Raw genomic sequence first — 143,137 nt, forward strand, 5'->3', positions numbered from 1 at the left:
TTTTTTGTGTCATACTTAGTAGATGTTGCTGGTTTCCGCATCCGGGTTTTTTTGCAAAATCTATTTTTTTTTATTTACACTTATTGCTGAGGTTATCAGCTGTTTTGATGTTTAGTTTTGTCCCTGTTGGAAATTGTGCAAAGTATCCAAATTGCTTATATCTAGTAGACAATTAGTTTAGCTTATGATGTAAGATTATCTGAACTACTGCAAAATAGGTTTCCAATCTCTTTCTTCCTGTTAATGATACAGTATGGGAATAGACAAGTTGTCTTCTGTTAGAGTGATTATTGTAGCTTAGAAAATACACGATTTTCCAGACCAGTTCTCAGTTCTGAAATAGGAGCATGGTAAATCTGATTTGAGGAAAAAAAATGCTTAGAGTTTCATTTGTTTATATATAATCGTTTTCTGAAACAGCAAAATAGTAGCCGTTTTCTGTTAGGTAGAGAGTTTTAGGAAAAGGAGAGAAAAGAACAGCAAAATGGTGTAGAGAGGAGAGGCAGGTAACCAACCTCTAAAACCCACTATAAAAGCACTGGGAGAGATGAAAAGTGTAGTTTTCAGAGTCTGGTGGATTTTACTTATTCAGCGGCGTTCTGTGTTCTAGTTTGGTCTCTGCTTTGAAAAATGTTTTGTCTGTTTTCTACTGAGAATATGAACCAAGAGATCAGAGCGGTTGCTTGGTGAGAAGTGGTTCCCGGGTGGTAGCTGAGTGCTTTTCCTCTTTCGCCTGTTGTCAGCTCGTTCTGGTTCATAGGGGTTGCTGTGCTTCACCTACGGAGCTAACCGCGAGAGCACCTGAGCTGCTTTCCAGAATTTCATGTATTTATCAAAGTACGAATAGAGGATCCAGAGAATTTTGATAGTTCTTGTGGGGAGTAAGTGGCTCTTGGGGTTGTAGTGGGAATGTCAGGGGACATGAGCCTGCAAAGTCATTCGAGTGTGAGGAGGAAAACCTAAAACTGCTCTCTGACTTCTACTAGAAATACTGGAAGTGATGTAAAAGGTGGTCACTAATCACAGTCAAGTGACAGATATAGTACATGTAATTATTGGTTAAAGTTGGGGAAAGTCTGAGGTGATGTTAACAGGAATAATAACTATATCAACAAATTAAAATGAAACAAACCACATGACAAACCCTTACAATCCTGAAAGTCTTTTAATGGGATGGGAATCTTCAGTGGGTTTCTGCAGTGTTTGTTTGTGATTCTTAAGCAGGATAGCTGTGGTGAAGTTAATTGATACTTTCAAAGAACAGACTGATTTTTATCTTGGAAGAAAGGGGCTAGGAAAAAGAGGGAGATCATAAATATATGGATATGTCTCACTGTGTGTCTAATATGGCAAAATATAGACAATATTGAATTATGCATTATTTCTTTAGAATTAGCAGGTTTTACGGTGGATGATGTAGATGACATACAGATTTAATATGTTGGGAACCAAGGCTATAGTAATAATACCTTCCATCTGTTAATCAGGTCAAATTTGAGTTTCAGGCTACAAGGATGTCTTTTTCTGTGTTGTTGAAGTGGTAGAGCAAATAGCTGGTGCGCTCTCTCTTGTTCAGCCCTTTCCTGAGTGCCTGAAAAGTTGGTCTTGATAGACTGCTCAGGTCATTTAAATCTGAAGTAGAAGATTGTTGGCTATGAATGTAATCTGTTGTATTTATGTTGGATAGTGAAAGTTTCAGCTGTATCTTCATGGTTATATCTAGCTTTGTCCAAGTATTTTAGTTTTCCAAACAGTCTAAAGAAAAAGCTGGGACTCAGAAACCTTATTAGAAAACCTTGCAAAAATATTTCTGAATACGTAACTGTTCATAGTTCTCTCCTAGAACATTATGCAACTTTTAAAAATGCCATAAAATTTATGAATATAAGATTTTTTGAAGGTGAAGTAAGAAATAAAAAACCCAAACACAACAGACATTGTAAATCTTTCTCAGTTACTGTATTCTCTGCCAGAGTCATAAATTAAGACTGTTGTGTCACTGAAGACAGGGTCATTTGATTTATTGGTTTTTATCTCAGGAGTCACTTTAAAAAGTCTCATCAAACTAGGAAGAAATTCTGAGTCTCTGAGATTGATGTGCAATGCTTGCTCATGGCATGTAAATACTTAGGGACAATCATAATGCAGTGATTGTGTTTTGTACTTAATACTGCCTGAGAATATCAATGTGCAGATTAATGCAATTCCCGAGTGCCTGGAACTTGTTGTTTAGAAAGTATGCATAATATTGCTAATCAAGAAAATATTTTTGAAGTTCCACCAAAATTTTTCTTTCCTTTAATTGGATGCAGACCTGTCACTTGTTTAGTCTTCTGAAGTGTGTAATTAAGTTTAGTTGTTATTGTTTTGTTCTTGTATGAAACCTCTGTGTTTTGCAACCCAATGTTTTGTAATAGAATTTATGTGAAAGATGCTAAACAGAACTAAAGCAAATGATCTGATCGTGCAAAGCATGAACCTATGCTGTTCTCTTAAGGTTGTGGTTGGGTATCTGATACTAGGGCAGAGTGCTTCATCGTTTTCTAGATAACATGAGGCAATGCTATACAAAGCTGCAGCTTTAATTTAAAAAAAATCTGTACTGCTTAGGATTGTGTTAATGTGTTCAGCAGTGTGTGAACCATGGAACAGTCCATCTTTGCAGAGAGCCTGGAACAAAAGACCAAGAGGTGAACTTCTTAATGTTTTGAAATGGTTGTCAGTTTGGATGCCATCAGTGATACTCAATGTTCTGATTCTTATGACTTGCTATAGTCAGTGTGGAGAAATACCATAAGGAGAAGATGAATGAGAACTTATCTGGAGGTTTATGAAAAACAGAATTATAACAAGTACAGATGGACATCAGCTAGCAAATACTTAGCTACTCAGTGAAGACAGTTTCATTTCCTTTGAGATGTCTCAGCTTCCAAAAGTATCTGAAATGCTGACATACAGTAAAACAAATTCTGATTCAGTTACTGTAACTCTTGCAGTCTATTGTCTTCTGAAAAGACTTAAACTGGAAGGGAGGGGAAAGATGGAAGTCTGTGACTGTAATGTAGAGCAAAAGGCACTTTCAGGTTCCACCTGTTACATAAAATTAGTTGTCTGGAGGCAAAATCGGTCTTCCAGTTTGCAGAAGCTGTAGTTTTCCCCTCCTTGTTATGTTAGATCTCAGACAAATATTAATCACACAGATTTTCAGCCAAAGCCCAGTGTTTGAGTCATTGTAAATGCTACTATTTTGAAACAAAAGAGCTGAGTAGTGTTAAGATTAAAATTACTTGATAAGATTTTAATTTTCAAATGGGAAGGGGACACCAAGTAATCGATTCAATCCCAGGATTGAATGTGTTTCTTAAATGAGATGGAAAATCTTGGAGCTGCTCTTGATGACTGGCTTGGTGTCTTCAACAAGAACAAATAACTTCCTCACAATCAGCAGTGGGAACTCTTGGACCTGTCTGATTTGTTTTCATAGTGAAGTTACTAGTTCAGGTGTTCAGCATCTAGCATCTAATCTAGCACAGAGCACCCAAGCAGTTTCAGGGTAACTTGATGGTTTGGTTCTTGTTGGATTAATTTTTGCTGCCCTATATTTATTTTTTTTTTTACTGTAGTAAACATAAGTTTCTAACATAAATTGTACTTGTATCATTTTCTATTTATACATGAAAATGCAATTTATGTGGTATTTGTACACATTTGAAGTCTTGCATTAAAATTAAAGGTGCTTATTCACAATCTGTTGTTGTAACATGTATTTAAAATGGATCCGATTAAAAGAAATATTTCATCTGAGTATTTTTCTGGTGACCCTTTCTGTCATGACTGATTGCTTTAAGTGATTTTTTTGTGTAAACCAATTTTATCTCTAGTTTGGAATAGGAAGACATTTTCCTTCCTTCAGATTCTTGATTTAAGTTGAGCTTAGTTGTTATTGAGCTGAAAGAAGTATTCAGATAGCATATATAGATGCTATGCTTGTCAAAATCTGATTTAACACAGTATAAATTTAGAGCCTCAGTGTGTGTCTAGTGACTTTGATCAGTTTTGGTGATTTGACTTAAAGATTTTGACAGTGCATTGTAACGTCAGAGTACTAAATTAGTAAATCTGTGGCATAATAGGTAGGCTTATTCTATAAAAACTTCCCCCCCCCCCCCCCCCCTCAATTATAACATAGATTTAAGCAAATGAGTTTATCTTATGTTCCTATGCAAGAATATAAACTGGAGTCCTTTCCTTTATGTGTTGGTGGGTGGGAAGGAAAGGAAGTAGAAGAGCTAGTTAAGTTTTGTAGCAATCTCAACATTAGGTACAATAGGAAGAGTTCAAAAAACGACACAGAAAAGGTCCCAAGGAGATGTGAAGTCCAGATGCCCTATAATTTCAAGAAACTAATCACAATGTCAGTACCATTTTCCTTCCATTGGATCAGTAGGAAGGACACAGCAGGGATGTTGAGTGCTCCTAACAACGTTAGGGGAGAAGAGCAATGGTCCACAGGGAAGTGTCGCAGACTTTTATAGAATATGAAATGCCTCTGTTAAATCTTTAGTGACTGACACTTGTGGGGCAAGACACTTCTCTGTTGTGGTTGCTCTTTCTAGTAGTTTGGATACAAAGTGTCTAAATGAAAAACAATCTAAAGCATGGAGAATGAGGGGGCCAGGAAGTAAAACCACTGTTCTGGGTGCTACAGACACCACCTTAATCTCCAAGATATGCAACAGAAAAGGGGAAATTCCTCTTTTGTCTTAGAAGCAGCCCAAAAGAGGGAGTGGGATTCTTCTTTTTTTTTTACAGCAGGATAAAAATGCAATACAAGTCCAAAGTAAAGGTGCTATAAATGAGTATGTAACAATATCTATGCTTGGTTGCTTTTCCCCAGACTTTAGGAAAAGCAGCTGGTGGGGAAGGTCAGGTAACTGGAGACTGGAAGTCATTGAGGCATTTTTATTTTTTTCCTCTCATCTATTATAGTTTGTTACAAGTGCAGATAGATGGGCATCAAAAGCCAAACACGCGCTTTGAAAAGCGATGAAATGGAGAAGAGAAAATTAACTTTTCCTAGTGGTGTTGCTTCAGAAGCTTGAGCAATTTTCTGCTCTCAATCTCTACAGAAACCTTGTGGCCCTGGATTGTAGGCTGTAGTGGTAACTCTGACAAGATGACAGCTGAAAGGCCAACATCCTGAGCAAACAGTTAAATTGCTCGAGAGTTGTGTTGGTAGGACTAATGTTTGCCTTTTCGTTGAGTCAGATACCGTTTCGCTTCGCGCTTAGCTTCGAGCAGCAGGGGTTTGAGAATATTTAGCCATTTTTACTAATCTTTCAGTCATGGTTGCTGAGGAGAACTCCAAAATGCTAGTGTGCGTATCCCAAAAATTAAAGCCAAAAGACCTACAAGAGGAGTGTCTGCTCTTTGTGAGGGTTAGAAGCAGAGGTGATGTACTTGCCTCGGCTGCTGTTGGCGCAGCTCACTTTGCCTGAGATCCGTAGGAAGTATTTACAAGAACAGAAGTTTCAGTGGATTGGAACGATAACCTCCAGCAAAGCAGGTTGTGGAGCCATGGGCTGTCTTGTGGCCACGGTGCCTGGCTAATATGTTCCTGTCTGTATCCGTAGGCTTTGTCTCCACAGAGGAATTCTGCTATTTATAACCTAGTGAGTTTAAAAGTTTTTTTTTTTTAAAAAAAGGACACTTTGGGGAAGACTGCTTCTAGTGGGAATATTGTACTTCTTTCCTTCAGCATTTTGTTCCTCTTCCATCCTCTTCTGTTGGAAACTTAATCTAGGGCCATTTTCCTTCCAATAGCCAGGTAGGTAATTTCTGACTTTTGGCCACTATACTCTATATTTTTATGTGACCTGAATATATTTTTTAATATTTTTTTTTTTGGCTGTGAACTCTGCAAATACATTTGGATTTAAATGCATTGTAAAGGCTTGAAAAATAATGAATTACAAGTTTAATTTACAACTTCCTTTTAACATAATGCCAGCTATATCTAGATAGGTTTTTTTATAAGAAAGGTTTTTATCTTGCCTGGAAGCTTTTTGCTAGATGTGATCTGTATGTTAAAAATACTCCTACTATAAAGACAGCCTTTGAGAACCCTGCAAGTGTGAGGGTAGTTAGAAGCAAAATGATACATATTGCTTTAACGTATCATCTTCCTTAAGTATTTGGTGTGGTTTCTTTTTTAATAAGTGACCATTTGAAAAGAGGCAATACTGCATGAGAAACATCAAAAGAGTATAAATTAGATATACCAATCTCCTCACAAGTGGTACCTGAAGTAGTTACACAGCCTGTGTACTCTTAATCCCATACTCACATTAGTAGGGGTGAAAAACAGTACTTAGGGTTTTCACTTTCTAGTATGGGATTTCTAATCGTTCAGTGGCTCTCTGTAAAGTGAGGTTTTTGATAGATTTTTAAAGACCTATGATGATACACATGAAAAAAAAAATTGAAAAAACTACCAAAGTAGCCTGAAATCTAGTCTGGAAGAGAACTTAGTTTTTGTGGCTTAGAATCATAAATAATTGACCAGAAACATATTGTGAACCAAAAGCAAAATTAAAATTAGACCTGAGGGTGATAGTTTTATCTGATCTTTGGATAATCAGTATAAAAATGCAAATGTTTATATTCCCTTGTTTTCTTATGAAAGAGTACAGCTGTATGCTAAATGTTACAGCTGCGTAATTATGTGAACTGCATAATGCTTCGCTGTAGCTTTGGTACCAAGGGAGTGTGTGTGGTGCTGAATGGTGAGGAGGAGGGAAGGGTGCTGAAGACTATGTATAGATCAAATGCATTTATTTTTTTTCCCCAAGCTGGTGATACGTTTGAAAGGATGCAATGTGTATGTGTAACTGGTACTGCTGGGCTTTCTGCTCCTGAAGTGTGTAAGAATGCTCCACTTTCAAAAAGCGTTAGCCAGAAATTACTTTAGTCAAGTGAACAGTCATCTTAGTTGAATAGAGGCACTTTTTCTGTAGACCTTATTAGTTTCTCTTAACGTGTATCTTCTCCCCTGGCTTTGAACCTAAAATTTTCTGTGTGCTTAGTGCCTTTTATGCAAACTGTGCAGTCTGCATGCTCTCAGAAAACAGAAGATTGGTCAAGTAATCCTTTGTGCATGTACGTGCCAGACCAGATTTTATATGCATAACACAGCTTGGCCCTACAAGATGCAAGGGTCCTGTGCCACTTCAGAAAATACCGATATACTAGCCTGCCAAAAAAATCCCAAACCAAACTTGTTTATAGATGCATTTAAATGTAAGTCTTTCAAAATGGCTTTGAATTGTCATTCTCCAATACTTTCGTAGCAAAACTGGTTAGAATAGCGTCTGGGTGTAGCTGGGTATTTGAAGAGGCAAATATTGTAGTATGTCAGCTCACTCTGTGAGTCTGTCTGGCCCTCCACCTGTCTGTCCCCAAGTTTATATCTTTTTGCATCATCAGGATCTTTCTTGCCTCTTCTTACACATTTTGAATTGCAAAACCAGTAATAATTTGTTCAGTGATGGAGTGTCCTGTGGTCAGTGAGCCAGATTTTCACTGGAGAATCATTATTATAGTCACTAAAGATAACATAATTTGAATTTCGCATGAAGTTCTGTTTTCAGGGAGTGTGATAAAAATAAATCTGTGCTTACGTACCAAAACAGTTTGACCTGGAAACTAACATAATGAATATGAGATGCAAGAATGTTACTTTTGGAAAAATCACTCTTTTGGACTGTGAAATATTCATGACTTTTTAAAATTCCTTCCTTCCTTCCTGTGCTTTTTTCAGCCTTGTGCTTAACACTGAATATCTTGGTGTTTTTTTTCCTAGAATCTAGTGTGTGTGGGCAAAGAAGAGTAGGGGCTCTTGGTCCATGTTTTATGAATGTACTTGGCTTAGACTTTAATTTGGGTTTTAGAAATAAACTCCTATCTCTGAGCTTAAGACACTAGTCTAGTGAACTGTCAACTTACTGTATAAAGAAGGGTGAAAGTCTGAAGTCACTGATCATTTTTTAGTAATAAACTTAACAAGAATTATTTCACCCTGATTTCTAAACTGTCATTTCCTTTGTCTATTTTGTGACTGCTGCGAACGAGGTCAGTATGTGTTGGTCTGTTTGTCTTCCCTGGAAACCATAATCAAACCAGCAGTCACACGAAGAGCTGTGTCGTGGTCCGTGAAGGCTGATCCCCGTGCAGGTTCACGCTCTCGTCTGCACGCCGTGCATGCGCGGTGTCGGCAGCGCTGGGGAGATGGCATTGCCTTCTAAACCCAGCAGCGCTACTGCACGACGCGTTCCAGCTGCTACTTCCTCTGCTCTCCTCTGGCAGTGAAAAACACGGAGGTTGACACTTACAGTGCTGAAATCTGAAGGCGAACACAGATATTTATATTTGTCTGACTCAAATTACTTTTGTTAATACCTCCAAGCAGTTATTTTGGTGAATACAGACATTTTTATGTGGCAGGTAGTATTTTGATGTTGTACTAAAATCAAGCTAAGTAACTGTGTATGAAGTGGCACGTATTTCTGTTCTTCCTGACATGTAGGGGTACGAGGTGTTTTGGCGGAGGAAGGAAGGAGCAATATTGTTGGCTTGAAGCGGCTTCTGCCACACAGTTGGTGGGCGAGGTTGTATTCGTGGTGTAACTGCATGGGGCATGTTGGCACACGAAGAAACAAGACTACTTTCATGTCCCACGGATTTGTTTGCTCGTGGGTCTCTTTCGTGGCCTGTCCTTTCCAGCTGCACGTGCAATTTTAAGTACGTGTGTTCACTGATTCCTTAAAATCGGGGATGGTATCTGTTAGAGAAATGGGTGTTCAAATAAGTTCTGCTAATACCCTTCCTCTCGAGAGGCGTTGGTTGATTATTTCCTGTTTTTGTACCAGAGCTAGAATGGAGACGTATCGCTTTAAAACACTTCCAAAATGTGCAGAAGTGCAACAATAGCGCTGAGGTCAGCGAGTGAGGTCACGCCCAGGCTGCTTCCTGTTTTCTTCTGGGGGAGCCTGGAGGCCCTGAATGTGGGAGAACTCTCCTGTACGGTGCCTGGGGGCTCAGAAGTCAGTGACAATTAATGCCATCTTACAAAATGAAAATTCAGAAATCTTAAGGAAAAGATTCAGTCAGGATTTCCAAGCTTGTTTTCTAAATGGTAACCATTTTTAAAAAAAAACAAACCCAAATATTCTCTTTCTTTACTGAAATGTCTGAGATGTTCTACAACTAATGCACCCCTCAAAAATGTGTGTTAAAGATACAGAAGGGAGGGCGATGGGCTGAAGAGGTTTGAGAGGAGAGAGAACGAGAAAGAGCAAGGTACAATTACAGCCTTTATATACCGTTATTTCAGCTTACGCCTCTCTCTACTCAGATTTAAGTATTAGTTGATCAATATAAAAGCTTCTTGCTTTGTCTTTGTCTATTGATGCAGTACAGCTACAAATCAGAACAAAGAATTCTTGGGAAATTCAGTGGCTGGTAATGTCTCTGAGAAACGGAGGAGAGACAACATATAGGGCTAAGACACAGTAAAAAAAAAAAAAAGGCGTTAAATATTTAATTTTCCTCAGTGGAGAGCTGAGTATGTGTGTGGTCCTCAAACAGCACTACCAAAGTAAATATGGTACATAAAATTCCAACAAAAATAGTTTTATATGTGAAGGTATGTGACTATAGTATAGCATTAATGCATTTATTTTAAATGGCTGTTGTACAGGCAGGGATTTTGCTTTATACAAGTCTTTGTCCACTATGTCAAAGTGTATAGAAATTGAACTGTTATTGAATATGAGAAATCCATTCCTTTCAGGCTGTAAGACATAAAACCTCTTGTATGTTTTTTTTCTCTATTCCTGGCTTTGGGGAGTCATAAACGGGTGGGCAAAGCTGCCGAAGTCTTGATTAGTGTCACTAAATGAGGAAATGTTTTATCAAAATCTTCTTTGGCACGTCCTGAATGTATAGGTGTGAGTCTGTGTATGCTGCCAGAGCTTAGAGCCAGAACCTCAGTCTGCTGCTGGTGGGACAGCAAAGCCTGCATACGCAGTCAGCAGTTACAGAAGACAAGCAGGTGACTTGACACAAGCGACTTCAGCATCTAAAGGTTTTGTGGACTGAAGCCCAAATGCGTGTGAGTTACCAATATAGCTCCCTTGAGAGAGATCTGGAGTATTTCTTGGTGTCTTTTTCCTATAATTAGTAAAGCGCTATAGTTAGCATTCCTTATGTTTAGCCACCTGTGTGATCGCTAGCAGGGATGATCACACGAAAGCTGTGTGAAACCTCGTCTCCTAATTTCTGCTGCTGTATGTTGATCGCTTGTGAGATCTTAATGCATATGCATTGAAAAACTGAGGTTCATATGTATAGATAAACACTTATTTCAATTCTAAAGGACTGATTTATTTTGATACAAAATAAAACTCTTGCCTACATATTATTCAGTCGATAGCTCTTAAGAATCCAGTCAGACAGACTGTTCTTTCTGCAGTCCCTTTAATCTCTATATATTTGGCACAAAAATAGCAGCGCTTTGTTGTGGGGAGGGGTGTGTTTACACTTCTGTAGTGTGTTGGGGTTTCTTTGTGTTTTTTTTTCCCCCTCCTGTCTATATGGTGATTTTACATGGGAGTAAGCTAAGCTTGCCAAGGCAAGTGAAAATGCATATTTTATTTTTTTTAAAGAAACCAAGTTACTTACCATCTTAGTTTGTAAACTGTATAATCTTTTCTGAGACAGAAATAGCTCTGCTTTGCAGAACTAAAGGTTCCTATCACTACGTGCCTGACTATTCTGCTTTGAGTAATCTGCCAAATATCAGCCCATTTCCTGGCTTTCCAGAGCTGTGTCGGCTCTCAGCTCCTGCGCCAGCCTCCCGCTCCATGCTATGGGGTCGACAGGTCCCTGTCTGATGAGCTCCCTGCATCCTGGCTTGTGCAGGCGCTGTGTCCTGCACTGCCGCTGGCCGATGTGTCACAGAGGTCCCGGGGGGCCTACAGGAAAGCTGGAGAGGGACTTTTTACAAGGGCACGTAGTGACAGGACAAGGGGCAATGGCTTTAAACTGAAAGGGGGCAGATTTAGATTACATACAAGGAAGAAACTTTTTACAATGAGGGAGGGTCGTGAGCTACTGGAACAGGTTGCCCAGAGAAGTTGTGGCTGCCCCATCCCTGGAAGTGCTCAAGGCCAGGTTGGATGGGGCTTTGAGCAACCTGGTCTAGTGGAAGATGTCCTTGCCCATGGCAGAGGGGTTGGAACTAGATCATCTTTAAGATCACTTCCAACCCAGACTGTTCTATGATTCAGTGATTCTTACAGTGTGTCCTCAAGTGCATTTGGAGTGAGTTTTTGCAGAGAAAAGGGTGGTTTTTTTCAGCCACAATGCTTGAGTCCACAGGTTGCAGAGAAAGTACTTTTGAGACAAGAACCTTTGGTAATTTGTCACTGCCTGCACGTATAATGAAGAATTAAACTCTTGGCAAATGATGCTGCCACTGAATCAAGACTAGTTAAGGGGTAATTGATCTGTGGAGCACTCAAGCCTGCCAGTGGCTTTCTTGACACTAGATATGCTGTGGAATCTGACTTAGTTAATTATTTTGCCTCGGGAGGCACTTTATTTTGGTATCAGTAAATTCACTTGTACAAGTCCGCTGAGGAAAAATTGCGCTGAGGTACAGTTTAGCCTACAAATGACATTGCTTTTATGAGGGCAAAACTGTGCCGCCTTGGTTACACAATAGTTACTGCTCACAACGAGCTCCCTGCATTGTTGCTTCTGATGGGAAGCATCTCGTGTCCTTGACCTCATTTCCTAATCGCTTGGGTGTCCTGTGGTGGAACACCCCTCAGCTACCAGCGGTATTAAAAGTTCTTCCCCTTCCTGTTGCTCATCCCCTCAAGGCCTCTTTGCTGTGGCAGATGATATTATTTGTCGTACATCATGAATTGCATTTGAAGAGAAGCATCTGGCTTCTTCATCAGGGTTTCCACCTGTGAGTGTTGAAAAGCAGACACCACTAGTATTCTGCATCTAAGGTAACTCAGAGTATTTTTTTTCTCTGACTAAACGTTTATTAAAAATGTTATTAAGTCAGAGAGGCAGACATTACGTTACCTCCAGTCTCTTGAGATGGCAAGAGGAATCCCGACTCTTTTTGCCCATAGAGGTGCAAGAGCTAATGGCTTCACTGCAGGCACAGCCGAGTATGATACAGCTGGGCTCCTGAGGAAGTTCACGGTCGGAATAAAGAATTTTCCAGGCTGTGGAGCAGTGCTTCTTCCTGGCTGTAATATTTTGATCTTCCTGGAGGAGAGAATGAACAGGCATGTGTCCTTTGTAACCTGGTACAGGTTGGAGTTGAATCCACTGAGATTTTCAGTAATTTGTTGTATGAGGAAAAATTTACAGTACAGAGATCATTTCTGTTCTTTGCAATCCCTGTAAGTCCTGCAAAAGCAGTCCCAGCATTTAATCTGATAAAAAGCAAGTTGTTTTTTATCTGATGGATTGGAAATAGCACACTTCAAGGTTGTGGTGATGACCTGCTTCTCTGCATTGAGGACAGGTTTATAGGATGCAGCCTCTGCTCTGTCCTTGCTGCCAGCCATCTCAGTTCTGTGTTCTTGCTGCGCTTCACTGATTTCCTCAGATACACTTAGAAACAATTTACAGCAAGTAAATCTAGTCTGGATAATGGTCTATGCACATAACTACATCTTCGCTATGGCTTTGTCTCTCTTCCTCTCTCTTACCCATATCACTATAGCATCAGAAGCATTAAAACAGGCACAGATGTATCTGTGTGCACAAGTTCCAGGCACGTGCTCATCTTCCTGCGTTGCTGTCGTGAGTATGGCATCAGCAAAATGTTCACACAGTAGTTTGACAAGAGTTCAGAGATGCTGCTTGCAGAGTGAATCTGGAAAAGCATCCATGAGAGCTGCTTCTCTACCCACTCAATTTCTGTGGTTTCCTGTGGGCACCTCAAAATAGTGCTTAAAAAACCTTAAAAATCCCATGTGGAAGCATCTCGCTCACAGTTCTGCTAAGTACTTCATGGTGGATGATGATCTGAACACACAGCGGTAGTAGTGCAAGCTACAGCCACCAGTACAACAGAGCATTGGATGCACTTCAGTTCAATGGTTAAACTGTGCACTTAGTTTGTTTACTGTAGTATCCCGGTGTTTATATATAGCTTAAAAATATCTCCTAGTTTGCTCTTCAGCTGCTGCGTACTGGAAAGGAACGTTAATACTTAAAGCTAGAGTAATCCAGTTCTAAATGAACATAGATTTTGTAGAAATGCCTGCTGGCTTGAGGGCTGTTACATTTGTTGAGGTGTAGCTTGACCTTGAACCACTGATACATTTCTGCTGAGCAGTAATACTAATGACCTTGCGAGTTTAGAACATACTGATGTTGCTAAGACTTTTTAGCAAAAAAAAAAAAAAATCTTTAAAAAAAGTATGAAACGTCATTGTCTTTTAATTTGCTTAGGAACTGATTTTTAAGGTAAAGATGGGTGGATGTGAAGGCTTCTGAAGCTGGATTATGTCCGTGTAGGGACTTGTATAGATGTAACATGGTTTAAAGCTGTTTAGCTGCTGGTGCAGCTTGATACAGATGACATTAATGATGAACAGTACTGACATGAATGACATTAAAGTCATTAACACTGACTTTATGGTTGAAATGTGGCATGGTCAGTGATGGTCTTTGAGTGCTGGTGCAATGCTACAGCTGATTTTCTGATATGCTCATAATTTTACTTATCAATAATAAAAAAAAAAAATATGCCCTGACTCTAGCTACTCGTGAGCAGCTGTGCATGCTTCCAGTTGAATAGTAATGTCACTTTTCTTTATTATCAATTATTCTCTGTGTTGAAGTTACTGTTTACAGAACACTGAAGTGTGTGCCACATCACAGAGCAGGAGCTGACTTCCCTTCTCAGAAAATTAGAGATATATCAACTTCTCTGTTAGGAATCTTTATCTTCTGTTAAAAATAGCATGCAAGACTGCTGAAACATTGACAGATATCATGGCTGGATTGCTTTAGACGTTTGAGTCTCTTTTGTCTTTGTTACCTTTGTGTAGGTTCTAGAACAAAAAAAGGGAAAATATTTTAAAAAGGATAATTTGACACTGTCGGAACTGAAAGCAAGGCTATATTTCATAGAGGTATAGTATTCCAATCAAATAAAATTATAATTAAACTTCAAAGACTATAAAGGCATGTGAGTAGCTAAAGTGATTACAGTTTTTAATGCATAATTTTTGAAATTGGACATTAGTGTTGATGACTTGTATTTTATGCCTGCTGTGCTTTAAGCAATGTTAGTCTGGGCTTCTGAAATAGGAAGATGATGGTAAATGAAACAGTCTTTTAGAATATTCACATATAGACTATAATATCTTTGTAGTTGAACAGAGCATAAGTTTAAGGAAGGGAAAGGTGTGAACTTCGTAGTTTGCTTATGTATAGCTGAAAATATTAGTTAAACCTTCTAAGTCGCTACTATGCTCTTACTGATTAGGATGTATTTTGATTTGGCAATGATCCAATTTGTGTATGTTTGTTTTTTTTCTGAAATGGACTTTGCAGTGATATCTGTGGAAAGCATGGAGGTTCAGATTGGGGAAAAAAAAAGTAAATGGATAATTATCGAAGAGACACTTTTCTTCTTGAGTAGTGAGAAGTTTCGTATAAGCTGTTAGTCCAAGGTCGATTATCTTATTAGTAAGTTACTTTGAACCAGAACCTTTCACTCTTTACATGTAGGAAGTGTCGTTTTTTATAGATGGTAAAAAAGGCCTCCCAGAGTGTCTTTTAGAGCACGTCACTACTGAACTACCAAGAACCCATAGGTAGAACAAATACAGGAGTTTCCCTAGAGGTCTACAACGTACCAGACACGCTTTCTGCTGCTGCTTTTTCACTGTTTTTCAGTGGACTAAATTCGGGGGACACTACTGTGTTGTCTCATGCTTAAATAAAAGCTTAGAATAATGTTTTGAATAGATTCTTCTCCCCACTTCTCCGCCTTCTTCCCTCAATTTTCATTTTGCGAGTAGTAGTCTGACTTTCATCTTTCTTCCATAAGCGAGAAGTGTTTTGGGCTTTTTAGGTAATGTAGTTGGACTAGCACTGCCATCTTTCTGGTGTGCTTTTTCTATCGTGAAAAAAATATAAACAAGTGCCCGGCTTGTTCATCAGCAAGCTACTGTCTTGTTTTACTTTCAGTGCAAGGGCATACATGTACGTGAATAAACTTAAGAGGTCTCTGTCGTGGTGTTTGACTGCACTGCTGTACTGGGGATGCTTTTAGGGATGGTTCGGACTTTACTATCACTTCTCCCTGTATGGATGCTCTTGAAATGAAAATATCCTTACCCAAGGAAAATATGGAAAAAAACCTGTAGAAAATCTTCTATTTCGGCTGTAGTCTAGGATTCAAAATTTTAATCTTCAGTTAAAACAAAAGAACACCTTGGATGTCCTGTGCAAAGGTGTTTGTATATAGCACTGCTCAGAGCTCAAAGGTGAATGTTTAAGGTGACACTTGCAGTCTTTGCTCTCTGTTGCCATCTTGGGGTGAAGACTGAGGGATTTCGGGGTGGTTGAAAAGAATGGTGCTACAAATGCATTCAGTAACAGCTTTTTAAAGTGCAGTGGGTGGTTCTGTTGACAGTTGCTACTACATTCAAAATATACTTCATTTCATTCTGCTTTTCATGGTAATTCAGGAATTGAAATAACTTTGATCTTGACAAATTTATTAGCCGATGTACTAAAAGGAATGTCTATATTTGGAAGCCTTTCTACAGGTAGAATAAATATATACAGGTTCATGGGGGTTTTTGTTTTGTTTTTTTTGAAGAGGAGAAAGTGATACTGAAACTTATTTTTGTCCCTCTTTTTTGGCAGATTTTCTTCACTGGTGGAGTGTGAGAAATAGAGACTGAAGAAGATGAGTGAGCTGGAACAGTTACGACAGGAGGCAGAGCAGCTGCGAAATCAGATCAGAGTAAGAATTGCTAATTGCTTATTTTTCATAATAAAATTCCTTCTTTAAAGGAATAAAGTGTAAAGTTTGCATCTATTACTTGTTCCTGTTTCAGTTGTGCAGAGCTTAAAATATTTTCAGAATATTTGTTTAAAAATCAGAAAAGTAAGCCATTGGTATAATGTAATGCACTCGTAATATTTCTGGAACAAAATGTTTTATTTCCAATTGAAGTTTGCTATCTTTTTTTAGTACGGGGGTGTGTGTCTGCAAATTTTTTATTTTGAATTTTTTTAAAAAGAAGTGAGCAGCAAACATCTAGAACCTAGGCATGAGAAGTTAAGGATATTAGAAAAGCTTGTTTCTGGGCTAAAAGTGACCACTGCACTGCAACTCTTAATATTAACATGCAGATCAAAGCACGGAGTGTGAACGAAAACCTTCCAAGGGTGGATGGCGTTTCTACAGGTCCTATTTCTTTGCTTCCTGTTGAATTTATTTTTTTTGAAAATGCAGACCCCCCTGTTGAAATTACTCATTGAAGATAAACCAAGTATGAGCTGTCATGCCCAAAGCCAGCTTACCAGGAATCTGTTGCAACGTGCCTGTATACTTGAGTGCTGCAGTTTTCAGTAGAGAAGAAAGTACGAAGCATAATAAGGATCTTCAAAGTCTGTTTAATCTTCATCAAAAATTCCTTTTTCTAAGCTTGAAGCATCCACAAATCTGATTTGTATGGGAATGCCTTACTTGCTGTCGTTACTATCAACTAAGACTACAGGTTTGTTAGGATACATTGCACACACACTGACTTGTTTAGCACAGTATCTGCTGGCAGCAGTTGTTTTGTGGTGGTCTGCCGCTTAGTGCAGTGGGCATTTGGCTGCTTATTATAATCACACTTCATGTGTTAGTGCTTGTGGTGGGAGCAAATGGTCCTTTCCTCATTCAGTGTCATTCCAGGAGGGTTCTGAGTCCTGTTGTTTTCACTTAATACACTGATGAAGGACAAGCCAGGGGTCAGTCGGTGTTGCGGTACTGGCTGCCCCTTCTAGCAGCTCTGTAGAGGAATGCAAATAAATTTAAGTTTAAAACACGTTTTTTGTAAACTTAAGCTCTATTATAGCATTGCACAAATAAAAGGTGTACAGAATTTTTCAGTTCTTCCTCAGCCTGAGGTGTAGAGATTTTCTTGTTATGTTATGTTGGGGTGAGCCAGTTAGTTTTTGATTCAGTCTTAGTAATCAATCAGTCTGGTTTTATGCAAGACGGTGTTCTGTGGAAACAGGTATTAGGCAAGTAAGAGAGCTAGACTGTTGCAGGAATGTTTGCTCTTTAAATTTTGGAGTATAAAAATCTGATTGGCTCTTCATATAAGGATGCCATTTTGTGGCTTTAGGTCAGTTTAACATTTCTCTCGTAACTGTCACCTAAACTTGAAACTAGATCTGCAGAGATGTAGCAGAGTAACTGTGGGTGTTGCCGTTGGAGTCCTTTAGCTCAGCATTGGCAATTAGTGTTTACCTCTTTGGATCCGAGTGCAGGGTTGGATACCTTATGCTTAAATTTAGTTTCAGATTAATATGCAATTAAAAATACTCCTGATGACTTAATCATTTTTCAAAAAACTTTCTGACAAAATAATTCAGCTTCATATTTGTATAGAAGAATATTTATCTTATTAAATCATGACACAGGGTTTTTTTTCTGAATAGGTGGGTTTTTTTTGGATGGGTAAGAGGATAGATATAGGATCTAAAAAAAAATTCATGTTTTTTAAGTGTCTAGAATATCTAGCGGGCTGGTAATGTTCAGAAATTATTTTTGATGCACTTCTAAAGAGAGATGAGGTTGCTAACAACATTTGATGTTTTATATATAGCTAGCAGTTTGCCATCTCAGTTATTTACAGCTCTTGTTTTTTGCCTGGTATTTTCTCGAACAACATAATAATTTAAAGTCATCTTTGTGTTTATAAGTGAATTAAAAGTGAGTTTGTACCTGGCAACTTCCTAAAGCAGAATAAACTATGATGCGTAGCTGTCAATTTCCAAAGAGACTTTTTAGCCTGCAATGTTTTAGAAATGTCTAGTGATACTATTTTTTCTTGTCATATCTAGGTGATGTGAGTGCCTTTGTCTCCCCATGCAGTTACTACAGTTGTAGCTCAGTTCTGTACACAGATACACTATGGTGAAGGGAAAAAATAAGACTGCATGAATTTTAGTGCAAGAAGTTTGAAACAACAGTGAATGATGAACTATTAGATGGCAGGATGGCTTTGTGGTTTAAGTTAATTCCTATTTCTGTCTATAAAAGTTCCCGTATGGTGCATGTCCTCACTTCGGGAATTGAAATTCAGGATATGATTTTTGGAAGTGTTGCATACTTGGTACAGTGGTCTTTTGAAATTGAATGACATTATATTTTAAAAAATTATATATGATTTTGGGAAAAAAAATTACATCTTAAGTGCGTTTGCTAGCATATTGTAGGGACTACACATAGATTGATTTTCCTCACAGATTCTGCATTGTCTACTGCATGAACTGAGAAAAAACTACAATTATATAAAGGAACTTTTTTATGTTATGATACTAATGATTGTGTTATGATGATACCTGTGTAGAAATGACAGTTAAAATGTGAGAATTCAAATAGCCTGTTGAAACTTTGCTTTTCCTGGAACTTTGCCAATCATATGGCAAGTATGACAGCCTCAAGCACAGGTGTTGCTAATAGCACCTTCTTTAAGAAAAATTGCTTTTTTTTCATTCAGATTGCATTTAGAATTCATTTTATGTTGAACATCTTCAAGTGTTTCAGCTAAACTAAACAATTAAAGTTGTTTAAAATTCAGTCTGGGTCTTCCTGTGGATGAAATAAGTCCTGAGTGCTGGGGGATTTGCTGCTTTGGTATTTTAAACCCCTCTTGATTCCAGACGTCAACATTTTATAAATATTTCTACAGTTTAGACATTTTAAAAATAAGTTGAGATGACTTAATCCACTCTCAGGCTTGCTTTCTGGGAGGAAAGCTATAAAGGATGGTCAAAATAAACATGCACTATAAAATTGTTGAAGTTGCAATGTCAAGTAACTCTCAAGCAAGAGCTTGAAAAATTTTGAGATCCTGGTCTGAATGCGTTGGTGCAGTTCCAAAACGTGTGAGTAAATGTTTCCTTTCCTCCTCTCAGAGAGGACGTGTCCATTAGCATGCAGATGGAATGCCTTCTTGTGGTGGGGGCACACACAGATGGGTGGTGAAGGTGGCCCTCCATCTTTGTGAGCTGCCTGCTTCAGTGGTTACAGAAATGGGAAGGTATCTGGAGAAATTGCAGGGAATACAGAGAGTCTTGTGGCTGGTCCTTCAGTACTGCTGTTGATAGTTTTATCTTCAACTTGTACTGTAGAGTTCCTGTCTAATTTTAAGCCAATTATTTTAAACCATGCTTCTCAGAAGTGGTTGCTGACTGCATGCCTGCTTTTTTTTTCCGAAGGCGGGCGCCTGGGTTGCAGCAGCACAGTGCATTCGCGACTGTGACTGAAACCAGGTTTTGCAAAACCGGAGTGTTGCAAACTAGGCTCAGTGGTGCTCGTCTGTGGCAGGTGTCCAATCTGTCACTCTGGTTATACAAATGAAACTGAAGTCTGTTTTCGAGGTGGGGTTCAGTAATACACAGAAAGTAAGTCCTGTGCTCACAGAGTTTGAAATAATGGAAAACAACAAAGTATCTGCGTGGAGACCCAAGCACCAACCATTCCATGAAACAAATGAGAATGTTGGCTGTGTTTTTCCTTCATTTTGTATGAAGTGCATCAGCAGCTGAAGCTTCTGTAAGCCTGCTGTCTGTCCTGCTCTCCAGATCTCCTGCCTGTTAATTTTCATCCTGCCTCTCACAATCAGCGTTGTCCCACCTGTGGAGGCAAGGGTGTTAATGCAAGAGTCTCCTCTGCCACAAAGCTGGCTAATCAAGTGTAATATGTGGTTGCTTTTTCAGGTGGATCAGTTCTTCCCTTGGTGCTCAGCACACCCTGAGCAAGCACACCCACACCAGGGAAGGAATACAGGGAAGAGGGTAGGCACTGGGACTTCAGGATGTCTCCAAATGCCTTTGAATCACATACTTTGTAGAAAGAGGGACTCAAAGGTTGCTGGGACATGGGCCTTCTGAAGTCCCTCTTCTTCTGCTGCTTCTGTGCCAGTGCTTTAGATTCCTTGGACAATAAAACCTATTAGGGTGACAGAAGGCATATTGGTGTGTAAGTTATTGTTGGCTTGTGGCTTTTTGATTGTGGGGAAGTCTGGCTTAAGAGTTATTTTTCCTTTAGATGCTTCCTCTTCAGTCGTTGCTCAGTGTTGTCTCTGAGATTCAAATTGTTCCATTCTTTGTTTCAGGATGCAAGGAAAGCGTGTAGTGACACAACTCTTGCTCAGGTATGTTCTTGATTCTGTGTACAGGCTATTACTTGATATATAAAAAAATAAAAATCCCTACAATTTGTGACTGTAACATGTTCCTGTTTAGTAACTGAAAGAATAAAGTGAAAGAAGCCTATGGAAATATATGGTGTATTAATAGAGTTACTTAAAACAGAGCAAAAGAACCCCACCAGAAACCAAAAAATAAACAAAAGAGCCCAACCAGTTAAAAACTCCACCATCTTAATGGATCCTGCTTCCAGTTTACCTTTTCAATAGAGTGTATTTATTGTGTTTAGTATATTTAGAAAGATTTAATTAAATGTCTTGTAGCTGTATTTTGGAAACAAAAATACTTCGCTTTTAAAGTTCTGCCATGCTCTAAAAAGTGCAGTAAATTTTGGAGGATTTTCTTCCATTGGTTTTAATTGAAAACTTCCAGATTTGATACTCTAAAATAGTCTTGGTATCACATAGTATTATTTAAAAAACCGAAACTTTCTGAAGTTTCAGGTATAGCCATTGTGAAGTGTGTTAGTGTTTCTTCTGTAAAATCTGTTTTCCCCAGTGTTGCATGGACCTAATCCTGAGTTGTACACTTGTATCTTTTGTTGTTGTTGTTGTTGTTGCATGCCAAGATAGATTATTTTCTATCAAAGTTCAAATATATTTAGTTATCTTGTGTATTAAAAATAGTTCTCAGTATTTCAGGGGTTTGTTTTATTTATTTTTAGATCACAACAAGTCTGGACTCAGTGGGTCGGATTCAAATGCGAACAAGGCGTACGCTTCGAGGTCACTTAGCCAAAATCTATGCTATGCACTGGGGATCCGACTCGAGGTTTGTACAAGTGATCCTTAAACCTGAAGTTGAAGGGTTAGAAACCAGATTAAAGACTTGAGAATTAATACCAGGTGTTGGGAACCACATGATATGGTGTTGATGCCCTCAACAGGGAGAATCACGGACCATGACTGTGGTGTGTGGGTTTTTTTGTTTTTAGTTATGGTTTCCCTTTTTAAAACCAGTGAGGGTTGCATAGCAGTAATAGAGAAGCCTGGGTTGAAAGGAGAGGTACTTCACCTGTTCATACCACACGTTTTGCCTTTTCCTTATTTTAATTATAACTAAGTTCTTCCAATCTATTTAAGCGGAGGAGGGTGTGTGGTGAGATATGTTTTTTGAATGGTGGATATTGTATTTTCCAAGATGTTGAATAATTATGTAACTTCTGTGGTAACAGAGATTTTAAAGCTTTACAGACAAGTTTTATTTAATTTAAAAAAAGATCCATTTGTACATAGTGGGAAGAGTTACTTAGCTTCTAGGAAGGAGGTTTGTTATGCTGCCTTCGGAGCAGCTGATGGTCAGACATTAGTAGTGCCTCGTGCTCTACTCTGTCATGTAGTCCAGAAGAAAACACATCTAGAATCTGCTCTTAATAGAAGATTTATTTTCCCCTAAGTTTCTTGTTTATTTTTGTGTGGCTGTATAGGTACAATACTGGTATGTTAAAAATAAAAGCAGCTGTGGAGAGAGGTCATAAAATGTGTTTTCAGTAACTTGTTTGGTTTTGTCCATTGTTAATCATGAGTCCTTGTGGACACAGGATTCTTTGGTCAGGTAATATATAGGCCTTTGGAGATTTTTTCCAACAAATGTTCTTCCTTCAGAAGAAAACCCACAAAATGGCAGAGGGTAGTACAGAAATTATGAAATTTCTGAATCACTTGGTAATCATGCATGATGTATGTCTGTTTTGACATTTTGTTTGGTTTGTATTAACATGTTTTATTTTGTGTTTATATTTAGGCTACTAGTCAGTGCTTCTCAAGATGGAAAATTAATTATTTGGGATAGTTATACAACAAATAAGGTAGAGTTATTTATAATCCATACCAACAATTCCTGCATAATTTGTGTGTTTGAGGGGGTTTGTGTCTCTTTTTCAATGGTTGCAAGGCAGAAATGAAAAGAAGCAGGCTTTCTAATTCAGACATAATCCTTTTTTTTTTTTTTTCCCCTGCTTTCAAGACTAGCTGATTGCTAGAGATATGTTGTAGGTTGTGTCTCAGAAGCAGTATTCTTGGTAATATGTGGTGTTTTCACTCTAGTTTGCTAGTGCAATGTCTTGTAGCTGTTGCTCTCTGCCTGTGTGGTGTTGCTTCTGAAACTAACTTGGTTTAAAATTGTAGAAATACTCAACCTTGAAATTTACAAGAATGCTTTGCTTTTGATGGCAAGAAAGGAGGAGAGAAAGGTGAGGGGGGCGGGAAAAAGCTGTAAAATGAGAAAAGCTTAAGTAGAGTGTGGAGTGGTAATCGGCTGTTGTAAACTGTCCCGTCTCCATGGGTACAACCGTTCTATAACCTACAGCTCAGAGATGTAGAAGAACTGGACAAAGAAATTGAAGTAGAATAAACAAATGTTGTAAATGTTTAAGTTTAGAATAGCTTTGCTATTAAATAATGTTATTGTGAAGTTCTGTATATCTACCCTGGAGACTACTGGTGTTTTTCATCCAAGTATGGATGTATAAATATGAACATGGGTTGTGGTGTGTTCTAAAATCAACATAGTGAAACACGACACACAGTCTCCTTGGTGTGTTTAATCTGCTGTGATTCATGAGCTGATGTGAATGACTTCAGGGAAGAAGGAAAGCTACCCGTGGTGTGGCATTCACGCGCTCTGTTTTTCCGCAGATGCACGCCATTCCTCTGAGATCCTCCTGGGTGATGACTTGTGCGTACGCACCGTCTGGAAACTATGTTGCCTGTGGTGGACTGGACAACATCTGTTCCATTTACAACTTAAAAACCAGAGAGGGCAATGTGCGAGTGAGCCGAGAGCTGCCGGGGCATACAGGTGAGCCGTGTTCTTCCTTCCGCTGCGTTGTGTTTGTGCGCCCAACGAAGCGATCTTGCTTTGAGGTGTACTGCAAAATGGTTTTGGTGGTTACAGACTAGCTGGGGGAGAGCTTTAATCAGTGCTCTTGGGTTTTAAGCTTCCATTTTTACTCCTGGGCCTGAAACTAACACAACTGTTTTGGTTTTAGGATACTTGTCCTGTTGCCGTTTTCTAGATGACAACCAAATTGTCACTAGCTCAGGAGACACCACTTGGTGAGTTTTTTAGCTCTGTTGGTTTCTTGCGTGCCCCCCCCCCCCCCGGCCCTTGCCCCCTCCCAATGCCTTAATTTGTATTTAAAACTTAAACTCTCAAATAACCCTATACATTGTGTTAATGTTGTTGCTTTATCTGCAGCGCTTTGTGGGATATTGAAACTGGTCAACAGACCACCACATTCACTGGGCACACTGGCGATGTGATGAGTCTCTCTCTAAGTCCAGATATGAGAACTTTTGTTTCGGGTGCCTGTGATGCTTCCTCAAAGCTTTGGGATATTCGAGATGGAATGTGCAGGCAGTCGTTCACAGGGCATGTGTCAGATATTAATGCAGTTTGTGTAAGTGATCATTTTTATTTCTGCATGGGAAGAAAGGGGGAGGATAAAAGCTAAAGGTGCATGAATTCAGCTTATAGTTTACTGGGTTACCTCGATTTAAAATCACTTTCTTAGGGCAGAGACTGTTAAATTGTATGTAATAAGAAGGTTGTCTAATAACTTAAGATTTAGTTTATAGCTGTGTTATTATTACCGTTATCTATGATGCATTGAAGTGTTCTTGGAATAGTTCCAGCTATTCTCTTGTTCAGTAAAGGAGACCTTACTCTTTTTAAGAAGCAAAGAATGGAGGTGAGGAATTTTTTTGCAGTGTGGAAATAAAAACTGAAAATTGTAAATAAATGCGATATGCTGAGAGGAAGCAAAATAGCCAGGCATCCTCAGCTTAAAGATTTTTGTTGAACAAAAGTGTACTTTACATTTTCTGTTGAAAAGAGTTTTCAGTAAAATATTCTGGAAGACAAAGTCAAAATCAGTACTTATGTTGAATATTCATCCCTGGAATCATTTGGTAATATTTATAAACTGGATTATATTTCCTCTCTGTCATAGTAACACTATGTTCTGATCTGCAAGATACAAGCTCTAATAAATAAGGAATGAAATCTAAGTCTAAGCTGCATCTGTTTTTGATAAACATGAAAAATTAAGGCTGAGAAAATACCAAAAGCATGACTAGCAGAAAAATGCAGTTCCTATACTTAAACCTGAATCTTGAGATGTGTTGAGCTCTTTTCATTCCCATTTCAATCAATATGGCTGTTGTAAGAATGACTCTGATTTGGAGTAGACTTTTTTTTGAAATTGAATCGCTTGCTTGGAATCTTCTGTCTTGGCTGAGCCAACCTGGCTGACCAGCTCAAGATGGAACATTGTGTTCTGCTTCACCCAGGTCTTCCTGGCCCACAGCCAGGATGCACATAACTGCGTTTTGCTTCATTTGTAGGAGTTAGTTGCCTCCCCTTTGACTCCTGTTACATACCTTGTGCAGGAGCTGTCTGGGTAAAATTCCAGTCATTCAGGTGTTACCAATACTGTTCTAGAAGTGTTTCGTTGCATAGCTGTGTATATGCATTTTTTTAACATGCAGATTTTTATTTTTTTTTTTTAATAAATTGTTCTGCCTTTATCTGGTCACCCTGGCAAAATAATCCTGTGATGTTTTTGAAATAATGTGTGACCAACGTATTTTTCTGGTGTCAAACTCCTATCTCTTAATTAAAACTTTCAGTTTTTCCCTAATGGACATGCATTTGCCACTGGATCTGATGATGCCACTTGCCGACTCTTTGACCTACGTGCAGATCAGGAATTAATGATGTATTCACACGACAATATCATCTGCGGGATCACTTCTGTAGCCTTCTCAAAAAGCGGTCGCCTCTTGCTAGCAGGTTATGATGACTTCAACTGCAACGTGTGGGATACTCTGAAAGGGGAGAGAGCAGGTGAGTACACAGAACTGCAGCGTGCTGAAGTTTTCCACTCCCTTAGCACAAGATGGGTTTTCAAAATGGAAAATGCAGAGCCAGTACATTGCCAGTGCTATTGCTGGTGTTACAGAATCTGTTTACTTTCTTTTAAGGCTGTTTTCTTTTGGAGTGGCATCCTTTTATTTCGTTGTGTTTGGTTATATCTTCAAGTTGTTACATCGCATTACAGTTTCATCGATATGATGCGTGGAGTAAATGCTGCAGCCGGTGCAATACTCCTGTTTTGGGTATTGGCCGTTACATACCTGTGTGCTGGCATATACCAGCTCTTGAGGCTGAGGAACAGCATCCAAAATTACACCTACAGAAAATCTATTTCACTGAAGTGTATGAAATTAAGTAATACAAAATTATACATTCGCATGGACTCTTGCACCCATCAGAGGAAGTAATTCAGATAGTAGTAAGTTACTGTAGTCTTTTTGCTTTGAGGACCATAATTTCCAGCTGTTGGGAGGGAGGGGAAGTGGACACTTCTTAGTCCTTGAATTAGTCACTTCTGTCAGGATAGGCAGCATGTTTATAGCACAGCTACAGCTTTCCCACTTCGTACAGTTGCTCAAATGATGGGCCTTGGTTCAGTTCTGAACCTTGATTCTGCTGTTCAGACTGAAAATACATCCCTCGCCTTAAGGGACGTGGAGAGGCTGAGTTTTAAATAGGCTGGGAGGTGGTACCTCGGGAGAGCAAACGAGTGCAAGAAGGGGCAGAAGGAAAGCAAAAACACAGCACGAAGAGTCAGAGTACAGTGCTGCTTTTCTAATAGTCTGACACAACATATGAGGCATTTTTAATCCTTAGGGTTTGCAAAACATGAGAAACTCAAAGTAGTTCCTGTATCAACGGTGTTGTCAGAAGACATCACGTTTGATTTTGGAAGTACTCGATGGCTGAAATTGTGGACAGCATTGCTGAAAATAGGGGGAAAAACCAGTAGAGAGCCTGATTAGGGATGAGGAGGTCTTTGGGGCAGAATGAAGTTGTAAGGGCAGAGAGAAAAACGGAGGCAGTATCGCGTGTATGTATTTTTTAAAACCTCGTTACTGAGTTACTCGATATGGCATTTGTGAAATGTGTAGTTCTTCAGGGTAAAGACAAAGAGGATGATTAGATCTTGCATTACATCTTTTTTAGCAAATTTGAAGACTTACCTGGGACAGCAGAGTAACAGCTGAACATCCTGGGAATATTAACTTTCATTGCTTCTTCTTTTCCAGGTGTCCTTGCTGGCCATGACAACCGTGTCAGCTGTTTAGGTGTTACTGATGATGGCATGGCTGTAGCTACAGGGTCTTGGGACAGTTTTCTCAGAATCTGGAATTAACTGGGAGCCAAACATGTACATTCTCCATTTGAGATCTGGAGAGATCAATGCTGCAGCCTATAGCTGTGAAATAACATTTCTACCTTGTATTTGCAGGTGAAGTTTTTCTATTCACTGATTATTACACAAAAAGGCTTTCTGTAAACTAGAAAAAAAATCAAGTGAAGAAATAGGGGAGGGGGGAAGAAATCACTGACTTTTTAAAAAGGGGCCAGCACACATAATCATGGTGACCGACAAACTAAGAGCCAGTCTTTTTGTTTTTGGTGGTTTGGTTAGATTGTCCTTGAAGGGTTTTTGCTTGTGCTCAGTCTGCTAATCCTGTACTTTTTTTGTACATAACAGAATATAAACATTATAGCAGCCAATCATGTAACATTTGTCTGTATGTAAAGAAATATGTTTGCATTTTTTAAGGAATTACATTTATAGCTTTGCTTTTAACCTGAGATGTCACTTCTGAGTTTTGTAGTGGATGAACTAGGTTGCTGTTTTAAATGTTTTTGTGAATTTACTGTAGATAAAGTGAAGCCAATGGTATGTATGTGTTTTTATAATGGAAGGCATTTAAATTTTTTTTAAAGGCCCTGGAGACTCCCAGTTAATACCTCCCGCCTTATTCACTTACTTCTTGACCTGCTTGCCTATTTTTAATCGTGGGGGTTCTTCCTTCAAGCCAGTGGTTCCTGGTTCATCCATTGGTGGTCATGACCTCCAAACACCAAGGAGTTAATGCCAGGCAGACTTGCAACAGCAGTAAAAATAAGTAAAAAGTAAAATTAAATTTAAAAAATTCTAGTTCCAGAAGTATTAGCTTCCTTAGTGCAGCTTTTCGCATCAGTTATTCCACGCGGTCCGGGGGTACGGAAGCCGAGTGACCTGCCTTGCGGTCATTAAGGGGCTGCCCTCTCTTCCTTCTGACAATTCAGCTCTAACTAAATGATGTAGCAGTTCTGGCCCGTCGCAAACTCTGGCTGATTTGCACTAACAAAATGATCTGGCGTGATGCCGAGCGCGCAGAAAGCAGTGTATTTACACAGCTTGCTCAATCACCACAATCAGCTGAGAAATTCAGGAGGCCTTGCTTCCATTCTTAAAGGAGTTTTAAATGTGCAGTTCATCGCCTGTACTCCCCCTTCCAGCCAGGGGGTTGCCAAAGCATACGCAGCCAAAAGCGCTTGTTGTCACTTACATGCAGTGTGAATTATAAAAGGAATTGTGCAACTTACAAGGCACCAAATAACCTTACTCACCTGTGTGACCCTTCAAAACTTCACACTATAAACTTGGCAACTTGCTTGTTCTCCTGTGGTCACGGAGGGCTGTACCAGATGCTGATTGTTCTGCAGCTGCCACGCTGTAAATAGCTATTTCCTCTCCTGGTCATGATTTTATTCTGATTTTGATGTCAGTTGCTTATAAATGATAGGTTCTGATCAAGTACGGTTGAGTTGAGATATAGGAAAACCAATGCTGCCCATTTGTGAAACTACCCGGGAAGGTTGCTTAACTTTTTGGTGCCTGGCAGCCTGCCTGTGCTTGGAATGGATGTTCTCTTGGGAACCTGAACGTCTGTGGCGTTTTTTGGAAAGAGGAATTAAGTCTATTGGCTTCTCTTAAGTGACCTGTTTTAAAATACGTGGATTTTAAATCATCAGGTTGGAAGATAATGTTAATCTGCCCTCATCTGAAGTCGTGGGGAGTCTGGGTATCTCTGGGTCAGGTAGTAAATATAAGTGCCCGATGTCTTGTAATATACCAAACCAGATTTGTGGCTGAGATGACTATTTGTCAAGTTTCTGACATTTGTAATTCTAAATTTCAGTACTTCCAGACTGTGCCTGTAAACTTGCCATGTCTACAATGGTGAAGGTGCCAGTAAATGTACCAGTCAATTACAGTAAATTCACTTTAAAAAAAAAAAAGCGCATCTTGTGCTGGAGAAGTATACATTTACTAACAGCAGATGTGGTGCAGGACCAAAATCACACTCTATTGTACGTCACAGGAATTCCTCAGTGTTCTGCTTTATGATCTGTCTGCATTTTAACAGAACTATTATGGAATCCTTGTTACTCTCTGAAGTGAGCAGCTCTTTGGGATCTTGCAGACTCTGTTTATTTTTTAGTGATGCACTTGATTTTTATTTTTTTTTTAACTCACAGCTGCCTTGAGTGAATCATTCTGGAAATTTGTTACTAAGGAATTTTAAGAAAATATACTTTTTCTAAAAAAGTTTTTTCTGTAGAAGTGTGTTTTGAACCAATTTCCTGGTCAACCCTGTTGCAAAGGCAGGTGCCATTTTTACATTCTGGTATCGAAACTAGTTTCTACTTGTGAAACTCCAAAAACAATTTTACAAATGTATATAACTTTTCTTAAAAGTTCAGGTCGACTGTAAACGTGGTGATGGCTCTCATACGGTTATTACTGCAAATAATTTCACTATCGTTGTTTGATGGGCAATTGTCTGTTGGATTCAGCTGCTTTTAAACTAAATAAGGGACGCCATCTGCTTGCTAACGAGGTTTCCAAAAGCATCATCCCAACATCTGCCAGCTTTGCTGTTCGGTTAACCAGTGTTTGTAGTGCTGCAGGTCCCGAGGTGGCTCCTTTTCTGTCGCTGCAGGAGATGTGGAAGAAGCCTGAGCACAACTGGGGAAACGGTATCTGATGCTTCTTGGGAACTTGTAGAAAGCTTGTGATAGATCCTGCCAAGGTGACGTTTGCTGTTCGATTGCTGTCCTGGATAGAGTTGGGTTTTTATTTCAAAAGCCTACGGATTTAATGTAACACATTGTTACTATGTGAGGCCACATCTGGAACTGCCACAGGCTGTGGTAATTCCCTTTTTAAAGGGCTGCCAGTGACCTTTCAAGATCCATGCCCTTACTAAAAAGGAGGTGGTTTTAATGGTAAAAAGCTCAAACGCCTCCTAACACAAGGAACGTAACAAAATTTTATTTAAGGCTTTAATTCCCAGCTTTGCATCTCAAAGAAATGGTGTGTGCCTGTAGTTTAACGTAAGCTCCAGTACGCAGCGCGCGTCACTCCCAGCTGCGCGGTTTTGACGGCAAACTCACTCCGCACACAGCAGATTGTGCAGCACTACTGGGTGCATTGTAACTTGTCTTGAAAAGTGCGTTGCCAAACTGCATTCTTATTGAATTTCAAACAACTCGTTTGTGTAATTACACACAGTAACTAGGAGCATTGTGCCAGAACAGTGGCAAGGCTACTCTTTCCCAGCCTCTCCTAAAAAGTCACCTGGTTGTGGCTCGGGAAGTGGAATTGCGTACTGTGTGTAACAAGATTCATTTTATTCAGGTACAGTTTTTTTGTCAGCATTTTCTAATGTTGATTTAACTTGACAATAGAGAATACTAATCAGGCAAGCACCCAGCTTGGGCTTGTTCCCGCGTAGACTTGGACATCCATTTACTGATTGAGAGCTTGGTTGAGATTCTGGAAACCACAAAAAGCTTCTACGTGGCATCTTGCTGATGTATACTTGCCTACTCCAGTAACGTGGCCTGTTTCCGTCTGTCTCCAGACCTTTTTTCTTCCAAACATCGCTATCCTCCGCCTTGCTAAATGCAGACACGTCGCTGTATCTGGCAGACCTGCTAGGTCAATGTATTGACAACGCTACATACCGTTTGAAATGGAATATGGATTCAATAGGCTTTTCCCCCGCCCGAGGAGAGGGCCTGACCTTGGCTTGGCAAAGCTGACTTGATGTCACAGCTGGTCCTGGTGTGCTTACTGTAATGCATGGGTTGGAAATAGTTAACTCTTCGATTCAGTTCATGTAACCGCTTGTCCCACAAGAAGTTCACATTACTTTAAGGTGGAATGAAACCATTGTGAAAACATTCCAAGAGTGCTTAGTCGTTCCTCCTCGAGGACACCGTCACCTCCACTAGGTTTAGTGCTGTGCTTTAAGATGTTGGTGAGAGTATTGGCTAAATTCGACTAGTTGGTATAAATGGTTGTGTAGCAGAATGACTGATTTTTGAGATAGCATTTCCTGTAAAAGTACTTAAGCATGGGTTGGTGGTGCACTTTGTATACAGTAATCTGGCGTGCATGCTGGGAAACGACTTCCGACACTTCGGAGGCACCACGCGCCTTTTTATCCAATTGCTGGTTATGTAAAATACACGCAGAATGTTAATGCAGTGTTGTTATGGTAAATGTGTGAACAGTGTTACTAATTGATATAACTGATAACAGATACATGTGCCTGACATTCTTATACCACACAGTATGTTTAGGTTTTAACTAATATGGACTCGGTGGAATAGTCTTAGATATTTCAAGCCTTTGTTTTACTTACACAATGGTGCTCTATTTGTGTTTTTCTCCTTTTTTTAAAATAAAAGCATCTGAACACTTGTAGTACATATTACATCCAAAGGAGTCCAAAACAAAACGCTTCTAAACGTGCTTGATTTTAATTTGCTTTTAGTTTCCAGCATTTCTCATCAGCTAGGGTTTTGGAGGTTTTTTTTAACTTGTTGCTGACTACTTTGGAAAACTTCGGTAATGTTACCAATTATGAAGTGATTCTGCACTGCCTTTGGATTGTGTATGTATTCAGAAACAGTCTTAAGCTTTTATTTAAGCTATTAAAAAAAAAACCAGGGACTTGTGCCATTTGTTCTTTAACAGTGCTGTTGTAAAAAGACTTCCCTGTGAAAAAAAAATCACTTGCTATGAACTCTGTTTATAGCTTTTTTTTTTTTCCACGATGGATCTTTTTCTTTGTATTTGTACAGTGGCTCAGTGAAAGATGTTGCCATGAGTTGATATTGTAACCAATAAACAAGTGCTTTTAACCAGACTGTGTCACCTGTGAGTGTTTCACCGGAGCGGTAAGAATGGGCGGACCCTGGCCTGAGGATGAAGATTCCCTCCTGGGGCACTGAGCCCAGACGGATCAGCCATCCCCACAGCCATCAGTTCCCGCTGCTGCTCACCTTACCGCACGGAACGGAACGGTTATGTGTGGATGTTACGCAGCAAAACGTTACAGAAGTAAACTGCCCTTATGAACAAATAACTAAGGTGATTTTTTTTTTTTTTTTTCCCAAAGCAGTATGTTTTCTGCCTGAGAAAGGCATGAGGTGTGTTACTACTGCCGTGAAGTGGTGGAAGTCAGCCACCAATCCTGGACTGGGGGAAACAAAAAAGTTGTGCAACACTCACCTGTTCATTCGTGGTACCAGAATTCCTGTTAGACAATCCCACACTCCCTTAAGGGGCAAACACCTTCCTGTCCTTCCTTTCTGAAGTCTGTGGCATCAATTATTTTATCCACAACCTTTAATTGATCACTAACTGCTGTGTGGGTGCACAGCTTGTCTGCTGCAGGAAGCAGCTTTTTTAATTCAGCCTCAGGGGTTGTGTGCTGTACTGGACACGCACGACACGTAGGAGAGCTCCGGTGTAGGTTTTCACACCTTTGATACAGCTGCCAATAACTTACTAAAGCAAAGGGGTAGCACTTTTTTTAATAAATAACTGTAGAACACATGCATGTAAAGTTTTATCTTGATACAATGTCCATAAAAATGCTCCAGAAAAAGAGCATTAATACACATCTGTGACGACATAGACAAGAAGGCTGGGCTGTTACTCATTTTTGTTATTTCATGGTTCCCCTCAAAAACCTTGAGACTCCTCGTGCATACTCGTACTGGCACAGTCAGAAACAAACACCAAAATACGTTACTGTGAAAACTGTTCTTCATCTTCAAATAATTAACTGCCTCTAGCATGAGATTTTACATCTGTCTCCTTTTAAGATAGCCCTTAGTTACTCGGAAATAGCAAATCCCTACATCTCAGTTTTAAAGTTGAATAGTTCATTTAGTTGTGCTAACACTTCCATAAAAATATATAAATAGTCTGAAAAGGCTTTCTCTTTTAAAATAAGTTATTTTTAAAAAGGTTAGTTAGAAAAGAATCGGTGTTAAATGATTGCAGATGGCAACAGCAAAAACTTTTTCAAAAGAGACTTCGCATTGTTGGAGGTGAGCAAAGGCAAACTACTCCGACAGCCCTGCCTTCAGTCTCACCTAGAAAGTCTGGTCTACAGCAGAACCGAGGGACTTTGAGGTGTCGCACCAGTACAGACTGTCACACCCAGCCCCTCCCCACTCTGTGAATCCAGCAGTAGAAGCTCAAGCTCAAACCCGACGCCCTGAGCTTCCCCACCACACGTGCAAAAAATTGAGTCAGGCCCATCTACGCAGCAAATTCCCCCTTGCCTGGATGCGAGCTTGGTGGCAGCGACACACCTGCAGCCCACCTGAACGTGGGTTCTCACAGTGCTCTCATGGGCAAACGGCCATTTCCTCTTTCCCACCTGTCCGAAGCCTGACAAGCTTGTTGAAATATGTTTAGTTTTACTTAATGCCACCTTGTCTGGCTGTGGTAGCCAGAGGGCAAACTAGAGCCTACTGCTCTTCACTGGCGAATGCTCCGCAGTCACTAACCTTTCGCTTCCATCTGAGGGCACGGAACTGCTGCCAACCCCAGTTATTTCACCTGCTTTCAAAACAGTCAAGAGTCCCTTCCCCACGCTGGAGTTTAGACTTCCCTTCATGAAACAAAAACACCCACGGATGCAAAAGCCACGTCCTCCATCCCTGGCTAATTCCTCAGCGACTGAAACCACGACACAGGGATAACCGTGATAAGCTCTCTCTCCCTGCATAAACTCCTGGATGCCAGGAAGTGAGACTTGCCACTGCTACATACTAATGAAAACCAATAAGGATTTGGGTTTTTATTGTTGAGTGCCCCAAAAAATTTAGTGTTTAAAGATAATTTTTAACTCAAAATCTGCAAAACAAACGTAACACTCAGAGTATCACGGCTCTTTCTTCAGTTTGGTTCACTGTATGAGTCCAAGTTTTACAATAATTAACAAGTGTAATCAAAGCAACATTTAAAATATAAATCATTTCATATGACTCCACAGAGAAGTGTCATCTGTAAAATTCCTACTTTGTCCTACAAAGGATCAGCGGGGAAGTTAGCATCCACGTTTTATTTACTCTTCTGAAGGAAATGTTTTGTAAAGCGATCTAGTTCATTCTCAAGGTGAACAGCTTTATTTCTGTAAAACAAACAGAGGCAATGGGTTTACTTCAATGCAGTAATGTCACCAAGGTGGCAGAACTGACATCAGCCTTCAATTCCTGAAACCCACAGCACTACAAAAACTTAAACACGTGTTTTGGTCAGAGCCTGCGGGACTTAACCCGGCAGCAGAAGGCTGCCAGCTGCCTGCCTCATGTTTCCTTTTCCCCAACAGCTGTGCCAGGTCCATCCCGGACTTCCCTGGTTCCTGCTTTTCCTTTCAATGTGTCACTTGGGAGAGGTTCTGCAGGGCTCCTCACACAGGCCGCTCCTGCAGCACACCACACCACACCACGGCATGTGCGCCGGGGGGCTACACCTTCATCCCAGCGTGGTCTATGAACGGCCGAGGCCAAGAGGCAGCCCACAGCCCAGGCAGGCTTACAGAGGGGGAAAAAGAACACGGAACTAAGGCTGAGGCTGCTTCTAAGTCCCTAAACCACCAAGTGCTGGAAGTTTCTCTTCTGCAAACACCTACTACTGGAACTAAAAGAAAAACTGTATTGCAGTGAACAACTCAATGCAGTACGGCTGCTCTCGTGTTCTCCTACAGGTTCTTTGGGAAGGTGCCACCCTTATTTACCTACAGAAGATGAATATTCTTGAGAAAGCCATCTCTCCGATACCACAAAGAGAGAAAAAGGTAAAGATAATCTAAGAATTAATATTTTTTTGGAGCTTTGCGGATTCACCCAGGTAGCAGCACACATTTCTAAGTTCACCAGAGCTGTTCAGTTACAAGTAAAGAAAACAGGTGTGCTGCACACCCCTCTGCCCTATACCTGCCTCATCTCAACTTGCAAGTGACAGCAAGCACCAATCTCACTGAATTTGCTTGTGGCCAGTCACGCCCAGACTTACCTTAACAGCTTGGAGTTGCTCTGTATGTTCTCCAGCTGATCTATTTCTTTGGAAAGCCTAGCTATTTCTTTTTCCAGGTTTTTCTCAGTAATATCCACCTGTTGACAGAGCCGAGCAAAGGTAGTGGCCATTTCCCTAAAGGGAAAACACATTTGTGATCATAATTTACAGAAGTCTGTGCTACACAAAACAAGAGAAGGGAAATGAATAAATAAATACAAATTACATGGTATTGCAGTGTGCAGTAGAACACAGCAATACAAGTCTCCAGCTGTTAGGGGTTATAGAATAGCAGAAAGCAGGAGAATTACGTGGGTTTTTTTAAAAAAAAGAAACCTTAAACAAACAAAATGCACCTCAGTCTGTGCCAACATCACATCTGGCAATTTTTCACTGAGCATGAACAGGTGCAAGCCTCAGATGGGGACTCTGGCAGTAATGTGTGCTGGAGCAGTCACGTGCTGCCCCACGCAGCACCCTGTGCCCAGCTACACGCGCACTCTGAGGCACCCCATCCTCGCTGCCTCCTCAGCCACGTGCTCCCAGCCTGAGTTCCACGACTCCTCCTTACGCAAAGATAAAAAACCCAGTTACCACCCCAGGCCAGCAACCAGGCTCTCCCACAGGAGGGGAGATGTCTCCTCTCCTCTCTACTTCACCTCACTGGAGCATTGGTTTGAGTCCAGCTCTTCCATGTCCTCACAGAGACACACAGCTGCTGGACACGGGGATGATTCTCTTTCTTCTGCTGAAGCTGAACTTTGTATTAGTAAAGTACTCCCTGGGCTACACAAGAGAGGTGTTCTGCACCCTGGTGGTTAGAGGTCTCATTTAGCAGGCCTCATTTTCTGAAATAATAATTTAATCAAAACAAACTGTTTCAACAGGAGAAGTTGAGGGAGACAATCACCCAGACATTACTTCGCAGAGACATGTGGAAACGTATTTGGGAAAGTGACACCCAACAAAATGCCACAGTTCATAAAGGCTCTTTAGCTCCCGTTCTGCAGTGTGGAAGAGTCAGGACTGGCTGCTCAGAATTCGTCCATCCCAACCCTTGAGACAGAGCAAAGCTCACCACTGCCGTGGCTCGGGGCTCATTCAATGCTTATCTAAAAGCAGAACAATTCAGCCTCCACTGGAGCTGAGCCAACTCCCCCGTCTCCATAGTGAAGTGCTGGACAGCAAGAGTCTGTATCTTAGGAAGAACTCTCGCACACACACACACAGATGCGTGTACTGACCTTTTTAGGTGGCGACTTCAAACTCTCTGAAAACTCCCTCATAATAAACGCCCAGGCACACTGAAGCTGCCTTCCCACACCACATACAGCCAGGCCCCACTCCCAGGACACCACAGTCCCACCCTGACATGGATTTCCTACCCTAGGGAGGGGAAACACCAGTGTGGTACTTACTGTTGCACCTGATGGCTGCAATTAGCACTGGTGAGATTGACGATCATCTGCAGTTTTTCAGTAGCATAGTTTACAAACTGCTGTTTAAAGGCTCTCTCTTTTGCCTTAGTGGTCCAAGTCAGTCTCTCGTAGAGGTACAGCAACCCATACATACTTAAGGAAACAGAGATGAGTTTCCAGCCTACTGTTCTCCAAATCTGAAAAAGAGGATTCTTCATTAGATTAAGTTATCCTACAGAATAAAATCTAATTCCACACATCTTTTTAATCATCTTCATAGCCCTTTCACCCAATTAGTTTAAGAAAATGTATTATTTCCACATCATTATTGCCGAGCAATACAGCTATATTCAAATGAGCTGGTACCCCAGTGGCATGGAGAATATGCAGGTCACAGAAGCCTTGCTGCTTTTTAATGAAGGAAAGTGGAAAAGCAAAGCTCCCACTAAATCCAAACTGAATGAGGCACCATCAAATCATCCTTTCATTCAGAAACTGAACACAGACATATGGCATAGAGAGTATGTCCAGCTACGATCAGAGTAATTAGACTCATTTTCTCACTAAAAACTGATTGCAGGTACCCAGTGTACTACACACACTCATCTGGCCCAGTGTTATTGGGTCCATTACATGCTTCATGGCGCACACCACACAGGAAAGACCAGCTTAATCTTTGCCATCACTTGTAGTACAGTGAATGCTGCTAATACTACTTGCCACTCCGCCAACAACGATGATGCTCATAGAGGTCCGTGATGTCAGCGAAGCTAAACTCATTACCAAAGGAACCATAAAATCATCGTGCGATACGTTCTCTGGAGTTACGGCAGGAAGGCTGGCAGCAGACGGGGTGGTAGCTAAAGGACGAGGGATCTAGAAGAGCGGAATATGGAAGCATTAAGGAACGATACAGTAGGCTGGTTTCATTTTATTTTCATATATTCAGGGTTTGGAAACTCTTCAGCACAGAAATCTGAACAACAGTCCTGATGAGCAGCGGAAGTTTTGACAGCTCCTTGCCCAACGGGCGACTGAGTGAGAATAAGGGTTCTACGTACGACTGACCCCGCGTAAGGATCCAAAAGTTACACATGAAAACGTTACCCAAAAGGCTCAATCTAAAGGAAAACAAAGCTCAGGTAACAGCTGTAGAAAGGTAAGGAAAGGTTTTTTTGTTCCATTCTAACCCTGAATATAATCCAATAAAAACAACTCTCACCAAAAATATTTCACACAAAGGGACTAGGGGAAAGTAGCAGCCAGCACGTAAATAGCAGGTGTGAATATAGTAAAAATCAATATATTCTCATCAAGGTACAACAAGGCACTTAACGTCAGCCTCATCTCCGAAGAACTCACTTGTAAGTTTGGATCTGCTAGTCCCAATAGTACTCTCTGAGCTTGTTTAGGACCCAAGAAACGGTTTACGAGTGAAGTCCATCCCAAGGAAAAGTGGAACACAATATCCTCTTGAAAATCCGCACACAGACTATGACAGTTTAGATCATAACTAAGGTCAAACCTCCTGCATGGAATTAGCAAGTGGAGCTGATTCTGAGCGTCAGAAGGCAACAATGGTTTCAGATTTTCTAGAAATAAAACAGGATAGTAAAGATGAGTTAACATTAAAAGCTTTACAGCATACTGACAAGTAGCATCCTTGTACTGCTGAGTGGCTTTGGGAACTACAAAAATCTAAACTGATTTATTTATTTATTTACTTATTTATTTGTAAAGTTGGTGGGCACTGTAGCAGTATTGATCCTAACAGAGCAGGCAGTTTATTGCTCTGATAAAAGAAAACAGTCATGAAAAATCAACTCACAGAGAAAGCACTGCTGGAAAACGAAAAGACTGGCCTCCATCAGTGGTCAAAAGATAAGGAAAAGTTGGTTTATCCAGCAGTTCTGTGGTGCCATAGAGAAAAGGCAACCTTTTTGCGTAAGATGACAGACAGCTTCATGTCATGCCATGATCTTGCTCCGAATAATAATAAATACCAGAGAGACGGATATGCAATGAAGTTGCTACTTATTAAAAAAAAAAAAGGAGTGCACAAATACTTTGTGAAACTATCCTGTTTTGCAGTCAGAATCTGGAAGGACCCAGGGAGAGGATTATACTGCAGAAACATTAACAATTAGTGTATTTCATATATCCGTTGTGGAAGCCAAAAGTTTAAATGGATTTATAAAAGGATTAGACAAGTTCCCAGAAGACAGGTCCATTACTACTTGCTTAAGCCATTAATCCAGATGCAGAATCTTGGCTCAGAAGTCCCTAAATTGGGGATGCATGGCTGTATTGACTCTGGTTCATTATTTTTCTCCCCAGGCATCTGTTACTGGTTAATATCCGAGACAGGCTCCTGAGCTGAATAGACACTCGGTCTTGATCTAGGATGGCTTTTCTTGTATCACTTTATAGTGTTAATGCTAAATCACAGTCAGAAAGAAAATTCTTTGAAAATCAAGTTTTCTTAAATTGTCTTTCTCTAAAGAAAAAGACTTAACATTCCTCCTTCCTCATCTTACCAATCATCTCCTGCTGCGACTGGTGCATTGACTGATTGACTTCACTGGAGCAACGATCAGCCAGGTTCTTTCCCAAACCATCTTCTATATGTTTGTTCAGTTCCTGAAGTTTTACAAAGAATATATGCTCATCAATTTATATTTAGCTAATCAATTATATTATACAGTGCAGAGATATGTTAAACACTGTGTTAAAGAGAGATATGTCAAGCATGATTATTTACAGAGGGAAGAAAAGCCTCATGGAAATACGATGCTTTTAAATTGCACAGTGACTGAACACCTAACCAGTGACACAAAAAAGATTTCTCTAGGACTGCAATCATCAAAAGACACATGGAAAATCTGTATTTTCAATAAACCGTGACGCTGAAAAGCGTACCACTGCCGTACCACCCTGCAAAGCCTCTACTGTGGCCATCTGATGGGAGACAATTCCACTGCTCTGCACAAAGAGAAACTGGTCCCACCAGCTCCCGTGGAGGCCTGCTCTGGACTTTGCAGAGCCAGGACAGCATAGACTGTCCTCAAAACGCAGTGCTCCCAGCTGATCAACAAGGCTGAAACAGGTGGGAGTTATGGCAGTCATTCACGAGCAGCAAAGTCTGAGCGTAAGAGACAAACACTTGTACATGCGTATATGCTCCTTTAAAATACTAAATGAGGAGGAACTTATAGAAGTTTAATTAAAACTGCCTTGTGTACTTGAAGAAAAAAAAATTTAAAAAAACATAAAGTGTTGGGTTTTTGCAAGCTCATTTTATTTTTGGATCTATTTCATTTCAGGAGAAGTTAAAATTGTTTACGCAAGGTCTTTATTTACTAGAAGTGGAGACTACAAATCAGGATGTCAGTGAATTAAAGTTTCAGCAACCACTCTAGTAAAAAGATGATTGAAACAAAAATTAATTTATTGCCAATAACAAAGCAAAAAATATTTTCAACCTTTTCCAGTTTTAAGTAGACAGAGATATGCACATGTTAGAAAGTAAAAATCCTGCAATGCCTAAACAAAGCATCACATAAAATGCTATGCAAATTATGGAAATACAGAAGTAGAAATTAAAGGAAAGGTAAAGAACCTGGTTTCAAACCAAGCAAGAAAACTTACTGTCTTATAGAGCTTCAATACTTGAGGAGAAGGGTGAAAATCTGAATAAAATTCATCAACTAAAACTGAAAGTCGGCAAATCTCATCGGTCATGGCAGAGGAGACCTGGAAGAATTCGGTAAATACATAAAATGTTTCTCCTACCTTTTCCAGCCAGAGCGAAAACAGACCACTGCATTAACTGGTACAGTAAGTGATTCAATCACCTGCTGGGCAGGAAGGATTGTTGAGTGTTTTTTTTTTAATACTGGAAAAGGAACATACTAGACATTTCAAACACTCTTCCCAAGGTGGGTGGGCACCTAAAGGAGCTGCGTTACAGAAGAGGCAACACTTGAATGTGGGAGATTTTTCACACTGCCATTACTTACTTTATTTTCCACTTCCTCAGTAACACGTTTGATTTTTTCCTTAGTATCTTCTGTCAAAATGTTCAGCTGATTTCGAACAAAGTCCAATCTATCCTTCTGATCTTCTCGCTCTTCCATTGAATGGACTCTAACATACCAGAAAGGAAACCACCATCACCACCAGGTATTCTCCCAGTAACGAAACACGCTCCATAATCAGGCATGGACCACCTAGCTGATGGTTTACTGAGCAGCCAAAAAGAATCCCAAGTGACACTGGCTGAACAAAGCAGAGGCACTGCTTCGGAGTAACTACAACACAGATATTAAACTGTCAAGTGCATTCAAAGGCTGCACTGAATTACTGGGTTTTGATATATTAAACAGCATTTGGAATTGGAATTGTTACCACTGTACATAATTACAACTAAAAAGGGGGGGGAATCAGGGGCCTTTAATACTTAGTCTACGCCGATTTAAAAATAAAAAAAAAGGATATATCTGATCAAACTGTCCTACTGCTGCTCACCAGCACCACTCAACTATTCCTTAACTGTGACGTGGGTCTGATGACCCTGCAAAGCAAAAGGGAGGCAGCAGAAACCAACCTTGCCACAAACAACTCCCTTCAGAAGTCCTCAACCTACCATTTCAGTAAAAATTTCTTAAAATCTAAAGGAGTTATATCTTGAAGGGCCAGCAGAAACATCAAAAGCAATTCAGACTAAGAGGGGTCACTACACAAGTTTTGGCAGGTCGACTGACAGAAAGAAAACATCACAATATTTTAAAACATTTTACAGCATGTTTTCATAGGATCTGACAACGTGAGACACGTTAGTATGTAAACATCCAGTCTTTAAAAACTGATATATTCAAGATGATAAGTGTTTGACAGGGACAGTGGAGTCTGTTGAAACATAAAGACACACTATTAACAGACACAGAAAGGAGATGGATGGAAAGGATTAAACACGACAGCAAGTTCGCCGTGTACAAAAGATATGAGAAGTAGCAACAAAAGTGAGGGAAAACACCTGCACATAGGCAAACCTCAAAGAATACATGAAACCATCAGACAGTAGATGATAGCACTAAAAGGACTACACGAGCAAAGAGAGAATAAAGATATTTAAAGGATACAATCTGGAAAGGGCCAGAGGCCAAGCTTTCATTGGCTCGGGCTCTTCTCATCCCTTAGAGTATTCTAACGACTTGCAAATTAAAGTTCTTCCTCCCATTTATTTTCTCAGTGTTACTGCTAACAAAAAAATCCTACTTACATAAAGCAGGCCCAAGCATCACTTCTGAAACGCCAGATACAGCTAGAGAAACTTAAAATTTCAAACTGTTTCAAAATAAAAAAAATATTGAAAACCCAGAGACTACTTTTGTAGCTGTAAATAAGTAATGAAGAGTAACCAAAAAAAGCAAGACCCCTATACAGAAGTCACAGACCAAGGACAAGGCTGAGCAGTGCAAGTAAGTGAACAGTAGTAAGACTGACACACCAGAGAAATTCTATTTCTTACCGAATGAGAAAAGGGAATTTTTAAGTCCATAACGGCCCAAGAAAATCACCAGCATAGAGATGGCTGCTCAGAGGATCTGGACAAAACAAAGCCAACCTACCTTTTCTCTGCTGCCGCTACGTTTATGGCGTCCATAATGTTTTTCACAGTATCTATTATCTGTTTAGCTCTGATAGTGTGCTGTTCAAACTTGGTTTTCACGGCTGACTGCGAGATACACTCCTGCGAGGGGCCCAAGCCATAACACATTACTGCAATTCCATCCCAACACATTCAGGAATTTCACTGTCAGAAAGCACATGCTGCTAATTTTACCATGAACTTAAACCAACAGGAAATAAAAAGGGAGAAAGTAATAGAAATTAAAAGACAACAGAACTGAAATCTCAAATGATTCTATAGCAGCAAATCCGTACCTTCGTGTTCATTCACAGTAATGTGCATAGGTTTTTACTCTTTTAAAATGAATTAATAAAGAAAAAAGAAAACCCAGATGAATACATAAGATAAATCTAGCTCTTCAGAAAATTTTCCAAATATAATTCCTCTTTGGAATTATAAATGTCTAACATGAACACTGGCAATATTGCCTGGCTGGCGTTTTCTTCGGTGCAATAAATATCTTTAGTTTCAAGCAGCAATTCTGTCCATAAAATTTGACATGCTTATGTCAATACTGACCATCCAGGAACAAAATATACGATCAGGAATAAGAAAGAAGGATTCTTTCACAGGATATAAAAGTTGCTAAGTAGTCCTTAAAATATTAGCTCATTTGCAAATTATTGAAGCATTAAATGAATGAGTAGAGACTGCTCTAAAGATACTTCTAATCAATCTTCAACCTCAAATCTTGTACAGCGATTCAGAAACTGCAGGACACCGACTGAAGAGGTGTAACGAATATTCAGTTTAGGCAAAAGCAAATCAATTGTGATAAGCCATAAACTAAGACTTTGACTTTTTTCAAGCAACTGCAAATCCTGCCAATTAAATGCTGCTGGAGTTCAACCTGCACTAAGTCACTACAAAGTAGCAACACTTTCTACCAGATCTAAGGGTTTTTGAAATTGTTCTCAATCTGTGGATGCACAAAGAGGTTTAGGTTGTTTTTTTAAAAGACTTGCCTGTGACCTTAGCATATGTTGTGTTAACAAATTTCAGCTATCTAAAAATAATAGAGCAAAACAAAACAAAATGGGTAAAACAGACTCCCTGTTCCTCGATGAAGCAGATCTAGAAATCAGCAATGAAAGGCCAGAGTTTCATAAATACCAGCACATTGTAAGAGCTAGACTAAACACAGAGGAAAGAGTCTTTCCAGCATTTGTATGCGGTAGATAAAAGGATGACAGTCACTCACAACACAATCAGAAAATCCAAGTTAGAGCACTAGGAAAAACACAAACGTTAGTTAAACGACTGGGAAAGATAAGAGGGGGACAGCAGCAGTTTTGCTGTTAGTCTGTAAATAAGTATTCACCAAAACAAAGAGCAAAGGTACATTTCAACAGCATAACCAAAACCAGTTACTTTCCAGCCCACTTCCACTACAGCAGGACAGTCTTTAATCGCACAGCTTACTACATGCCTGTGCAGCGCTAGAGAAGGACTCTGCAGCAGTGTACTGGTTCAGGCTCTTATTCACTCCAATTTACACCCAGAATTACTATTCTGCTCTGCCTCCCTCTTCCACTCCTCCCCACACCATTTCTGTTACCTGTTTTTTGAAGGAACTTGGCAAACACTACAACTCGAGGCGTAGTGGGGTTTGGTTTTACATAGAATATCCACCAAGAACTACTGCACACAGCGCACCGTGCATGCACTTTTTTGCTCTTTTGACATGGCATTTCTATGAATCTCATTGAAAATTTCAGAAGAAAGATACACAGGCTACTTACTGTTATTCCACAATATAAAAATTCAGAATTGATACACTAATTCCTTTAAGACTACCTATCCTTTTTAATTTGTTGTAATGCAGCTGGCACACACAGTAACATCACTTTTTAAAGCTACTACATGAATCTCTAAAACCTTAATGTGACCACTGCTTACAAGTGTTTCTAGTAATGTCTGGACCAGTATTTCTTTTAGCAACTTTAACCACCCTGTGCTTTGCACAAAAACATGTTGTATCTATTTTTGGAACACCTTTTGCCCTCACACATAAGTTTACATAAATGTTGTTACAAGCTTTTCAAAAATGGTCCAAATTTTTTTCCATATCACAACAAACTAGCATTGCTGGGTTGTTTCCAGATTTTCTTTTTTTTTTTTTTAGCTAGATTCTAGCTATACTGAGCTCCGGGATGAACAGACTTTCCCATCAGGGAACTAAAATCAGGAATGTGGAAGTACTGGAGAAGTAACAGTTCCTCTTCTCAGCCCACGCTGGAAAGAGGAAGAAGCCACCTAATTTTAGTGAAGACAAAAGAAGGGTGAGAGAAACCAGGAGGAGCAAAATCAGCAGATATAGCCAGTGGGAACATGGAACGTGTGGGCAGGTTTATAAATGAGGTGATACAATAGCTTACAGACATGAACGGGATGAAAGAGCACAAGAGATGTTTGGAAATCCTGAGCAGGGCACCTGAACAGGGACAGGGAGCTCATGGCAAGACAGTCTGAGGTAGAGAAGCGGTCAGTGTTTGGTGAGGACAGACAGAAGCATCTCTGCTCTCGTCCCTTCCCTTTCACAGACTGCAGTGTAATCCAGAAGTCTTGAGACTTGTAGCTCCTCCATCAGGAAACAGTAAATACAAAGCACTTTAGCCAGCAGTACTTAGGCTGTACTCACAGCTAAACAGCACCTGAACTTGGTCTAGTAGGGCATAAATCACGGTATCGAGTAGGATTTTGTTCCCAGACTGAACACAGAAAACTCTACCTGGTTTATGGTATTCTTCATTAGTACATGAGCTGGTTTAGTCCAGTGCTGGTAAACATAACTGACACCAGCATACTCTTATCATATCAGCTCAAGGGACAGTAATTTGAGTATTAGGTCTGAAGATTTCAGACCTGGCGAATCATTTAAGTATCAGCCTTGCTTTAAAAGCAAATAAAATGCCATAACACCTGAGGAAATGGCCCACAAAACCTGAATGTGAAAGAGGCTGCAATATCAGACACTCCAAATTCAAATTGCTTTGGCAATCTTAATTTAGCACATGTTGCCATGCTCTTTAAGAGCTGTGATCACACTCCTATGCAAAGCTATTCATTATGGTTTCAGGATGAAACACGGCTGAGCAGAGAGGAACCTTACAAAATCCACTCTCACTGCTGCGAGTCAGAAGGTGTGCAACAAATGAAACAGACAACATGAAGGAAGAAAAAAGTTGTTTTAAGGCCATTCAGTGCTGTCACGGAATTGCTGGTTTCGTCCACTGCCTCTGCCAAAGAAACTTGCCATGGCTGTGACCTTGTGATGGACGCTTCTCATTCTGGTGGCCAACTCGAGACTGTGACATCTGATGTGCAGATGTGCTGCACGCTTACAGCAGCACATCATTTACTAAGTCATACGTCCACCTTAATTTTGACGTATCCTAAGTGTCGAGCGCTTAACTGTAACTGTAAGGAGTTTTGTCAAAAAAGCTTTGGATACAACACATGGCAAAACATGTCAAAGAACAATAATTGATTTAGAAACTTAATTTCCACTTTTCTCCTTGAAAGTGGAAAGTTTCTGACGATAATTCTAAGGACAAAAATTACAAACAAAACTGCATGTTTGGCTAATGATACAAGCAAGAAATTTCATGCCTCCTGGACTCAGGCCCTGCCAGTATTCTGAACCAATGACTTCAACAACTCGGGCATCTATCATAAGAGTGTAGATAAGGATTAAATTTAAACTTTAGTCTGACATTTTCTTGCTTTTGCAAGACTGATTCAAGCTGTTATTTTAACGTCTTTTTGATATATGCACATCATAACTGAACTTGGGTTTGCTAAGGTCAAATGGGCTTGTAATGAGAGGAGAAATACTTTCAGAGGCAGTTGGATTTCTTTTAAAATATACCAAACAAGGAATTACTGGCTGAAGCATGCAAGAGCTGTCTTGAGCATTTGCTGTATACGAACTACAGGCATACTATTCGGGCTCATGTTGCATGAAATATGCTGATACATAACCCCACAAAACCATCAAGGCATATCCAAAATGCCTCCTTAAGATATCCAAGAATGGCTTTAATTAATTAGAGCTATCAAATTCAGCAACACAAATGGATCCTATCGCAAAGAAATGACTCAATTGTCTAGCCAGTCCAACTTCTGAAGAACCTGTAAACTCCAACCATGAACATAGATAAACTGAGGGTGAAAGACAGATTCTGTACAGCAACAAGGATGCAAAAGACAGTCAGAGTATCAGAGCTAAGAGGCAGATAATGGTGTGATAATTTCAAAACTCTGGCTTTAAAAATGCAAGTAAATATTCAGATTTACATTGGTGAAACACAATTTCTTACTATTTGTGTCCAGAATTACAACAACTAATTGCAAAGCTACCACTTCAGAACAAAATAAGGCTCACCATACAGCAAACCTGCTCATGCTTCGAAGTGACACACTCCTTTCTAAGAGCACCATCTTTTTTTATATAGAATATATTCATACTGAGGTCTCAAAACATGAGCTGAGAGTCCAGTTTTGGTCCTTGCCCTCACTGAACAATACTTCTTTTTCCAACAACTACCTGATATTCAAGGTGAGAAGAGATGAACAGAGCCCACAGATAAGGCAAAGCTGTCACATGGTGTGAATATCTTACACTCCTCCACTTGTTAACACGGGTTATGTTCAGTAAAATTAAGGTAAGATTAAGCAAAAGCTACCTTTGCATTAAAAACTAGGTAGTCTTAACAGCCCATCATAAATACCTCAAATATCTGCTCAAAATGTTGAAATTCCTGGAATCTTGTTTGGAATCCTTCAGCAAGCGCCCCACCTGTGAAACGCAACAGGCCATAAGCAAGAGCGCAATACCTTCACAGCAGTGTATCTTAAATATCTGTTTATCAGATTTTACGATGTTTCTCTGTATTTGACGAAAAGTAAGAGTTCCTACACACCCCCCTCTGGCATTCCTTGGGCCTTCTGTCTCCTGGCACTCAGAACTTCTTTTGCTGAAACGAAAAAGATGCGATTCCTTGCTTCTACAGGATCAATAACCTTGAGCTCATCAACTAGAAAAGTCAGACAGCGCTCCATGTGCTGCCTACGCACCTGAGGAAAAGGTAAAAAGCTCATGAGAAAAATGCAAAAATTGAGTCGTCATCAAATCAGAACATCAGAGTCAGAAACAGATGCTGGAAAACCCCTTAGATAGTAGATGCCTTCTAATCCTACTGATGCAGCAGCTGCTTTTAACCACTTAAACAGCCCTAGAAGCAACACCACTTTCTTCTACAACTGTCTAGCTATGTAATCTAGTTCCCGTTGGAACAATCTGAAGAGCACACTGAACTGCTACCTTCTAACACTGCACTTTGCCAGCTACTCTATGCATGTATACAGGTATAATCTGTACCCTCAGGCTCCATTATCACTACAGAAATAAAAGGTAATACAAAGCTTAACTGTGGAGGAAAAAGGTTATAAACAAGCTTCCCCTTGTGTTATCTGCCTGCATATATTGTAGTTTGAATTGCAGGTTGTTTTTTGCTCTGAACAAGGAGTAATTTATTTCCATATTCTAACCAAATAACTTATCCTTTTACCACTAAGACAAAGTTGGGGTTTTCATATTAGTAACTGTGTTACCTAAGCAATTTAGCAGGCTTTTATGTATGTAGAGGCCTTTTCTTTACATATATATATATAAAAAAAAAAAAAACCAATCAGGTCACTCACATCTTCCATATATTCTGGTTCTGATGCGGAGGCATCCCATCTATTATTCAAGATGAAGATGTTTGGCTTGGAAAGTCGTTCATTCACTTTATGGAAAAAATGTTTTTCCTAAGAATTAAAGCACAAACAGAAAAGTCCCCAGACATCCAAACCAGCGCCACTAATTCTTCTGTAACAGATTCTAAAGTTAATCTAGCTTTTCGAAATTTTATTAAAAAGAATTCATTAGCATTAAAACCCACAAGTATCCAACACAAAAAAAAGTCTTATGATAGTTCAAAAGTCATTAAATGTCTTAAAACTCATGCCAATGCTAGAAGTCAGATATTGCAAGCTTCTCTAAAAATAAGTACAAATACAAACAAGGAAAACTTCCAAAACAAATAGTTTAGGAAATACCAGAAAAGAAAGTATATCTTTCTTTAAATCTATCTTTTTTTTTCCTCCTTCTTTCACTCTTACTATCAAAAAACTTCATCTCCTTTGTTACTTCTAGTCCTCTATTAAATTTGTCTGCAATGGTGTGATACTCAAAAATGCTATGTGGAAAGAGAGGAAGGGTAAAGGAACACACAAAACATACCTGTATCTGCTCATTCTGGTTTTTAAATAAGACGCCTGGCTAAAACCGTGAAGTCTTCCTTATTTGAACTACCAGGATGCTCCTGTTCACCCCTGCAAATCTGGTTTCTATAACCCAGAAAAACATCCTCTAACTGTATTCTTCAACGAGGCCACACCAGCTTCAACTACAGACAAATTACATTCCTTGTGTAAGGACATATGGCTTGAGACAAAGAAGCCATTGCTGAATGTTTTAATTTTAAAAATAAGACATGCATGTACCTCAAACTCTTTTGAGGTCCCTTGCCTGTACCCAGCACTCATTATTTTTATTTTCATTGTCATAACAGGTAAGTCGTGACGCAATGAAGCCCCACTCAGCGCAGCTCAAACAGAAGAGATTTCTGTGCTGCCGTAAGCTTTTTGAATCTGCAGCAGGACACCACCACATATTCCTGACACAACACTGGAGACACATTAGTGTCCTTCAGCTGGGGAGTAAGGACGTGTAAGCAAGAGTACTGTTGCAGAAATAAGAATTTTGTCTGAAGAGAATTTATGAGGGAATATTAGAAAAATTGTATTTATGCAAAAAATCGGTGTTTGTGTAGCAGCTGCCAAATATTCTCAAACCTGTTATGGCAAGAGGTAAAAATAATGCCTAAGGAGCATGAGAACATAGTTATCATATGCTTTACCTGAAGGATAAACTTGTGAGATGAAGAAAGAAATTATCATTTGCCACAATACAAAGCGAAATACAAACGCTTTAGAGCGGTTACATAACTGTTAAAGGCAACTTCATTTGTGTCTACCACGCTGAAAGGATTAAAAAGGAGAAAGAGTACGAGAGCTGCTTGCTGAGCTAAAGCCTCACTCCAAACTAAGATCTACTTCCTTTCCCCCCCACATACATCCTGGACACTAGTTATTTCCAGATTCTAATAATTAGAAGGCGCTCAGTGTTAAGTAAGGATTTATAGAAATGGCAACAAAAAAAAACTCAGCAAGACTCAAATGCTTCAAACAAATTGCAAGACTAACCTATTTCTATTTAGCAGCTGTGTCTGACAAGAAACAAAGATTGGCCAAAAATCCCAAGGAAAAGCAGAATAGCATTTCTGTGTCTGGGTGTTAGGGATCAGACAAATTCACAATTAACAGAATCTTCCAGTAGATGTACAGCCTGTATGTCTTTCCCGCATATTTACTGTCTCAGTTAGATTGGTTTTAATGGTTCATTTCTCCTGAGCAAATGAGAGAACAAAATCAAATTTGGCCCTTTCTCTGTTAGTTCATTACACCAAACTGAAATCTGGCACGCAGGTCCCTATTGTTTTCAACTTTCTATATAGTAATGAGGTGTTCACTAAAACCCAATCTTTTCTTCTTCTTTTTTTAAATTAAAAACACCAAACCAACTATGCTGTGCATGTAATGCAAATAATTTCTAGACTCCATACTAAAAGCAAAAAGCATCTTTCACATGAGATAATGGAGAAGATAAAGCCATAGTTGTGCCAAATCCTCTCTTTGCCTTGGATGTTGTTTGAGTCTTCTTTCTTTGCCTTTTAAATCACAACTCTTGTATTTGATTCTTTGTGGATTTGGCTCAGATGGAATGTAGTGTTTCTAAACTCATTTTATGTTCTTCTCAGATTTCTACCAAACTATTCTAAATTTGCTGGAATGCAATGAAATAATTGTCTTTGTACATTCAGTTCTTTATTGCACTAAAAATTGCCTCAATAATTAGAAAGTTCAGACACCGTATGTCAGAACCATGCTCGGAACAATCACAGTGTTTTATTTGTCCACAGTAGGCTTAATAGAAGCCTTCAAGAGATTTCTCACTAGCATTATACTGCATTCCGGCAGTCCCACTTCCAATAACTTAGAAATCTTACATGGATATTGTCTGCATTCACAAAACTCAGTTTAGTGAAAACCAGAGATCACTACGAAATTAAAGCAACTCTCTGGTCTTGTATTTTGAGTATCACAAGAGCTCCTTTGGCCACCTTGTATGCTCTCCTTCTACAAGTCATACAATACTTAGGCTGCAAGGTATACAGAAGTCTTCTCTCTCTTGAGCAAGGCTTTAAAAGTTGTTAAAACATTTTCAGCTCTCCATGTTGCACAGAACCATGCAACATGAATGCTTATTGCTACCATCTTCAGAAGAAATACAATCCAATGAGAGCAACCTGTAGCACCTGTCCTCAACATAAGGTGTATCAAGGGAATTCATCCTCTTCTGAGATAAGAACACATCTTATCTCAGAGGAACAAGACAGAAAGTCAACTTCTTTCACCTACTTTTTGTATTTTACTGAACTTCTGGATATGAAATACTCCGCAATTTATTTCTTTGGTAATTCAAGTGTCTTCAGCTGACAAATATCAACAAACTGTAAAGTGAGACAAGCGCTACATCGTGCATTTGTCAAAAAAGGACAAATGTGATGCTCAAGTCAGAGTAAGCAAAGCTGGTAAGAAACTTAGTTCTCCTTTCCCTAGTGAGAGATCCACATTGTTTCTTGTCTCCTACTCCCATACCCTGTTCACAAGATCTAAGCACAACGATTCATGGGAGCTTCAGTAAAGGTCTAAGAGAAGCCACTTCAGTTATGGAACTGCTGAGTACCCAAATGAAGAAGTAAAAAAATTATTGCACATCATACCGTGTTCATGAGAGTTGATTCAGAATTTGCAACCAAGACAAACACATCGGCATCTAAGCAGAACTTGTCAATCCAGCTGTCCAGTTCCGTAGTGACATCCGTGCCAGGGCTGTTGAGAATAAAACCCACAAACTCGTATTTACACAGCAAAGGAGTATTTGATTATTAGAAACTGATAAAAATAGAGTAGGATTGCCTAAGGGCCTTGTAAGAAGATACAAAGCTTTATATCTTTAGACTGATGCTTACCTCAAGCTTAAAACAAGCATAGCAAAAGCCAATTACCGTTACACGTTTATCAGTCACTTGCTCACTGGACCATCTACTCATTCCAAAATGTGGTTTCTAATGAATAAATACGCAGAAAATAATAGCCAAGAGGAATGACAGGCAGTTTGTCAGAAATCCAGGCAGTCTCACAGAATGGTCCCCCTCTCTTTATGTTAAGTTTTAGATTTGTGATTAAACCACAGCAAGATTTTAATGAAAAAGGACAGTTGTTAATAAAATATTTTTTCATTAATAAAGGCCTTCTTTAAAGCTATATGCTACACAAGCTGTGCATAGATTTAAGAACAAATTAAAATGAAGCTAAAACTACAGTGCTGTCGGTTTTTCAAAAACAAGTAGAATATGAGCATTACATCACGTTTGCAACATCTCAACTATTGCTGGTTCTAATTTGTTCTGTTTAACAGTAAAAAGATTATTTTCTCCTCACAAGTACCTGTTCACTCAGATTCCAGGCTGTTTTCTCTTCCCTTTACATTCCACCCTTAGCAATCCAGACCATGCAGATCAAATCACGCCTTATATCATATCTATGCAAGGATCCCTCCTGAGCTTCCAGCATATTTGTGCTACCCACATGTCCCCAAGCAGACAGTACAACTGCATAAGCTTAGAAGTCCAGCAGTGCATCAAACCAACCAGCTCCCTCTGTCAGCCAGGCTGGCTTTTTCTGTGACTAACAGAACCTGAGCTTGCACCCAAGAAAATAATTACAAACTCCCAGTGATGTCAAAGGTGTAAGATTAGAGATGCAACAAAAAGCAACATAATTTATCAAAATACACTCTGGATGTTATTTTACTGGATATGAAGAAATCATACTTACAAATTCACTCATACTTGAGTGAATTACTCACAAATTCAATCTATAGTGATTCACACATTAGGTACTGATCATCTAACAGTTTCAAAAATTACCACCAGGTCATGCCTCAAAGCAGACGGGAATATGAGCATTTGACATAGCCAAAGCAACAGCTTTCTGAATTCTTTAAATGCACAAACTGTAGGAAATGCTAACCCAACACACAGGTGCACAGAGCTGGCAGTCACAATTATGTTTTGATGTCACCCATTACTTTGATATGTAGGCCCTGCAACTCTTACCAGAAGCTTTAAAAATGAAGCTGGGATTGCTTACACTTCACATGATCAGCTGAAGTGTTTAAAGACAGGCGATGAGCAAAAGGTTGTTGTTCCAACAACCCTACTCGTACTTCCATACTCTTTGTTTTAAAGGTAGAAGTATCCTCAGCCAAAAGCTAGCCCCTTATTCAGCTCAATCACAAGACACTTGTGTGTTCCAGCTGTTACAAGGTTAAAATCGGTGTGGTGATGACGGGGCGGCAGTATACACAAACAAACAAACTCTGTGCTCTCAAAAAAAAAGAAATAAAAGCCTTCCAATAGTTTTGCAACCTAACAACCAAAACACAATCGATCAGTAAACGACTCTGTTTTCTAAACATTATAATGGTTAATTTCTTTAAGAAAACATTTATTAAAACAGAAATGTACCTGTCCACTAAAACCAAATCATCTCTCAGCAGGGCACACTTTGACTTGGGCCAGAAGACATGGACGAGACAGCCAGCTTTCAAATCTTTATCCATGTGAAGTGCATGAGCAAGCTGATTGACTGTCTATAAAGAGCACAAAGAAAAGACAAACAAGAATATGCATCACAAACAAGTCTGCAAATCAGTCTAATTTGGTTCTCAAGCAAATCTGGATAGGATCTATCTTGAACAGGATAACAGAGTTCATACTTCCTTCTGGTGAATGTTTGTGATTTTTTTTTTTAAGCTCTTAGACTCACCAGCACCTAAAAAACAAGTTGTGCCTTGAGGCCTAGACAGGAGCTTCTCTGGTGCTACAAAGTGGTATTCTCTACAGGGCCGGAGTGCACAATGCCAAGTGTCATCGTGAATTTGCCTCAGAGGTTTAACGTGTCAATATAAGCAGTTAAATAAGCTAAGCGTCGTACGGCCAAATGAGAGGCGCTTTCCAAATCCTTAATAGGTGTCGTGGTTTAGTCCAGTCAGCAACTAAATGCCACACAGCTGCTCACTCACTCTCCCCCACCCCCAGGGAATGGGGAAGAGAATTAGAGGGGAAAAGGGAAGGAAATTCATGGGTTGAGATAATAATAATTTATTAATAATAATAAAAATAAATTTAAAATAATAAGATGATAATACTATATGAATATAAATATGTCTGTGTAATTCCAATAATATATACAAACAAGTCATGCACAGTGCTCAGTTGCTCACAGTTGCTCACCACGTGGTGACCAACATCTGTCCCATCCTGGCAAATGATTCCAAAACAGGTAAGTCCTGACACTGCAATCCGCCCAAAAAGTGAGAGAGAGAGTGCACTCCAAGAGTTCGAGAGAGCGAGCCCCTGGAAGAGCAAGAGCCCTTCTTTTCAGGCAACCTTCATCTATATACTTACTGAGCATGACCTTGCATGATATGGAATACTTCATTGGCCAGTGTGGCACTCAATCCTAAGTCTAAATTCAAATCCTAAGGGGAGTTTGTCCTGGCCATGCTCTCCCCCAGCCTGTTGCGCTCCTGCACACTGGCAAAAACATGGCAAGCTCAAAAGTCCTTGAGGTCTCTGTACCAACTATAAACATCAGTGCGTTATCAACATTCTTCTCATAGCAAATCCCAGCCTAAAACCAAAACACAGAGCCCTTCCAGCTGCTAAAAAAAAAAAAACTAACTGTCCCAGCTGAAACCAGGACAAGAAGAAACAGAACTTACTCTCAGTCTTATAAAAATAAATCACTAAACATATGCTATGCTACAATGAGACATCAGTTGTTTCTCTGAAGCATCCAATAAAAACTGTGAAGTAGATCATTTTAGTTTGCCAGTTACTCACTCCTGAATCAAGAACTTAAAAATGCAGAATGAGTTACCCTGATACTTCTGTTAGACTTGAAATCATTGTTAAAAGACAGATCTTTCAAGAAACAGTTACTGTGAAAAGTAGCATTAATCATTCAAAACTGTACCTTGACACTCTTCTTTTCATCTGATCCTTCCGTCATAAGATAAGCCTTATCTCCATCTGTCCCTTCCACACTGAGAAAGCAGTTAGTCGTATGGCCAATCCCACTAGGCAGTACCTTATCCCACAGCATCGCATTAATGACTGAACTCTTCCCGCTGCTTGTTCTAGAGGGAAAGAAAATAAAAGCACTCTGAGCACGGTACAGCAGCATTACACGTACCTTTGTCTGAAACTGAGTGCTGCAAGCTGTGTCAGGTGACAGGGCTTCAAGCCAGTACAGCACAGCCTGACAGAAAAGAATAGGGAGTGCAGGAAAAGTTCATCTCAACAGCAATTCCAAAAATCTTTCTTCATATCAACATCATCTATCCAACCAAGAAAATTTTTATTTGCATTAACGCATATTGTCTCAACAAGCCCAACCTGTACTGGTAAGTATGCGTTAGCTGGTATACCTCAGTCTGAGCAAGGGATTCCTAAAAGATATTGCCTCAACTTTGCTACACCAGAAAAAACACCTGGCATAAAAAGACGCCTTAGATCAACTTAAAGCAATTGCTAAATCACAACCCGCTGTCCCACATCAGGTGGCAGTCTGCCCTCTTCGCACCAGCCCCAGCATTCCTGTAGAAAAGAACTGACTGAAAACATAGGTAACATTTTGGGCAGAATTATGTTCTCATTAGACAACAATTCCACATTCCTGCTCGCAGCAAAGCTAAAGGAATTCCAGGAACACTGGAGGATGACACAAGGAGAATGCTGCATGACAGAGGTAAGGAAAGACTACCCTCTACGGTGGCAATCAACAGTGACTCCTTAAAACGTTCATGGAATTACCACCTCAGCAACCTCACCTGTCTTTAGAGAAACATCTGATCTTTACCAGTCAGAGAGGAACTGCTGCTTCTGATAGAGCGTTCTAGGCAAGAGATGAGGTGAAAACAAGCACCGCTGTCTACTGCCTCCAGATATGTTTCAAGGCATTGCTGTCTGGGAATTCTCACCACAGCCAGCAACAACAACTCAGAGCAATTTAATGAATGATAACCTCAACTGAATGAAGATTCCTAGAGTAAGACGTGAAACACTGTGCAGAACACCCTCAAATTGACTTCTCATGCATGATCCTTACAATGCAAATGCTGCCTTTAATAATGGAACTTAGTCTTGTCCTTATTTCAGAAAGAAGTAGCTAAATTAACAAACCCCCTGTAGATTAAAAGGAACTGTTCACCAACTCGAGATTCCACAAGAACTTGGAAGTTCTCAGCAATGTCCTACTTCACACTAACGTTCTACCCCTCACCCATAAATATTTAGAGGTTTAACTATTACACAACAGTATGAAGTTACATAGACTGTAACTCACTTTTGAGATACTTCTAGAAAAAGTTCAGCGCTCACTGTACAACAGTTGACAAATTTATTCAAACTGCCAGAGGGAGAGTTAAATTCTTTTTCCTGCTCTGAACTTCTGCTCTTTGCAAAAGCAACCGTTATGACACATCACAGCTTGTAAATGTATTCAACTTTGAACTCTGTGAAATATCTATATATATATATAAATATATATAACAAAAAATATATATAAATATATATAACAAAATTTCTTTATCCCAGATCCTTTTATTGTTTTTCTTTAAATAGCTGAACTATTTTTAGCAAAGAGAATGTAAGATCACTGCTGTACACATTTTTTCCAATACTATTACAGAATTTGTAAAACTAAACCATGAAGACTCACACTCCAGAAAAACTATGTAACCACATGCTTAAATTTAAGCACAGAAAAAATCAATCTCCCTGAAGCAAAGTGGACCAACAGACACCAGACTAACCAGGCACATAAAAACATTTGAAAGCACTGCAGCTGTAGTCTTTTAGGAGGACTTCACTATTCTGTATCTGACTTCACACTCAGTAAGGCAGATTTTCATCATGTTTTTACACTCTCCAGATTTTATGGCAACAGAATGGCACAATGCTTAGAATGCAGATGTTTCTTGGAAGTGTTAAGACCCAACCAGAATTTCTCATTGAAAACTTATGACTTTTCCACTAAGATAAGACTGAAATCCAAAACACAATAGATAAAAGCAGTAACACATAAAACCTCAGTACTTTAGGTCTAAACACCTGACAGCATCTCTTTAGAATACTTCTTATGTAGTACACATTTTGGGTGCAACAAATATCTTTCCTTTTAACTCCCTATTTTCCTGCTGGAAAAAAAAAAAAAATACAGCTGAGATGATCCCAAGTCGACCAAAGTTAAACATTTTCAAATAGAATCATAGAACAGTTTGGATTGGAAGGGACCTCAAAGATCATCTAGTTCCAGCCCCCCTGCCATGGGCAGGGACACCTTCCACTACACCAGGTTGCTCAAAGCCTCATCCAACCTGGCCTTGAACATTTCCAGGGACGGGGCATCCACAACTTCTCTGGGCAACCTGTTCCTCACCACCCTCAATGTAAAAAATTTCTTCCTACTGAAAATAATTTTTTTTTTTTTTAGAATAGAAGCGAACTTAAATCACCCGTAACTTTGGAAATGCTATCTAAACATGTGAAAGGTTTGACACTTGGTCTGTAGCAATACCACCAAGGACTGTGAACTAGAACTTTTCATAATTAGTGGTTCAGGAAAGCAGAAATTCACAGCTTCATTCAGATGGATCTATAAGCCATATAGTACATTGTTACTGTTATCCCTTATAATCATCACACAGATCTATCAGACTGACATAACCAAGAAGACAACTGTCTCTAACTGGCTGTTCTTCTTCAGCTGCTTATACATGGAAACATAAGCAGCTCAAAGTTTAGTTTTTCAATACTTGTGATCAAATGCAAACAAAAGTTCTCAACAGTAATAGTCCAGTAAAACAAATACATTAAACAAACAAAACAACCATGTTAGAAAAAGAAGTGCCATTCTGGAGAAGACGATGACACACTCTGACCATCCCAAGTCATATAATGGATCTACAAAGTATAATTATTTCACAAATTTTATCAATGAAAAACATGCAACAAGACCTATACAGCAAAGTTACAGTCACGAAGCAAGATGGTATTAAAGAAATATTCACCATCAATTAGTTAAGAACAAACACGGGTTTATGTATTCTATTTCAACCAATAATTCTATGATGAAGCACTAATTCCAGTGCATTTAAATTTAAAATACAGGCACTAAGCCCCATAAGAGAAAAAACAAACAAATAAAAGATCAAATTAAGCTCTCGTAATTATGTTCATTACCTGCCAAAAAACGCCACTTTCATGTGTCTCCGTGACAGCACCTCACCGATGACTGCTAACTTATTTTTATATGCCTGTATTTCTGCTAGTTCGTCTTCTGTCGCTACGTGTTCAAGCTCTGGGTTCCTGTACGTTGCTACACATAGAGAAAGAATAATGTAAAAGCACTCATGTGGAGAATACATGCTCCAGGATACAAGATACAGATATCAGTACTTTACATGCCAACAAAGATCTGTGTAAACTTTAATTACACAGCAGTAAGAAAACGAAACAAACAAAACCCCACTACAGACACTGGTATTCACCCTTGCCCTTTGACAGCTCCACCACAAGCCCTTGTGAAATCATGACATAAATCGCTTTGGATTAATCAGCAATCTAACTGCTGGATTCAGCAGATCTGCCCCGCTCTTTGCGACACCTGCCTCCTTCAGAAAGGAAAGCTGGGACCTCTCATGCACACACCAGCTAGGCTGGGCTATCTTCTTCCTGCAGAGCTCACTGGGGTGATGAGCAACCAACTCTGTGTGGCAACACACGCGCCTCCGCGCTGCTAAAACTTCTAGCGGGTGTAACCAGCAGTTCTTTGCGTTACATCACGTTGATCTACTTTCCTACTGAATAATGGGAGAACCTGTTTTTCCTTTCATCTATGGAAAAGAAACCGCAAAACGACTACAAACAATGGCGTGGTTAAGCTTTCACCCTTATAGAAAGGAGGTCAGGCTACCAGCCCAAGTGATGCAATCAGCTTTTGATATACATAACCATCCTCGGCGTTCCTGCTAGTCTAAGTGGAAAAATCAACACAAAATGAAAAATGTGACTATTTCTGAAGGTGTATGTTTACACAAACAGGATACTGACAGGTACCATAACGTACACCGGGCTGCCACAGAACACATTCAAAGCAACGAACAAGACCCTTGAGTTTAAGATGAAAGCAGACCTTCAACAAAAGCTGCTCCCTCCGTGACGTAGTCCAGCAGCTGGTCGAAGATGGCAGTGATTGTCTTTTTCGCCAGCACGAAGTGCTTCAGGGGAGAGACCGTCGCTTCTGCCATTATGCAACTGCAGCAAAAGTTACATAAAAGTGACCAAAACACTCAGTACAGCCGTGTGAGTGACTCTCACCCAGTCACTTAAGAAAAAACAACACAAAACCAAAACCCTCCAAACCACAACGGACGGCAGCACGCTTAGTTCATGCTGGTTCTGCTGCCCTGACAAACTCCTACATCTCCCCCTCACCACACGCACCGACAGCGGCCACGAAGATGGCAGACGGGTTTAACACCGACACGGTGCGGTCTGCTCCCGAAACACGAGACCTTCTCCTCACAAAACGCGGCTCACGACCTCCCCGCCGCTCGGAGGTCAGCGCAGTCCGTCCCCTCGGTCGAGCGAGGACAGGCCCGCGGTTCCCCTCGGCCGCGCCGGCGGGCCCTGCCCCCGCCGCGGGCAGTGCCACGATGGCCGCCCAGGACCCTGCCCGCCCCAGCCACTTACGGGGCCCCGGCTCGCTCCGCTGTCACCCGGCAACCGCCGCGCACGCCGGCGGGGCCTTCCCCGCCACCGCCTCCTCCTGGCCCGCCGCCGCCGGGACGGGGGCCGACATCACTTCCGCTTCCGTCTCACCTCCCCCCGCTCCCGGACCCGCCGGCGGGGCGGGCGCCATTTTTGGTGAGGGCGCGAGGGGGCGGGGCGGCCGCCATCTTCAGCGCGGGCACGTTGTGAAATGGAGGCGGGACTGCAGCCCCTCGGCCCCGCGCCCAGGAGCCGGCCGGGGGCAGCTGTTCGGAGGGCGCGGCGGGCGGCCCCGGAGCTCAAAGGGCCTCTGCCCCGGTACCCGCGGAACGGCCCGTGCGTCTCTTCACGGGAATCTGAAACAAAGACGACGATCGTGACTTGGGACTCCTGCGAGCGGTCAGCACCGTGGTTTAATGAAGGTCAGCGAAAAGGACAAATGCCAAGTACTTGGGAGAGTTAAAAAGCACCGATAATTTGTACATTCGATACAAGAACACAGGAAAAGGAGAAAAACCGCAAACAATGAAAATCAACAACAATAAGCATTGTAGACAACACGTTATTTGAGAATTACTAAATTGTTGTATTTTGAGTTCTTGCAGTAATTGGTGGGATTAAAACATTGAAGACAACAGAATCTTTCATACAAAAAGTTCTTCTGTTCAGTAACAAACATGATCTGGGACGCTGAAATACACGACACACATCTAACCTAAACACTCAAAAGGCTCAAAAGCAAAGAATCAAACACAAATTACTTCCAAATACAAAACATTCCAAAACCAATCTCATGATTTCGTACAGCTTCTAGTTAGAACGCTGTTCCCGAAGCAGATGACCTCTGCAGGTATCAGTGTCATGAACAACTGAGTTTGATGCCTTTATTGAGTGTCTCAGAGAAAAAAAAAATTGGCATACTTCTTATTCCTACAGTTGATTTCTCTCATTCCAGATGGAGATGAATTGCTCAAGCCACAGAGTTAACGACAACCGAAGTCTCTGGCAGCACCAGACCCGCTGCGTTCACGTGCTCTCCGTTCACCTCAGTGCAGCAATGTCAGCGCTGACCTTCCACTTACATGCTCCGCATAAATAAAACAAACAGTCTTCCCTTCGATGGGAAAAACATACTGTCCTCGGCATGTACAATCACTTCTTTTGGCCTTCCAACTTCTAGACAGACTCATCACCTATTTTTTCTATTACTTAATATCTTTCTTGTTTTAGCATGCTGATCACATAGAAGCCCATATCCTATCTGTGTTCCTGCTAAAATGAAATGAGACCAGCTACTCCTGTACGTTTTTATTTACTTTTTGATAGATGCCAACACTAACATTAGGCCCTTATTTATAAAATCCAACCTAAGACAAACTTGGATATATTTTCTTGTTAGACATCGTGGGACGCATTGTAGTTAGGAATGGTTTGGCTTTGTAACATTCCTATGGCGTATTCTTTCCATTCCCAGTTTAGAGATTGGAAATAACACAACTCAAAGTTAGACATGAAGTTATTCAGGAGTCAAGCAAGTTTTCTGTACCACAGGGCTCCGTGCTTTTACAAGAGACCACCTTTCCTGTACGGGACACAATGCTGTCTGTACAACCATACACACTTCTTAAGCCCACTTATTTATTTATTTGTTGTTGGGTTTGGTTTGCTTTTTTTTTTCCAAATGTCTTTTTTCCACTTCTTGTCACTGTCCCCTGGAGCAGCTTTCTCTCCAGAAGTCAACCGTGCCATTCCAACTACGTGTTGTCACCAAGAGCAGAGTTTAAGAGAAACAGCATTCCCCTCTTCGTTACACCCATATGAACAATTAACTTTCCATATATAAAATAATTCTTATTAGTGCTTTGCTCACTATATTATTGCTGCCATTTTAAGCCAGCCAGAATCAATGTGTTCAAAATAGGAAATCAGCAATTCTACCACAGACATAATCATTCTCTATCCAACAGACTAGTAAAATAGACTCAGGACACCATCAGGCTTCCCTTTTCCATGGCTACACAGAAGATTTAGTAGTAAATCAGCATTTCAAAATGATGAAAACGGTCTTGCCCCCTGTAAAGAAACAGACACTAACTAGTTCATAGCAGACTTTCCAGAAATCTTTCTCAAGAAATCAGAACTTCGATAAATTGACTATATTCAGCCAATTTTTATCCTTGGCTTTAAAAATCAAATGCAAAGACCTTTGCACACCTTGAAGCCGATAACACAAAGTCTCACTGATCAAGAAATGTTTTATACATTAATTATATCTATACAAAGCTTGCATTAGACAATCTTACATTACAAATTTACAATCAATGCACAAAGAAATGTAAACTTCACCACTAATTTATGGGTAATTTCACCCTGATAACTAGCACAATCTAAACGATCTTATCCTTATTTTTATCTGTCCAAGTATCCACTCAGAAAGAAATACAGCTACAGAATAAATTGTGAAAACTCACTTCTAAAAAGTGTAATGGCAGGACAGTACTATAATCTGAACACGTGTCAATCGTTTGAAAGTGTTTAAAGTTAATAAATTTTTTGTACTGTACCAGTGTTTCAAGCCAGTATATAGGAGAAGTTTAAAATTTACAGAATTAAAAGTAAGTGTCCTCAAATTACTAGTGGTAGAAAGCTAATTATAAATATACAGAATTATAATAATATAAACTAATAGAGGCTTGCTGTAAATGAGGTTGTGACAGACATCATTTCAGTGAGAGCTAAACTAGGATTTTAGATATGAAAATCACTCTGTACACGCTCAGCTGGATCACTTTGCAAATTCCCTTACGATTTTGAAACATGACCACATCTACACACAAGAAATGTGTGTTTCCTTGGTACATTAAAGATAGAAGGTGAAGGTGAGTAAGAGACAAAAATCATATGGGAGGTCTGTAGCAATGTGTGGAAGTTGGATAGTCCCCCAGACAGGAGTTGAAATTTAACACTGAACAAAGAAAGTGAACGATGAAGTTGGATAGGTACCCCAAAAGAAAAACAGGATGATTTTAAAAGCTTATCAAGAGTATGAGGTGGGAAATGCAGGCTGGTATGTGAATTTGGAGATGTCCATGCCTAGCAATTTTTGGAACACCCTTATCTTTGGCAGGCTGGTGCAATTTGCTGAACATCAGCACAATGACCTGCTGCTACAAAGGGTAACATGAGCTGGACAGGCAGTTGGAATCAGTATGGCGTTACTGAAGCATGCAACCAGATGTTGGCTTTCTCTTTGCCCCTTTTTAAACTTGAGCGAGCTCGTCCTGTGTATTGGATGTGAAAGTGCAGGATGACCATCTGAATCACTATCACAACATGCAACTACTCCCATGGTCCCTCCCCCCAAACTCTGATCCATAACACTGTAAATGGGATTATTCCTGCTGAAACCCCTAGGTAAAGAAATTCACAACACCAAGTTGTTATACATGCTTTGCTGATATAAAGATGAAAACATTAGAATTGTAAAATTGCTATTAAAATTGTATTTAATATCACATTTCAGTGACTAGAAATTAATTTCAATTCTCACAAACTGATTACAGGGAAAGTCATCAAGCTGTCTCATGTATCTGAAGATGACTTAAAAGATCTTTTTCATTTCCAAACCGCATTAAACAATCGGTACATTTATGAGGCAAGTCTGCTGAATGCCTGAAATCCAAATGAGTTTTAAGGTCTTCAATCTGTCCTGTTGAATATTCACAGTATTGACACAAATAAATCCCTTCAGATAAATGAGAGCTTAAATGCTTGCAATATTCCAACATACCTGAAAAGCCCTTCCCACAGTCATCGCAAACATGAGGGAATATTTTGGTGTGTTCAATAGCTACGTGCCTGTTGACATTTGTATGCAGCCTGCTCCGAAAGCCGCACACTTGGCACACAAAGAAGTTTTTGCATTTGTCAAAACTGATTTTGTTTATGAGACTGTACTGTCCACGCTCCTTGTTATTATAGCTGTCGCTTAACTCTATCAGTCGGCACGCGTGTTCGTTCACCACATGGCTATGCAGATCTTCTGGATCATTTGTTTCATGCTCACAGAACTGACACAAATACTGCTCGTCACAGCTGTGTTCCTGGAAGTGCAGGTACAACTCACTGCTCGAGGAGAACTGCACGTCGCACTGCTCGCACCAATAAAGGTGGTCATTGAAGTGAGTGTCTGCTATATGCTGACTCAGATTCTCAAATATCACTGTTTTGTAATCGCAATATTTACAGATGTACGGGTCCTCCTCGTGTAGTTTTACATGTTCAATGAGCTGCACTTTGCTGGAGAAGCTTTCTTTACAAACTTTACAGACATGAGTGTCTGTGCATGTCTTATGCTTCAGGATCATGTGCTGCTTTAAATCAGAAAAGTACTTGCTATTAAAGTCACAGAGCTCACACTTGTACAAGCCACTGCTGTTGGCTCTCAGTAAAGGCCATTTCTGTTGAGCCGTGATATTCAAAGCCTGGTTCTTCTCAAAGATTTTGCAGGTTTCCAGAGGGATTTCCTCCAAGTCCTCAGCTTCCAGCTTCTCAGGTGACACAGTTTGTGTTTCTATATCGTGAACTTCTACAGCATTCACTTCTGTTGTAGAAATTTCTACAGTTTGAATATCTAGAGGCTTCTCTTCTTCTGTAGGGCTGTCACTGAATATAGGTGAATCGCATAAGTCTCTGCACATTCCATTATTAGTGCCTTTATCTGCGGGAGGAAACAGATAATAAAAGCAAAATGTTGAAAAAACCCTGCACAACACCTAGGTCCATATTTAACTTTTCAGTTAGTTGTATCAGATGCAAAATCCAATTATTTTTCCCCAGCCAGATTATGTATTATGTTTAACTAACAAACGAATAATGCAAAGTACAAATTCTTTGGCTCTTCTGTCAAAGCTAAGAAGTTACATCAAAAGCCAGCAGCCACGCTCTCCAGCTTCCCAGCACCTAAACTGCAAAGACACCTTTACCTTTATCCTTCTTCTTAGGGTCTGTACAGTGCAACCCCACAGCGTTTGAATGTGACCCACTCCACTGAGAAGTCCCAGCGTGCACGGGACTCCCATCATCATCTGTGTCTAGGCTCTGCACAGGACTGTGGAATCTACCTGCAAAGATAAAAGGATTTGCTTGTCATCATTTGTCTATACTAGCATCATCATGATTCTTTAACCATAGATCTCATCTTCTATTTACTTATTCTAGTTGCGTAAATTTATCTTTATATATTAATTGCATCATAACCTATGTTACAGAAAGTGGCAACTGTCTTTAAAATTTCAGCAAAAAACAGTAAATTAATTATACTGGAAAAAAACTTTAAATCCTTAAATAAAACTTCACATTTGAAAAACAATTTAAAAAAATATTCTTAACTATTTCTGGACATCACATTTTAAAATATAATACTTCGTAAGATTTCTGGAGACTTGCTGGCTAGTTTATTAGAGTAAAAAGAAAAATAAATACAATAAAAGTCCATCCTCACGTTTGCTCTGCTAAACTTTACATCCATTAGTGGATGTTGCATAAAAAGGCATTTTGTTTTCTGTAAGTACAGTTGAATGTTATTGCTGGTAAATTCCATGTGAACTGTTAGATTATTTACATCAGCTCTACATTACTTAGCTATTGGATATTTAGATAAATAAGTCTAATCATCATTAGAGATGCTGTAAAATGGAAGGATCTTTTTGTTGTCATAATTTCTGTTTTGAAAACTGTATTTCAACTAGAGTGATTAAACAGCCTTCCACCAGTCTACAGCATATTAGACCACGAGGATGCTCTGAAGTCACTCACTACATATTTTATATTCTATTTACTTCTAGGAACAGGAGCATGATACACGTAGTAAAGAACTGCAGAATAAGATCCCAAAATGTATTCTTACCTCTGCTTTCAGTAAACTTTATATCTGGCTGTTTCATAGAACAGACACTGTAGCAGTGGTCAGAAAAAATTCCACTGTTGTCTATGTATTTGCTTGCACCTGAAGAATCTGAAGAAAAAAAAAGTATTAAGTTTTTATACTGACACATTGACATAGCTACATACGTATTTCATGCTCTCCAAAATTCTCCTCACCAGCTGCATCTTTACTTCTTGTGTTGGGAGAACCCTGTGCTTGCCTGATAACATTACGGTTGTGATTTACAACTTTCAGCTGCTCTCTTGATGTGTGGATTATCAGATACAGTCATTATCAAACTCGGCTCCCACTGAAGACTGTGACAGGAACACAGTTCATTCCACGCTGAACGCCTCTGGACACCCCCATCCCAACTTTTGGAAAATTCCTCCCCTTGTGCGTTAGTAGAATCATCTTCGTTTTGTAGCTTGAGCAAGTTTCCCCATTTGCAGGGAGCACAGAACAAAACCATTCCAATGCATTGACTGAAAGCGGCTTAACAGAGCACGCAGAGCAGGTACTCAAAACATTCGGATCAAGACTTCTTATCCCACCCTTGTCTTACTGGTCTTCTATGCATGAGCACATACAGCCCCTTCTCATAAAGTAATTATTTTGAGAAAAAAATAAACTTACTGGACTGTATGTAACTCAAGCTCTACACTGACCTGAATATCGAGAAGGATGCAGAGTCTTCCTTTTCCTCTTTTTAGGATGTTCATTCATTTTGAATAGCCTGAATTAATTGCAAAGTGAAAATATTCATGAATTAGACTTGTACCTAGTTTATCTTTCATGACTTTATGAAACAATAGAAATATTTTCAAAATCCGCATGTTAAAACATGAGGTTTTCTCCTCCTCCCCTTTCTCACCTCCCAGCCCATTTTGTTACAGTCAAGAACACATTATGTGCACACAGGTACTCAAGTCTAGTTTCATATTCCTGCCCTGGAACAAAAGAAGGTTCACATAAAGGCAGACAGGTCAGGACTCCAGTGTAACCTCAGTGTAACCTACGAGGCAGTTCTCCAGCACTGTTGTCTTTTGTCAAAAACCAGATACTCTGAGGCAGAGTCCTTCAGATAAAGTTTTAATGTTCAAAATACTAACAAAAGTCATCTCTCTTACCAAAAATCCTAGACTCTTCAGTATCAGCAAGCAGAGCAGCTAAGAAGCTGACAGCTGTACAGCTTCCAAACGTAGTGAATACATCAGCTCAAGAAGATTTCCATCTATGGAGTGACAGTATTTTAAAACACCTTAAAACTTCGGCACAAAATAAACAGAATCAGACACATAAGCATAACAAAGAATGAACCTACAGAAATTAAAGCTAGAAAACGACATAAAAACTTAGTAATAATTTTGGTTTAGAGTATCTAAATTAGTAAGGTAGATGCATTAGAGTATTTGTTTTCCTCGTATCCCAGGTTAGTTGGATTTTGCTCAACTTGGCAGCTCCTGACAACAGAAAAACAGATGGAGATGACACCAAAAAGACTTGAGCTACATATTGGCCCAAATAGTTTTGAGAAGGAAGGGCTGCAAGCATGGAATCTGCTGTGGTTTACTGGAGCACTTATAGGCCCAGGATCTGCTGAAGCCAAGGCCATCCACCAGAGGTGAAAGCAGGGAAAAAAGGTCCCTCCATCGAGTAAATGCTGTTCCCACGAGGTAAAATGATTTGCCTAAATTAAAATTTTATTTTAAGGGGAGAATAACACAGAAAAAAACCAGGTTTTTCAATATTGTATCACGGTCTAGAAGTACCAAATACCTACCGCATCACTTTTTCTGATTGCCAGGGAAGAACCTAGGTTACACTGCGCGCGCGAGTTTTATCCCAATTAACGCAGCTCAACCTTTTCCGCACGGATAGGCCCGCGGGACAGTAACGGCTGATAACCTTCTCTAGCGGCTTTTCCCGGTACAACTTTCCCAGGTACCCGTCACGGCTATGGGAAAGGCTCATAAGGGCCATAAAACCGAGATCCCGGGCCCCTCGGCGAGCCGGCCGCGGCCTGCGCGGGGAACCGCGGGCAGGAGCGCGGCAAAAGCGCCGCTCCGCCCCCCCGCGCCCCGGGGGCAGCGGCGAGCAGGCCGCGGCGAGGCGCGGAGCCGGGGGCAGGGGCGAGGGCCCCGCCGGGAGCCGCCACCGCGGAGCGCCGCAGGCCCAGCCCCGCCTGGGCGCGGGGGGAACGCGCGGAGCCGAGCGCGCTGCGGAGCGTGAGTCGTTCCTCCCTCCCTCCATCCCTCCCTTCGCGGGGGCCGCGGGGTGACGGGCCGGCCCCGCGCCCCGGGGCAGCGGGTGCGGGTTCGCGCTCCAAACGGCGCCGGGGCGAGGGGGAAGGCGGGGGCGATGCGCCGCGCCCGGCGGGGTGAGCGGCTGGCGGGAGGCGGGCGCCAGCAGCGGCACGGGGCTCCCCGGGGCTGCGGGCGGCGCCGGCGGCCGCTCCCCCTTCTGTCTCGCCGCCGGGACTCACCTTCCGCTCCGCTCCGCGCCCGGGCACGGGCCGCGGCCGCCTCCGGTGGCGGCGCTCCCCGCGGGGGAAGGGGCGGGGCGGGCGCGCGGCGCCGTCTCGTGGCGCCCCCTGGCGGCCGCGCCGCTGCGGCCGGAGCCGCGCTCGTCCCCATGGCAACCGGGGGGCACCGCCCGCCCTGCTTATCCTTCAGTTACCGTACTGCCGTCCCGCCGCCGCAGGGTAACTCCTCCGAGGAGTTCTCCAGCGCGTTTTCCTATACGGGCTTCGCCCAGGGCTTGTAAAGCACGTGGCAGCTTGTAACTTCATCGGGGGGGGGGGGGAGGGGGGTGCCAGCGCCGCACGAACGTTCGTGTCTGACACAGAGAGTGTGATGTCAGAGCGAGAACCTCATAAAGCACAGATTTACTTCTTCTGTCAACGTAGAGGCTGCCCCTTAAAGCTGCTGTATGGCAAAATCAACATATAATAAGGGATGGAGAATTAACAGAAGCAAATTTCCCCTTTTCAGAATTTTCCTTACATATAATCACAAAAGAATCCCTCTTCTCACTCCACTTTTTATGCCACAGTAAAGAGCAATAAATTATATTTCCCCACAAAGCAGAATATTTTAAACAGCATCTTATTATTTTGAAAAATGTCATTTATTTTAAAGACACAAGGGAAACTATTACAGTCCCTTAATTTGATGACTTAAAACAGATCATGGAATTTTACCAAGCATTTCATTCATTAAGCTATCCTGCTCTGTCAGCCTGAAATCACCTAATTTTAAGATCAATTTCAAGTTAGCAGAGAACCCACAAGATCCCTCACGTCGTTGCTCCAGTGATTAGTAAAAAAAAAAAACACTATACCCTGCTTCTGGCCTCAGTTTTAGTAGCTGGAAGTTGAGACTGGACTTACTCTGTTGATAAAATCCTACCGTTAGCCTTTGTCCTGAAAGTTGGGAACGTGTCTTTGGGGTGATGTGATTTGGTTTACGCCACATAAAGCAAATTTCATTCTATGATCATAGAGAAGGTTTGACAGTAAGCAGCATAAATATAATTAAAGGTAACTTTTTGAAGGCACAGTGCTGAGCCCTCGGAAATTAAATGTGGTGCATCTCCTGAGCTGAATTGCCAATCAAACAAGATCCTGGCATCCCAGTTCAGTTTGTTCTCTGCTGTTTATTCCAACCACGGAAGCTGAGGTTTCTCCAGGACAGCTTGTCTTCAAGTTCTCATAAATTGGCTTTACCCACCCAAATGGGTGGATGCCCACGTATTTCTACCTCTATTCACCAAAAACTTTTCCATATAAGTTATTAAAAAAAAAAAAACCAAAACACTTTCCCCACGTCCCAGTGGAGGGCAGTAATGGGAATTTACAATCTGTAATTTGCCACTGGATAAAGGAAAAATAAAAACAAACAAAACCAAACCCTTTCCTTTGAATTCAGTCCTGCTCGGTGAGACAGAGCGAGGATAACCAAGTCATTTCCACATAAAGCACAACACATCATCTGTACCTTTTCGACGATTTCTTCTCCACGCAAAGCAGCAGAGCCCAACACCACCTATGTCAGATAAAAAGACAAGACTTTGAATGAAAGAAAAACATCTGATGATGATCTCCTTTGAAGCCGCAGATCCAGTTCAAAGTCACCGGCATCAAACAGAGTCATCAATGCTTTAGACAGAAATGTCTAAGAGTCTCCTTTTCTAAACCACCACGAGTGGGGGATGTTCAGACAGCTCTGGGTCAGGCTTTAATCACTCAGAACCCGTTCCAACTGGAAATATAGAAAATCCTGTGTGATATTCACCTTATGATTTAAATGATTAACACAGATGATGCTCATTTCAATTAGCAGGGATGGATGTATCCTTACTGAAATAAGAAGAATGGGGTAAACTTTTTTCAATGAAAGCAGTTAAGCATAGCTCATGATAATAACCTTTGCTGAAGGCAGATTCATTCATGTTTAAAAGGACATATGGGATGTTATCTGAGGTATCCTGTCTAGCATCAGTTTTCCTGCTTTTTTGTTACATGGGTTCAGATTTTGGGTCAAGTCTTTCCAACACAGGTTGGAAACCAGTCTGACTTCTGAGCATAAAAATCAGGAAGGTTCATTGAGATTCCTGTGCTAAAGCAAACTGCTCATATTGCAAATCATTCTTCTGTTTCACCAGTATTATTCTGTATGTTTTCTATAATTTTTTGATGCTTTAGGGATCGAGACTTGGAACTACCACAAAAATCACACCATAGTAATGGCAGTAAAGTCTAAAATTTGCTTTTGAACAAGAACTGATTATCCCCTTTCACTGAAAAATCCTGTGCATTTAAAGCAAGGTAGTAACCACTCATAAGCATTTCATAGTTACCCAAAAAGTTACAACTCACATTATGCTGTAATAAACAGAAATTTAATCTGTTAGTTCAGGCTACTGAACTAGCTACTTCAAAATCACTAGCCATACTTTGATTTGTTCTCTCCAGACTAGAGCTCAGCCTGAGCTTCAAAATAAACATAAGGATAATGATGTCCACCTTTTTTTACAGAGTTTGAATCCAGCACAGACTTTAGCACCTGCTGGAACATGGCCCTTTTCAAAGCTAGGCAGTGGTGATCTGAAACTGACCAGTGTACAGAGTTTAACGTTTACTGGGGACAAAGATGTGTAGAAGCGATCCGATTAAAAACGCTGACACTTCCCTCATCCCTTCAAAAAAAGTGAAATTCTCTGCAAGGGATTTCAAATCCTCCCACGAGAAGAGTTTGCTACCAACTGAAGTCCAAAGTAGACCAACATGTCCACAGAAGCAATTCCACTGCAGCCCCATGCTCTTACACTTGCCAGCGAGTAATTTCCCAAATATGTTTCTCACTCTTTCAAAGCTAGTATTGGATACAAAAATACAATCTAGTTGGTTTGTTATTTATAATACAGTTTTGGTAATGAAAGCATGAAGGATATTTTTCAAAACCAAACCAGATTGATTTAGCAGAGGCTTTAAAACCATCCAGCTGAAACACTTCAGTAACATCTGCTCTCTTATCACAACTTTTACAGGCCGTAACTGAAATAAGTTATTTAAGATCAACGTGTACAAGAACAAACACCACATGCATCAGGACTTCCCACCCATAAATACTGCAAAATTCTATTTCTGCCTGCCCCCCAAGTAACTGATGTACGCAATCCGTACCGTTCTTCTACCCTTTTATGAAAGCAGAGCTGCAACACCAAATCACACCTCCAAGACGGAAGATTCCTTAAAGTCTCATGTCAGAGTTCACAACTGTACCAACCATATTGTTTTAATTTAGTTGTTAGTATATACATTAACACTGAAAAGTGTGATAAAAATCAAACAAAAGTATTTTTTTTAATAAACAGCATGTGATACAGACTGCAAAGATAAATAAAAAGCAGACTTTTTACTATTTCCCATGAACATGAACTACAATAAGTATCATAGGCCAAACTTTTGTTACTCAAGTAGCACAGCAGAAGGGGGAAAAAAGGTTGCGTGGGTTTTTTTATTTTAAAAAGTCCTGCAAGATTATTCTCAGTATGACAACACATGCATCTTGCTGCATCTTAAATACTTTTTTGGCCCATTAATACTAAAAACGTCTAACTACTTTACCACAGGACCTTTATTACAGAATGACATCCCTCCCACCCCCCCGGTAGTGGTTATTTCAAAGATAATTGTCTCATTCTAAAAAGATCTTTCAAGCACTGGTGGGTGTTTATACTCTGCTTTTGATGCAGGCATGTAACTGCTACTAGCTTCAACAAAGTTACATATAAGCATCGAGAGATTACACCCTCCTGGGCTCTATTTATCCAAAATGCCAACAGGATCCTGGGATGCCTTAGGAAGAGCATTGCCAGCAAGTCGAGGGAGGTGAGCCTTCATCCTCCCCCCCTGCTCAGCATCAGTGAGGCCACACCTGGAGTACTGGGTCCAGTGCTGGGCTCCCCAGTATGAGCCGGACATGGACATACTGGAATGGGTCCAGCAAAGGGCCATGAAGATAATGAAGGGATAGGAGGGGAGGCTGAGAGAGCTGAGATTGTGTAGACTGGTGAAGAGAAAGCTCAAGGGGCATCTCGTCAATGTATATAAATACTTGATGGAAAAGAATAAAGATGACAGGCAAGGCTCTTCTCAGTGCTGCTCACTTAAAGAACATCAGGCAAGGAAATAGAAGAAATTTCATATAAACATTAAAAAAAGTCTTTTACTGTGGACTCATCTTTCTTGGACAGACTCTAAACCCAACTGGACGATGTCCTGGGTAACCTGCTCTAGCTGACCCTGCTTCAAACAGGGCAGCTGGACTAGATGATCTCCAGAGGCCTCTGCCAACCTCAGCACTTCTGTCTGATTCTGTGAAAGTTCTTGCAATTGTGATGCCAGTTGCAATGACAACAATACTTTCAAAATTTCAAGCCTGAGAATCCAGGACATCAGACGGCAGCCGTATATATTTTAAATCCTTTTCTCCACCAGGGAAGTGGATTTTGGTAGTGTATGTGGATATTCACAGTTAAAACTTGCAGAGGTGCGAGGGGGCAAGGGGAAAGGATGATAATCCCAGACAATGAATTACACGTTTGCCTTCACAAGAGAAGATGAAGAATTTGGACCTCTGTAAGACGAGACGAGGATTCATCTCCTCCTCTTTTTCTTTCCCCTGCCCCAAGTGAAACAGTAACACAACTTTGGACAGCCTGGGGCAGTGGATAATTCAGGATACAGAACACTACTAATAAAGCTTGGAAACACATTAAAAGTAGTTAAACCAAAGAAACAAGGCAGAAATGAGATTGCAGCTATGAATATCTGTGTTTTGGCTCTCAAGGATTAACTGAACTACAAGACAATTAAGTCAGGTTTAACTGTGATTAATTTTATTACTGGAACAGGTTCCTAACAAAACCGATGCAGTTTCACTGAACTAAATGGTTCCTAAACCAGTTTAATAGCTCCTGGGGAACGGCACCAGAATTTCAGAAAGAGTCCAGATAGAATAGTGTATTTTTGGCCTTCCTTATGCCGAAGGAATATTGCATCACATACAGAAATGACAGTAAGGACACTTAAATTTAAGACATGTTTATGCAAATCAATGGGGACACTACCTTCAAAGTACTGGCAGAGCACTGCTTCAATTTATCTTCTCTTATAAATATTTTATGTTGTAATTATGCTATGGGCATGTCCCTTTTTAGCGGAGAGGGGTGTTGGGAGAGGGAAGGGAAGAGTCAGAGACAGCGGGATCCACCTCTGGCTTAGAGTCATGAGTGCCAACACAGTGAGACCTCATACTTTTAAGAGTGTATCTCATAAAGCTCAGAAGTCAAGAATACTGTACTGCAAATTAAGAACAACTATTTTTCCTGAGTGTGGGTTCAACAAGTCTTTATACTGTGAAAGAATAAGAAGAGGAAACATTTAAGCTAGCAAACAATAAAAATCCTGGAATTCTTAAGAATGAAAGTAACTATAGACAAGACTACAGTAGTTACAAATTGGAGAGCTGAAAAGGCTAGTTAATAAAGACTATTTCAAAGTAAAAGTGTCAAGTGTTTAACTGGGCTGCTACTAAACATTCCTCTCATTAAGAGAACACCTTTCATACTGAATCACATGAATAAGCAATTCAGAACTTCAATATACATTCAGTGTAATTCTGATTTCATATGCTGCTGTGAATCCAGAGTGATTCTGATGAAGTCAGTGTTATATCAGCATAAAGTGAAATCAGACTTTCTCAAAGACAAGAGCACCTACAGATTTGGTTAGTGTACGCAGATAGAGAACTTCTATACCCAGTTCCAGTTGGCTTCCCTTCATTAACACAGTGTAAAAAACCAAACAAAACCAAACACCAAACCTCACACCAACTGCAGGAGTGGTGAGCTACACATTATTTTGGACAGAAAGCCTTACCTGAACTGAGACAACTTTGAGCACAAAAAAAAAGATACAAATTCATTATTTGTATGAAACATGTATTGCAAAATTAAATTGGGATTCAACAATCTGCAACAACATCCACAGCTATGTAGTATTTAAAAAAACCCAAACAAACAAGTGTGGTTCTTCTTCCATTCAAGTAAAACTACAACAAGAGAAAGAAATTAAAAAAAAAAAAAATCTTAGAAGCAGCAAGTTACAATTCTTTCTGTAATACCACACCATTTTCATTAACTTGAAGCATTTTCAAGATGTCAAAGACATCAACAAAATAGTAATTTCAAGTGGCTTTTTTGATATTTGTTTTTTGAATGGGTCCAGCCCAGGTCTGCAACCTGTACAGACATCCAAAACAGGAGGAATTCACAATTATTACTAAGAACAGACATTGGAACATGCCAGTTATAAAATGACAAAGCAAAGAAAATACCTTCAAATTGTCAACAAACATGGGCTACTGACCACTCAAGGGCATTTAATATTTTACATAAAAAGGAAAGTTGGAAAAAAAAAGAAAAAAAAAAAAACCACAACCCTCCAAACCACCAACAGCAGGGTCATCACATACAAAGTTCTCTACAAGCTTGGTAATTTCTATATTGCCCTTAATATGCAGGCTTATATCTTCTCCACAAGATGCCAAACCACTAACAATTTTGGTTTTATTTAAACGTGCTTTTTTAAATTTTATTTTAAAAATTATACTGAAAGTCTGTGTCACCTATGAAAAAACTACGAATGCACCCCTTCAAAACAGAAAAGTGTGCATATATAAGTCAGTACAGGTGCTTTTTCTGCTACCTTTAGGAAAGCAAAGACTATGTTTTTAAGAAAAACTAATCAGCAGCAGCCTGTTCTGTCATTAAATCAAACATAACTTCACAGTTGAAAAAGTTAATGGTTTTGAATTTGTATTTCACTAAAATCACCATTTCCTAATACTTTGTAATAAATACATGGCCCAATCCTGGGCTTCTTGCTCTGGTAGTCCTACTATAAAGTTTCGCAGGAGCAAGGCATTCAGATTAAATTCAAGCTCAAAACAAGCTACTTAGTGTTTTGTGCAGCTGATTCTCAGAATAAAGGGAACATTTTCAAACCTCCATGAAGTGGCAACAGTTAAAAAATCCAAATTCCGAGCAACCTCTGGAAAAATCTAGAGCTCAGTTATAGGCACTTTCAGTCTGTAAGCGGATCCTATTTCTCATACTGAGAACAGATGACATCCTCTCATTTACACCAATGGAAGTAAATAGTACCTCCGCTATCTTCAGTGAAGTTACATCAGCACAAAACTGGCATAACAGGGTAAGATAATTAGGGCTGAATGCTTTGAAGCTTAAAAAAAGGATTTTTTTTCCTGAAACACTGGCAGAATCTTTTTACAAATGCCCATCCTGGTTCTGGTAAGAACAATTGCTTAAAGCCCGTGAGCTTCTCCTATTTTTTTTTTATTATTATTTAAAGGCTATAATTACTCCAAATCATATTATGTCTCTATTACTATAAAGTTTCCTTTCTTTTACTATCTGATGTTCAAAATAACTTCTACAGCTTGTGCACAGCATTTAGTTGCAGTAACTTTTGGAAACAGATCCTGATTCCTCACACGTTTCTGTTTGTGCAAAACGGGTGCAGAACACTGTATGCTTGAACTGAAAGACATTTATACTCATGTTTACAGAAGTAAATGGCTAGGAAGGGGCAAAGTACAAAAGAAAGATGGGCTCATAACATCCAATTAATTGGAGCTGATCTTTTCATCCAGGCTGGAAAAGGCTGACCATTTTTTAGATAAACGAGGTAAAGCATTGATTCAATACCAGATAAATAAGGATAATATAGCACCTAATGTGGCATTTTCCTTGGTTAAATTAAGAGTTACAGCCAACAGGGTTTCAGATTTTTGTGAACCAAATTTAAACTGAAACTAAGCCATGTTTTAAAAGAGCTAAACCATTAGAGTGCATTAACTGCAAAGTAACACATAAAAGGGTAATTTTGCTCTAGAAAGTACGACCAAGATTAACAGGAGTTAAAATATTCGTATGAGCAGAAATGAATATGTAACAGTCAATAAAATAGTAATGCGAGGTCTATTGGACTACTCCAAAATGTTTAGTAGAAGTAAGGAAATAAAACTTCACGTTCTCCATACTATTCTTGATATTTCTGTAGTTTTCACAAAAACAGGTTTCCCGCCACAACATCAAGTATCCATGTGTGCAGTAATCAACTGCAGGATCTTGACTATGAAAGTGTCTTGAAAAAAAAAAATCAGTCTTGGCTTTACAATCCCCAAAGTTTTCATAATGTAATCGATTGCACATTTTTCATATATTACAATTTGCTGAATGAAGCCAACCACTCATTACCTCATCAGTACAGCCTGCACAAAGTACAGTTTATTTATATACTTATATTCTAATCTAACACCAGCTGTCAGCATATTTTATATTACACATGGTATTGCACTTTCTGCGTGGCACCTTGGTGCGTGTTTGCAAGTGAACGAGCTGAGCCCCCGAAAGCCCCAGACCTTTGGAATTCCTTCCAAGTGCTGCCAATCTAGCAAGTTTAAAATGTTAGGGTGACCATCACCCTCAGAATCATGGGCTTCACTAATTAAAAAAACCTGTTTAATAATTAGAAAAAACAGTCCTACCTGAAGTTGTGCATAAGGGCAATCTGAAATCCTCAGTACTCTGAACAGTTTCAAAAAGTGGTGCCAATTTAATTGATTGCACGCATCGTAATTGTGGTAGAGGACAACAACTAGATTTACAAATATATATTACACACACACAAAACAGACAAAGCTATAAAATGTTTGGTAACTCCACATGCTTTGAGCTAGCCAGCGCATCTGCTGTATGTTGAACTGCTTATTATTGATCACACTGAAAATCTAAATTGCTATTTTCTCACGTATCTGTTACTGGATTAAACAACCAGTTCCAAAGGAGGAAGAAAGAGGAGAAATGGTGGACCCAAAGATTGAGGGTTTAAACGTACGTTCCTTGAATAGCCAGCATATCACTTCAGTAATGTGAAGAGTGATGCACAAAAATTTTTGAAGAGACTCAGGCCAAGTTCACCTCTGGCATTAGTGGGTGTATCTCCCACTACTTCAATGGTACTTGTGTCCTCTTTCACCAGGGTTGAATTTGGTCCTAGGAGTATATATCTGGTCACCTTCAGTGACGTTAATGGAAACGGGAGTCTTGGACAGATAGAACTGGGCTGCAAAATTAAAAGAGTGAATATTGGACAAATCATGTAAATAAAGAATATATATTAATAATAGTTCCTATTATATAAATAGCCTTTATAAAAAAATAATCTTTCAATAATTTTAATAACTCACCTTTCTTTAGGTTCTGGAAAACATGTATGAAAAAAATCTATTCAGTTCAAGTTAGATTAAAGCAAACCTAAGATGAACACTACAACTCTCTGTTGCACTAAACCCAATTCTGACCATTCAATTTCCAGGTTAGTCAGTTTTTGGGGATGATAGGGAGTTTCTCTGTGAAGGTATGAATTGCACCCCTAGAAATACTGAGCAGAAGAAACACCATACTGAATGGGCCTATTTCCTGCTGCTTTCAGAAACTGTGCAGATGACAGACCCAGAAACCAAAGGGTCATCTAAACCTCGTAAATGTTAATGCCTCTGAGCACATTTAAAAGGCACTGTCCTCTCACTATTGTTTTTAGATCTTTGAGCTTAAAACTCCTGCCCTTCCAACTATGCTGCATTTACATGTTCAGCATAGCTTCAGTTTTCTTTCCACTCTTCTCAATCCAGCATAGTCTCCACCTGCTGTACCAGATCTAAGGTAATATGTGATGGACTCTATGTTCATGCTAGCACTACTTTTTTTTTTTCCTTCTAGTTTATCCTATCAAATGAAAAACGGAAACATTCTTCCAAGTTTACCTTTTTGGGCTTAAGGCATAACATGAAGTCACACATCATACTAAAGCTTAATTTTTGAAGTATACAATTTTAGTGCTATCTGAAACCCTGTTTTACATTATTTTGACAGTTGTCTGAACAGTTCATCTCTTTTCTTGCCATAAATTCTAATGTTGTTCGTGGTTTGTGCAATTCCTATGCAACCAGTCCTTGCTGCTAACAGGTATTAACAGTGCAGTACCCACAAAGCGGGCTATCAGTTCTTGTTTTCTTTGCTTTCATTTCAGTTCAAAGCATGTTGCTTTATTGTGTGGAAGATCCAGTCCATTTTTGTTGTCCAGCCACCATGGTGAGCATCATTCATTTGCTTCATGAAGTACTCAAGAGCTTCCTGCTCAGTTTTGTCCAATGCAAGGGTCTTTCGAATGTATGCAATATCGTCAAAAGACTGCAGTTCTGGCATTCCTGAGCCAAGCATCATGGAGAACAGATTGATGAAGAGATTGGCATGCTGCCGAATTGCTAGATAAGCCTTATAACACATCTCCTGAAACCTGGAAGAGACAGGGGAAAAAAGGTCAGTGTATTTCCCTATTAGATGCATATTACTTCTTCACCTCCAAAACAGTTTTCAGGTAACTGGACAGTCTTAGTCTAACAAGAACATCATAATGTTGCTGAGAAGATATCCTCATCTTCCTACTTAAGTTACCTTCATTCTCTAAGAATTAGTAGTGGTCAGACGAACACAATAGCCAAACTGAAGACAGGTTTTCTAGCCTTAAACCTCATTTGCAATTCATGCAAGAGTTCCACACAAGTTTATGGGAGTTCACAGAGCCATTTTAGTCATCGCTACTGACATTTTAGATTTCAAAGCACATTTCCTCCTACACTGCTGTAAACAGTGCTTTCCTGGTTATGGTCAGAGATGCACTTCTACCCTGTAGTTTTATGAGGGCACCAGCTGTTGCTCCTTTGATACTTTGAAGAACGCATTGACGACAGGGGCATTTGCCACATCACAACACTGGGTGAGAAATGCCCGTTCATGCTGAAATTGCTGATTTAAATCAGGTTAAGAAAAAAACCTGCCGCATTCAGACAGATACTATAACTTAAAATCTGTCTTCCCCTCCCATAACATAATGAAATTAACATTAAAATTGAAACCTCTCAATAACTGGATCTCTGAAAAGACATATATTAGGAATGACTACAGCAACAAAATTTATTTATTTATTATTATTTTAAAGCTCTGCACAATGTCATGAACTACACAGGCCAGCTAAAGAGCTGATATCACAGCAACTATAGGAGAAAGAAGCACTGCTGAGTGACCAGCAAGGCTCTGATGAGCATTATATCTGATATTTAAGAATTCTCAGTTTTTGCAGTTATGCAAACCCAAGAGGATTATGCTGTAAGTGTTAAATAAAAAAAAATCAGATATTTAAAAATTTATCTTCATATACGTGTAATTTATCTTTATACATGTTTATACAGGCTGCAAAGCTCAAGTGAGGTTTTCATGAACCAAAGGCCATGTTAGCACTAAAATCATCTACTGATTACAAGTGGATGGCTAATCTAATTCTAAAGAATTAGAATATACCCACTGCAAGCCAATTAAAATACTGCTTTTCAGTTAAAAGGTCTAATTATTAAAGGTCACCAGTAGTAAAATGCATTTTAAGTACAAAATATTCTGGAAGATACATGCTTAAAAAAAGGCTCACCTTTCAAACTCCCTTGTTTTGGTACATTCTTGGGCTCCTTTACTAATCACTATTAAAAAGTCTTGTGTTAAGACAAATGGCACACGCTCTCTTTTATAACCAAATTTTTTCTTCTTGTGATCGAGGAAGTGCCCAAAGTCAATGTGAAACAGCTTGGAAAGACAGAAAGGTATTTCAAGATTAGTAATCCCTTGTTTAAATGCTGTCATAGTAAAATTGATCATTTACTTATAGTTCAAATGGATTTTTTTCAAAACAAACTCATATCGAAGTGAGAGATGTGTTTTTAGAAAAAATATCTTACTTGTCCATCATCTTTTACCATGATGTTACTATTGTGGCGATCACCGATGCCCAGTATAAAGGTAGCAACACAGTAGCCAGCACAAGAACGTGTAAACAAGTCAATAGCTGCATCATACCTATTGAAAAAAAACAAAGGAGACATTTTCCTACAGATTTCTAATACAAAAGTGCAGATTTTTCTTTCTTTTTTCCTCCCCCCTATAAAGGAAGAATCAACTTCTAGCTTCTCTCAATGAAGCACAGTTCCCGGACTTTATCACTTTATCAAAGTAAGGAAGAAATTCAGCATACTCTGAAAACAGATGTACTTGCAGTTAGATTGTGGAACAGTAAACCAGCTGTTGAAGTGACTGTCCCTCTTTGAAAGCCAGCAGTTTTCATTTTGATGAGCTACTGTTAAAATACAGACTTAAGTGATATCTTCACAGTTCTACCTCCAACTTATGGTTTACTACTGAGAAGTCACACAACAACCTGAACACGTTAAAAGAGCTACAAAGCAGAAATACTAGGCAAAAAAGGGCAGGGGAAAACAAAACAAAACAAAACAAAAACCCAAAACACAACAAGCCAAATCCAGATGAACAAAATTTCCCACTTGATGAACTTTAGTTCTCTTGATGTTTCCATCAAAAAGAGCACATGAACAAGAAAAACAAGGAAGAGGAAATCTCACATTTCTCCTTTGTTCTTGTCCTTGAGCCACTGATGCAATGTATGGCTGTTGAACTGCAATGCTCCTTTTAATCCTCCTTTACACTGAATCTGCATGATGGTATGAGAGCTCCTCACTACCTCAATGAGTCCCACACAGTCACCAATAGACAGACAACCATAAGGCAACATCCTGAAAGACAAAGGTTTTTAACAGAGTTAAGGTTTAAGACAGCAAACAACAGGCATGTTTGATAGCCCTTATCAGTTAAGTACTTTAAGACATGAAAATCTGTTTTTATGTTTTATAGGTATATTATTCATTAGTCTTGTGGAAAAAATGTACCAGATATTAGTACAGTAACATGTTGTTCTTCAGTTTTATATTAGGACAAAAGGTTAAGGCAAAATTTTGTTAACATGTTCTTGGAGGCCTTGGAGAATCCACTGGCAAAACCCTTAAAAAGGCATTCGGCATGATTTAACAAGATCTATTTGAAGATAAATACTAGATACAGAATCTAAGTACTCAGAAAATGAATGTTAGGATTTCATGGGTTACTGTAAACAAATAACAGGTAATACTTTTATGTAAAACCAATATGGGACCTCAAAACGAGTTTCTGAATAGTACCTGAACACATTACAAAATTGTAACTGCAATCTATAGTCGGCAACATTACAATTTATCCAGATGTTAATTGACTATCTGTAAACAGATGTTTATTCACAGACTCTTTAAAGAGCATCATAAATCACTTTTTTGTGAAGTGAAAATCCAAGGATAATCTCAGTAGCCCATTTTTCTCTTTACAAGTTGAAGAAATTAATTCCTCTGCCTCCCTTTTCTTTCACAGGACTCTTTCCTCTCCCTCCCCCAAAACCCGTATTTCTTCTGTTTCATTCAAAACATTTTATCTGAGAAAACTAAGTCAAAACTAGCCTTGTATTCAAAGACTGAGAGAAACATGGCCATTAAAATGTTTAACGTCCTCTGTTAAAAGATTTGGGAGAGAAGGTCATGCACTTAAAAGCAGCCCTTTTCTCTTCAGAAGTTTTCTTTCTGGAGTGAAAGTTCATACCTATAGAGTATAACAGCCTTCTAGGAACACTGGAGTATCCAAAGCTTTTTTGTGATGCCATGGTAAAAAAAACTATCTATCATTAGTACTAGACTTCAGAATCTATGGAACACCAGTGCAATGCGTAGCCAGTGGCAGAGCTGACTGCTGGTGTTGTGTGGAGATGAGCTTCTCCATTTTGGATTAACAGCACTTTATCTGCAGGTACTAAAGATATATTTATATCTAACTACACTTGCATTTTTAGATACAAGTCTGACATAAGTCAGACTTGTAAGTCCTTCTTATGTTGGAGGACTCCAGAGCTGAATGCAGTACTGCAGACTGTTTAGAGGTGGAGAAGCTGCATGCGTATCTGGGTGATACCTACTTTGTGTACTGAAACGAAGACACCAACTACAAAGAGTCATCACTCAACAGGACTGCAAGTTTAGCAACATGTTCAAAGCAAATCCTATAGATATCATCAGTAGCCCATGGCGTGGCTAGTGTGTGTTAGCTTTATAGCCATTGCTGGTATGTAGATCCCTCATAGCTACCGGAATGAGACGTAAGTGTTTTTCACAATCTTATCTTTAGAGAATCCAGTAGTTTAGCTAACTGAAGGTTATTAAAAAATAAATTAAAACCCACTCTAACATGTAGAAACATGCCTATTTATAGCATTTCATTTATCACCACTGGGAGAACAGAAGGAATCTCCAGCAACAAACCAATGCAAAACCCATTAAGAACAGTATTGCTTGAGAACGACCTCTAATGCTTACCGAAGATCAAGACCCTGATTTTGCCAGATGTTTTCCATAATTCTAATTATCTGAAGTGTCAGCATGTCCTGACGCAAGTCTGGAACAGTCAAATACACAGAGATTGCAAATTTCATAACACCACAACACTTTGTTACATTTTAGTTTACTTTTCCCCAAAAAGTATGTCTAAAGGGAAGGCAGCTTGCATTATTTAGCGCACATTTTGTTATCTCCATAGAGAAAAGTAGATTTTAAATGGTTGAGAATGAATATAAATTTGTAGTGGCGATTTCAAAGCTATTTAAAAATATACACTAAAAACATGAAAACAGAGTTACAGATTACACATCTATAGTATCTTGTAGACATTTTCAAGTAAAAAACACAAAGTATTAAATAGTATCATGTTCCACCTCAACAGACTGAGCATCTTAGAACACACAAAATTTGTACATGACAGAAATACTTATTTGTGCGTGCTTAATTTTTCTGGAAAAGAAAATTGCTTTACGCAGTTGATTTTTTTTAAAGTTTTTTTCAATATATGTATTTTATATGCTTAGAAAAAATACTAAACAATAAGAAAGTAAACAGATATGTTGCTTTTGGATTACACTTATTTTTCCTTACCGTCTCCATTTTTAAAGATTATCTCATTGTTCTGAAATAACAATTCAGACATAATATCTGGGTTTTCCCAGTTCAACCACAGGGGTCTTTTTGCAGATGACATTATCCTGCACTCCTCAAGCCTATAAAAGAGATAAGGTTGCTATGAAATAAGCAAAATTTGATTCTCATACCACATTTCTGTAACACATACTAAGTCCTCTCTGTTTTCTTCAAACTCTTTAGTATCAAATTAAAGATGCACAGGTAACTGACCATCAGCCACTGTTACTGATTTAAGTTAAAAGCTGAAACTAAGTGCAACATTAACCATTTGCTAAGCCCAACAGAAACGCTGGCTACATTGTAAATTTTCCTTTGGCAGTGTGTGTTCCTTGCAAATGGAAAAAGGACTGCAGCTCCTGTCACTGTAAAGGAACAGGTGTCATGTTGGCCCCTAATTTGTTAAACCATTAGATTGAAACTACTTCACGCTCTATATAATTTACTCAGCTACAAATTTTATTCAGTTAACTCTGAAGATACTAACATTTAGTATGTTAACAACGTTAAGGTTAAATGTCAATGTTAACATTACTAAGCAGTTACTTAAATATCTAGACAAATTTCATAACTGAAGACAATACCGAAGATTTCCCAGTTGATGCGCAGGATTAAGAGGAGAGATAAAACCTTGTAAAGCATCCATAAAATCTGGCCGTCTCATTTGTTCAACAAGAAACTTCATCTGTACCTGATAAATAATCACATTCAGGTTTTGAGAACACCAATTACATGTAAACAAAGGTAAATATCAGATTTTAGCTTTCGTTTTAAAGCATGGTTTTGCACAGTTCCAACATAAGCAACTTCACTTGGCCACATACTACCCAAATTGAAACCCTTAACTTTAGTTCTAATGCCTTAAGAGACAGACAGTGGCAATGCACACAGAAAATACTACAGCTTCTAGGATAACATACTATCTACTGAAGTTAACATTAATACTTTCCTAGTTAATAAAATTAAACACAGTTCTAAATTCCTGTGACTCAACAGCAACAGTTTTGGTATGTAGACAGCTTATAATACCTTCTGGGTCTCATCTTTTTTTTCCTGCTTGAGAATATCTGTGAGGTTAATCAACTTCTCCATAGCCTCCACCTGCCTGCTCAGATGCTTTAGGTACATTCCACACGCTCGACAATAGGACTCCAGAAGTAAACCAAACCTCTGACTTACAGTTTTATTGTGCATTTCAGACCTACACAGAGAGGAAGAACAGTTATAGCTTAACGACGAGACCACTTAGAGGTGCCAAAACCGAAGCTATACCTGTAACATCTTCGTAAGGACTGCTTAGGATCCTGCTTTTCAGGTAAATAACTTGTATTGATCTCCCAAAACTCATCGCATTTTGACTGCACTGATCAGACTTCAGTACCCTTTACCATTAATTGAGCAGAGTATATAGGCTTTTTCCCCATTCCTTCTTGCTGCATCCCATCCTTTTCTACCCTTTGCCTTTATTCAAAATCCATGCTTCCCAGAAACTCTCTAGTAAACCTCAAGTTTTCAATTCAAGTTCCAGATTTCTTTCCTGAGAGCATATCTAATCTGTTTCATTTTTTTTCTTGTCTCATTTAACCAATCCCGGGCTGTGGCCTCTCTAGTTTCCTTGTTCTTATCTGCTCTCAGTCTTCACAGAGTCTTAAAACACATCCCCTCAAACGAGTGAATAAAGGCAACTTACTCCATTATCCTTGACCACTACCAAGGGAAGTAGAAAACTGAAAGCGCAACAAAGATTCCTTGAATCCTATTTCTGCGTCTGATGACACTATCTTAGAACAGCATTTTTAGGTGACACACAGCTACAATTCACTATGCTGTAGGCTAATTTATGCTCACCCTGCTCAACACCAGGAATTACAAAAGCCCATGTTATACTTTGTAAGGAAGATCACTGAGGTGTTTTGGTTATCAAGCTCTATAAAGTCTTTAATAAGCATGTATGAACAGTTATTTTTTCAAAGCCTTATCTCGTCTAATTGGGTGGCTTTCCTTAGGCCTTAACTATCTGTAAAATTTTCTGCAAACGACTGGTGTGGGATCTGGTGGACAAAATAAACTCCAAAGAGCAGAAATCTGCCCAAGTTGTACACAGCTAACAATATGAGAGGCTTCCAGCAATCTTAGACAGGCTAACTTGCTTTTAGAACAATCATCATTAGATTTAAAAAAGAGTACAAGACTAAGTATCTATTATTAACTACTTTTGAAACTGCAAGGGATGACTTCTATTACCAAACTATGCATTCGAACTCTGAACAAATATAAACCAAACATTATTTTAAAGTGGTAATATTTTTCTAAAAAAGGACATTTAGTATGCCAAGCTTTTAGAACAACTAATTGTTTAGAGCTAACAGGAATCCCACCACCCCTTAGCATGATATTAAGCTTACTTTAAATGCCAAAAGAAGAAGTGTCCTATCCTTTGATTGGTCAGTGCCTTCTTGAGTAAAAATCTCACAAGCTGATTATCTAAATACTGTTCATATTTCAGAACCTAGTTAAGGATAAAGAGAATATTTAAAAAATATATATTGGCTGCAGTTGTTATTTCTACAAACAATATACAGATTAAAGGCAGTTAGATAAAAAGCAATCTATGTTTTACATTAAATTTTGTAGAATGACTGATGGTGGTATTAATACTTGCATGTGTTAGAATTTGAACAATATATGCAAACAGTACATTGGCTGTCTCTATTTCAGGAACTTACCATCTGATGACTCCTTTACTGTTACCAAATATTTTAGCCTCAACTTGCTCAAAATTTTGAGAACATGCTTTTGCTCATACTTTCCCATATGTTAAGACAGCTGAAATAGCTGCCTGTTCCAGCTGGTAAAACAGTTCTACATCTCTGCAAAATTTTGGCATTTAATATCAACAAGCACTAGAGAAAATTAACTACATTTCATCTCCTCCTACTAAATAATCCACAGTACAAACAGATACTTTTGATTACTTCTTTTCCACATCGTCTTAAGTTTTGTTGTATTTCAAGCCTCTGTAATCAAATATACACAAGACCTCAAGTATACCAAAAGATATTCTATACCTGTACTAGCTGGATTAAGTACTGAGACAGCTTGTCATCTGTCAAGTACTTCTCTAGACACCGAACTGCAAAAGCTCGCACCATTGGATCTGGATAATTACAGTCTAAAAGCTCCATTGCTTGCTCTGGCTTGATTGGAGGCCAATCTTTTACCAAACAGTACATCTGTGGACAAGAAGAAGCCCAAGCACATTACATATCTGCATTGATTAGGAAGAAGTAGTAATACACAGCCATTAGAAGGTATCCTTAGACACAAACTGCTTCTGAGTAGAAGCTGTTTACTCACTAGTTCTCTTCTCAACAAACCATTTAGTATTTGTTGCCATCTGACTTTGTTATTTTATCTATTACAAAAAGAATGAAAACACCACCTCACATTTAACTGTAATCAACAAATCAGCAACATAACAAGGACTCAAGTAATGCCACCAAGAGGAAATCCTAAGACTCAAACTGAGCAAAAAACTGAGAACTATGAACCAGACTGATCAGTCAGTTATAGGGGCAACTTGAACTATCTAAGTTTACATTCAAATGTATCATACATATATAACAGGTTTTTAAGTTCCAGGAGTTTTCTTTAAAATAGCATATTTTAAAGCTTCTTTGAAACTTCAGTGCTGTATGTTACCTGGGCCACTTCATCTCTAGAATTCCATTTAACAGACAAAAGTAATTTGGGCAGAATTTCTGGAGTATTCACGCAATAGTGTCTGCAAAAGAGAAAAGTTGTATGTACAAAACGTCATTTTTGCTTCCATAACCATCTACTATGTCCCCTCATTCTTGCACCTTCTTTATCAGGAGAATCCGATCAATACCATAAGGTGTCAGAATCCATGCAGGAACGTAAGACTGCAGTAATGGGGAAAATGCAAACTCATTCAACAACTTGATTTTCTCCATGGGCTTGTGAGTCAAACACATACAATGCAGAATGCTTTAAAAGCCTTTTCTAAGAGACTAACCCAAACAATACAGAAAAAACAAAAAGGGAGCAAACTTCAAGACAATCATGACGAATTTGAGGTGAATAGGGTGAAGTTTGACTGTGCCAGCAAGGGGTTTTCTTTGGTTTGGTTTTTGTTTTCAAATACCTGTGGCTCCAGAGGAAGTCCTTCTCCTGCTCAGTGATTTCAGACAAAGGATCTCGTGTACATATGGCTCGCAGTTGCTCCTTGTCACTTTCTCTTAATTCGTTATCTCTAGCTATTCTGTTACTCTGCAGAGAAAAAGTGGTCCATTAACCCTCAACACATTTCCTTCTGTTTACACTTCATGTATGTTGTATGACAAGTATTTTAACAGCCCGGCAACACTCACAGCCTAATATTGTGCAATACTATCTTGTTGTTTCCTTTTGTTATAACTGAGGACTTGCAACTTAAAAATCGAGACTGAAGACTAGGCCTTTGATTTCTACAACTGCTTTTAGTCACTACTGAGACAAAGTAGTACATTTCAACTAAACCAGCTGTGTGGAGAAATAGCAGCAGTTGACATCTGATGAACAACATAACGCAGCACAAAATTAAACTGGTCATTTCTGCCTCCAGTTTTGAGACTGCTGAGAGCTGCTGAAAGGAGTGAAAAAGAATCAGAACTGAAAAAGCAGAATATGGGGGATGAAGATAGGTAAATAAAAGGTAGAAGACTGCAGGAAAGCCTGAGTAACAGGAAGACTGGAAAACATTAACCAGAATTAGTATAAGATATTCCCCAAAGAGCACAGAAAACAGAACTGGTACAGGCTGAAATTAATTTTATCTAACACTTCATTTATTAGAACCAGCTTAGACCAACGGCATTGGTATTGAAACTACTAACTACTACTACTTGATTTTTCACAGCTCGTGCCAAGTTCAATTTTTCTCCTATCCATTTCTTAGTTCATTTAATGTGTTTTTCAAAGCAACATATGACATGAAGCAGTTTCTGAGGTTTCAACTACAGAATCAATTGCACTGCAAAGAGAGAGAAATCTTAAGCAGCTTATATTATTTAGTATAAAATACAACTGTACAACAAGTTTGACACTTAATCTTAAGGTAGCCCAAGATTCTACAAGAGTTGAACAGTGTTTTTATAGCGACACCTGTCTGGTACTTACTGCAAAAGAATAAGATCAACCTTTTTCCCCAGTTCAAAATGTTTAAGCTTTAGAGCCACAGTATTTGACCTCTTGTTCTGCTCTCTCCCTAGGCAATTTCTACTGAGCACATGAAAGAAGATAATAAGCAAGAATGAACTAAGCTTTGTCCACCAGTTTTGTTGATGAAAATTTTCAACTGGTTGAACTAGCACTTTGAAACAGAAACACCTACACGCCTTTTGTACCTACATGTCTCTTACAGGAAGTCTTTCCAAAGCATCTAGCTTTAAAAAGAAAAAAAAAAAACAAACACCACACCAAAAAAAAACCCACCAAACCAAACCCCGAAGAAAGGAACAATCTGAAACTTCCAAGTAGGAGATATCAAGGCACCCTTTAAAAGGTGAAGTGGTGTTATTTCTAAGAATATGCACATATATAGAAGCAGTTGTCAGAATACCACGCAGCGACCACAATAGCTACTTCAGAATGAAAGTTCTCTAACTTTACTTTTATCTTTAATTACATAAATTACGTTCTCATGATGGGTTCACTACTATTATATGGGGCAAGAATATTCTGGCCTTCAAGCTTACATTTACCAATATTAAGGTAACAATCAACCAACTCACAGGATTTTTAGTACCTTACTCTGTTAGCAGTGTGATAGCGTGAGATCTCAGCGCACCAACATGTTCTTTTTATTACTGTTCTGAAGCACATGGACTGGATTTAGAGGTCGGGGGAAATTATTCAGGACTACTCTATGTGGTGCAGGAAAATTTCTAGAACACATTCTTAAATATTATGGTAATGGATACAGTGCAAGTAGCAAAGCCAGAGCCATTTTGTAAGGAAGTTAACGGATAAATGATTTTATAATCACCCTACTCCTGATATAAGATCTCATAGTCGATATTGAACAACTGATTAATTGTACATATTCATCTTGATTCTGAAAGAGTCATCCTAAATAGTTAAGTGAAAGTCAAAAAAGTGTAAAATGTACCTGCATAGTGGGTCAGAAAGATCATAGTTTAGGTCAAGCCCAGAAGGAAAATGCATTTATCCTGTTGCGGTCAACACCAAAAACTCGAAATTCTATGAATTGTGGGACAGTAAATTAGATTTAATATTTGAAAATTCTTTCATATTCGAGATATTACTGGACCTATAAATGATCTCTTATAAGTATGTATTAATTGATTTTAAATGCAATGTAATGCATTTTAAGGTTAAACAAAAAAGTTATGCTCTTTGTATCGTAACAAAAACATTTCTATAGAAATCATACCTCAATGACTGCTTTGCTGATTTTGACCATTCCAGACAAGCATTTTTACCTCTTTCAGATATGGTCAGTGCTACACAGTAATCTAGTATTCGATTTTTGAATGAGTAACAACACATTGCTTTTTAACTCCCTAAATATAGTTATATTACAAACAGCTATAAATATGCACAGTACCTAAACTTAGAAAGTTTGGCTTCAAACCAGAAGACACCACACATTAAAAGATAAAGGGGACAAATACAATACTAAGAGATAACTAGTGATGTTCAAACTTACCAAGCAACTAATGAAATTATTTAAGTAGTAATAAGAGGATTTTGGCAGACAACAAGGAGGGTTGAAAGAAAAGTGGCGTGAATGATGAGAGAGACCAAAGCAGTGATATACGCTTTGTTTCCCTGTCAGTCATTGATGCAAATAGGCTTTCTCCATATTTAACCACTATGATCTTCTTCTACAGTACTGTAAGGATTATCACAAAAAAGAAAAGCCAATAATTTGAGACTTTATTCTACCTCCAAATGTGGGTCTGTTTTGTTTGTTTTTCTTTTTTTTTTTTTATAAACTCTAAAGTGTAAGTTGGTAATTACTTTGTCACTGAAGTGAGAGCTTACTCTCCTCACCATTTTCTATTTTTGCCTTCAGATAGAACAACACAATGAGTTGAGTACACATAAGTTGAGTATACATAAGCCCAGGTAATAGGCTGTGTTATAGCAAAGGAAATGTTATTTACCAAGAAGCCAGCTGTCCTTAAACACTTATAAGAGCCCTGCAGCACTACTCAGTCACAATATATACCATAAGCAGATATGCCACTCTGTGATGGACTTCCTGTAGAGTATCAAGAGAAATCAAACACGTACAGCCCTTTGTTCAAGATATGTTGAGATGGGACTGTTATAAATATCATCAGAATTCCCAAATTGACACCCACGCACTTTCTGCACAGCGAAACTTTCCACTCAGAGACTCTTCTTCACCCAGACCACAAAGCTCTCTTAGGGAAACTCTCAAGTCTTTGAACCAGTCTCCAGAAGAAAATGTAAAACATATTAACTAATTTCACAGCCTTGTCTTCGAATACGTAGCATTTTCAGCTTTACTACTTTTCTTTTTTTTTGTCCCTTTCATCATACAAAACGTGCTTTTAAGAAAGTTCCAAACCTCATTGAAAAAGCCAATTATCAATGCACAGATTTTCTTCATGGAAGAGAGGAGATGATTGGCATACATGTGAGTGTAGTCCTTTAATTCCCTTAAAATTCCCTGTACTTATTGTCCTAACTAGCCCAATTAAACAGCCAGTAAAGAGCTATAAGCACCTTTAGGTCACAAAAGAAAGCCTACCTATAGACAGGAAATTGCAAAAAAAGAAAAACAGTATCATTGAAGGAGAATTACAACTTTTGAAAAGTTAAAATAAGTAGTTTAGACATCTGAATTAGTGATATAAAAAGTGTCAAAAAGGCCCTAAGAGTTTGCACAGTAAGAGCATTCCTCTAAAGTTTTTCTGTTGGTCAGTGAAGCATTAGGTCAGTTTACTGGTAATATAAAGAAAGGAGAATATATTCTTCATTTTGCTAAACACAAAACAGATTTATTTCCTGCTTTCACAATAAATTAGGATATACTGAAAAAAGTTTTCTTTATGACTAATATATTGAGTAAAATAAGTAATACTTTCATATTTTAGTAGCTAATCTTAAAAGGGGAGTGTGCCTTACCAGCCCCGCATAGCTGTAGTTAAACCCCAGTTCACGTGATATAGTCCAATTGGCATGCTCCTCGATCACCGTCATATCTGGAAACTTTACAGGATTGCTAAACCAATCAAATTCCAGCTCTAAACATGGAGTTTCCTAGATAAAGGGATTTTAAATTACTTTTTCTGTTGAATGATGCTCATTAGAATACAGCACATTTTGCAGATGTACTCTTAAGGAGGTAGCTGGCATGCAAATCCTTACCTTATTTGGATTTGATCCAGTGACACCAATAGGATTCAATAAATCCTCCAGCCCATGAGGTACTGCCCAAAGATTCAAAGCCATTTTCCCAGATACAAGAGTGTCTGTGTAATCAAACATGTTTATATTTCCCCAAGCCAATGGACAGTGTTCCTTCAAGAGATTAAAAGATGATTTTTCAGTGCCAGCTACTAATCACTGCAGAATGAGTCAGGAGAAATAACATTTTCACCCCAGAGCAAGTTGTTACGTTCCCAGATTAGCAGAAGCAGGTTGTGGAAGCTGTACCATATTTTTCTATCAATGACTGTCACGGCAGTCATTTTGCAAAGTGGTGTCAAGACACTTGCAAACACATGCTAACATCTTCCCCACTTCAAAATAACTCAAGGTGATGGAGAGGTTTTTCTGATAGAGAGAAACTTTTTACCAAGGTCTGTAGTGACAGAACAAGGGGCAACAGTTTTAAACCAAAAGATAATAGGTTTAGATTGGGCATAAGAAAATTTTTTTTTACAATAAGGATGGTCAGACACTGGAACAGGTTGCCCAGATAAGTTGTGGATGCCCCATCATTGGAAGTGTTCAAGATCAGGTCAGGCAGGGATTTTGAGCAATCTGATCCAGTGAAAGAAGTCTTTGCCCATGGCAGAGGGCTTAGACTAGATGATCTTTAAATGTTCCTTCCAATCCAAACCAGTCTACGATTCTATAAGATTTGTAAGCCTGTTTGTAGACAAAAAAACTATATAGTAATGTAACGATGCCGGTAGCTAGAATTAGATGCCATACACAGATTCTTAAAAATGACTATTTAGGATATTGCATCAATTACTAAAGCAACACGAGTTTTCTTTACTTTAAAAATCAACTCTAAATTCAAGTATAAATACTGCCTTTTTTTAATAAATAAGTAAGTAACAAATGGGTTTAGAAACGTGAGTTTAAAGGCACTTGCATCTCAAAAGACTAACACTGATCTTTGTGTCCGGCAGGACAGTATAGACAGAATTTACAGTGTTGAACAAATAAGCATTTTTCCATGTGGTTTAATTTCTGACCACAAAAAAGTGGTAGTCTGAATAAGATACAAGAAAAGAAAATTCCCTAATCTAATCAGATTCAAATCAAACATTGCACGAAGACTTGTTGCCAGGACAGCATTTACCAAATACCTTCCCAAACTCGACATAAGCAGCTTTTGTTAGTTAGTGTAGTAAAGCCATTAAGTATTTTACCTCTTTAGCACCCTTCCGGCCTTTAACAGAGCAGATAGAAAGGCACAGCCGAGCAGCACGTGGAAGATCAGGAATGTACATGTCATACAACAGCCATTCATTCCACCTGTAACATTTGAAAAGCAGAATAAAACCAGGTTAAAGGATAGCATGGAAGACAGCTGCATTTAATCAAAAGTTATATTAAAAAGCATTTGTCATATTCCTGCCTAAACTGTATACATGCATAAAGAGTACAGTTCCTTACTGAGGAAGGGTCCTCCTACACACATTTGACACATTTACTCCTTCTAGGAACGGAAACTTCCCCAATTAGCCTTCTAGCACCAACAATTTGAAAAGTCACACTAGGTTCAATTCCTGCAAATTTAGTAATAGGTTCAATCACTTTCATTCTTGCAAGCCTGCAAGACTGCAACTACCTGCACAGGTATAACCTAAAGACAATGAATTTGCGTATGTGCTACACTAATGTAAGGTTTAGCTTGTGCAAAATTTTTCACTTCAGGGAAAAAAAGCAAGTGGGAAAAAAACATGGCATAGATTTCAGAACTCAACTAATTTTGAACTGCCAGAAAATAAAGAGATAATTGCAAGACAGGAACGTAACACAGAAATCCAATGGTATTCCTAACTCAGATATTATTCAATTTACCATAGTAATAAGAGCACAGATTGGTTCTACAGGAATAAATATTTTGTTTTCTTGAACTTCGCCAAGTAGACTTTATCTCTTAGTTGGTAGACCTGTGCTTTTGAAGAGGAACTTCTGAATACAGTTTCTCTTCCTAAGCGGATTGCCATGCTGAATTTTCTCAGTTGGAAGAGGCCGCAGCTTCCAAGGACACCATTGATTTTTCAATGTGTCTGTAGCTACTAGAAGCAGAGTTTTACAAAGAAATAACTGTTGGAAGGAGGATCCAGGGAACTACAGTCCTGTCAGTCTGACCTCAGTGCCAGAGAAGGTTCTGGAGCAGACCATCTTGAGTGCCACCATGAGGCACATACAGGACAACCAGGTGATGAGGCCCAGTCAGCATGGGTTTATGAAAGGCAGGTCCTGCTTGACTAACCCGATCTCCTTCTATGACAAGGTGACCTGCTTAGTGGATGAGGGAAAGGCTGTGAATGTCATCTACCTAGACTCTAGTAAAGCCTTTGACACTGCTTCTCACAGCCTTCTCCTGGAGAAACTGGCTGCTCCTGGCTTGGATGAGGATACTACGAACTAAATTGATTCTATATATAAATACAGGGATATATAAAAATGTTCATAAAAAAACACAGGGCAAGGAATTCCCAGCAAGGAGCTCTACCTGAACAATGGCTAAGTCGAACCTTTACTCCTCAGTACTATCATTTATGATGCCCTGAAAGTCAAGTTCTCTATAGCTGTTCAAGTACTTTAACTTACCTGGGATTAGAACAGGGTACCCTTTGAGTATTCACGTTGTCACACAAAGGTTCCCCTCCATGGTAGATACCTGTTCTAACATAGATCTGAAAACAATGTTAATATTCAAAATGTTTCCATAAACAATTTTTTTTTCACTGCTATCAACATATACTATGCTTACAACACATTACCCCTTAATTTCCATGAAGTAAAAACCAAAACTGAAAACCAAACAGTACCATCACTCCCCAATGCAAATTCATTCATGCTCTGTAAGGTGTGAAGCACAGTGTATAAGCATACCCTTCTAGAAAAAATGTTTTGGTCTTTTTCCTCATTAATTGCAAAGCTAGTTCTTAAAAATACAATAATAAACTTGAAATGAGCTCTAAAAAACCCTGGAATTTATTTTAAATTCTTCCTGTGCCAAGGTATAGCAAAAGGAAAGACCAAACAAATTCTGGAAAAGTTAGAGAGACAGGCTTGTACCATGTCTTCAATGGGACTGAACCCTACCTGCCTTTTCTTCTTGATCTCCCCATACCCCCCTTTCAAAAACACAGATCGCAGTACACTATCCAGCATCCCTCACCAAAAGTATTGCCAAGTTACTGTAATACATTCTTAAACATAATAATTATTTGGAAAACACATAACAACATGGGGTTTGCTTTTCTACTCATTACATACTTGGCTGAAGTGAACTACACAAACTGAGTTCTGCTCCTATCAGGCAGAATATTTAGCTAAACACCACAACTTACACTTTTTAAGTAGCATACAAAAGTTTTCAGATCCAAAACATGGCTGTATTTTTTAGAATTGAGTACTTCAATTTAAATAACAAAGTGCTCTAATTTTCTAACATGTTAAATACACCTCTTTTCCAAAGTAAACAGAGAACAAAACTCAGGAGGGAAACTATGAGTTGCTGAAAACCACATATGTATGATGCCATACAGTGTTTGCCTTACCTTGTCAATGTCTCTAATGTTCACATTTACATAGGTTGCACAGAGGATTCTTATTCTGAGAGCACTATTTATAGTCCAGAGGGATTTGGCTGTAGCCTCGCCGTTCATGTAGGGTGTAGCTGTAGAGATACGCCTGGAATAAGATGGCATTGTAAAGGTGTCCAGTGGTAGCTGGTTATACAGGCTCTCCTTAGCCATCAGCATCAGATTGGGCATGCGACCAAGCATTATACAGCTTCTTATATACTGCAAGTAAACAAAACCAAAATTCAGTATGTTTTCAAAGCGTTACTCTTGGGAATCTATATCTAAAAATATTCAGGAAAATATAAAAGTAAAAGTGTATCTAAAGAGTTTATCATTCTCCCTGTATGTACACCCTTTACAGTGTATAGTTATAGCATCCAACAGTTTAAATACACTGTTGGGTAGAATCGCACAGTAGCGCTTCATACAGATTTTGATATATGAGTAACATCTACAACAGCAGAAGGTTGAACTGGAGATAGAGAACAGAGCTGACAAAACGACAAGTCAGGTTTCTTGTGGTGCTCCTTAGCTCCAGTGCAGTGCAGCACAAAAAGCAGACTGCTTCCAGATCAAGAGCTGTTCCTGGAAACAGTTGAGCTGGTTTTGCACAGCAAGGTGCTGCACTGTTCTGCTGTGCAGACCTAGCACAGGTGACTGATACTCCTAGGAACAGGCAGAGGGCATAACACAAATGGCAGACACTCATTTTCTATTCAGTTGTGCTTACTACCTTCAGCTCAGCACTGGTGCTGACAGACTCTGGCTGTAAGGCTGTATGGTGTCCATTCAAGACTGACTGCTGAGAGCATTTAATCTGGCAACAGTACCACAAAATACAATGCGTTAAGACAGGTCCAGCCCTGAAGTGTAATTAGCAAAGCTCTTTTGCGGCATAGTAAAGGCATAGCAGATACTTCTGAAGAAACCAAATAGGTCTAGTGTTTGATCTCAAGATGACTGTGCATAATTATTCATGTATGCTTGCACTTGTTCCCAGCTCCCATAGAATAGCAATGCTTTTCCCATTATTCAGGATCCCCCACCCTCCTTCACTCCCCCTTTGCTCTGGAGAGCAGATTGTCAACCATTTTAGATGAAGGAATGGAAGCTGTTTATTACAAGAATACGTTCCTCAAAAAGGAAGCAGCAGCAGCCTGCCAGGAAATCTACAGGCTAACATTGTTGTCTGCTCCACAGAGGGCTGCTCAGATGCACTTCTATCAGGAGCTCTTTCTCATACTCACAGCACTAACAAAACCCAGGCAATGAAGGGCAGACAGCCACAAGGAAGATTTAACAATTATTTGTGTAGTACTAGAAGTTTATTACCCCTTTAATAAGATAAAAAAAATTAAAGATGTAAGTAAAAGGAAAACAAACAGTTTTTTTTTCAGGATTTCTCTGGCCTCTAAAGGGGGAAGGGACAAGATTTATAACAGCAATGGTTGCTTCATAATTTAACATCTGAATCTCTTCTTATATTCCGTCAATCCCATTCCAGTATAACTCATCTCTTGCTATCAGAAATCTAGGATATTTCTGAAATTATCTACCACTGATTTATCACTAATGTTACAGGCAAACTACTTCATTCAAATAAGAAAGATTACAGTAGTGATATAAATTCTAGTTTAAATTACCTTTTCTCCTCCCCTCTCTTTTGAAGCACAAACAGCAACAAATATGTATGCTACACTCATGCATAAGCCAATTAGTTTAAAGACACGTACACTTTTACTTCCCGTGTTTTGCATTAATGTAATGAAAAAGCGAGCCAGTCAAAATTGATCACTTTTCTCCCTCACAAATGTGGATTATTTTCCATGTACTTCAAAATGAATCCATTGCATTACTCACCTTATACTGGCTCAGTGGATATTTTTCTAGCAAGTATTCATCGCAGCCACACACTTTTAAAATATATTTGCCCTGGTACTCCAAGACACAAAGTTTCAGTTGTTCAGATGACAGCAACATACTTCGCGTTTTCTTCCTAATAGCTTCAGCAATAACTTGCTCAGGCACACAGTCGTGATTGATTTTTAAGGTGTATTTCTGCTTATCATTGTTTGGTGAGACTATTACCCATATCACCACTATAATTTGCCCTAGAATAAACGTAAAATAATGTTAGGCCTACCATTTTCAATACAGTTTCCAAACAAAACAAAAAAAAAAACAAACTCAAAAAACCCAAAACAAGCAACTCTCACCTCCCCTCACCACAGAGAACTGCCTGCAGAACTACTGAAAGAAGGTGTAAGACAAGATTCACAGCCCAAACTGACAAGAAGGCTTATACCTTCTGCAAGGAACTACGTGAGTTCAGCTTATTTTACTCTAGTGTAAATTCAAACTTCTACTCCTTGAGGTTAAGAATATTTTTATTAACTGAATACTACTGACTATTCAGCCTTCAAGAAATCAGACGTAATTGTTTCATATTGAGGACTGCAAGATAATTCATCAATTCAGCATAATTTAATTCCAGGTTTCTGAATGTCAGAGAAAAGAAAAACGCAAAACCAATAAGTTGTTTATGTCCATTAAAAAATAACCTCTATTTACCAAGTTATATTTTAAGATTTTGAGTTACTAGAATAGCAAGAAATGTAATTTTAAATGCTGTTGTCTTCGTTTTGAATCTACACTCTATCAAGAAAGCTATTCTTAATAACTTAAGATGCAAGATATTGCTAGAGCATACTAAATACAGTATACAAAACAGTTACTTAAGTCACCAGCTGTACTCTGATTTCTATCACTGAAAAAAAAAGTTTTTACTGTAAATATTTATCTTACCTTTATCTAGTTTGTTGTATATGTGTTTGGGTAGCTCAGGTGAAGACTCTACATTTGGAGGACAGACATATAATGCTCTACTATGTGGTGCATTGGCATCTCGAAGATCCACTGCTTCTTTACAAACATTAAGAATATTTCTTCTGAAGTCTTGTACTTCTGGATCCTTAACCATGTCAAATTCACAGACAGGCATGCCAATAGCAAAACCTACAGTATTGAAGAAGCATGAGGAAATAATTGTGACTGATGATCAAAACTAAAGACTCGTCTATCAGTGACAGAAAAAGCATACTTTAAGCAAAACACAACCTAAAATATTTGCGTTAACCACTGGCTTCTTCTTGTATACATAAGTGTTTTATATCATTCAAGAACACCACAGTGCTAAAGCTAAGTGCACTCAGCACTCACAAAAAGGTTAGAAAATAGGTGTACATTCACTGGAGATGTACACTTTAAATCTCCACTCTCACAGCTAACACTCCTGAAGGAAAAGGGCCAGTAATAAACTTCCTTTGAAGTCAGCACAAAGTTCCTTAAGTGGACCAGAGAAGCTGTGATGTCCTATTTTTTTCTAAAAACCTGGCAGGATTACTGGTAGCTATTAGGACCACAATCAACTTTGCTTACAACTGAATGACAGCTATTCAATTTTTTTAATGAACTACGCAATTTAAAAATGTGACAAGCACTCCAAGAGATATTGAACTTAAGCTCTTTGGCATAGATTCGTAAGAATCCATAACTCTCAGGTCCTCAGTCATTAAAGTAAATGTAATTCCATTTACTATAATGAGATTACTTGCATAAATAATTACTTATGCATGAATGTTCAAATGGAAGCTTTCAATTGTCCTGTTGCACGGTTAGTTAACCACTGCCCTCCCTAAGTCCTGAACAGGTTAAGCTTTACAAAACAAAGGTAGTTTACCTATGATGCATTCACAACAATTAAATAATTTAACCATCAGGAGCACCCCAGAACAAGTATTTCCAGTTAACAAGCCTCTACCACAGCAACATACACCTGTTAGGAACTAAAAGGGAGCAGCTATGCTTGTACTGCCTGAATTTAGATACTTAACGTAGGTGCTGAAACATATGCTAGTCTCCCTGTGCGTTCTCAACGGATAATGGAGAATAAGCTACTTCAGAGATTATTTAAAACATCACAGTGTGTCTCCCCTCTGTCCCTACAACAGGTGGTTTTGTTTCTCTCCCCTCCCCATGCTCTTTTTGTAGGAAAGGGGGAGGGAAACACGAAACACCTCATTTTTGAAATTGTACTTTCTAAACAAGACTGAGCAGTATTAAAACACGTGCTATCGCAAACGTAGCTCAGGATTTGTAATTAAATCCAGAATTTACAATTCTGTAAACTTCAAGACAAATTAAGATGGACTTCCCAAACAACAGAACAGGTACTACAAGGCTTTGCTCTAATAATATGAAATCCTGCTAATAAGAGACAAGCAAAAAATATCTTCTAACCCACATACAACTACAAATACGTACAAAGCAAAGACCTTACATGTCAATGAAACAGAACAGGAAAAAAAAAAAATTCAGAGTTTACGAGCATTGGCTTTACTATGATAAGCATCTTTGCACATTTGATGCAACAGCCGACAATTACAAAATGCAAACTGACAGATACAGGTGACAAACACAACCCATTTCAATTTTTTGTTTTGATTTTGAAGAGGAGAAAGCAGTTAAACAGATGTGTTTAAATAAAAAATCTCACCTATTTCTCTATTAAGAATCTTTTCTTCTCTGTTACCTACTGGTTCAATGACTTTTAGAAAAGGTTGAAATAGTCGCAGGTCACAAAGTCTCCGTGTTTCATCAAAGAATTCTTCTCTTTCTGCTTCTTGTGTAACACTTACAAAAATGTAAGAAGATTCATCTTGAAGGAGCTGATAGAGAGGGTATTTTCTTGCTTCTTTAAAGAGTTCATGTTTAATAGTTAGTAAGGTGGCCTCACGGAGGCATTCTAGAGTCACTATCATGCCATTTGGGAGAAGACACTCCACAAGGATCCTCGGTGGCATCAAATGGATGCCCCATAGTTCACCAGATGATGGTCGTGGAGGCATTTTTAAGTCTTTAGATAACTTTGTACTCGAAGTTTTTCAAGCAGTGATGGGTACAAGTAAACCTAAGTAAAAATCAGAAATTTAAAAATTAAAATTTAGAATATGAACATCACAAGCAATTTCAGATAAGATCGTTCAAACATTGCTTATAATTGTAGATGAATATTCATGGCTACATTTTACATTCATAAAAAAGACTTGATAAAACTGATGTCTAAGGAACTTGTACTTAATGTAAGTATCTACTCAAACGAAACAGTTAATAGCAGAATCATAATAGTTTGGAAAAAATGTCAATATGCATTTGGTATTAAAAAATTGAGGATTTTTTTTATCTTAAGTTTATAATTTATGATTAGAACATTTAAATAGCAGGGGGGATGAAAATATGTAATACTCAAATTATTATTACAGCAAATTCTTAAGCAAATCTCAAACCCAGTTCTTCACATTTTTCATTTGGAAAGAAAAACATTTATTGGCATTTGGATGAGATACAAACCATCAGCTCTGCTCAGTATAGCCAAAGCAACACTTCAAGCTTTTTCTCATCCCAAATCTCTTAACTATTCAAACACCACTAACATAATAGTTATAAGCATTTACTAAAATCTCTAAACTAAATTTTAAGAATCCATGTACTCGTGAAACTTGACCTTAGCTTTTTTAGATCAATATAAGCTACTTACACCAGCCACAAACCATTTTTCCATGAATGAAACAGAACTGAGCTTCATTAATACCTTTTTGTTGGGCTTGTTTTATTTAGGATCAATTCCCTGGTCTAGTTCCCTTTGGCAGGCACACTAATATCCTTCCCAAGCCAAACGAAAGGATTGGAACACATGTCTAACCTTCTAGCAGTGCTGCCTTGTGCTAGCTTAGAGCAAGTACAAGAGAAACCATATGTGGACAGAGCAGAGATGTCTTACAGGTCAGTGGCCAAGAAGAGATGCCAAACAGCAGAAGAACTAGGCAGGCATGCAGTGATATTTCATCAATAAACTCTTCTAATTGCTACCAATTTTTAATTTCCTTAACCAGAGGCAATATTTATGTATTTGTGGGGGGAAAAAAAAAAAACAAAAAACAACAAAAACATCAAGAACTACTGAGCTCGTCCAAGTTTTCACACACGAACCATTGGCATCTTGTGACAAGACTGAAGAACATTCTGCGTTACAAAATATTTGCTTTTCTTTGTTCTGAAGCCTGCAACTTTAGAATCATAGAATGGTTTCGGTTGGAAGGGACCTCAAAGTTCATCTAGTTCCAACCCCCCTGCCATGGGCAGGGAAACCCTCCACTACACCAGGTTGCCCAAAGCCTCATCCAACCTGGCCTTGAACACTTCCAGGGATGGGACAGCCACAACTTCTCTGGGCAACCTGTTCCAGTGCCAATCATCCTTTCACCTGATATCCTAGATTTCTTGTAATAAAACACAGTTCCTATCTTTGCATTCATTGCTCTTAATTTTAGAGATCCCTCAAGTCCTCCCCACTACTTCTTTTCCATAATAGTCCCAGATTATTTAGTCCTCCTCTGCCCAAAAATCATTGTATGTTTTTGTTAATCCTCGCCACTTTCTCTGCATCTCTTCCACCTTTACCATACCCTTTTTGCAAGGTAGACGGAGAACAACAACCACACCTGCACACCACATTCAAGGTCCAAAGTGAGCACGTTTACATAGTGACAAAATATTTTCTATTGCTTTCCTAGTAAGTTGCTTTGTGTCTGTTACAGAGCAGCAAGACTACACACCATAGACCTGAGCTCTCATTGCAGAATAGTAAGTTACCACAGAGGCCATCACATGTTACGCAAATCTCAACTAGTGCATTACTTACACTTAGCTCGTAAGTTCATTAACTTCAGCACGTAAGTTATGAGGGAGGGCAATATCAACAGACATCTAAAGAGCAGTCCATCATCCATCATGACTCCTCCATCAACCAAGTGTCCTGAAAGCACAGGGCTAGGATAACTACCAGCCTACTATTCTAAAGCCATTCTTAGTCATCTTTTAAGTCAAGAATCCTCTTAGGACTGACCCTCTATCTTAGTGTCTTAGTAATAGAAAGGAGGGAAGAATCCAAACCAACAGCTTCACACCTCTTCTGTTTCCTCAGCTTTCTGAAAGCTCCAACTGTGGAAAAGCAACGAATGCTAAGCTTGCCCTTTTCTCAGCAAATTTTTAAAATACATATTTATATGTATGAATAAATATAAATGATATATAATAATTATAAATATATTAAATATGTTTATATGTGAAAAATAAAATAATTATCCTCATTATAGTATTATTATCATATCCACTTCTATGCCGTGGTACTTATTTTCTGAAAAGTTTTCTTCCAAGTACATCCAGTACCTGCTTTTGCCACACTTCAGTTCTTAAAAAGAAGCGTTAGAATGAAAATGATGTTTTTCCAAATCCACTGCTTCCTAAGTAACTTTGAGTAGCAATAGGGTTGTCCTTTTTATCCGTCCTTTGTAGTTGCAGTTTGGGCTTTTAAAACTATTAACAAAAGTACTAAAGTGCAGGTTTAAAAAAATGCTTTCGCACTAACATCTCATGCATGTTTAGAAGGGCTTTGCAAATGACTTCTTTTTTAAAGAGCTTAAGGAAGCTATTTTATTTTCCTCATAGTTATAATAGTCTCAGTGAGCGGATGCTGAAATGGAAAGTTCTAAGCACACTCTCAGTGTATTTAAAGAGCCAAAATTGGAAAGCTGACTGATTACAAAACATTGCAAATGAATCCAAATAACACCATTTGGAGTAACTGGGAGAATTCTGAATTACTGATAACTATCCTTAGTTTACAGAAAAGGTTAAATAGCATCCTTTTGATGAGGCAAAGCAGGAACAAGACTCCCCTTCTCCATACCAGTGAATCACATGCTTATTTACATTTCTTAATTACAAGCATAGGCAGAAACACATTACTGTTATGGCACATACCAGCATGAAAAGAAAAAACAAAACAAGAACATGCAGTCATAAGAACTTTTCTGTCCACACATATAAACAATGATAACATAGATGGACCACAATCAAATTAAATATTCACAGCATAGACGAAGTTTATACCAGCAGTCTTTTAAGTTCAGTTCCACAATCCTGTTGAGGTTTCTCTGAACTGATGGTTCTAAGAACCCATCTTCTCCCTGCCTGAGGTGTATGTTCTCATTATTGATCATGATGGGACCAGTGCTCCCTGAGCCAGCGCATTACAGAGTCAGATGGATTAAAGTGGCAGAGAACCACTCACTTTTCCTTTCTTGGGTAAGCTTCTGCTATTTCAGTCACTTGATTGAGGTCACCAAGGAGTCAGACGAATGCCAGGGTCTATAGTGTAAAGTAAGCACAACTGCAGTGCTCAGCGAATTCAGCTTCAAAAATGGTAGTTCCACTGCAATCTTTTCCTCCTTCCCCACCAATAATGCTAGCAAAGAAACGGAGGCAGGGCTGGGGACACACATACTTATGAAATCCATTTAGACAAGCATCTTTTCAGAATAAATGTCAACTTTGGCTTTTAAAAAATTTCAGTTGTTAAACACCAACTCAATACCATTCTTTAAACTTGTAAAAGCTCCAAAAGGGACACCCCAAAATCTACACTCTTTTTAGGGCAACCGCACTGAAACAGCAGCTTTTGTTTTAAACTGAGATACCACGCATGTGCTGGAACAGTGCATGTAGTCATTCTGTGTGCACATTCATTTTACTTGCACATGTAAGCACGCCTCCAGGGTTTGGATTCGGAAACCAAAAATGTAAACAGAAACAGTTCTTCAGTATAGTTGGCAGCTTGTGTTTCTGTGTACACTTTCAAATCTGGAAGGCTGCCTGGAATCAATTATGTTCTTCGACAGTAAAGACTAAAATTTTAAGAGAATTTTAGGGAGATGTTATTTAAATCCAACTAAGGGTACACGCAAACACTTCAGACGAACACTACGTCACACCTGCAATCCCTGACCTTCCAAAACCACCTTAAACTTCTTTCCCCTGCCAAAAGCTTTGGGATATCACAGATGGTGAGAAAAGCCAAGCTCAAAGACACCCACTGATCACATAGCGTTTGTTTGAACTCATTACAGCCTTCTTGATCCATTCAGCATGTTCTCCATCACTAACCTTGCTGAGCGGCCAACCTAGACTTGATCAAATTTTGAAACTACATTCAAAAATAATAGATATACATGGAGGAAGAACGAGGGAAGTTAAACAACATACCTCTCAAAATACTGATTCCTACTTGCTTCCAGGCACACTTATATAATGTAAATTCATATAATCTATTTTCTTTTAGGATAGAAATCTTCTACAGTCAAACAACTACACCATTTAGAATAAGGTATTCCAAGTTCAGAAGATTTGTTTTTGGTAAACTATGACAGATTTATCACCTCACAGCACTGAACTGTGCAGAACTACAGTGGCATGGTTCACTCAACTTTGTTCTGTTGAACGTTTCATTACAAGTTACAGCCTACAATTATTTTTCTAATGCTTTCTTGATGACATACAAATATGTTAACTCTGAAAAGGTTTACATGAGACCACCATAAAAGTTCGCTGCTACTTCCTCTGAAAAGGATTCCTTCCCCTTGAGAAACAGAGCTCAGTGAGGGAGAAATTCACTAGGAATTGTACTGCAGGACATTAAATAGGTTCCTAACCTTAGTACTCAAAGTAGTACTTTGTGTTCCTAATTTAAGCAAACTAAGCTTGGGACAATTTAGCTTGAGTCAAACCTCATATTTTTCCTGAAGACATCTGAGGCTACTGCAGCTGTTTTCACCACATTTTTACACATAAAAGCCCTGTGCATCTATAGCTCAGTAGGACACCCTGGCAGTACTTTTTCTACTGTGTTTTTTTGTACATTAACATTTGCCAGAAATCTCAAACGAGCGTCACTGACCTAAGTTTTACGTGTCTTGCTAAAAGGAAGGACTGTTACCCTTCAGTACAGATGGAATCTACATTACCAAAACATGCAAACAAGAAAGAATGTTTCATGAGCTCTTCTATCAGAAAGTCTGGAGAACCCTTTCTTGCTAGGAGAACAGTCATTTTTACAGATATGTGTTTACAGATTAGACTAAGTGAATTGATTTTCACTGTCTAGAGATTACTCACAAACATTCTACCAACTCCACATAGATATCAATATTTGCTAATTAAGATATATAGATACAGGTGTATATATATAAAAAAAGACAAGGCTTTTTCCCTGTTTTGTAAATTATCTGTGGGCATGCTCTCCAAAGAGAGGAGCTCCATCTAACATCAACACATATGCCTTATAAAGCAGGTGGCCCACTGTGCAACTCTGTGGGTCAGTCTAGGGGGAAAAAAAAAAAGCATTCATGCATTCATCACTTCAGGAGATTTATTGTTAAGGTGGTGTTAACACCATCAGCACAAGCACCTACAGTTACTCTTCAGGCTCTGCAAGAAGGAAATTCTTCCATCTATGATAATTCAACTAGCAAGAAATCTAGCAAGTGCAGAAGGAAACAAGAAGTAGTGTACTGCGCTGTAACACTGTATTAAATGTATAAAATATGAGATGTTTATACGGAGAGGTACACACTCCAGTGACTGAGAACTGAATAATTTTGCATTGCTATCACCTTGTCTTTCAAAATAAATTCAAAAGGACAGACTAAACACTCAATACAATTTTAACAGTCCATATTTGCAACTGAATTAGTCATTCAGTAAACTACTACACTTTAATTGAAGTCAATTAGTTTTTCCAGTCACAAGACAAATCTCATTAAGTCGCTTTCATAGACAGGACGCAGCAATGTTTTATAATAATTTGCGGCATCTTTGGTATCAAAGAGCTGCTCATCTCATTAGGATTTGTGTCTAAGTTTGATTTGTTTTCAAGGTAAAAGTTTCCTCTAGACTGTACTGTTAGCATTTCCTTAAGAAACAATCCAACTGTGTTAATCAATTCCAATTTACTGTGCACTCATGTGTAGGTTATCTGATTTTCTTCATTCTCTATCAAACTGACAGAAGTATCAACTACAGGTACGACTCCAAATAAGCTTTTTTTAACTTCGGTGGAATCTCTGAAAAAAACAGTTGGGGGGGAGGGGAGAGGGGGGTGGAGAAAAAAATTCTGGGAGAAGAGTAACGCTTTTCAGAATGCAAAACCTATATTCCACTTCGTGCCAGAGATTTCAAACTTTCTGAAGACCAAAACGTTTGTCATCTTCAGACACCTCAAGCACTCCAAAACTCATCATGAAGAAAACTGGGCAGAGCTGTCTGTCTTAATTTTGCTGCTGTCCAAACCTGCTGTGTTGTGACAGTAAGACTGCCCCAGACTAGATATTTTCAGTATTGTCCTTTTGTTCTTCCTGCTTGCCAAGCTGGCATTTTTCCAAAACCCAGGAAGACTAGTACAAAGATGTCTGAAATAGTCCTCTATGAAAACATTATTACACACAGATTTAAAAAGTAGGAATATTGCTTATTTCAGAATAGAAAGCAGAAGGTTGTCATATTGCAGTTATGTCTTCATATTTCTTACGTATTACTTTCATCCTTATTATTTCACAGAAAAGGCACAGATACACAGAATTGCTTATCTGATCGCAAACATTAGCTCAAGGGAAATAAACAAACACTTCATCTTAGCATTTTGTTTCCTTCTGAAAAAGGCAAGTATTTCCAAACACTACCAATTTTATTTGTAGTTAACTGTTTTTTCCCTCCTGCAAAAAAAAAGCGCTGAGTACCTTTGCTTTGTTCTAGACAGAGCTAAAAACCTAACATTATTGGTAGCATCTGTAGAATTATAGTACAGGATTAATTCCTGATAAATTCTTTGCTGTGAACATAAAATGTTGCTGGAAATAGTGAAAGAAGTTTCAGTGTAGTTACATATGAGAACATGGGTTGACTACATTTCAAAGCTGTTTTCTTTTAAAGTTATCTTATTTGTAGATTTTTTTTTTTTGTCAGAATATAATATTCTTGGATTCTGGTTCTAGTGACTTTCAGATACCATGAATAAAACTATATGGTGAGGTCATCCTGAAAAACTCACTATAAATTTTTGTCCAAGAGGTAATACATATCTATGTTACTGAAAAAATATAAGATCAAACAGCTGAAATGAAAACAAGATAAATAGTTTAAAAATATTTACTATTGCCAGTCTTTTTTTTATCCCCCCTTCAAGAAAACCAAAAGACCTTTGTAAATTCTTATTTTCAAATCCCCTGGCTCAACCTCCCCTATTCATACAGGCATATTGTTTATAGCTTCACTCACTATCTGGGAGCCATGAAAACAGGATCACGAGAAAGAAACATTTGCAAGTTGCTGGTGACCTCTACAACTCCCGCTACGAATGCGCTTTTTCCCAAGGGATTCCAGGACATACCAAGAGCAGAATGTCTGTACTAGAACATTTTCTTCCAGTTAAAGGCAGATTTTTTTCTTTGTTAAACAAAGGAAAGCCTGAATTAAATCTTTCTTCTTAGTCTGAAAACATTCAGTAATTGCAAATCTAGCTTCACCTCAAAGGAAAGGATTTTGTTATTTATAGAAGACTAGCCGTCATAAAGCACAACAAAGAATTAGGAAAGCAACACATCTTCTCTTTACACTTCACATATCTGCTTACTCATAATTTCAATGATTAGCTTGGCTTGCTACGTAGCAGGACAAGAATTACTCTCCCACCCGGCTCTGTTCTGGTTGGAGCTGTTTCTCCAGACAGGTGTGTGCTCTGAAACTCGGTGAGCAGCACTCAAATTCTTTCAAGCTGTCCAAATCAAAAGCCTTTAAGTTCAGCAACAAAACCAGAGAAACACGCCATTCTGTACCAACAGAAACAAGGTTTCCTCTGATTACATATTTTTCTTTAATATTCTGTTTTATATGGGTGACAATATTTTTTCTGTGAACATCAGAAAGAATATGAATTAAAAGCACACTACAAACCATATTCTGTTCCTTGCTTCAAATACTATGGGTTTCCATGTTAGGTTTTGCATGCAGAACTGTTCTACTTTTGGAAATTAGTGCATGGTGATGTAAACAGAAGATTATTCTATAAAGTCTTTCATGAAACTAGATTAGATAGATCATAAACAATGTATATATGTAAATTTAAAACTTCATCCTAAATACTGCTGTTTAGTTTTCTTTCCATGTTTCTTCACATCCTCCCACTTTCCTGGGATATTTGGAACCCAGACAGTAAACAGGATCTTTAAAAACAGGAAGTGCTGGCACACAGACAAGGACAAGGAGCAAGAGCAGAGTGAATCCAGGTGTTCTGTGCTCTGATCTAGTCTGAATCTTCACCTAACACGAGCAGCTGTGTAGCAGAGCTGTAACTCAGCTACTGGGCCTTTCCTGGTGCTGATCTCCCCCAGGAACATCACTTTGGCTCTTAAAAGTAACTCCCTGTGTTGCAACAAGATAAGCCTCTGGTTCTACCAAAAAAGAGGAAAGATTTCCTCTCCCACAGTCTGTACCTAGAAGAGCAGAGAAAAAACTGTGATAAAACACTGGAGGTGCTGCTGTCCTTACACAGCTGTGCTTCGCTCTACAAGCAACAGTACCTAGAGGGCTGGGTCGACAGCATTCATCTGACCAGCTCCTCTGGATGGAAGGCACAGAGAGAATGCATGTTCATAAGAAAATTTCACAGAGATTAGGCCCACTTCTGTTTATTAGTTTACATCCATCTTAAAAGATCCACCTGTGAGCCCAGCTGAAAAAGACATCACACTCAGGCTGACTTGCAGCATATCATGTACTTCCCACATTTCTTACAATGGAGTCTGACAGGAACTTTAAATTGAGATAAAGGGCTTCTTCCATACTAAACTACTCTAGACATTGAAAGCAACTAATGTATAAAAAAAGTTTTGGAGTGACACTGGATAGCAATATCTCTTCAACTTCAGAGATTTTTAATATTGGGCATAGAACAGTGAACTGGAAGACAGAAATTTCTGTCCCATAATCCAAATATAAATTATCTTTCCATTTACTCTATCTTAACTGACTTCTGTAGCCAAACAGCATTTACGGAAGTATAGGTTTAGTCTGCATGGACTTAATGAATTCTACTAGCAAAAATCATTATCTTTTATTTACTGGCAAACAGAGGATGGGATGTAACTTTACTTTTGATAGAGCATTTGTAAGGAGCCACATGCCTCAGCAAAAGCCATAGAAGTAAGGGGTGTTTTCTTTGTTTAAGCTCCTAAACTGAAAAACAAAACACCACATTATCCACTGAGGTATTGCTTAACTCCCTTTTTAAAACTGTTTGTTGAGAGAAAGAAGTTTGTAGCAGAGTTAAAACAAAGGAACAGTCACCTTAATGAAAAATTTCAATTCTGCAGCTAAATACTCTTGCCCTATAAACAGCTGAAATTAACACAGTTCTTAGCAAATTGTCCTATACAAAGGCACATGGAACAAGATGCAGGCAAACAAATCCTGTTCTTTCCAAATCCTGCCCTGCAGAATTAGCTGCCTACTTCTAACATGAGCTATAATCACAACAGGAAAATACTATGGCTTTTCAAGAGTCAGTTAGAAATAATGAAGTACTACTCCCTAGTAGAGTTGTTTGTTATACAGTCAATGGTGATTAACCAAGTATGTATTTAGCAGTAGATGACAATCCTGCTGAAATGTAAGGACCAACAGTTTACCATAAAAGATTTATCAAAAGACCTTTATCTACTACAGCAGCAGAATAAGACCATCCTGCCTACCCCACACACCAAGTGTGCCAGTGGGATACTATTCAACTGCAAAGCATTTAGCACCACTACACACTCCCAACAGGCTTCATCTCCCTAAAGGTCACAGATCACCTAATTGCATCAGAAAATTGGGTCTTCCATGTGAAACAATACTCTTGACTGAATTACCTATTTTGTATGCATATTTCATTGCTTTATGTAAGTTACATTCAGCAAAAGTTTTTCTGAAACCTCAAGGAGCACAGGTTTATTCTTGTTCTAGCTATTGACTCCGACTGAATAGGACTTTCCTCTGCCTTTAAAGGTTGGAATGCCAAAGCAACAATCACGACTCTTGAGACACTAACATATTTGCTTTCATGTCCAAGAAGTGCAAACAAGCATGATTCATTATGACTATATATGTCATTAGGCCCTGCATACTTCAGTCTGAAGTATAAAAACAGCTATGGTAAACTGTAACAAATGGTTCTTCAGCATGTTTAGTCAAATGTTTATAATTTCTGTACATATCTGTTAGAAGCATCTGCTTTGCAAAACCTATGTTGTGCAAACATGAAAGCGTATTTCAAGTGTGAGGCTACTGAGACATAAAGCTTGTTGTCAGCGCATCTCTTTTTCCTATACTTCAAGCTGCTACCCAAATTGTTTCTCTAACGAGGTCAGGTACCAGCAATTTGTGTTTACTACATCTGAAATAAATGGCTAATATTTGCCTAAGTAGATAATGTTTGCAATTAACATGAACTTTACAAAGAAGAAAGTGACATAAACTCATAGGTATTTAAACAGCCAATACCAGCAACATCTCCAAAACAGTTTACAGATTTCTCAACTTCCCAGCTTGGAAAGTCACTTTCATATCCAGATTAAACACACTGAGACTAAGGCACATGCTGCCTACTAGTACAGTCAGAGCTCTGTAAGAGGGATACATTAAAAAGAAAGATCTTTATTTTAAAAAGCCAAAAAGATACTGGCAGTAGTCAGTCACTGCTATTAGAAGAACTTTACACATCTGCACAAACAAGGAAGTATTTTTAATACATGGTTCTTTGGAAACATTTGGAATATACACACCTACAAAAACATTAACGAAAAGACTGAAAGTCATTTTCAGCCTGGTGAAGTTTGACCCTGGGATAGAACAGAAGACCACCATCGCTTAAGTGTTTTGGATTAAATTTCAACCCATAAAAACATCAATTAGGGAAGGGTGACTAATTGCAAATAACATTTTTTGTTGTTTAAATAAATAACCTGCTCACATACCAGAACAGGAAGAGATTAGAAGCTATAATAGTGGTTACACTTCTCATATCATCTTGAAGTTGCTTATGATACTATCCTATCTGCTGATGTACAATGAAAGGCTTGGAAAAGAGGTGATAAAAGAAGACTTGAAGAGCTGGATTGCAAAGTAATTCGACAATACGTTTAAGAAGAGTTTCCACAGTCAGGAATAGGTTTTGCTATCCTTTTTCTTCATGTGTCAACTCTGCCATTTCGTTGCTCATTGGCTTCCATTTTCATCCTTTATCTCTTGGTGGTAGTTACGCCATCTTTCCCTACACGTCAAAACATTCCACATGGGAGGTATCCAAGATCAAGGGAGTGCTGCTGAGCAGTGATAATGACGTCAGTGCTTTATCCTTCATTTGAGAGCAAGTTGAGGAAGACAAGTTATTAGAATTTTACTAACCACGACCTTGATAAACAATTAAACATGAAAAAAACAGTAAACTTTATCTTCTCAATTAAAATGTGAAAATCAACTTGAAGTGCTTTCTTTTAGCTAGTGACAACTTACCAAAAAATTCACATTAACTAGTTAAGTTTATCATCTATAATGGCAGCATTTCAATTTCACATATTACTACTTTACACCAAAATACCAACATCATTTATTGTAAATTAATCTTTGTAACAAACATGCTAGACCAAATGCAGCACTCATAGGCATCCTATTTGAACACATCCTCAGTTACACACCCCAATCAAGACTATTTGAGATGGCTGGATGTTGCTTAAAAATTAGCTCTTCCACTTGGACACTAGAGGTTTTCTTGGGACAAGTGCTCTTCTACAGTACTTAACATCAAAATGGAAGATTTCAGAGGTGACAGCATGAAATTGCGAGATAAAGCACAATATATTAATCACTTTCTTCCCACCAGTAGAGACTGCCTTGATAAACTGGTAAGTAGAACTGGTTGTTCAACATTCACATAAACTTTTTAGAAGACAGCAGAAGAGCAATTTTCGGTTTTATTAGTATCACTTCCACTTTTATCATCCAGCCACAACATTTGCTGATTATTCTGTTAAGAGCTGGGAACATAAATAAAAAATGAAGAATAAGTGGTCTAAGCAGTTTAATAACCACAACAAGCATACTTTAGAGTATTACTTGGAATGGAATTTTTTACTTCCCTTTTCCCAAAGAGAGCTAGTTCTATCTAGAAACTTCTCCTTACATTAGCACTATTAACTTTAATAATTTAAACTATGCCTGTAGTCAAGAGCCAAGTTAGTGTTTTCCAGCCTTAATGAAAAGTAACTTAATGGCACAAGCACCAAAGTTGGATAATAACATACCTCATCACACAAAGCAAATTTGTTGAGTTTGAGAAACAAACAACCCATCTCCACTCTGCTTGCTTGGTAAACCAGTCTTTACTCTCTGTTCATTCTTACTTTTTTTTGTGCTTGTGTTTTCAAGCATTCAGTGCTCAGTTTGCCTACATCTTTGCAGAGATCAGTCTCCTCACTTTTCTAATAAGGCAGATGTCAAAGTCCCAAGGTACAGAAAATTTGGTTCTATTAGATTCAGATCCCAGAACAGGCAAGTATTTCTACTTATGGTTGATTAGTCTCAGATGAAATGCTGAATCTTGGGTATTTTCTTTCCAGTAACATTCAAAGTTTCTTGCATTTTGAGCATGTTCAAGAACTTGTTCGTTTCTTTGGTCACTGGTAATAGATAAAAAAAGGAATAAGGTTGCAACAAGGAGTAATTTTTTGCTTGCAGATTTAGTGTCCTCTGCAAGAAACTTTCATCTGTTCAGCTGTGGATCAAGACACTCTTCCAAGACAACAAATGCAATCTCAGCCGAAAATCCATGCTTCTGGCAGGACCACGACCCAAGTTAACAGGAAGAGTTAAAAATCAGGAACAGACTTGGAACACATTGGGCAAGAGTCATTCATCACCATTAACTGCTACATTAAGTATCGGCAAAAGGCTGACTAATTAGTATGGGAATAACAAAAACAGTTAAGTCTCAATGACAGGTAAGTTTTTTGACATGTTGTACAATCTAAGAGGCAAGCTTCCAGGTTTTTTTCTTTTCTGTTTGGACTTTGAGAGAAAGCACCCAAGGGATGTTTCTCTACGTTTCTTTGCTGTAGAAGAGGGTCACAATGTACAGCCAATAACGTGACTCAGCTGTCTCAAAATTTCAGGGAACTTTTACAGTAAATCTTAAACAATTCAATAAGTCTCCTGCATTTGACAAACATGCTTTGTGATTCACAATCCTCAAAAGCTACATTTGCAAGCATTTCTTTAATTGGAAGCTGTAAGCAAACTGCCAAAGTTCTCCTGTGTAAAATCCATTAAGATAAGTTAATTTATGGAAACATGTTAATGGCTATGCAAAAAAAACCACCACAAACTAAAAAACAACCTCTGAGGTATATCTAACCTCCGACTGGTAAAAAGCAATAGGGCATGAAACAAGAGATTGCTGAACCTTAAGTTATAACAGTTCTAACCCAACTGTTCTTAAACTACACTGCAGTAGTAGTCATTTACCGCAGCTAGCAATATGTCAGAGGTGAAAGCTTCAACAGTACTCCATCATTCCTTCCCCTTCATTTTCACAGAGGTAAGCTGGCTTCTCTGACTTTCATTTTTACATTTCTAAAGGTCAGGTATTTGAGCATAGTTTTTTTTTTTTTAAATATTTCTTTTTAAGAAAAGAATGCTCTTAATAGAGAGTAAGTGATGATGTCCACTGTCCCTCACATTTCTTATTTGAAATATACAGACTTCCTAGACTGCATGCAGAATTAACTAGAAAAATGCTTTTCTAGAACTGAAGTGTAAATGCATGCTCTATAAAAATAAAACATACTGATTGCAAAACCATTAAGTACACTTAGACTAAGAAGACAGATCCAGAATTACATAGACTGCATTCAGTCAGCTGCATTTCTATTTGACCGCAAGTTAACTTAAAGGATTTATCAAAAAAAAAAAAGAAAAAAAACCGGCATTTTTAACAGTTAAATTCCCTCTATCTCCCCAGCTGGGCCTGTTTTGTGGGTTTGTTTTCATTTGGTTGGTTTTTTTTGTCTGTTTTGTTTGTCTAGTGTTTGGCTGTGTGTTTTGGGTTTTTTTTACAGTACTGCAGAAAAAAAAAAAAACAGTTAATACTTCAGAGCATTATTTCTGGTTCATTTAACATTCCACTAGACATTTTGAAGTAGATTCATAGAACAAATTCTATGGAAGGAACCTCTGGAGGATATCTGGACCAACCCTGTACTCAAAACAATTCATGTATGTTTGGTGTCCAAATAAATATCAACAAACAAATCTATTTTCTCTCTCCACTGTTCACATTTGGATTAAGATACTACAAAGAGAAATTTATAACAGAATTCTTTGCCATGACACATTAAAGGGCAAAAGAAAATTCCCATCCAGTTTTAGCATAAATATTTTTGTGGCCCCTTCTAGCCATAGCTACAATTTCAGACAGGCATCATCACTTGGAGCAGCTGGATGTCTGGCTTTTTAAAAGGATGAGACAAAACTCCTACAAGCATGGAATGCAATGCATAAAAAGCTGCAAGAAACCCAACGAACCCTATCTTAGCTTACACTACAAGCCACAAATCTGTTTCTTCAGTTAGCCAAAGCATAAACTCTTATTCCTTCCCTAATGCTCCCCTTTCAACTCAATCATGCCCACAAAAAAAGCACATATGGATCATTTTTCCTCAACTGGGAGATTTACTAGATTTCACACATTTTTCAGTAATTATAAAACAGTAAGTAATAAGACAAAACTTAGTTTTATAATGGTATTTTAAGAGTAAACTAGAATGACTAATTTCACAGTATTATTAGCATTCCAGTTATAAATCCTAAAAATCAGTTTCCTCATCAGTATCGAAGTGTAAAAATAAATCTTAGCTTCCCCTCACCCAAATGCAACATTTTTCAAATATCCTATAAACTAGAACCTTTGTTAACCTTGATTAATGTACTCAACTAGGCAAAGCAAACCTACACATGATATTCATCTATAAGATGCTAATATTTCTTGCATGATTTGGAATTACTGTATTATCATCCCAATTTCCTTCTCCCTAAAACAGGCAAGAAAAGCAAGAGCAACAGTTTTCTGTTTGGAGGTAATCGATATTTGCAAAGTGTTCAGATATCTGAGTATTCCTGGTGCCTAGAGAATCTGCACCAGAAGTCTGGAAGCCTACATAATGAATTGACTTTTTATGTACAAAATTTTTAAGAAAGCAGGTTTTTTTTTGCAGACTAAATGTCAGCCTTAGGCTTGTTGTCTATACATTTACAGATAACTTTAATCTCTTTCTGAATTAGAACTATGGCGATCATAAAAGTTGTTCAAAATTTTATTACACATGACCAAGCCATTAAAAAGCACACTACACATCTGAATCTGAGGTACAACCATGATCAGGAAGTCCATTCTTTACCCAATAATACCTTTTAAAGGTGGTATTTTCTTCCAATAACTGGAAACCTCTTATCATCTACTTGGGTTTGTGAGACAGCATGAAGTTGAAACATGAAACTTGTTTGTTGTTGAAATTCCTGTTCCAAAGCTTCCAGCAACTTTTAAAAAACTGAGTTATCCAGGAAGAACTATCCCCCCATTTGCTTCCTGAAAGCAGGAATGGCCTGATTGTCAGAGAAACAGTTAACTAAGTATTGAACGACTTTATGACTTCCAGCAAAGCACAACTGCTTTGTAAACAGTTCAGCTACATCCCTTTCCCAAAGAATACTCCAGAAAGAAAAGCCCAACACTTAGTTCATTATTCATGCAAGTAAACTGCAACAAGAAGCAAAACAAATCTGCCATTAACACCGAATGACAATTCAAAGCGGCCGAACAACTGAAACACCTTGGCATGGATTTGTAGGCTGGGCTTAGCGCACTTTGAAAAAACATGAAACACTGTATCGGGTTGCTAAGAATAGCATCAAGTTAACACCTACGAAATGCAGGACATCTGCTCCAGTCAAACTCCAACTGCAGCTCTGAAGCTGTCGTATTTATTGTCTTAATGAAAGAGCAGAATATTTCACGGATCGCATAAGGAATTGTGTGGTTTCCTAAACTCCTCTGTAAACACAAGGAGCTTGGTTGATGTGTGGTCTGTCTACATGGCGACATTGGCTAAAATACGCTTCCAAATAACTAACCACTACGGAAAATTTCACCAATATTATTGTTTGAGAATAAACTTATTTACTGTGAAACTAAGTTTACGAGAAGCTTTATTTCAAAACAGCTTATCTAGTCAGTTTCCCACAGTAGACAAACCATTAAATCTCATCATCCTGAGCACTGGAATATTCCTAGGAATGAACAATGTTTACGCACAAGAGGCAGACTTTGATTATTACACTGCACTATAGAATCGCAGTATGGAAGCAACTGAAGCAACAAGTATGAGAACATCACTATAAATCAATCATGAGGTGGAAGAAATTCAAGAATGATTCAATCATGATTATAAAGTTTCTAACTTTACGCAATGTGATGAATTTGAAAGCCTGCTATAGCTCAAAGATGGGAGTGAGGGTACAAGTAACTGACAGAACAGAGTCCAGATTTCTTCTACTAAGTACTACAAAATCCAGATCCAGAATCCCAGTTTATTGCTCCTTTACAAGTTTGCTGCAGAATGCTCATAACTGCAGAATTAAATCAAGCAAAGCTTTATAGTCCATGCCATCTATTTCTAAACACACACTTTCCTTGTGCTTGTTCTGAGTATGCACTGTTTATAAAGCAACCTCTGTTCAATCACATTTTTAAAGTCAACAAGAAAAAAAGCTGCAGAGAAAAAAAAAAAAAAAAACAAAACCAAAAAACAGCACCAGAAGTAAAAGGTCTGATATCCTAATAACTTCAGGAGTACTGAAAACAGCAACAAAACCCCCAAAGAACAACAAATGTGCAGTTTGTACTAGTTTGGTCAAAGCTTTCTCAACATTCAGCCTACCAGAAAATACACAAGCGCTGGTAAGAAATGGCAGTTTCATATTTAACATCAATAAAAGCAGATCCCTGGATAGCAAAATAAGGAAGCTTTTACAGGTAGCATAGATGTAAGGCGACTGCAGCTGGAAACAGGAGACTGTATGACACCGTTTCGTACACACACCCAGTCGGAAGAGGCTCTGCTCCCAGTATCATTAACTGCCCACCCGCGAGCCTACATGCACTCCATCACAAGAACTGCTGAAAAATAGAGAAAATAGCTCTATTTCGTGAGTCAAGGGAGTTACACTCGAAAGCAACAAACCACTACGGTCTTCCCTCCCCCAGGTCACGTCCCTACGAGGGGAGACCCACGAATCCGGCTGTGGCGGGGGAACGCCCCGGAGCTTTCCCAGCCGAGGGAAGCCCCGCCGCAGCACTCCTCCGGGAGGGCTCAGCCAACCGAGGGTCGCGCTTCCCCCTCTGGCTGCCGCAGACGAGCGAGACACCCCGCAGCCCGCGGCGCTCCCCTCCGCCACCGCCCGGCCGGAGCGCCGGGAAGCGCCCGACCGCCACGGCGGGACGCCCCGGAGAGCGCTGCCGTGCGGCGGGAGAGCCCGGCGGCCCCAGCACCGACCCCCGCCTCGCTCACCTCACTGACGCGGCCTCTCCGCCCCCGAGCCGGCCCGCAGCCGCCGCCCCGACGGGCAGGGCTGGGCCGGGCAGCGCCTCGCAGCACTCGCAGCGCCTCGAGCCGCCCCGCAGCCACCACGACTCCGCTCAGCGGGTGACCGTCTCCCCGGGCACCGGCGGAAGCGGCGTCGGCAGCCCGCGCGCCGCTCCCACAGAGCCGCCTCCCGCACGGGCGAAAACAGGAAGGGAGCGGGGCGCTGACCCCGGATGGGGATGGCGCCGCCCGCCGGAAGTGGAACAGCGGCGGGAGGGGGAAGACGGCGGCGGGGAACGCGGCGGGGTGGTCGGCCCAGCGCGGTGAGGCGCTGAGGGGAGCGGCCCCGCCCGGCGCCCGCTCTGGGGCGCTGCCCGTCAGCTCGCGCCGCTCCCTCAGAGCCCCGTTCCGCGGTCCTGTTGCCGCCCAGCGCCGCGGGGCCGCAGCCTGCGGCGGCGCCCGCGGTGCCGAACCGCACGATCCCGGCACCGGGGCCCTGGAGGTGACCAGGCTGGAAGTGGCCGTTCAGAGGAACAACGGGCCAGCCCGCCCGTCTGCCCGCCCTTAAGCGAGCGGGGCGTGACCGGCGGGTGCTGCGGCGCAGCCCCGGCGGCCGGTGCCTCTGTCCCCGTTATTGCCGCAGACTCATTAACGCTCCGCTGCGCCCGCAGTTACGCTGCACGCCGCGCGCAGAAGGGGTCGGACCAAGTCCAGCCCACTCCTGCCCTTTCCCCTGTTGGATCTCCCGTAACACCTAAAGTTTTCTTCAAAATTTGAGCTGCTGCTGGGATCTGATCACTGTACATGAATCTACTATTTTGTCACAAGAGAGCGGCCTGCCAGGGAATACCCTTACAGACTGGAAAGCAAAGAGAGAGAACGTTTCAGGTGGATGCTCCCAGGTGTTCTGGGTTTTGGGGGTTTGAAATGAGAGTGCTGGGCGGGTTTGGCTTAATGAGACCCGACAAGATACAACAAGTGAGGATCTTATTGAGGTGATGACAGGAAGGAAGTGACAGGGATAACCGGGGTGATTAATCAGTCAGGCATGTTGGTTAATCACTCTGTTTTCCAAGGGATATTTATCCTCTCAACAGGCGAGATGGTATAGGCAAGTTTTGGAGCCAGGTGTGAAGGTGGTGAATTCTTGTCCTTGAACCACCGCCCCAAGCCCCCGAGCCCAGCATGGGACCCCCTCCGAGCTCTGGCCGGGCTGAGCTGCCCCAGGAGGCTCTGGCGATCGGTGGGAGCACCGGCCTGGCAGGTCACGGCAAAGCGCAGCCCAGCAAACACGCAGCTGCCGTGGTTCCTGTGAACACACCTGCCTGTGAACCGCCCATTTGCCACCTCTGCTGCAAATCACCACGGTCTGTGATTCTGACCTGTAGCCATGTATCTGTTGAATGGGAATTTAAGATTTTAAGATCTCACAAAAATTAGTGACAATGAGGGGGCTACCTGATGGATTCCCAGGTGGGTTGGCTGATCGCTACTGTGAAGTCTTGGTGAACATTTCAGCTTGTAGTGACTTCTGAGCGCTTTCCTGTTTCAACGAAACAGGAGAAAAATCAACAGAAACTCCCTGTGCTTTGAAACGGGGTGGCCCAACCATTAGGGTGAGGCCTGTGCCGCGTCCTCAGTGGCTGGAGGGGAAATGAACTCACTTTGGCTATGAATAGCATGAGTAAGACGAAAATGTTTATATACACAAATTCAGGTTAATTGCAGTTTCTGCTGTCGAAAACAGAAGGTGCCAGAGCAAAAAGAGATGAAATAACCCTGTACAAACCCACAGCTCAGGATCTGACCGAGCAGTTAAATATTCGGAGTCACTTTTCAACCGCGTTTCAGCTGGTAATGCTGAGAACCGTGTTCCAATGACTGCGCCCGTCTGTGAGATTATTTCAAAAGAAGCAGGATCTGAAGGCCCAGGAGCTACCTGGGACTGGAGGGAAAAAACGGGAGTGCCCAGCAGTGTCACAGGGTCCCACATAACCCAAAATCCCTGGTGCGAGCGCTGCAGGGCTGTAACACCGCTGAGCTCCGGAGGGCTCTCTTCCAGGCGGAACTGGCTCGTTCCCGCGGCACCCAGCGAGGCACGGCGGAATCCAGCCGCCCAGTAGCGCCGGTGAGCGGGCAGCGGGCCCCGCCGCCCCGCGCCGCCGTGCGCCGCCGCAGTCCCCGCCCCGCCGCGCCGCGCTGCGGTCACTTCCTGCAGCTGGTCCCGGCCGTGCCCGCCGGCCCCGGCCCTCCTGCGGCCTCGGGGACCGGGTGAAGTTGTGCGGCGGGAAGCGGTGAGGGGGGCCGGGGCCGCAGCTCCCGCCGGCGCGGTAGGTGCCGCGGGGGTGGTGGCGCGGGGCTGGGGGTGCGTGGCGGGGGCACGGCCCGGGGGGCGGGGGCACCGGGCTGGGGCCGGCCGCGCTTGTCGGTGCGGTGTTGCTGTACGGTGTTACGGGGGGCTGGCAAGGTTTCTGCCGTGTTCAGGGGTGCTTAAGGCGCCTCGGTGATGCGGGTGGCTGTATCCGCCTCCCCTTTATGCTGGTTTTGTATCTGCGTTTCCAGAACTGTGCGTCGGTGCCTTGGGTTCTTGCTCAGGTTGCTGTTATTCCAAGATAGTAGATGCCAGGGTGGTTTGTTTGTTTGTTTGTTTGTTTGTTTGTTTTTCCCTTTAGGCTCCATCGCTAAGACTGCAAGGCATGCAACTTTGCAGAAATGCCTGTTAGGATGTCAGGATCCACACCGTGGTTTCTGATGCCCCGTTGATGTAAGAGATGATAAATGCCCTCTGTTTCTGGGTTACTAGTGTGTATCCTCATCAGCAGAGGGTTAGTGGGCCCTGTACCTTAAGGTGGAATTGCGTGTGATGCACGTTTGTTCAGTGCGCTGCCTTCGATCCCTGCAGTGTTACAAAATGACCCTGCCTTTCAGGGCCAAGTTCTGCAGGCCTAGTCATTGCCTAAAGGTAGACTTTCTGGCAAAATTAGGTTAAGTGAGGTCAATGTTTTGAGATACAAAGGGACTTGGGAAGAAGTGCTTCCTGTCTTGGAAAAGAACAACCAAGCCCACAATTTGTTCATCACTTGCATAGATTTCTATCACTGTTATTAGTTGCCTCAGCTGCCTTTAAGAACTAATTCTGATGGGAACACATGGCACGTGGATGTCTCATTGTGGTTTACGCTTATGGCCAAGGAAGGTCAGATTGTGTATGGGCCTTCCTCATCAAGTGGTGCTCAGATTTAAGGCCATACCAGTTCCTTTCTTAGAACTTTGCTGTTGACAGCCCTGTTTCTGTGCCACCAGCAATGCCTGGGTGCTGCCAGGATGTGGTACTCACAGCACGGAGGCTGGGTCTCCTCCTTCAGTGCTGCGTTTGGAATGCCCCAACCTGAAAGCGGTGAGGAGGGCTGTGTGCCTGTCTCCCTTTCACCCACCTGAGGACAACTGGCATGGAGTGGAAGTATTTCCTAGCCCATAGGGCGTGTAGGAGGAGGCATGGCTGAGATCTGAGAGATGCTGTACTGAGGCAGAATGTCTCCTCAGCTCACCCTGGAGCCCTGCAGGTCTTTACCCTGCCTCAGGATGTGGTGTTATGCGCATTAGTACTTGATGACAGAGGGTTCCTCGTTCCTTTGCTGTTTTCTAATGTAAAGATTTTGCCGCTTCTCATGTGAAGGTAAAGGAGTCAAAGATGTCCTGTTACCTTCTCCTGGACAGGGTGTCTGTAGTGACCAGCAGTGGAGGGTTGAAGGGACCTGTAAATGAACTGAATTTGAGTGATTCTTTTTTTAATTTTAAATAATATCTGTAAGAAAGAAGTCGACATAATTTGAGCAATTTCAATGATGAAAGATGACCATTAGAAGAAAATCAGAGTTGCATATGCCAGGCCAAGAAGTTATAATTTTAAAATTGTCCATGCAGCCTTTATTTTGTCTTCAGACTACTGATTACTTTAAGAAACAGTAAATAACCTCACAATTAAAGATTTTCTAAGAATATTGCATTATACTTTTTCCCCTGTGGATGCAGATCCTGTAAGCACTGTGTCCTCTCTTGTATATGACAAATCCCATCTGTGACGGTTGCCCATAGAAGATTTGATACAACAAACACTCATGCAAAATTAAGCAGATGGATCCTGATTGCCATTTACTGTAAATCTATTTATATTGCTCTGTGAAGTATTTAGCTATAATTTACTCCCATTTTAAGGTAAGAGGACCGTTATGATGGTGAAATAAAACTCTGAAATTGGATGGCATGCTTACCTGCTTGCGTAGTTGATCTAAACTGCCTTGATAGGCTTGTGTTATAATGTATTTAACCATCATGAACTTGTTCCGTTAGTAGCCTCACTGGAATCAATTAGACTGTCTACAGAGTACTAGTTGAGGAAACTAAAGATAGCAAAATCTTTTTCCATAGTTCTGCTTAACCAGGAAAGTGTATACTGAATGTCGGAGAGAAGTTAGGTAACAGTACAGCATTTACACTGCTGACGGATGACTGGCACCACATCATTCCTGTGTCCTGTCTTCCTTCTTTGTGGCAGATTCCATTTTATCTTGTTTCAGTTATTTTTTGTGACTGTGGTTTGTTGGTTTTTTTTTTTTTTTTATGCTCATATCATGTTAGGTGTAGTTCTCCTGGAATTTCTCAGAGCCTTGATGGTGGAGGGCTATTTAAAAACATAAAAGCTCCTGGTGGCCCTATTACTGCCTTAAAAGCTTGTCCCCAAGGCAATGCGTGCTCTTTTTTTTTTTTCCCTTACCTTTAGTTACTAGTAATAACTAAATTGCCTTCAATCTTTACTATTTGGAAACCTGTTTTTAGAAGTAAACATTTCAGAAATGCTTGTGTCACTTGAAGCACTTCAGCCCCACTTTTTTAAAAAATATTTTTTATTTTTCCTAGTAGAAGATAGACCTCTCTGGAGCCAGGCTTTCAAAGGTAATACAGGACCTAAAAATGCAGGCATCAGCTGGGATTTTCTAGAGCTTGAATGTAGCAAGGTATTTATCTCTGGCTAATTTTAGCAGTTTGAAAATCCCAGAAGTTATCCCAGATAAATGCTATCTGCTTCTCCAGGTTCCTAAATGCCTTTGAAGTCAAATTCTATTTTCTATTTTCAAAAGCCACTCAGGAACAAAGTTCCAATATGGTATTTAATTTACCTTTCTCTAATTTTCCAGAAAATGTAGAGGTGGCTCACAATTTGCTTAAACAAACAAACAAAGCCCATAGCGTAAACATGGTTGCTACCAAAGCAGCCCTAGCTGGAAGTGATCTGCAAAGGCCAAGATAATGCTTCTGTCAATCCCAGTGTAGTCGTGAACAGGATTTGGTATGATAAGGAGCTAATAAGACATTAACAAAAGTAGCTGTGCCTTGATTCATAATATCACTGCTCTGCATTATTCTAGGAACGTTCATCCCAGGCTTTAGATGTGATTTATATACTTTAATTAAATAAGCCTCTCAAAACCCCTTCTTGGAAATGAAGGTTTGTTCTAAAAATCTGAATTAAATGAGAAATAATTGAATAAAGGTTAATATGGGATAAGTTCTCCATTTTGCAGAAGAAGAAGATACTTTAAATGTTGCTCGGTTGTAGTTAGCAAAGGAAACACAAGAGAGAAATAGAGAAATAGCTCAAGGTCATTCAACAAGACCATGGCAGAGAACCCTTGGGAGCTGACTGTGTACAACAAGGTGTGCTCATGCTGGTTCTCACTCTACTTTTTCTTGACTCACCTGAGAAAAGTTAACTGTAGAATCTCTTTCTTCAGGATGGTCTTTGTGAATATTTGAGGGATGTATTTGTGTGTATGTGTGTATTTTATATCTACCTATATACAAAAAAACACCTTAGAAATATTTGAGTTCTTTTTAAGTCATCAATAGCAGTAATACATTGTATTATTTATTTAGGTTTTGGAGCGTGAGCTTGTTCTTAGGCTGTCCGAGGGGAATGGGGCCAACAGTTGTATCCCTCCCATTCCCACTAACAGCTGTATGTGCTGTGCACGTTGTATGTCACATCTTCCAGTGGTCATGAAGCAGTGGGGCGTGTGTGCTGTGGATCGGGTACTATGAGTGTTTAGGAATCTTCACCTGTCCAGGAGGGTGCCACAGGGTACTAACAACTACATTTTGGACTTCAATCCACTTCTTATATACCTGTCTTTTAATCTGGCCCTGACTGTCTGCAATGCTGCTATTCCTGTGGGTTAAAGTGTTATAAACTGTCTTCGTCCTGCTTGGCATCGTGAGAAGGTATAAAACAGAGGGAATGAAGTTACCAAAGGTGTGCCCTGAGTTGTCAGTGTTCCTTTTCTCGCTGCTTATTTTGGCATTTGTGTCTCTCTGGTCTAGAGCTGAGGAAGACTTCTCGTTCTTCTGAAGTAGCATGCTCACAGTCTTCCTGGCCAATGATTCTTCTACAGCAAGCGGGACTTCTTCCTCATCCTGAAAAGCCTTCATCTCTTCCTATGTCAGTGGCTACAAGGCCAAGAGCCAGCTCACCACTCTCCCCACCAAAATCTCTCGGACTGGGGCCTTCCTTTCATCACGCACAAGAAGAAGAGCTTGCAAAGGTGGTGGAGCAGGACCCTATGCTGGAAGAACTATGTAAGCCTCTGTGCTGTAAGCTTTGCAATGTCACTTTGAATTCGGCGCAGCAAGCCCAGGCTCATTACCAGGTAAGGAGAGTGGCAGGAGGCACAGCTTGCAGGGCTGCTGCATCTGCAGCTTGTGTAGACGTACCTGTGCTGGCGTGCGCATCACCAGTAGCGTTGCTGTGGTAGCACAGAGCTAAGTGTGGGATAATGCACGAGGACTGACTTAGCTTCTCAAGGGAGTGTTGAGTGCTTTGTTGAGGTGGCTGCACACCAGCAGCAGCGTTTGACTTAGCTCGTCTGAAGCTACCTGTACACCATCTAATGGACTGGAAGCTGTGGCTAGAACTGCTCTGTAGATGTATCTTCGCCCTGCTTGAATTTGCTGTTCGTCCAGACATGCTGCAGTGCTTTCATTTAAGGTATCATCACTGGAGCATGTTGTGAAACCTTTGTGCACAGGTACAGAGAAGTAGGACCAAGATGACATGGGTGAAAAGGCAGACGCTCATAATTTTCCTTTTATTTGTGTGATCTGTTACACTAGTCTAAAAAAGTAGAACTTCTGATTCCACAGACATGATTTTGTAAGGCCTGAACAGATGTCTTCTGCTGGATCCAGCCATGTGGTTAGGAAAGGGAGCTGCTGCCGTATACTCACCGCTGCCTCCTTCCTGAGGTTATGCACATGACTAATCTGCTGGTGAGGCCATTTATGCAAACTTTCTCATCTGCTTTGGACAGCATTAGTTGAGCCAGCACAGACCAAATTAATTTATTTCAAGCTGGTCTGGTTGACTTGTCTGAAATAGGTTAGAGACTATTTGCATATGATTCTTTGCCAGGAGATCGAGTATGTCATGGTCTGATGTTACCCCATTTTATTAGTGCTATACTTGTGTGAGATGTGGAGATGGTAACTTTCGCCACCAGCAAATCCAAAAGGATGGTTGTCCATATCCTCAGGACACAGACCCAGATTTCAGGTTTGTTGTTGGCCCTGAAAAAGTGGTGTCATGCCACTGAAGGGGTAGGTTGAATTAGTGTTACATTTCTACATTTGATTTCTGCACTATTTCTACCATAAGGGGACAGAAATGCATCTATAGTACATGACTTGCACTTATGCATATACTTTACTATATTACATATCCAAAATGCATATGCATACTCTCATGTAGCTCTCTATCAGGTTTTCAAAGCACCAAAAAGAACTATAGTATGTGTTTTCCAAGAGAGAATAAAATATGAAGCAGGGTTTTTTGGACTCAGTCTCATGTTTTAACTCATCCTTGCAACCTCATGAAAAGAAGTGAGTGTGTGTGTGTGCTTGTTCAGGCTTATCAAAAAGCTATGCAAAGCAGTTAATGTTTCATGTTTAAAATACAAAATACTAGTTTTAAGTGAAATGGAAACACAGTGAGGAACTAATCGTAACCTTACTGATTTGAGAAAATCAGTTGAAACTGGGGCCAAATCATGCTAGGTGATGAGCATTTTAGAGGAAAGGGGGGATGCCAGCATCTCTCAAGTCCGGAGCTGTTATTTTCTGAGTGACAGCTCCTTTACCTGAAGTACCATCTTCATGGCCACTTTCTCATTTCAGTCTCTGGATCCTTTTTCTTTCAGTGTAAGATACTATTATTAGGGCAGCGATTAATTTGAGTTCTCTTTCCAGGGTAAAAACCACAGTAAGAAACTCCGAAATTACTATGCTGCCAATAGCTGTCCAGCACCTGCCAGAATGAGTAATTCTGTTGAGCCTGCCCCACCTCAGGTTGTCTCCCTTCCAGCTCAGGTAAGGCGTGAGAAGGTGACTGAGATCATGCTGCTTACTTGTCACCTAACCCCCAATAAGGATAACTAGATCACACGCTTTGAGGGTTACTGCGGGAGTTGGAAAAGAATTTTCCTTGTTTGCCTGTTTGCTTGCCTTTGAAGACGTAGATATTGATCTGCCCTTGCAGCGGAATATTGGACTTGAAATGGTCTATTTCTGTATGGCAAATACTTTGATTCCTAAGATAGTCTGTTGTGCTGCTGATTCTGGTTAAGGGCAGGTATAAAACAGCATTGCTGGAGCTGGATTTGGATAGGAGGGTGTGGCAGCCGCTCTGCACAATCATCCCTCCATTGTGTGAGAGAAGCCTACATGGAAAAAGTGCTTAGGTGCTCCTACACCCGTTGCCCAGGGCTGTTATCTTATTCCTCTTTTGTTGCACCTTTTGCAGTGCTGGGTTCCTGTGTGTAGGGTGAATGGATGGTTCCCCCAGTGACCCAGATTAATTGTTTCGGGCACATTAGAGGCAAAAGAGATGATGTTTGCTTTCTTCTTCTAGAATTCATCACTTCTGATTGCCATGGGACTTGGCAGCTAACCTGGCTTTTGCATGTGACTGTTCAGGGAACAACAGCTGGGCTGCAGGGATCGGAGCTGTGCTTGTCATTTCCAAAAGCATAAGCCTCTTGTCCATAGAAAAGCAAAGAGCGTTTGCCGTGAGTGGCAGACTTACACGTGCTGCCAGAGGGAGGCTCAGTCCACGTGAAATAACTTTGTGGCTCACAGAACTGAATCAAGAGGGCATGGGATCCAGTCCTAGGTGGCGGGCCTTGGGTGCTGTACCTGCTAGGGTATCTGATGTGTTTTTTGATGGAGAAAATGGTCCACGACAATAAAAAGACCACTCTGGGGCCATGTAAGGATTCATGTTGTAACACAGAAGTCGGGAATTGTGTGTGTGTGTCTATAAGCTTGAACAGTATCAACAGAGGTATGAAAGAAACTTGGCAAGTGCCGCAGTGACATGGCTGTATGAATCACTGCTGCTGTGCTGTTTGCAAAGCACTTTTCTCTGGATGCGACACACTGAGGAGACATGGTTGCTGCCCCAATCAGCATGTGGTCTGACTAGACAGGCAAGGTATCCTTCATATGGCAGGAGCTACTCATGTGAGGCTTGGTTCTTCCTCTGAAGTCTTGATCCAGGTGTCCTTGTACTTGAAGGGTAAGAATTAGAGGTTTGGCAGCTCTGCTGTTTTTTTATCTCTTAGTGTGGTCAGGGAGCTATGTAGAGACAGGATACTATGGAGAGATTAGGTAGACTGTAAATACGAGAGAGGAGCACCTTTACCTTTCAGTGGGTCTTCCTCAGCATGAAAGTCACTGTTTGTCAGCTCCTAACAGCCAGGAGTAGAGGAGTTAAATCATTGCTGTGAAGTAAACAAGCCTCTGTAGCTATTGCAGAGGTACAGGGTGTTTGTTCACATTGCTTTCTGAGGCCAGGGATTTGCCTAGATCTTGAGAAATTTGCAGATTCTCCTGGAGGCTGAGGCAGGGAAAATGAAGTTCCTTTAAGAACAGTTTGGGGAGCACTTGAGAGTGTCCTAATCCACATGCTCTAATTCCAGCTCTCTTGCTACCTGATGAAGACGATACTGGTCTCGGTCCCTGTGATTCTAATGTTTCAATGGTTTAACCTTCTTGTATTTCACATGTTGTTTCTCCCTTTGCTGCTAGATGGGATCCAGTAAACCAGGTGGCCGAGTGATCTTGGCCACAGAGAATGATTACTGCAAGCTTTGTGATGCCTCGTTTAGTTCTCCAGCTGTGGCACAGGCTCACTACCAAGGGAAAAATCATGCCAAACGGCTGCGTCTTGCAGAAGCACAGAATAACTCATTCTCGTAGGTATTGTTCAAATTCATGCTCAGGCTGAAAGCATGTGGCAGTGTCTCTGGCATTTTCTCAGAAAACTCTGAATTGCAGCTCTTCATATTTGTTTAATCTTCAGGGATGCATCAGAACTAGGCAAACGGAGGGCAAGGAAAGAAGGGAATGAATACAAGATGATGCAGAACAGAAGAAATATGTATACAGTTCAGAACAACACAGGTAATGGGGAGATTGCATCTGTTCTATAGTTGGAATAATGATGAATAATAAACAGACTTGTTTTTCTTCTGTTTCTGAAATCTGTTTTAGCAGATACAGGTTATGAAAAGAGCTGGTTCTATCTCTGCGGATCCTTTATGTCTGCATGTTTTTTTCCCAGCTGCTAAGTTGCTTTGTTTTGTCAGCCTGCTTGTTAGTTTGGTTTCTCAGTTTGTAACTTAATTTACCATCTGCCTGTCTCTAAGGCTGCTCTAAGTGGTGACAATTTCCCTGCTTTATTTTCCTGGCAAGTGGCCAGATGCTTTGACTCCTACTGTAGCACATCAACCTGTACTTGCACTCCCATGACCAGAATGAGAGAGCATGTTAGCCTCCCTCTGAGACCATCTGTTCCTAGAGTAGAGTCCTTCCTCGGGTGTTAGTTACTCGCTTTGCCTCTTTACTGTAATTTAAAGTGTGTTTTGTAGTGTCCAGCCCAGCATCTGTTTCTCTTTTTCATTTTAAATTGTGTTATGAGCACATATTAACTGCCACCCTGATTCCTGGTGAAACTTGTCTTAATCGTGTCATTCTAACTACTGTCATGTGGAAAAGATAGATCTTTTAAAGTTCTATTAAATATAACTTTGTGAAAATTTTAAACTGAGGCAGCTTATTCTAATCAAAAGACTGTTCTAATTCTGGCATTGGAGGGTTAAGAAAAAAAAAGACTTGACTCATCACTTAAATGATTAGACTCCTAATTTTCAAAGCCCTATTGGTTGTTAATTAGACTGGGGCACTGAGCCCACTCTACTACTTCAGAAAATACCAGCAAGTGCCACTACCCTGTGTGCTACACCCCTTTAAATCTGTATCTCAGTGGAGAAGTTGTGTGGGAAAATAAGGTTCAGTCTCTAATCGGGTGAAGAAGCTAATCTTTGGCTTCTTTTTAAACATTTGTTGGGCTTGGAAGATGTCACTGAACTGCCTCAAGCTTTTCTTTCTTACAGATAAAACAGACTTTTCTGTTGTCTCCTTAGGTCCGTACTTCAATCCCCGCTCACGCCAGAGGATTCCTCGTGATCTGGCCATGTGCGTCACCCCCAGTGGCCAGTTCTACTGCTCTATGTGCAACGCCGGGGCCAGCGAGGAGATGGAGTTCAGACAGCACTTAGAAAGCAAACAGCATAAAAGCAAGGTGTCCGAACAGCGGTATAGGAATGAGATGGAGAACCTAGGCTATGTACAATGACGCGCCACCCCTGGTAGTAGTTTGCAAATAGAGCAGCTTGTCTCTCGCCTGCTGTTTGCCACATGCCCTGCTTTGTGCTCCATTTGATAGGAGTATGCTCTCGAGCTATACATGTAACACCTGCAAACTTAACGGTATGGTTAGATTTTTTTTCTATCATAGTTGGCAGGATGATGCTGTGCAGGACGAAGTATTTTTGATGTTTGTTTGCTAATAATCTAAGGCTCTTCATTGTATTGAGTGGTGGGGAGGACTTTGTCTTCTCCCCAGCCTTCTGCATGAATATTCAAAGCCCAAGAAGTGCTGGGAACTTCTGTGGTTCTTCCACACAGGTGGACCATGTGCAAAGCCCACTCCCCTCTTTGCACACCACAGAGCAGTGCTCCAGAATGCCTCCCTACAGCAGACAGAATCTCTGGGCAGCCTGTAAAGGAGGGGCAGGAATGGGGCTTGTGAATATGTGAATTAGGTGGTATACTTGTCCACAAGTTGCTGCTCATGGCCCCTCTTACAGCCCAGAGTAAGTTCTTTCCACATCCTTGTAGAAAGGCAGTGCATACCTCTCTTCCTTGGAGAGTCCTGCCTCTTACGGCTTCCTCTGTGATGCAGATTTCATTCTAAACATCTGACAAGGGATATCAGCTGATTAGCCCCATTGAGAAATACTCTCTTCTACCAGTTAACAATGAAAAAAGATTCTCGGTGTTGTTGGCTGGGCACCTTAATGTACCATGGGTGTAGCTCATCTCCCTGAAGAGAGTCAGTGGGGGTCTCAGTGGCTTAATGAAGTGAATCGGAAAGCAAACCTGCTCAGATGAGATGTACCCTGCTCTGATTCTGCCTTAGACTGAGTAGGGTTGAGGGTAGGTTGGAGGGAGCTGTCAGCTGTAATTTCTTTGCATACTGATGTACAAGAGAGCAAGTGTTGGTCTCTGGCCTGCGGAGTCCTGTTGTTCTGGGAGAGCAGGGCTGCCTGGATCTTGAAGAGTAAATATCAGTGTGTCCCACTTCCATGCCATTTCCTGGACAAAGCCTGGTGGGTGTTGTAGAGGAAGGGTGAAATGCTCCTTTGGACTTGAGCCACCAGTATTTTTTTCCTCTCTTTCTCTTCCTGTCTCAGAATGGGTTTTAATTCCATTCCTTGATGTGAACTTCACTGTTGTAGGGACCATCAAAAATCCAAAGTTAGGTAGGATGTGAATGTCAGGGGTGATGATTGTTTAAGAAAAAGCTTTTTGGCTGTGCAGAAGTGTTCATGAAACTTGTTAAGCAACTTTCTAAGTGTAGACAAACCCAAAGGGTGTGTGTCTGTTTTGATTTTCCTTAGCAAAAGTAGAAAGGGGATAAAGAGCAGAAGTAGGGCTGATGTTTATTTTTCTGCTCATTTGGGTACTTGTGAGGAGCTGTGGTTGGAATCTGGTTCACAGTGTTTCTAAAACATTGACTGCAGTGACAAGTGCAGCATGTAGGTAACCTCCGTTGGACCTGACTCACCACTACGCTGCTACAGCCGCGTAGCTTCATCGGCTTCAGTGGCAGGTGCAGAGAGGGGGTAAAGGAGGCATCATGGCTTGTCCCTCACTCCTCTTTAAGCCGTATGTTGGATTAGATGCAGCTCCATTGGTTTCAGTAGCATTTTACCAGGGATAAATCTTACCTAGTGCGTAATGCTGAAGGTAGCTCTTCCACTCTCTTTTTTTTGCCATTCTGGTCCTGCCTGTTGCATTCCAGAAGGACTTTCTGCTTGCCTTAAAAAGTGAAAAATCAGTAAACTAACAAAAAATCTGGATATTTTTTATTCATCTTTCTAGTCCACCTTAAACAGGTTTGTTGCACTTGACTGCTCCTCAAAAATCAAGTATTGTTATCTTTAGCTACCTGAGCATCAGGTAGCCATACAACCTTAACACAGCCTTCCTAAATTCAGGCAAAGTGAGTTCTTGCACAGTAGTGGAAAGCAACCCTCCACATCATTCCATGCTGATCCTTGCCCTGCAGATATAGGCAGAGTGATGGACATCCCCTTGAATAGGATTCCCTCCCCCCCTTTGTACAAAGCCCAATTAAATAGAGTTTGTTTACTGGAACACATTAGAAGGTAGGAGGACAGGTGCCCAGGTTGCAAAGCACTAACTAAGCAGTTTTGATTGCCTGTAAGTCTGTTTCTTCTGTACTTTCCTGCCCTGGGTCACCCTCTTGTGGCCTTGAAGAACATTCCCCTTGCAAAAATCTCTTGTCAGCCTTTTCCCCTCATCTTTTGCAGTCAAAGAAGGGCTCTGATTTTCTCTGTGTTCTGTCTTTCGTTTTGCTAATCTGACACCACTCTGCAGGGACAGAGGGAGCTGGGTGAGCCTTACCACAATGTGTTTCATCAGAGTGATCCCTGCATTATGGTTAAACATCCCTCTTGCTGAAAATTAAAGCATGGCATTTCCCACAGGTTGCAGTTAGTAGCAGAAGCCCAGCATTTTGTAAAATATCAGCTGAAGGAGCTGTAGGTACTGGTGTTGTCTGTCTTATTGCTAGGGCCAAGAAGGCATTTTTGTCCGCTTTCATGTGCCCCCAAAATCAGCTGTTCACCACTTTGCTTTGGTTGGTGCTTCTGTTCTGAGTGCAGCGAACTGCTCCTCATTCAGCCTTTCCAGTGACTGCTGGAGGTATCACGTTTGCTCCGTGTGCTGTCACCTCCTGGTAACGACGGGTGCAAACGTGCCACAGCGCACCAGTGTGCTAGCGCGTTCAGGAGGGTGTGCGAGGGAGGTGCAGGGGGCAAGAGTAGGACAGGTTTCCTACGTGGGAGGAAAGATAATTCTTGCTGGGAGAAGCAGCTGAGACTCACTTTGTCCCGGTGCTCTGTTGTGGCCCTTCCCTACAAGTGATCAATGCTTGCCTCTCCCTTTTCAGCATTGCTTAACGGTTTATGATCTTCCCACTCCTGCTCCAGCATAGAAAATTGACTGCAAAGAGAAAACACCCCACCTCACTAAAACCATTAGGGTTCAGGCCAATCCAAACTCATACTTGTCAGCGTGAGAAACTGGGTGGATCCTGATTGTATTTCTTTTTGTGAAAGCTGTTCTCCAAATCAGTGTTCAAAACACATGTGGAAAACACGTCCTGGCCAAACCCTGTTTGACATAGATGGGCTGGGGAGAATACAGTACAGCTATAGTACTGTTTTCCAAACCCATTGAATCTTTTTCTCCTGTTAAACAAAGTACCCAACAAAAGAAACAGGACTTCTGTGAAGCTGTCACATTGGCCAGTAGGTAAATGACCTTTGCTGCTAGAAACAAAATATAAATCAATGTGTTCATATTTATTTTACTGTGCTGACCACTAATTGATTTGTTAATATTTAAGGCATTATTCTGTAGGGCTTTTTTTGTTTAAATAGAAAACTCTACATCGCACTTTGCTTTTGGATCAGAACAGGTATTTATTATATTTGTGAAAGTGTTTTCCCTCCCACATATGTATTGTTTTCTTTCCCGTGATGAAAAAAAACCCAAACAATAAAATCCACCGCAAAACAACAACAAAAAATTCCAACCAGTGGATCTTCTTTGTTTCTTTTCATGTCAAACAAAATAGGGATTTCCTTGCAACTCACTATTAAAATGTCAATTTCTAGTTTATTTTATTTGGTTTTTTAGCTCCAATGGTTCCTTTGGTAACTTGGGATGATATTTTTAGAGACACATGAAGTTCATACTACATTTAAGCGTTTCTTTTGAGGCAAGGAAGTAAACTGTGTGGAATCCATGTATTTATGAGAAGTATGAAAATGATACTATTTTGTTTGCATTGAGCATTAGCTGTTATTTTGCGTTCTGCACTAATGGGTAATTGTGTTATAATCTTGCCTAACATTCGTCTATTTTTGACTTTTGCTTTCTTCATATACGTCAAAAGGAACCTGGAAACTTCCGTGGAGTTGCTTAGGATGGTCATCAATGAAACAAAATGCAGATTTTTTTTCCTGTAAAGCTTCTTGTCTTTTTTCCTTTTCTAGATGCCCATTACAGGACATTAGAAGGGAAAGCTATTGCCATAAGCACTGATTCATATTTTTAGCTTACTGATGCATGATGTCTCTTTGCTACATTACTTAAGTAATACTCTCACTGTAACCAATGGGAATCTGGCCCAAGTCAGGAGTCAATGAAATACCCTAGTTAAATATATTGTATTAGCTAGGGCCAGGCAAGGTACACTGCTAAAATTTGTCTTTTACTTCTGTGTTTGGGTTACAACGCTCTTAAGGTTTTGCTTTTTGAGGAATGTGTATCTGGTTCTGTAAGGATTTGGTCCTGCTTCAGCTAAAATAGTTTGAAGTACATTGACTTTAGTTGAGTAGGAGCAAGCCTTGAAACCCTTCAGGAATTTCATACTGCTGATGTTTTCTCATATATGTGTTTTTTTGTTTGTGGTTTTCTTTAAAAAAATTTTGCAACCATGTATACAAGGATGCTCTGGATGAGATGGATATCTGTTGCTGATTATGGAAAAACAAATGCCATGATTGCCAAAGGATTAACAGAAGATGGAGAAGTATGGACCTGGTTTCTTTGAAGTTAGTGGCTAAGCTATTGTTTTGAGCTGGGCTGGCTTCTTTGCTCTCTGCATAAAGTTGAAAGGGAAAATAAAATCCACTTTCAAGTAAATATGGTCAGACAGTAGTTTTGGGAGTTTCTCCTTTAAAAAATGTATCACAGTTAAAATTGTATCTTTTTATCTGAAGTATCTGCAGGTAAAGGCAGGACTGTGGATTTTTAAAAACAAAAATCAGTTTTTCAGTCTGTGTTTTGCAGGGAAAAAAATTACTTCATTTAATTTCCTTCTGCATCTGTGCAGAAACATTGTTTGCAAGTGCTTTGAATGTGTTTCATCTAGAGCCTTCTTGTCAGGTTGGTTTTGTACATTTGTCCTTATTTTCTTTATATTGTACTGACCCCGGCAAGGGAATAGTTGATGAAATTTTTTTTTTCCTTTTTTCTTTTTCAGTATATAATAAATCATCTTGCTCTTATCACTGCACAGCCTTAGTGTTTGATATTGCTGCTGCTCGTGATACGGCTGGCCTATGCATGACTGAATGGATTTTAGCCTAGCACTAAGTGCAACTACCTGAGTAATGTGTTTTAACACACTGGTAAAGGAGTATAGTCCAGTGTAAAATTGGTACTCCGGAGGGAGGGTCAGTGTACTTTCAGCTGTTACTGAATGCCAGCTGAGTTCTTCCTCTGAGCTTTCTTGGCTTCGGGAGGGGTCAGGAGTGCTCAGCATCTGACAGGATGGGAACCAGAAGGTACAGGAAGGGCTCTGTTTCTGGCTGTGCTTTCCTCTCGAGTAGGCATCACAAGTTCTGGAACAGCCCCAGGCTAACCACGGACTGACTTTCAACTCTAACTGTAAAAAGATAGAGACAAGCTGAACCTGATACTTACATTTGCACTTTTTTTTTTTGCCAATGTGCTCTTTCCCTCTTTCATTACTTGAGGGCTCCAGAAGAGCATACGCTTGTGCAGAGTAAATGACTTTCCAAACAGAAAGGACATTCTGAACTGGAGCCTTAAAGCAGAGAAAAATCTGAGGCTTGCTGGGTTCAACTCAGGTAAGAGAAAAACACTGCCTTAGTGCTGCAGCTGTGCTGTTAGTGCAGTGAGCTATTGACCCTGATGACAGTATCCTGGTGGCACAAATAAGACATTCAGGGTGTGTGACTGCCATGGAGGCACAGCTCTGAGTGTCTGAGCAACTGTGAAGCGGGGATGTGTCCGTGCACTCCCAGGTCCTCTCTTATTCAAGGCACTGGGCCATTACAGGGAATAGTGACACTGTGGTGGAATTGTCCTGATTTATCACTTGGTTGGGCTGGGAGCTGCCTAAGTGCTTAGGTGATTTCTGTGCTAACAGTAAAATGCAAGAGGCTTTATGCATTCTCATTTATAGTAAATAGGGTCATAAAGTCTTGTAAGTGGAGCTTAATGTTAAATCTGACCCCAGCCCTTCGTTGTCTTACGCCCAAGCAGGTTGTGTTGCTTTCAGTCATCCTAGGAGCTGGAAGGAACCAAGCCTCTGCAGAGCAGTGCGTTCCGCTTGTCAGATGTTAAAGCACTGCCTTTTTAATACCTGCATGTGGTAATTGTATTCTATATTAATGCTGTAGCAATTTGGTACAGCCAGACCATAGTGACATGCAGACATACCTGGGTAACCTAATTCAGTGTCACAGGTGTTTATTAAATTAGGCAGCAAATAAAATAATACAAAAATGGATGAAAATTAAGACTAATTGTATGATTTGAAAGCATAAGTAGCCCTCCTTCCACTGCTCTAATAACCCTGGTGTCTAAGGATCTCACATACTTGTTTTGCAGCGTTTTACAGCTGAGGAAGTAAAGTTTGGAAAAACTAAGTGATTGATCCAGAAAGTCTGTGGGTGAAACGGAAGATTGAACCCAAGGCCTTTAAATACCAGGCTGCTGAGCCCGCCACATCTCCGTTCAGCCTCTCAGTTCACAGACTGAGGAAAATGACTGGATTTTAAAAAACGTTTGATTAAAAACCATTTGATTTTCATTGTTTATAGACTGGCTTTACAATGCATTAGGAAATGGACTGTAGCGTATAGTTTAAAAATAATGAAGCTTGGCAGAGAGAGCTTTCAGGATTAGTGGAGAGGTGGGAAACCAACAGCATTTAGGAGAATTGTAGAGGGTGCATGTTTGCAAAGTGGAGATTCTGGAGTATTCATTTATGTCCACTACACATAAATTCTCTCTTCCTACTTACAGTTCTCCAAAAGCATTTGGTTTGAATGCCCCTTGTCTGTTTTGGAATAGTAATGATTATAATAATAATAATAATTATTATTAATAAATGTTATAATAATAATAATAATTGCCTGTTGTAACAGTAATACCTAGAATTCATTGGCCTAATCCTTCAGTGAGTGACACGCTTTCAATTGGCCTTATTCCACTGGGCTTGCTTCACCTCTCTACCTGCATGAAACAAGAGCAGATCTATTTAAGGTTGGTGGAATTACACAAGTGTAAAGAGAGATAGGAAGATTATCCACAGTGTATTATCTAAGACTAGAGAGTGTCTTTGGCAGGTGTTTGCTGTACATATAAAGATGTTTAAAAAGTATTGATCTAAGGCTTGTTTCTCAATATCAAGGTACAAAGAGGCATTGTGAATGAAAGAACAAGCGGTAGAGTTGTAAGAAGAAATGAACTCAGTTGCATGATAAACTAGATATATGCTGCACTCGATGTGCCTGTGGAGTTTTATGCAGTGATGCAGTATTTACCTGAACAAGACAGACTATGTGCTTAACTAAATGCAGTGAGACCGATGGTGTGAAAATCACTACGTGAATCTGCGTTTTACCCTGGGTTTTAAAAGATGAAACGTAGGTGTGAAAAAAACTGTGAGAAGTCAAATGGCAAAATCCCTGCACCCCAGAAGAGATGGTGACGTATGGGCTAACACCTGATATTTTGGGGAGTTTGTAAAGAATCCTTCAGACTTAAGGGACTTGTAAAAAACACCATAGTGATGCCAAAAATCTTTGCAGCTGACTAGAGATTTTGGGAGCTAAACTGAGATGTCAGTAATGACTGTCTCATTTTTACTCCGCGTGAACTTGCATAGGTGGGGATTGTTTCAGCAAAGAATGGAAGCTCTTGCGCGAGGCAGGGCTGGCTGCAGTCTCAGCAGCCTTGAGGGATTCATCCTTCTCTGCTTTGACCTACCATGTATGCGAGTGCATGTGAAGTAGCCCCTTTAAGGAGTCTTCCTCCTTGATGTCATCCACTGTTAGAAGAGATCATTTTCCGGTAGCTCCCTTATTGCATCTGCCTCTAATACTGTTTGCGGTATCTCAGCAGCAGCATGTTGGGCTTAATTAGGAAATGACCAAACTACCAAATACGTGGGAGTCTTAGACTGGTAGCTTCTGTTTGTAAAAGCTAGTGACCACCTGCTACTAGTGTAACAGTGATACTCAAAGCATATTTGGATTTCCAGGTCCAAATTCAGACAGAGGAACAATGCAATTAATCTCCAGGGTATTGCATTTATTTATATCAGGTGGAATTATGGGCTGCTGTACGTTCTGCTGGGCTGTCTGGTAGCTGGCACCAACGTAGCTAGGCATGAGAGCTGGGTGCTTTTCCTGCCGTCTCTTGTGACTGGTCTCTGTGACTGTCTTTGGGGATCTGTTTTTGACTAGAATATCTTTGGTTTATCTTGTCACACAGTCACAGAAATTTAATTAATAGGACAGCTTTAAACAGTGTTTGTTTAAAGACTTTGATTTAAATTTTGTTTATTTGTGAGAAGCACTAATTTTTGTTACACAAAACCCAAGTAATTTCTAATAAACGTTATTGAAAAGCACAAAGAGAAGTGGTAACAGAAGAATATAAATAAAAACAGGACAAGATGTTTCAAGGTTGCAGTGACCCCAGGCACACAAAACTGAGGAGGTAGAAATGGGAGGCAGTGGTGGATAGTACCAGTCTGTCTTTTGCGGATTGCGCAGTCCCGAGACACATGCTGAACGCTCAGCTGCCATCTTAGCAATTATACCCTGGAAATAATGTCTGATAAAATCCAAGCTATACTGCTGACCATTTGTATTTGCCTTCCCTTGAGGCTGATCTGCAGTCCCAGACGACAGGCAGGATGCAGAAGGTTTGGGGATCATTACACATGGCTGAACTGTGCTTTCTCCTGCACTCTCTTCTCCCAAAGGCAAAGTGCAGCAGGGCCGGGTTAAGCCCTTGTCCTTGGGGTGGGCTGTGTGATAGCCTGCTATCAGCACGGAAGACATGACAGCAATTGTTAAAACATAAGATGTAGCCACATACCTGAAGCTGTGAAGGAAACGTTGGAGGTTGTAGGAGAACAGGGTATGAAGAGAGGCACTAGAAGTCCAGGGTGGATGTGGATGTGTGGAGTGGTATCTCTCCTCTTAATAGGTTTCTCGTTAGAGAGACAGTTACATCGACCTGGCGTCCTTTCGTGCGTTGCCTAGTGTCCAATATGTGGGACAGAATTCTGAAGACACATTGTTAATCTAGATTAGCATTGATCTTCTCACAGCTGCTAAGAAATGCAAGGATGGATCAGACCACAGCTGTATATATATAGGTACTGGGTATATATTAGGATATAATAAGCTTCCAAGGGAATTCTTCTTAATTTCGATACAGACTATATATGCTAATTATATGGCAACAGTCTTGACAATTAGCATGCATACTTTTAACTTGCATTTCTGATTGAAGTGACAAAGTCAGCATTGCCTTCTTCTCTCACTAACTTCAAAGGCATTGTCTTGAGTTATGAAATGGTGTCCTGAAACTGTTACAAGAAAGTGAAGCTGTATTACTGTGACTGTCAGGCTGCCCACTTAACAAACTGCCTGGTAAACGGATGGGCAGCCAAGCTCTATGAAATAGTTCATGAGAGCTTTGAGGTTACAAAATGCCAGCCAACGTTTATTGTCATTGGCATACAACATAGTATTCCCACGGTGAGCACAGCACAGGTCTTCCAAATCAGAGCAGGCCTCCCCAAAATATCAGGACCCAAAGGTATACCTTGAGTCCAGATCGTAGGCTGTAATACTTAGAATATAATGTACACGTCCCAGTGGGAAATGTAATCATTTGTGGAATAAATGAGAACAGAAACAGAAGAGACAGAAAATTTGAAGTTCCCTCGCGTGATCCTGCCAACCCTTGGACGCAAGAGTGGCGTAAGTCATGGGTAACATTTAACAACATTTGGCACCTTAACCTGCTTGGGTGCTTTCATAAATCTCAGCAGACGTTTTAAATTGCTGCAGCATTTTTGCAAATCTGATTGCAAGCCGTCTTTGAAAAGAAGGCTTAGAAACCGAAGTAAGTTAGTCTTTTACAAAATTTGCGCCTCCAAGGAGAGTCATTAGCATGCGGTGTTGCCACTGCAGTGGGTGAAGTTGTAGCCTTTGAGCGTAGCTAGAGTTTTCCAGGACAATTCCCTGCACAGAGCTGGGGTTGCCTGAACTGCCTACATCAAAATTAAGGACTGCAGTCCCCTGTCTCTGCGAGGGTGCAGCGCTGGTTACCAGCCTCAAGCTACGTGTTTCATATAGATACTCATCATCTCAATGCTGCAGTGCCACAGTCAAATTATAAATATTTGAATGTCTTCCTGGAGACTGGTTGAGGTCACCCTGTTCTCAGCAGGTGCTGCTGAAGATGATCTAGATTTCCTCCAGAAGGAAACGAAGCTATGTCACATCACACAGGAGCATCACTTATGTTTGGCATTTGGGATAAAACTTAATGTTCTACAATTATAGTGTCAGATGGCTGGCAGCAGTGTTGCCAGACAAATACCACGTGTCCTTCCCAGAAGGATTCAATCTTTAATATTGTTTTGATGCTGGAGGCTTTTCCAATTTCTGTTTATTAGAAATGACTTATCGTTGTTGGAAGTGCTGCCTTTAACTTAATACAGCTGGTGCCACCTACAGCACTGTGGAAAAATCACGGCTGTGGTGTTTTGCTTCCGTGGTGTTGCCATATGACCAAAGCAAACTGTCCCCTTGCAGAAATTAAGCCTTCGAAGGGCTAAATATGAGTTAGCTCTTCATCTGCTTTGTGTACTTTGAGGCTGTTTCCAAATAGTTTCCCCTTTACACGCTCAAAGCATGGAAATCTATCGCTGAGACTGCAGGGAAATGTTGAAAGTCAAGCGGTGCACGTGGAAAGCTCATGAAAGGAAAAGCAAAACAGGAGCTGTGGGATGCTTGGGCTGCACTGATCCAGAGCCAAGCTAGGAAACACCTAGCTTCACTCCTCGTTTTTCTACCTTTATGTTATTACCTTTTTTAAACCCGAATCACCAACTGCAGTGGAGATTCTTGTTCTGAAGTTAAACTGGTGATGAAATGTAGTATTTTTGGGGGGTAATCTTGTTCAGTTGCAGCACACGTACAAAGCCAAGTTCCCTGAGTCCAGGCAGGCTCTGTTACTCGAAATGATATGCACGTACGCAGCAAGAGGCCAGTTTTAATCAGCGTCCTTGTGCCCAGCCTTCCTTCGGAGCAGAGAATGGGGAGCGGCTGTTTGCTTTGTCTTCACCTACTTGAGCCACCGCTTTTTCTTTGGGACCTTGGTGAAGCTGTGACATTTCTCTGTCTCAGGAGAATCTTGCCTGTCCTTCTGGGCAAAGAGGAAGTGTGGGCTGCCTGAATTCATTGCTATTTTGTAAGAATATAATATACAAGGTGTAACGCATGAGTGGCAAATCTAAATTTGCTGAATGCAAAGATGCACTTGATCCTTCTCCTGAGGGCCTTTACTGGGCAGCTCAGGCATTTTCCTGACGTGTTTTATGGGGCAAACAAGTGAGCAATCATGTGAGATCATGTCAGCCTCCTGAAATGCTCTAACCAGTGTTTAATCTTTGTTTCCTGGAGGAATGGCTGTAGTAACTGAAAAATTGAGAACAATACAGAACTGAGGTGAGTTTTGAAGGAGATGGGTCATAGTAATTCGTCATTCCAAAATAACTCATATTAGTTGGTGTCCGCCTCCCCAGGTTGTGTTTTTCCCACCTACATGCTGGTCCAGCAGATTTGCTGTAGGCTGTGATGTGCTCCTTCGGAAGCACCAACCAGCCTCACACCCGTTGCAGATTCAGGCTTGGTTTCCTAACTGACTACCAAAAAATCAAGAATGAAATTTTCAAATGTCTTGTAGCCCCTTAGAAGACTACATGTTTTCATGTCTTTGAGCCTTTTGGATGCACAAGTTCCATCAATCTTCAGCCGAGTCGAGGCTCAGGAGTCCTGGCTGCAGCCAGAGAGATGGTTGCAGAGGTGGCCGTACCTTGTGGTGACTCTTGCAGGTACCCGGAGCTGTCGAGATGCAGTTGTCCTTTGAAAGATGTGTGTGGGATGCTCATCCCCACGTCCACGCACCAGTGTCAGTCTGTCCTGATGGCTCAGCAGGCTCAGCCTCAGCTCAGGCAAACTTTCCCATGCTGTGATCACACCTCCTGATGGCACTGCAGACATACTTATAGAAATCCCAAACAATTCCCTCCTTAAACCCATACTTCGAGCTTTTATTTAATATTGCCCCATTTTCAGAGGTTTTAAGAAAGGTGGCAGTGCTTTATTGGTATTGGTTTTTTGTTTTGAGGCAGGTGAAGTGATGGTATTTTATTTTGATTTCAACAGCACACCCATTAGGATTTTGAAAGGTGGCAATATCCCCGGGAAACAGAAGAGGGCAGCTGTTTTTTGAGAAATGAAGAGTGCATTGACTATTTTTGAGAATGAAATAGCAGTCACTCAGATCTAGACGAAAGCGCTTTTTTTTTTTTTTTTTTTTTTTCCCATGAATGAATAAAAATAGCACAGTGTTCCAGGGCCTGTGCTAGTGTAATTAGTGTATAAAATAGCTGGACCCCCATCACCTTCCACAGAGTCCCTGGGCTTTGTCTGGCAAAATTAGATTGCTTGCAATTTTATTGCAATGTAATTAAAAAGTAACCAAGGGAATACAGAACTCAGTCTTTCTGAGATATTCAGCATCAGACAGAATAAAAAGCATTTGGCAGCTCACTGGATAAATAGCCAGTTTCTTTGTTTACTGCCCCAACAGAAAAAAATACTTACTGTGAATTGTCACTCTGTATGTATGGAAAAATGTGGAAGAATCAGATTTATTAAAATGTTATTCAACCCTCTGAATGTATATTTTTAAACTGAAAGATGTTCTCAATTTGTATTTAAAAACAAATGCATAAATTCCAAAACAAAACATCTTCCTGGAGTGAAATCTTTCTTTATAATCCAAAATAAGATATTTTGTGACTACTTTCTTTTTCAAGCTTCAATTTCCAGTGAAAACAATTACATAAAATTGACAGGAGTTTTGCATGAGGTTAAGTCCATCCAAATCTTTATTTCCTGGCAAATGCTTAGCTGAAAACGCTGCAGCTGCTCTGGTGAGCAGCCCTGGGCCCCGATTTTAGCCACACAGCAGCCGTGCTCAGAGAGCAGCACAGGCAGAGAGGCTCAGACAGCCTGCATGGAGGCAGCGTAGCCTTAGAGCACAAGTTTTTGTGTAAGAAATTTCCTATATCTGGTTTGGCACACCATGCCCCTTACAGTCCAAAACTAACAATCTCTCCTCCCCAGGTCCCCATGGCTGGGGCTGTGCTGGAGGCATGGCTAGCTCCAGAGCCAAGGACCTGGATATATTTTTAAAGCCAAAATAATCATACTGATTCCCATGGAAACATATATCCTCATATGTGGTTCTTATTGAGAGGGATAGTTGATCGTCATTCCCTGTGGGACTAAACTGCACCTGGAGGGAAGGTGGGAGGAGGGTGCCTGGGTGGTGCCACCTCTACTAACAGCAAGGTGACAAGCAAGAGAGATGGTGCAGTTAGCTGCTGAAGTCGAGGAAGACTAAATATCTGTGTGGGACTCTCACCTCTCAGTGCTTTCATTGGTCCAGTTGGGAGGTGATTTGGAAAACTCAACAGTGAGTCCTTCCAGCACCTTCCCAGTGTCACCGTGCCTTTCTGGCTCTGAAAACAAATGGGAAATTTTGTATTTGGCTTCAGTGAGGAGCATGTGAAAAGCAAATTGTCTTTTTTTTTTTTTAAATAGCTCCAAGGCAGAAACAATTAGAGACCCTCTGTAATGAAAGGGTACTGACTGAAAGGGTATCCCAAAAAGACTACTCTTCTGATGCAGAAAATAATGAGGGTTGCCCTAAACTTTTAATCAGGAGCTCAACGATCTCAACTTTTATTTGCAGCTCCTGACAAAGGTAGTGTCCCTTAATAATGCTTCTGACAGTTCTAAACTCCTGAAGTTAATACGAAAGAAACAAGAATTTAATGGAAGCGCTAATTACAGATGCTGGATTTATTCTACTGCAATTCAAAACCTCTGATGTGGAGAAATTCTTAGCACGGATGGGCTGTCATCTAATTTCTATGAAGTTTTGCTGTGAAAGGTGACCCTGGCTTTACGCACCTTCATTCTGCAAGAGGTGAGCATCCTTCCCTCTCATTGGCTTCTACATCTTGTAAAGAATTAGGATGCAAGCAATTAATTCCTCTTGCTCTGGAGACTGTACTACTCATACCCCTCATGCGTGCCCTTCCCTCTATTTCCTCTCTCA

At 40.1% G+C, this 143,137-nt stretch overlaps 5 protein-coding genes across 16 annotated transcripts; 2 read left to right on the forward strand and 3 right to left on the reverse strand.

Moving 5' to 3' along the window:
- The first annotated feature begins 10,013 nt into the window (after positions 1 to 10,013).
- On the forward strand, positions 10,014 to 26,794 carry GNB4 (G protein subunit beta 4). The gene is made up of 10 exons (XM_009986526.2): positions 10,014 to 10,171; positions 15,979 to 16,078; positions 20,457 to 20,495; positions 21,215 to 21,321; positions 22,294 to 22,357; positions 23,187 to 23,349; positions 23,540 to 23,606; positions 23,749 to 23,950; positions 25,182 to 25,398; positions 26,661 to 26,794. The coding sequence occupies exons 2-10, from the start codon at positions 16,022 to 16,024 to the stop codon at positions 26,765 to 26,767; spliced, it is 1,023 nt and encodes a 340-aa protein (XP_009984828.1). The 5' UTR covers positions 10,014 to 10,171; positions 15,979 to 16,021; the 3' UTR covers positions 26,768 to 26,794.
- A 5,410-nt stretch (positions 26,795 to 32,204) lies between these two features.
- MFN1 (mitofusin 1) lies at positions 32,205 to 59,002 on the reverse strand. 5 transcript variants are annotated; one of them, XM_086618424.1, is made up of 18 exons: positions 58,948 to 59,002; positions 58,388 to 58,509; positions 57,436 to 57,571; positions 54,167 to 54,329; positions 52,654 to 52,778; positions 50,845 to 50,953; positions 47,597 to 47,704; positions 46,816 to 46,969; positions 46,624 to 46,691; positions 41,829 to 41,950; positions 40,218 to 40,344; positions 39,847 to 39,951; positions 38,736 to 38,838; positions 37,561 to 37,790; positions 36,919 to 37,074; positions 36,199 to 36,395; positions 34,781 to 34,915; positions 32,205 to 33,896 (listed from the first exon to the last, which is right to left on the reverse strand). In XM_086618424.1, exons 2-18 carry the CDS (start codon positions 58,500 to 58,502, stop codon positions 33,827 to 33,829), a joined length of 2,223 nt encoding a protein of 740 aa, XP_086474550.1. In that variant the 5' UTR covers positions 58,503 to 58,509; positions 58,948 to 59,002; the 3' UTR covers positions 32,205 to 33,826. The 5 variants fall into 5 exon arrangements, with proteins under 5 accessions (XP_086474550.1, XP_086474546.1, XP_086474549.1 ...); XM_086618420.1 differs by lacking the exon at positions 58,948 to 59,002 and adding an exon at positions 58,690 to 58,708; XM_086618422.1 differs by lacking the exons at positions 32,205 to 33,896; positions 34,781 to 34,915 and adding exons at positions 35,312 to 35,346; positions 35,440 to 35,534 and having other exon boundaries at positions 58,948 to 58,979.
- Positions 59,003 to 59,269: 267 nt separating this feature from the next.
- ZNF639 (zinc finger protein 639) lies at positions 59,270 to 67,413 on the reverse strand. Of its 3 annotated transcripts, none has more exons than XM_086618426.1 (6): positions 67,377 to 67,413; positions 66,022 to 66,125; positions 65,560 to 65,627; positions 64,874 to 64,981; positions 63,951 to 64,088; positions 59,270 to 63,685 (listed from the first exon to the last, which is right to left on the reverse strand). In XM_086618426.1, the coding sequence occupies exons 3-6, from the start codon at positions 65,615 to 65,617 to the stop codon at positions 62,538 to 62,540; spliced, it is 1,452 nt and encodes a 483-aa protein (XP_086474552.1). In that variant the 5' UTR covers positions 65,618 to 65,627; positions 66,022 to 66,125; positions 67,377 to 67,413; the 3' UTR covers positions 59,270 to 62,537. The 3 variants fall into 3 exon arrangements, with proteins under 3 accessions (XP_086474552.1, XP_086474554.1, XP_009976574.1); XM_086618428.1 differs by lacking the exon at positions 67,377 to 67,413 and adding an exon at positions 66,675 to 66,688; XM_009978272.2 differs by lacking the exon at positions 67,377 to 67,413 and having other exon boundaries at positions 66,022 to 66,899.
- A 6,126-nt stretch (positions 67,414 to 73,539) lies between these two features.
- On the reverse strand, positions 73,540 to 117,195 carry PIK3CA (phosphatidylinositol-4,5-bisphosphate 3-kinase catalytic subunit alpha). 5 transcript variants are annotated; one of them, XR_015222413.1, is made up of 25 exons: positions 117,158 to 117,190; positions 111,839 to 112,213; positions 110,513 to 110,892; positions 101,311 to 101,424; positions 99,106 to 99,519; positions 97,356 to 97,565; positions 96,411 to 96,661; positions 94,524 to 94,769; positions 93,568 to 93,653; positions 92,154 to 92,259; positions 90,916 to 91,068; positions 90,673 to 90,807; positions 86,657 to 86,781; positions 86,191 to 86,272; positions 85,557 to 85,721; positions 84,894 to 84,997; positions 83,518 to 83,689; positions 83,073 to 83,179; positions 82,447 to 82,568; positions 81,835 to 81,913; positions 80,008 to 80,178; positions 79,330 to 79,447; positions 79,026 to 79,177; positions 76,732 to 77,840; positions 76,575 to 76,607 (listed from the first exon to the last, which is right to left on the reverse strand). XR_015222413.1 is itself a non-coding variant. In XM_086618661.1 (24 exons), the coding sequence occupies exons 5-24, from the start codon at positions 99,455 to 99,457 to the stop codon at positions 76,571 to 76,573; spliced, it is 2,973 nt and encodes a 990-aa protein (XP_086474787.1). In that variant the 5' UTR covers positions 99,458 to 99,519; positions 101,311 to 101,424; positions 110,513 to 110,892; positions 111,839 to 112,213; positions 117,158 to 117,190; the 3' UTR covers positions 73,540 to 76,570. The 5 variants fall into 5 exon arrangements, 4 of the variants coding, with proteins under 4 accessions (XP_086474787.1, XP_086474784.1, XP_086474785.1 ...); XM_086618661.1 differs by lacking the exon at positions 76,732 to 77,840 and having other exon boundaries at positions 73,540 to 76,607; XM_086618658.1 differs by having other exon boundaries at positions 76,566 to 77,840.
- Positions 117,196 to 123,439: 6,244 nt separating this feature from the next.
- ZMAT3 (zinc finger matrin-type 3) lies at positions 123,440 to 133,960 on the forward strand. 2 transcript variants are annotated; one of them, XM_086618484.1, is made up of 5 exons: positions 123,440 to 123,876; positions 125,471 to 125,590; positions 127,310 to 127,476; positions 127,584 to 127,684; positions 128,677 to 133,960. In XM_086618484.1, the coding sequence occupies exons 1-5, from the start codon at positions 123,607 to 123,609 to the stop codon at positions 128,916 to 128,918; spliced, it is 900 nt and encodes a 299-aa protein (XP_086474610.1). In that variant the 5' UTR covers positions 123,440 to 123,606; the 3' UTR covers positions 128,919 to 133,960. The 2 variants fall into 2 exon arrangements, with proteins under 2 accessions (XP_086474610.1, XP_009983268.1); XM_009984966.2 differs by having other exon boundaries at positions 128,707 to 133,960.
- The last annotated feature ends 9,177 nt before the right edge of the window (positions 133,961 to 143,137 follow it).

Source organism: Tauraco erythrolophus, chromosome 11 (genome assembly GCF_009769465.1).
Source record: "Tauraco erythrolophus isolate bTauEry1 chromosome 11, bTauEry1.pri, whole genome shotgun sequence".
Classification (NCBI taxonomy): domain Eukaryota; kingdom Metazoa; phylum Chordata; class Aves; order Musophagiformes; family Musophagidae; genus Tauraco; species Tauraco erythrolophus.

What these genes read in the sequence shown, in the direction of transcription:
- PIK3CA (XM_086618660.1), bottom strand. Translation starts at nt 99,457, where the DNA reads ATGCCTCCACGACCATCATCTGGTGAACTATGGGGCATCCATTTGATG. An exon ending in GTACCCTGTTCTAATCCCAG is followed by an intron (nt 92,260 to 93,567) that starts GTAAGTTAAAGT and finishes CAAATGTTACAG; the next exon opens with GTGGAATGAATGGCTGTTGT. An exon ending in TGGTAAAAGATGATGGACAA is followed by an intron (nt 79,178 to 79,329) that starts GTAAGATATTTT and finishes TGTCTTTCCAAG; the next exon opens with CTGTTTCACATTGACTTTGG.
- MFN1 (XM_086618424.1), bottom strand. Translation starts at nt 58,502, where the DNA reads ATGGCAGAAGCGACGGTCTCTCCCCTGAAGCACTTCGTGCTGGCGAAA. An exon ending in AACCAGAATATATGGAAGAT is followed by an intron (nt 46,970 to 47,596) that starts GTGAGTGACCTG and finishes CCTTTTCCTCAG; the next exon opens with GTGCGTAGGCAGCACATGGA. An exon ending in GTCGCAGCAGGAGATGATTG is followed by an intron (nt 37,791 to 38,735) that starts GTAAGATGAGGA and finishes TTTTATTTCTAG; the next exon opens with AAAATCTGAAACCATTGTTG.
- GNB4 (XM_009986526.2), top strand. Translation starts at nt 16,022, where the DNA reads ATGAGTGAGCTGGAACAGTTACGACAGGAGGCAGAGCAGCTGCGAAAT. An exon ending in AGCTGCGAAATCAGATCAGA is followed by an intron (nt 16,079 to 20,456) that starts GTAAGAATTGCT and finishes TCTTTGTTTCAG; the next exon opens with GATGCAAGGAAAGCGTGTAG. An exon ending in CACTGGGGATCCGACTCGAG is followed by an intron (nt 21,322 to 22,293) that starts GTTTGTACAAGT and finishes GTTTATATTTAG; the next exon opens with GCTACTAGTCAGTGCTTCTC.
- ZMAT3 (XM_086618484.1), top strand. Translation starts at nt 123,607, where the DNA reads ATGATTCTTCTACAGCAAGCGGGACTTCTTCCTCATCCTGAAAAGCCT. An exon ending in AAGCCCAGGCTCATTACCAG is followed by an intron (nt 123,877 to 125,470) that starts GTAAGGAGAGTG and finishes TTCTCTTTCCAG; the next exon opens with GGTAAAAACCACAGTAAGAA. An exon ending in TACAGTTCAGAACAACACAG is followed by an intron (nt 127,685 to 128,676) that starts GTAATGGGGAGA and finishes TCTTTCTTACAG; the next exon opens with ATAAAACAGACTTTTCTGTT.
- ZNF639 (XM_086618426.1), bottom strand. Translation starts at nt 65,617, where the DNA reads ATGAATGAACATCCTAAAAAGAGGAAAAGGAAGACTCTGCATCCTTCT. An exon ending in GCATCCTTCTCGATATTCAG is followed by an intron (nt 64,982 to 65,559) that starts GTCAGTGTAGAG and finishes TTTTTTCTTCAG; the next exon opens with ATTCTTCAGGTGCAAGCAAA. An exon ending in AAAGTTTACTGAAAGCAGAG is followed by an intron (nt 64,089 to 64,873) that starts GTAAGAATACAT and finishes TTATCTTTGCAG; the next exon opens with GTAGATTCCACAGTCCTGTG.